Source organism: Nipponia nippon, unplaced genomic scaffold, assembly GCF_047370975.1.
Source record: "Nipponia nippon isolate SJK-2023a ecotype South Korea unplaced genomic scaffold, ASM4737097v1 scaffold_5, whole genome shotgun sequence".
NCBI lineage: Eukaryota > Metazoa > Chordata > Aves > Pelecaniformes > Threskiornithidae > Nipponia > Nipponia nippon.
In genome coordinates, this window is record NW_028262369.1 from 14,395,904 (window position 1) to 14,515,940 (window position 120,037).

General features: G+C 49.0%; 4 protein-coding genes across 10 annotated transcripts; 2 read left to right on the plus strand and 2 right to left on the minus strand.

Annotated features, from left to right (window-relative positions):
- Positions 1-939: 939 nt before the first annotated feature.
- On the plus strand, positions 940-58,358 carry FOXK1 (forkhead box K1). Its single transcript, XM_087732858.1, has 9 exons — positions 940-1,357; positions 27,307-27,504; positions 37,966-38,122; positions 39,399-39,545; positions 41,321-41,514; positions 42,663-42,829; positions 43,530-43,811; positions 46,080-46,307; positions 48,601-58,358. Exons 1-9 carry the CDS (start codon positions 972-974, stop codon positions 48,819-48,821), a joined length of 1,980 nt encoding a protein of 659 aa, XP_087588984.1. The 5' UTR covers positions 940-971; the 3' UTR covers positions 48,822-58,358.
- Positions 58,359-59,076: 718 nt separating this feature from the next.
- On the plus strand, positions 59,077-70,897 carry AP5Z1 (adaptor related protein complex 5 subunit zeta 1). 2 transcript variants are annotated; one of them, XM_087731613.1, is made up of 18 exons: positions 59,077-59,432; positions 59,740-59,963; positions 60,247-60,384; positions 60,784-60,970; positions 63,152-63,296; positions 64,419-64,531; positions 65,013-65,181; positions 65,625-65,765; positions 66,144-66,181; positions 66,260-66,422; positions 66,692-66,870; positions 67,370-67,512; positions 68,355-68,504; positions 68,740-68,851; positions 69,258-69,355; positions 69,630-69,762; positions 69,936-70,150; positions 70,477-70,897. In XM_087731613.1, the coding sequence occupies exons 2-18, from the start codon at positions 59,923-59,925 to the stop codon at positions 70,745-70,747; spliced, it is 2,436 nt and encodes an 811-aa protein (XP_087587739.1). In that variant the 5' UTR covers positions 59,077-59,432; positions 59,740-59,922; the 3' UTR covers positions 70,748-70,897. The 2 variants fall into 2 exon arrangements, with proteins under 2 accessions (XP_087587739.1, XP_087587738.1); XM_087731612.1 differs by having other exon boundaries at positions 59,077-59,963.
- A 419-nt stretch (positions 70,898-71,316) lies between these two features.
- On the minus strand, positions 71,317-102,381 carry RADIL (Rap associating with DIL domain). 3 transcript variants are annotated; one of them, XM_087731610.1, is made up of 16 exons: positions 102,289-102,381; positions 93,478-93,583; positions 89,759-90,317; positions 84,045-84,352; positions 82,303-82,968; positions 82,093-82,130; positions 80,869-81,029; positions 80,010-80,122; positions 78,873-79,110; positions 78,122-78,294; positions 77,680-77,830; positions 77,129-77,319; positions 75,865-76,258; positions 75,425-75,564; positions 74,484-74,623; positions 71,317-73,810 (listed from the first exon to the last, which is right to left on the minus strand). In XM_087731610.1, the coding sequence occupies exons 2-16, from the start codon at positions 93,511-93,513 to the stop codon at positions 73,705-73,707; spliced, it is 3,414 nt and encodes a 1,137-aa protein (XP_087587736.1). In that variant the 5' UTR covers positions 93,514-93,583; positions 102,289-102,381; the 3' UTR covers positions 71,317-73,704. The 3 variants fall into 3 exon arrangements, with proteins under 3 accessions (XP_087587736.1, XP_087587735.1, XP_087587737.1); XM_087731609.1 differs by lacking the exon at positions 102,289-102,381 and adding an exon at positions 97,647-97,708; XM_087731611.1 differs by lacking the exons at positions 93,478-93,583; positions 102,289-102,381 and adding an exon at positions 97,647-97,725.
- MMD2 (monocyte to macrophage differentiation associated 2) lies at positions 93,496-117,964 on the minus strand. 4 transcript variants are annotated; one of them, XM_087731616.1, is made up of 8 exons: positions 117,615-117,963; positions 104,920-105,001; positions 104,077-104,237; positions 103,913-103,987; positions 103,506-103,607; positions 102,832-102,901; positions 102,289-102,446; positions 93,496-93,583 (listed from the first exon to the last, which is right to left on the minus strand). In XM_087731616.1, the coding sequence occupies exons 1-8, from the start codon at positions 117,659-117,661 to the stop codon at positions 93,526-93,528; spliced, it is 753 nt and encodes a 250-aa protein (XP_087587742.1). In that variant the 5' UTR covers positions 117,662-117,963; the 3' UTR covers positions 93,496-93,525. The 4 variants fall into 4 exon arrangements, with proteins under 4 accessions (XP_087587742.1, XP_087587740.1, XP_087587741.1 ...); XM_087731614.1 differs by lacking the exon at positions 93,496-93,583 and adding an exon at positions 101,281-102,034 and having other exon boundaries at positions 117,615-117,964; XM_009467796.2 differs by lacking the exon at positions 93,496-93,583 and having other exon boundaries at positions 102,097-102,446; positions 117,615-117,952.
- Between the last annotated feature and the right edge of the window lie 2,073 nt (positions 117,965-120,037).

The following is a 120,037-nucleotide window of genomic DNA, read 5'->3' on the forward strand; positions in this document are numbered from 1 at the left end:
CGTGACCTTTATCATCATTCATGTAAGTAACATATGATACAAATAACTCTTGTGAAAAAAATAAAGTAATTTGAAGTAAGAAATAATGTAATGCAAGCTAAACAACTTACACAAACTCCCTTATAATGAAGAACTATATGAGTATAAAACCACTTTATGAATATATACATATGTATATGACTACAGAGATATTAAAACTATACGAGTATAAATGTGTTAATACACTTGATTTTTTTTAAGTTTTAAACTCGCAGCTTTGAGTATCTGGGATGAATTCCCCCTGTCAGCAAGCCTTTGCAAGCAGTCCAGGGTTATCAAAATCGCGTTGCGATTAAACCCCCACCTAACACCGCAGTGGGGTTTTGGGGTAACGACACGAAGAGGCAACGACACGGCGCCTCACCCCGCATGATTCGGTTTGAAAACGCAGGAGCCCTGTACCAAAGCGCGGGCGATGCCCTGGGCCCCGGCTGTGGGGTGGACGTGCCCCTGCCCCACAGAAAGCCCCGAGCGGGGACGGTTTTGGGGCGGGGGCACCTCTCCAGCGTGGGGGGGGGGGGACGGGGGACGGACACACGACGACACACGACTTTCCGAGGCGATTCAACTCACGGACCCGGCAGAAAGCGACTTTTCTGCCAGGTGCCGGGGCGAGGCGGCCGGAGCCCCCTCGGAGGCGTCGCTCCCTCAGCACCTGCCCGAGGAACGGGGCCGGAGCCGGGGCCCAGCGCAGCCAGCCCGGCCCGCCCGGGCCTGCAGGCGGCGCCGCGCCCCCGCCGAGCCCGGCGCTGCCAGCCCCCGCCCCGCGCCATAAATCGCGGCGGGGCGGCCGGGCCCGGCGGTGCTGCCGGGGAGGCAGGGGAAGGCGGCGGGCTCGGCTCCCGCTCCGCCCCGCTTTCCCCCCCCCCAGCCCCCGCCCCGCCGGCTCCGCCCCGGAGGCCGGCACGCTGGCTCGCTCCCTGCCTGGGAACATGGCCGAAGTCGGGGAGGACAGCAGCGGGGCGCGGGCTCTGCTGGCGCTGCGCTCGGCGCCCTGCAGCCCCGCCGCGGCGCCCCCTCCCGGGCCGCCGCCCCCGGCCGCGCCGCCCGCCGCCGCCTCCGCCGGCCCGGTGCTGGCGCGGCTGCAGGGCCGCGAGTTCGAGTTCCTCATGCGGCAGCCGGCCGTCACCATAGGCCGCAACTCCTCGCAGGGCTCGGTGGACGTCAACATGGGGCACTCCAGCTTCATCTCCCGGCGGCACCTGCAGCTCAGCTTCCAGGAGCCGCACTTCTACCTGCGCTGCCTCGGCAAGAACGGCGTCTTCGTGGACGGCGCCTTCCAGCGCCGCGGCGGCCCGGCCCTACAGCTCCCGCCGCAGTGAGTGCCGCCAACGCGGGCCGGGCCGGGAGTGCGGGGGCGGTGGCACCGCAGGGAGGCGGCGGGGGCCCGCGGGGCTGGGCCCGCTCCGGAGGGAGAGCCCGCGGCCTGCGCGGAGGGACCCGGGGAAGGGCCTGAAGGGGCGGAGAGGGACCCCTCCGCCCGGGGCGGGAACGCGGGTTTGGGTGGAGAGGGGCTGAGGAGGCGGAGAGGGACCTCCTCGGAGGAAGGAGACGGTGAGGGGTCCCTCGGCCCCAACGAGGAGACAGTGGGGTGCCTCTGCTCCACGGGGGGAACATGGGTCTGCCAGGAGAAGGGCCTGAGGGGACAGTGAGGGGCCCCTCACTTGAAGTTGGTCACGGTGGGTGAGGGACCCTCTGCGTGACGACAGAGTGACCCTCACCTGATGGAGGGCCTGAGGTGGCGGTGAGGGATGTCTGCCTGGTGACCAGCCAGTGGATCCACCTCAGCATCAACAAGGGATGTCCTCACCTTCCTGGCCTTGCTGCCGTCCGTGACTGAGATAGGCGATTGATGTCCGTCAGGGCTGGAGCTGCTCCCCCTGAGGGACCTGAATCTGGGGGAAAAAATGTGAGCCCCTCGCCTCTGGGTGCTCTTCCAGCAGGCTGTCCCCCATGGTCATCGTCCTCCATGCCTGCCTGCCAACAGGCTCATGTTCAACTGGTGGCCCTTCAGGGGTTTCCGAAAGATAAATGAGAGAAGAGAATGACTCTTGTCAGTGGTCTAAAACTTGCTACACCCAGGGCTTGTCTTCTGTGGAAAAAGTTGGAAAACCACTTTGCCAGAGTGCTTATTTTAGGGTTGGCAAGTTGGGTGGTGTTCGTGGTGTGTCTGGGGCGACAGAAAAAAAGAGGGAGTCGGGCCAGGCCAGGGGTGATGATGCTCACCAGGACCCCCAGAGAGCAGGCACCCAAGGTGTCTTTGCTTCGTTGAGGAAGGGGAGAGGGCTGCAGGAGGGTTTTCTGTGCTAGCAGGGAGGTGGTTGTCTCTGCCGTGTTTTAGATAAACTGTCTTGCAGAAAGAAGAATGAGGTTGACATTAATCTATTTCTTGCTCTGAAAACATTGTTTATGGTTGCTGAGCACTGTCCAACGACTGCAGTGCTTCACCCCAGGGGCAGCAGCGTGGTAGCGGTGGGTGATGTAATTCCTGCATGCATCTCTTCAGGTCGTACCAGACAGACTGTGTCTAATGGCATCTCTGAGTGAAAACACGCTGTAAAGGCAGCAGACTGAGTTTTTATGGTGTTCCACTAGGCTTTTTGGTTTTTTTTATAAAACATCTGTTTTCATCTGGCAGTTTTTGGCTTTGGTACTGTTTACCTCCAGCACAAGGGTCCTGGAGTTATCCCTCTCTCGCCAGCCTGTTGCTCAGGGGAGGGTTTTTTAATTACTCATTTCCTCTGCAGGCTGCTTCATTTTGTACTTAGTAATTTAGTTATAACTCCCTAGCTGCTTGCTCTCTGAGGCATTTTGGTTTGTAACGTGTTTCATTTTCTAAGAGAGATGTCCTTTAGTGTCTGTTTAATTAATCTTGCTTTGTAAAACAAGACCACCCAAAGCCCAGGGCATTTCTGTTGTCACTCCCTCTGGCTCTGAGTTTATCTGTGTGAGCTCCCTCCTCCCTGTCATTCTGTTTCTTCAGTTGGTTAATCATAAGCATTGTGCTCAAACTCAAACAACAACTCGGTTGCTTATTTCTCTCCCCTTCCATTTGCTGGTGACTGCTGGAGTGGGAATGACAGTTTTCCTTCTTCATTGCTTGAAAGGGAGGAGTTTAATGTACAGTTATGAACTCTGCACAATAAGGCATCCTCTTTGCTCGGCTACTGTTTGAGGTACATGAATAAACTTGATGTTCCTCCCCTTCTGACTTCCAGAGTAGGAAAATGTTTTGCATCAGTCTATAGGAATTTGCCCCCTTGCTTCTAACAGGTAAACAACTCCTTGCCTTCTACTGGCTGGTCAAGAGTTTGTAACCCAGATCAGAGAGGAAAAAAAAAAATCCTGTTGAAGCTTGGTATACACAGTCTTGATTGAGGCTTTAAACTGTTCTTCTGTCCACTGTTACTCCACTCTTGAAAAAGCAGGCAGTTCCCTCCCAGTCACCCCCTCACATGCACACACATACATACACAAATCCCGCCCCCCTCCCAGTAAACAAAACAAAGCGCTGGCTGGTGCCATTTCTTTTCTGTAGAGAAGCCTGTGTGCATACTGCTAGCCAACTAATATTGTCAAAAGTAGGACAAGGTTGTAGTACACAGGCTTTGCAGTACAAACAACAATTTTTTCTGAATGTTATTTTATGGTAACGTTGCTGCCCTGTTTGATACAGCCATACCTTCTCCATGTACCAGCAGAATGTACAGTTTATGTTAAATTTCAGGAATTAATGGCCATTCTGTTCAATGATTTAAATGGGAGGTCCTTGTGATATGGGGAGCTCTTGCTGGTAATCTTCTAAGAACCAGTTGTTTGAATAGTTGTCCTCTCCCCCCCACCCATGTAAAGGATAGCAGAAATATGCAAAGTCCCATTTCTTTTGGACCAATGCAGTCACTGCTGCTGTTATATTATAAGCAAAGGAGATGCTTGTGCATCATTAGATCATGCATGGAAGCAGAGGGTTCCAGGAAAAAAAGTGTCTTTCAGATGTAATTCATACTATTTGTTAAAAAAATAGATCCTGGACTCATAGATTCTATTTCTGAGGTTTCTTCTCACTTCAGTCTTTCTGTATAAAACTTCTCTGTTTATAAGCCCTCTTCTGAGTTTAGAAGTAGTTATTCCTAAAATTTACGGAAGATTTTTGTCAGGAGGGGTGGGGAAGGGAGGAAAGAGGAAGAATTTCTGAGACCTTTCTTGAAGACTGTCTGTAACCCCTAACGTAACAGACCTGTTCAAAATCAAGGCCTTTGAAAAGTTTTGTATGACTTCCTTCATCGATGTCGTGTATGTATAATCTGCTGTAACCAGAATTTCACTGCTGGGCGGGAGTATCCCATTTCACAGCTGTGTTATGGAAGATTATACTTCACAGATGTGATGGCATAACTATGAAGTATAATTAAACAATAATGACCAACAAGAAGGGCATTTCCTAGAGGTTAATGACAGTTAGAAACAAAGTGGGTAGAAGAGTGGAGGGCCCGCAGTACAGCTGGAGACCCCTTAATCTATTTAATTAACATGAGTGCCACACTAGAGCAGGTGTTACAAATATAAATCAAGACAAAATTATGGAAGTACTTACATCAAAAATAAGTGTTTTAAATCCAATTAAGGATTGCTAGAAACTTTTTTAGCTGTGGAAGCTGGAAATCTGTGGATAAATATCTGGGTATTTTTCTATAAAAAAGGAGAGAAACTCAAGACTGTCAGTAGGATATGCACTAGATCTTTAAAACTACTGATACAAGCAAAAAATGTAAGATACAGCAGGAACCATTAGCTGGAGTACTTTTTCCTGCTGAAGACTGTAATTTTTTCAAATTTACAGTGTAATCAAGTGTTTACAGGATCAGGTTGATGCTGAATTAGTAACTTTTTGTTATCTTCAAAATTGACTCAATTTTTAAAAGAAGTGACAATAAAAAAGTTAGAGACTTCCAGTAACTAAAATAAGCATTCCCCCCCCCCCCCCCCCAAAGGAACTGAAACAGTTGAAAGTTAAACTTGCTAACCTGAATTTTAAGCAGCTGTTGGTCAGGCTTTCAAATGCTCCTAAGTACAAAAGTTCTATTGACTAAAAACTGCAAATTTTGATTGAGCGTAGCCTGATAATAGCACTTGAGCTTTGTGAACTGGGAGCTCAATAGATTGGAAAATGGTGCTTGTCAGTGAATATTTCATGGGATATTTGCTTATTGCTTCTGTGACCGTTTTGCATTTTTGCAATAGTGCTATTAATGGAGCCTGAAGTTTGTGTTTTTCAGTGGAAATGCATACTTTCAGTATGAGATTTCTAAGTGGAAAAATAGGTTTTTAAACCTGTAGTTCTCCTAGCATTTAGGAAATGGAAGAAATAAACAGAGGAGTTTTTTTAGTTTGAGTGTAAAATACAAGGGAAGGAAATATATGGATGTATGAAATTAAAACATGGAGCTAAAATTAAAAAAAAATATTATGTATATAAGCCCCATTATAAATTGAAAACTTACTGTGCATGTGAAGTTTTATTAAGAGCATGCTGCTTTATTTATAATGGGATTTTTCCTAGGTACTTAATAAACTTGACAAAAATAAATAGTCCAATACTCTGAGCACATATCAAGGTGCTGATCCCACAAAATTTTATACGTGCATTAATCTTTCCGTATTGTGCGTACACAAGTTCACTTCAGCATTTGGTAGTGGGGGGGTGTCTCCGCAATTGGGGTTTAGTAACCAAGCAGAAAATTGAGAGCTAGATCCAACAGTCTTTTCATTTCCTTTTCTAAGGGAAATTGTACAGTCTGTTAGCCAGTAACTCGAGGCACTAATTAAAGTAAAAAAAAAAAAATTGACATAATGTAGAAAAACAGAGATATACACAACATATCGCAGTGTTTTGATGACCTCACTAACCACTCGGCCTCCATTCTTGTGGTTAGAATGATGCCATCATGGTGTGTATGAGTGCGGGTATCCTTACATCTCGGAGGGAACTGCAAGCTGTACATACACATACTAAGGAAATGCTTTGACCACATAACCACGACTACAGAGCTATTTGTTTCTGAAATGCTGCATATGTATGTTGACCCTGATAACTCCTCATGTAGTTTTACTTCTTAGATATTGCATAATCTGCACTTGCAACCATTTTTTAGTTCTTTGTTTGAAATGCATCGTTTGCTTTGCTACAACTTGTGGATGGCGGTTTCACTCTTGCTAGAAACTCTTTAAAGATTTGCTTTCTTAGTGCTTCGTCTTATGTTTTTCATGCTCTTATTTGATTTCAAAGACTGTCTTTGAGAACAGGTTTTTCTGTTGCACAGCGAGATGTGATAAAGGATTACTTGATTTTAATTATGGAATTTATGTCAAGTAATAATTTTTGGCTAAGCAGCTCAATTTGTCATGGGTTATATTAGATGTTTAAGGAAAGTTTGTCTCATTATGTGAAACTACTCAATTTGTTGATTCAAAAATAGCTGTGCTGTAAGTCAGGTTGTGAATATAAACTAACACTATGCAAAACTCAGTGTATGTTCTCTTATGTATTCTTTTAAACCAAGCTTGGTTCAGTTTAGCTGATGTGTTGATTATGAAAAGATTAGTTTAACCAGAACATGCCACACTTGTCTTGTACATTCTTGTGCAGAGTCTTAGCTATAAGGCTTAAATGTAGATTCGAGTTGTGCTGGTGTAACTTCTTTGTGTTAGCAAACTCTCAATCATGACATGTATGCTTAGCTGACTGTGGGATTCTTCCAGTTGGTACAGTTGTGTTTTTGTATAAATCTAGGGGATGAATGAGTGTGAGAGTTTTTGCTTTTATGAAAACAGGAATAAAAATGATGAAATCTGTAGTAGTTCATATCTTAGTTTTGGTGCCAGCTGTGTGAGCATCCTCACTGCAGAGTGTCTGTTGTGACTTCTGGTAACAAATCAAAACAATGCGTTCTTGCCTTTTTTTTTTCCCCCTCCAGAAAATAGGACACACACTTGCACCGAATAACTGAAAGCATGAATGACAACCAGATTAATGTCATTGTTTTCTTTGTAAGCAAGCTCTTAGTAACTGTGCTCCGATAGCCATTTGGCGTCAGAGCTGTTCTGTGGGATGCCAAATTCTCTTGCTCAGTATTGCAGTTTCCTGGAGGAGTATATGTGGCAACAGGATGTTGGTAAAGAACAGGAAACTACTTGAATTTGCTACTTATGCCATGCAAATAAAGTCTTATTACTGGCCCATGTGTAGTAATTAGTGTCTGCTATTGACAGAAGTTTTTGCAGCAATTGCAGTGTGGAGCTTGGCAAGTGTGCCCAACTGTGTACTTTGGGGGGGTTGCACTCAATACTGTGGGGTAACAAAAAGCATATAGGTGCTTGTTAAACCACTGTTAGAGATTTGACAGTTACCTCCAGCTGGCTTGCTTATTTGGGGTGGATCTCTGCTAGTGCTCAGCTCCATATCAGTTCTTCTGACATGTGCTAATTTACTTTGAGCTCCTTCTAGCTCTAATAAGTGTCTGAGGAGGCAGCATTTGGGTGTTCTGCAGTCAGAGCCAAGGGGCACCGTAACCAGAAATTCTTAACAGACCAAGCTTCACCTTACTGCGGGTTAGATGTGGATGAGCCAGCTATCCCTTCCCAACCCAAATGGAAATGTGGTTTAAAAAAGGAAAATCATGTGCTTTCGAGCTGGTGATGTTAATGAAAAGGGAGAGGAATTATCTCATTTGCTTTTAGTACAGATTCTTTCCTCTCCTTTTTCTTAATAGCAGTCCAGGGCACAGAAGCCTCTTTCACACACAGCCATACCTAACACTGGCTTCGTTTTAGTTTCTTTGGTTTGGTCCCCATGCATCTAGCAGTTTTCTGAGGGTTTCCTAAGGTTGCAGATGCGTGGCTAGGATATCCACTTCAGGTTTACTACTTGAAAACAACAAAAAAAAGTGTGAAAGCTAAATACGCAGTAGAGCTTAGGCCACAGTGTATTGGGTGGTTAAGGTCTTTGTTGTCTTACAGTTGCATAGGTCTAGGACTGGCAGTGAATGCTATAAGACCCCTGCTGAGCTGGTGTGGTGCTTTCTGGCTGGTAAATTTAGGTAGCTTTTAAACGTTGGTTTATGTAGCTGAAGTGGCTGATGGGCCCTGATGTACCAGCCTGGAAGATCAACACCAAGAACACGGGGAGCCAGAGGTTTTGCAGTGATGTTTTGAACAGATCTGTAAGATGAAAAAGTTGAAGCAGTTTTTGTCTCCTGAATGTGGGCTATGAAAAGAAATCTTAATGTACTGCTAGACTTGGTTAATCGACTAATTGTGGGTACAAATTATTGTGTGGTCTTAATGCATTCACTTCAGTCAATAATTCAATATTAATCACTGAATAGTTTTTTCAAGTATTTATAAGTCTCCCTATTCCAGTTGACTGCAGACACCTTATAAAAGCAGATTGATGAGATGCTTATAGAGCAGATGAATCTCTCACTTAGGTAAATGTGAGTGAAAATTTCTGTCCAATAGTATATTCTTTGTTTTCATAGTACAGATACAATTTTACTAATGTATATTCACTCTTGTCCACAAATGTTTTTTGCTGGTAATTCACATCCTCAGTTTCTTCAGAACAGCTCAATAAAATGCATGTGTGCATTCCTTTTGCATGGCACTTAATTTTTATGAAATATATTTATTTTATTGGACAGTAAAACATTTAAGGATCTTAATGGCCTAATTAATACTCTGTATCCACTTCTGTCTTGTGTATTTTGCTCTTCGTTATCCTACTGCTCCTTTTTTCATGTCCTCGTGCATTTTTTATCATAAAAATTTCAAGCAGTCTTGAGAGAGCACTCTATTAGAAGCCTGTTCTTTGAATATTTAGCAACTCTAAGATTTGATTGATAGTCCCTTCCCTCCCTACCCAGTCTATTTTTAGTAATTTAAAAGCGAGTTTAATTTCTTGGGTTGTCATTTGTTGTGTGTGCACGATTTACTTCGGTGGTTTTCCTCCCTCCTTTAAATGGTACCTGATATGTAATTTTCATGTTGTTTGAGGACATCTTGACAGTTTGGGAGAAATAATGTTGAAATTAATTGGGAGCTCTGCCTTAGCTGAGGGAGCAAAGATGGGCAGTCTTTGTCTGGTTCTGTTAATATATACTATGTGATTAGGATAGGAGGATAAGTGGAAGAAAACCTTAAGCACATTGTTAGCACTTTTTATCCTGTTTCAAGAATCTTCTAGCATAAGAGACTATTTTCATGTGCAAATACAATCCACTCCATCTTTTAGAAGAGAATGAGGAGACAAAAAAACCTTGCAGAGGTGGTCTAAGCACTGTGTAAAAGGACATCCCTCCCCTTCTCTCTGAAATATAACATTATAGCTGTACCCCTCTTTTCTGCTTCATGCCACTTTAAAGAAAGGCTTGGGAAGTCTTCCCACACAAACTGTTTTAATCTTCTATTTCCCTTAAGGCCACATACAGAAGCCACCAACATTTTGACTAAGCAGGACTGGACTCCCTGCAGAGCCAGTTTGTGCACTTGCTAAAGGAATTGTTCTTGAGCAACTTAAGGCCTTTCCTCTCTCGAGGGCATAAGAACTATGGACTCAAAATCCTGATTGTGTGGGAGGAGAAAAGGACTAGACACAGAAAGCAAATTTTGGTTCTACCTGATGGGTAGACCAAAAATGTTTTTGCTTTTCATATTCAGTTTGAGGTATAGCCCAAACTAGTAAGGGTAGACTCTTGGTGTGGGAGATGTGCCAACTGCTATTTATTTATTTATTGATCTCTTTCTTTTTTTAATTGTTTCATGGCTTGTGTAACATAGTGTACCTTGGATTGGCTGCCTGCCCACCATGCGTAAAGGGGTGTTGACTGTCAACAAGCCTGGCAATTGGGTGGCTTCACCTCCTTCTGTCATGTCCATTCAGCTGTATAATTACTCTCTCTCTTCTACCATGTCTCCGTCAGACACTGTCTAATGAGACAAGCCATAACGAAACTGTTTTAGCACTGTGAAGGCCTGCAAAGGAAGTCAACGGCTGGCACATGCTTTGCTGCTAATGTCTGTCTTTATGGAATATTAAGGCAAGCGCTGAAGTTTTCTTCAGGCATAGGAATTCTTAGGAGAAAATTCCTAATCTGTAGTGGTTTAATAAAAGTGTTGCTAGCATTTTTTTTGTATTTTGTGTAAACAAGGCATATGCAAACTGGCTGTTAGAAATAGGCGCAATCAAGTAGTTTAGACTTGCATGTGATCTCTTTACAACTGAGTGTCCCAGATCACTGCTTCACTGCAAACAGAGCCATAGAATGAACTTGGGAAACAAGTTGTTTTGATGGACAGTGATTCTGAATCTGAGGTCTCTTGGTGACAAGTGGGTGCATCCTCTTCTCCAAGTGGTTCACAGTTTTCCTCTCAATTTAATCCTGCTTTGTGCTCCACCAGATACTATTCCAAGTATGAGAATTCTTATTAAAAAAACTTGTGGCAGAGAAGGGCTAGAATCCTGTTCTCCAAAAAGTTGATATTTCAAATGATGAAGTTTGTATGAAGCTTCCAGGTAAGATACATCTGTTAAAAGTAAAATGTTTCCCTAATTCTATGTACTATACTGAAGCAAGGGAAGGGGAGCATTAGAATATACCAGTAATATGACAAGTTAACTCTCTAAAATTTCCTGATTTAAAAATAATGAAACCAGTGTGGCAGCAACTTACATATGTGCTGTTGTTTTGTCACTTTAGTTGGTTAAACCCCTTTCAAGGAAGAAACCCCTCAGCACAGTCATACATGCTGGCAGGATTTAAAATACCTTAATAATCTTGGGATTGTTTTACATTGTTTGCAATCTTAGCCATGTCCTGCTAGGTTGTCTTTCACAAGCCAGTCCAGTACATCTTCTCTTTCTCCTGAATCACAGTAAAATTATTTTCTTTTCCTCTTCTTTAGTAGGAAGGAAGGTTGTGGCTGGGATTCTCTTCTAATCTTTATTTTCAGCGTCAGTAGTTTGGAGGCTGCAGGTGGATGTCAGTTTGTAGACATTTGTGTGAGAGATGCTCTGTGTTGCCCCAAATGTTTATTTGGCTGTGAGTCCAGAAGATATCAGCTTTTAAAACATTTAAACTGCCCTCAGAGCTGCTTTTAAAACAGTAATCCTGGCTTCCTCTACTGGGTATTGAATGGATTGTGAAATGTCTTCAGAGGGAGTGGAACGGACGTGAGTGAACATTTTGCAGAGTCTGATTCCATATGGATCGTTTTTATAATGTACATAAATAGTACATTAGCTCTTTCAAATCACTTTCTAAATGAACTGAACCAGCCTCAAAGGAAAACGCATCATGGTCATGCTCTGTGTTAGAGCCTACTCTTAAAGAGTCTGACTGAATTCAAAGGTTAGTAACGTCCCACACACAAGCTTTTTCTGGCATATATATGTGGGAATTAGGATATCTTTCTGAGCTTTACAGAGGTTATTTTGTTTTGCACAGCCTTTGCTAATGTGTTTATAGGTAGTTGCTTAGATTTGGAAGGGAAAGACTTCGAGATGGCTTGTGAGATCTTTCAAAGAGATGGGCTGGCTCCTTGAAAGCAAACCCTACAATGATGAATGGCCCATTAGAAGGAATTTGATGGCATTGCAAATGAGGTTTACATGAGAATTAAACTGCTCTAGTGTATCCAACAAAGATGCTGAAACAAGTGCCTCTCTCTGATAGTTATTAGGAGATTTTATGAACTGGTCTTTTCAAACGGTTAGTTTCTCCTCCTTCTCTAGGGTATAAAAATTTCCCGAGGATCCAGATACTTGTAGTAATAAAGGAAGAGTCTTTCCAAGAAGATGGGAGGTAGGATGAAAATAGGGGTAGAATCAAAGTTGCATGTTGCCTGTGGCAGCCGTGGCCAGATTTCTGTGGTGAAAGGGGCAGGATCTGCGGCAAGCTGGAAATTCCCCGGCAGTTGAGCAAAGTTTTAAAATGCTTGCTGTTGAGTTAGGTATGGAAATGAATAACCAGTGCTACTTGCAGAGGCCAACTATGGCACTGCAGTTAGTTCCATGCTGTCACTACATATTTAATTCTTGGTGTACTGCTTAATTTCTTATTGAAAACAGAACTCTCTGTAGAAGCTGTTACAGGGAAGTTCCCTAGAGTGTGGGTGCAGGTGGGGCTTTTTTTGGCACTGAGGTAGGTGTTAATTGTGGTTTGTGATTGAGGGAGAAACATACTTAGTTGAGTGTTTCTGCCAAGATGAGCAAAGAAGGAAAATAGTTAATATTGACCTTTTTCGTTTTAACCAAGATCAGCATGAGCAGCAGAGGCTTGGAAGGCCTCTCAAAAGGGCTCTCGAATTTCGCAGAAGCAGGGAAGGAGTGAGAAGTGCTGGTGGTGGCCGTGCTCTGCTGAGTCACTTCTTGTGGTCTCTGCTGTGGTAGAATGGAAGCCAGACTTAGGCTCTTATCTTAAGGTTTTTCTTGGAGGGGGGGAAAAACTCAGCACGTCATGAATGGGGGCTAGGCAGCCTTTTCTGGCACAGAAACACTGTGGGCAAATGTGTGTGTTAGAGAGCTAGTATTCACCGTTTCTGTGACATCTCTGGGAAACAAACTGTATGTCAGACTGACTACTCATTGCCTGGTCCTGCCAGAATAGCCATGATCCAGGGGTCCTGAAGCAGCCGGGGGCTGTGTGTTGTCATTGGGGCTGAGAGCTGTGGTTTGGCAGTACTCCCCTAGGACTGGGCAAAGTGGGATGCGAGAAATCCTCCAGGAACGTGAGATGCATCGTACCTCTGAGCCCTTGGCAAGGGCTGAGCAAAACTTACTCCTAATCCAAGACTGTATGCAGTGTCTGTCATTTCAGTCTTACAGTGGAGAGTTTGCCACCGCCTCGTGAAGGATAGGTGTAGGACAAGGGTGTTGACAGCAGAATATAGAAATAGGCATCATCCTACTTTGTTTCATGCAAGTTGCCTTTCATTGTGCGCTTGAATTAACTTAGTGGGACAGCAAGTTAGCATGGGGGTGGATGGAATAACCTTGTTTGCCGCTGTGGTGTGTATTGTATTTTTTTAATAGCATAAAACCTTGGCTGCTGTCAGGCACATACTTGAAGAATATTTATCTCCACAGAGCGCTTTTTTCTTTTAAGCTTCTGTTCCATTCCATAGTTGTGCCCACTTGATCTGTATTTCAGCTTTGTTTAATGGGTAATATCTGGTAGGGTTGGAATTTTGTTTTGATTTGGCTTTTTTCTTTTAAAACATCACATTGGGATCTAAAATGGAACTGCTTTAAAACTGAACGCTATGATACAGTATTTTTTTGCCAATGTTGTCAGAGTGGCAACCATATAAAATGAATTTCGGTGTCCTCCTAATATGCCCCAAACTTCACTAAGTGCCATGCTAATGAAGAGTCCCCCAGGGCTTTGTGGAAATGCTGGCTTAAGACACATCTTCGCTCTCTGTCCGAGCAGAAGTGACAAGTATGATGATGATTCTTCTAAGATGGAGACTGGCTTAACAGGACTGAAAGCCCCGCTTTCATGCAGCCCATTTTACAGAGGTCCATAGAGACCAATAATGACTAGAAGGTGTTCAGAAGTATTTGAACTAGGTTTGTAAGAGGTACTTATTCTGTCGCCCAGTCTAAACAGCTATCTAGCCCTATGATGAATGTGATTAAAATCCCATGAGAGGTCCTGTAGGTCCTAAATATACATTTGCTACATAAGCAAGGTGGGCTGCACTTGTGGGGAGAGACAATTGATCCTGCCCCTGTGTTGATTTTCGTGGCACTAGCATGTGCAGTACGCAGGAGGAGAGGAGTTAATTTTAGCTTGATTAGCAACACAGAAGGGAATCAAGATGACTGCATTGTAAATGGCAGTGGGATGAGATCAATGAGGGTAGTTTATTTCCATGCATCTAAGTGGGTGTTCTAAGCAATTTAATTTTTCTTTTTTTGTTCGTTTTTAAGAAAACCAAGAATGTTAATGCATTTAGTCCTTGCAGTTCTGGATACTTCAATGTTGTTGCATGGTGGTTGTTTTAAATTAACACCAAGTGCTTGTATTCTGTTCCTTAGCAGTTCCTTGTTTCTCTGCTCTCTGTTACCTGGTTCAGGAGCAAGTGGTGAGTGATTCTTGGTACTGGACTCTCAGTTTCTCCTACTCACCTTTGTTTATATTCTGGAGCATATTCAAAACTGTTTATGATTAAACATTGCTCAAACAGCCGGGTTAAGATTTATTGACATAAAGGAGGCTGGGAGGAGGGAGTGGCTGGCTGGTCATCTGTGTCTACTTCCAGCTGGTAGTGATGTTATTGAAGTTGTACACGTGTCTGTGCAAGGGCTGTGGTGTGACAGGCTGCTGTTCAAAAGCACGGTGGCAAGGGACTGATACCTGTCAGCACAGTCTTTTGTTTCCTTTGTACAGTACAGTAAAAGCTCAAGCAAGGGAGTGTGTGTAGGCGACGCGCTCCTTCCTCTTGAGCTTGGGGTTCTGAAAACATCCCATGGCTCTCAAGCAGGCGACCACTATTTTTCTCTCGGTGGGAGAGGCTTGCACACCTCTGAGGAGAGAGATCAGGCTTTGAAACATGCTATGACCTACAGAAGTTTTAAGCAGGGATCCTTTTTAAAAAAAGACATGTACCCCTTAAAAGAAAATGGTGTTATATGGAAGGCACGGAGGTTCAAAAAGGAAGATTGGAAGGTGAGCACTATTTAGGAAAATAAATTCAAATGAAAATACAAAATATCAGAGTTAGAAAGAGGGTCAGTTCATTAAAAAAAACCCACCATCTTTTCTGAAGCTAAAACAATTTTTTTCCGGCCCCTCTTAACTGCATGCAAACCAGTGGTGTTAAATAGCTGTTTAGCTTTTGAAGGAGTCTGTGTGTAGCACGTTGGGTTTTGGTTTATTTTAAAATCAGATATTAATTTTTTTCTAAAGCCTGAAAATTATCAAATGCAATGCTGACAATATACTAAAAAAATTAACAGATTGATCAGCCTGACATAACTGCAAAAATCCCTTTCCATAAGACTTGATGATAAAAGTGAGATACACACAAATGTTGCAGATAATTTACATTTTCTCTGAAGATCAAATATTTATTGGCTGGTGAAGAGATGGTTAAGATAGGGTCTAGACCTCTACAGGCTAGAATACCTGATCAGAGCAGCAGTGGTACACAGGCTGTTGTGTGTTATATAGAGTCTCTTAACTATCATTATTTTTATGTATACAACCACACACACAACAAAATAACATAATAGGCTTGCTGTGTGTTACAGATGATATCAGGCATCTGCAGTGCTGATAGTGAAACTTTCTGGTGCTGGCAGCCAACCTCATTTAAATAAAAGCATCGTCTGCTCTTTGTGCCAGCCCACTTCTTCAGTGGCAAACTTTCATATCAAGTTTTTGATGTCAGGCCACTCGTTCTGACACTTAAAACACCTCCCTATTCCCAAGCTTCAAAATAAACAGCAGCTTTATGGTTAATTTTAGACTTTAAGGACAGCTTACTAAATGTTCTCAGCAGGTAGCTAGCTGCTGACAACCCTGGGAATGCAACTGCAAAGTTTTTCTCCATTGTCGTTTTACTGAGAGGCATGATAAATAAGATAGACTTTAATTGACTGGCAGAGTTGTATTAGGTTAAGATGTGGCTTACCATATGACACACACAAAAAAGTTCACTGTATCTTAACAGTTTGCTCAGAGACATGAAGTTGTTTATAGTAGGGACTACACAGGGGAACAGAGTAGCTTCTGTAATGGTGTGGTAGAAGTGGGGCCAGAATTCACCCTCGGGAGACTTTAATTAAAAAAAAAAACTCAGACAAAGAAAAACCCCAACCAATACTGATTAAAAGATAGATGCCTCTGATGCTGCAGATGAATTTATATTGATGTAAGGTCTCATCCGATTTTTGTGGGTGTAGGTAAGACCTTCTCGGCTCAGAGGTTCAGCACGTTGGAAAACTTGAGTTAGATCTTGCGATGCTTCAGACTGGCTGTACTCCATGTAATCTACCCTACGTGCTTCTGAACTGTAGCTTGCTTGTTTTAAAGGAATAGGAGTGCTCAGGAGGGAAAGAGGAATTTGTCTTCTGATAGTGAGCCCTGTGCCCGGCACTGCTGGTTTGGAATGAATGGCATATTTTGAAGCTGACTCCAATGTTTTGAAATGTGAAACTAAGTGAGGTACAATTACAGCACCACCTCTTTGTTTCTCTGTGCCTGGTGGATGGGCACCAAGTAACTACATGTTGCCTTAGCATACGTATTTAACAAGGTGGTCTTTGTGGTGGGCTTTAACATAGTCCCTGACCCAAGTACCAAAAGTCTGCCTTAATGGTATTTGTTATAAAAGCCAGTTAATGATATTCTTTTGATTATACCAAGGCTTGGTTTCTGAGATCATCTTACATATTTGTAATCCATCTGGAAATAGTTGTTAGGATTTTTCTGGATTAATTTTAACATAAGTGTTCATAGTTGGGGTTTTCTGTGTTTTAAATAGGTAAGTGAATTCATCCCTAGTCAGGTGTGGATTGACTGGTGTTCCACTGAGTTTGTAAATAAGTAATGATAATGATGGTATTTCAAGAATATCCTTCAGCTTTTTTTGCAGGCATTAAAGTGAATGAAGAGACACTACTAGCTGGCTTACAGTGGTTTCTGCTGGAAAAGTTTCAGAAAGGTTGTGTTTGAAGCTGCACATTCCTGGCTTTTTGCACTCTGATGGCTTTCTGTAGGAGACTGGAGCAGCTTCTGGTAGGTTTTTTGGCATTGGACTGAGCAGCATTGCTGTAAGACCCATCCTGCCAAGCTGGGGATAGTAGAATCTGGAAAAGATCCATCTGTAATGTGAACTTCCTAGGCAGGGTGGTGACTCCAGAGGAAACCTCCTACCATTCCTGCTGGCTCTCCATTAGCTGATTGAAACACCCTTCTCGGCAGTTTCAGTGATATTCTTTCCTGCTCTTCTATGAGATGCTATTTTGATACTCCATGAATTTATTCCCTGACCTTGTTGTGGTATTTCATTACTGAAAAAATGATGACAATATCTTGTGTTGGTTTTTCCATTCCTGCGCTGTGCATTATTCCTCAAAAGGGAGAATCTGGAAGTGAAGCTGTGCTTGGTGTCTCAAATAACTTTTGAAGAGTAAAATCAGAACATTATTAAAGATATGTAAGGGATGTAAAAATAAAAATACAGCTCTTGATTCTTCACTACTAATTCTCCAGTGTGAAACAGCCTCAAATGTTCTCACTTGAATGAAAAATTAACTGCCATTGTTTGTGTCGGCGGTGTTGCTCTATTTATCAGTTTGCTCTGTGACAGCAATTAAAAGGCTTGCTAGATAAGAAATTGTAGGGAAGATGTGTAGAATAAAATGATTGTTGAAGTTTTACAGTATGGTATCATCGTGCAAACTCTCCTGAAGGTTTTGCTTTCAACATATAGTTGTTGTAGCCTCAAAAAAAAAAAAATGCTTGTGTTCTCCTGTGCACTTTTAAAGAAGGTATATATGAACTAAACCAGCATTTTGATCTTCTTTGGGTTGGGCTTCTGGTATCTCTCTTCCTTTTCAGCCTTCCTGATCAGCCTAGGGGTGTTTACACTCTTCCAGCTCTGCCACCTGCTTGGCTCAGTTTCACTGGCTGCCTTTTCTTGGGATGGGCAGTGGCTGAGACCTTGCTGTTCACGAGCATGGCGAGGTGGGATGTCTGCGGAAACTGGAGGGACTGAAGAAACAAAAATAACTCTTGTGTATGTCTGTGCGCGCGTGGTGCTGGCAGGGAGAGGAATCCCAGAGTTTGCCCAAACTTTCCTGTGAACATTGCTGTCTTCAAAGGAGTTTGCCAAAATACCTATTTGAAAATGTGCCTCTGTGTGGAAGTGTTTCTCAGTGTGTGTGAACCTTGATGAAATGGCATAAAGGGAAGCCCTGTGCAACTGAGCTCAATAGAAACATTCATTACAGCTAATTTACTTGGTGCTTTTAAGAGACATAGCTATTCATAAGTTGTGGTTTTACCTGATGCTGCTGGCAGTGTTTGTTTTAAATAGATACACTTGCCTGCACACGCTCTTTGCCCATCTGAAATCTTGTCTGGCTGTGTTGGAAACCTTGTTTTAAACATGGTAATGTGCAGTGTTAGGCAAATCCCAGTGTAACCTGTGGTGCCTTCTCATTAAGCAAAAAAATCCTTTACTGTGTGTACAGTTCCAGCTAAACAGTAACAAGGAGCATAAGGAAAAGGTCTTGTCTGTGACAAAGAGAAATGGCAATTTTAATTTTTTTCTGAAGCATTGTCCTTGTTCAGTCATCTTACTGTGCTTGCTTTTCTCAAGGACAATTAGTGAATAAACTCTGGAAACACAAAGGTACTAAAAAGCACTTATTTTGCAGCATGCAGAGCCTGTGTTATCCCATCTGAGAGGACCACAAACCCACTCCTGCTCCTGCAGATGTGACCTGCCGGTTGCTATGGGAGAATTGCCATGGGTACCGGGCCGCAGGAAGCACTTGTTGGAATGCAGAAAACATTTTCTGTCTTTGTTTGGCCCTCTTGCATACAGCTGAGTGACTTTGGGTTTGAAATAATTAAGCTGAATCAAAAAAAATCGTGACTGTTCCGTTTCAGGAACTTTTGAAAATTTCCAGCCTTAGAGCATCAGCATGGTGGCTGATGTGATTTACCTGATAAAGACCAGAGCTTTTCTCAAAATGAATGAATTGCATTTCATTTTCTGAAAGGAAAAGGCAGTGTTTGGATCATGTGATACTTAAATCTGAGTCTGTGGTTACATGCTCTGTTTTTCTTATAATCTGTCATATATCTGTAACATTTCTGCTGCTATCTCTTCCTTTCCTTCCTCCCCTTGATACTTGTCCCCTCCACCTCCTCTGTGTTGGTGCTTGTGTTGCCATGGAAGGCAAGATCGGGGAACTGATCTGCCTGGCAACTTATTCCAACAAAAAAAAAAAATTATTATTTCAGCTACCTGGTTTGACCTGCTGTGCAGTTGTTTGGTTGGTACTATTGGCACGAGGATGACATTGAGAGGAAATGGCTGAGGGGAAGGAATGGTGGTGAGGGTAAAGGAAATGCCTCTTACAGCAGAGAAACAGATTTAGATTGTGTTAAAATAAATCTGCATGAGATTGAGTGCCATAATTGATATCTCTTTGGGGAGAAGATTATTTAAGGCAGAAGAAACCAGTGGGCCATCCACGTGAGCTGTAGAACTTTACCCGGTTGTCCAGTTACTCGCCCCAGCAAATCCAGGGTGACCATGGAAAGAGGAGGATTTCCAGTTAACTCGGGTGCATTTCAGGGGAAGGACAGAAAATCCTTTGAGTAATCTGGAATTATAGGCTAGCTGATGCTAATTCCACTGGATCAGATATGAAGAATTCCAGTGTGAGTGTGCCTTTACTAAAACCACGTTTACATTAGCTCTATTACAGGACCAATACCTAAGAAGCCATTAATGCCAGGGACCCCAGTACACTGAACTTGAGGTACTTGTGCATCTGCTGTAACAGGGCAGTGGAAATAGTTGCTGGTACTTTTTCTGGAAAAAGTTCCCAACAGAAGAAAACTAAAATTCATGAAGTAGGAGTAAGACCACTCTCTCTTGAATTCAACTAATTCTTTCAAACCTGTGCCCGCTCACATATGCACGCAGGCAATTTTAGTTCAGCCACGGCTGATGTATGTACTTCTTTGTATATCTGTAATGTTAAGTATGACAGTGTATATTAAATTGTGTTACAAAGCATGCAAGGCAAGTGATTTGTGAGCTCAGGGTAACTGTGAGGTTAAAAACCAGTTCTCCTGATCTAAACTCATGTTGTGACTTACAGATTAATTATGACCAAACATTTCAATGGGTTGCTCTGTCTTTTCAGCAGTGATGGAGATCACTATACTCCTTTATTTGCAGATAATCTCAGTAATTTCTAAATCTAGTTTTCCTTCAGTTATGTTAAAAATACTAATGGTGACTTTTATAGCTTTTCCTCTAATTAAACAATAGTGGATAATACCAGAGGTGTTTTTGCAGGGAGCACTGGCAGTTTGTTTCCTTGTCCTGCTGCCGTCTGGGATGTGCTTGTCTTGCTTGTCTTCAGATGGAGTTGATTCATTCCAGGAAGAACAAATGTGGATTCTGGGCTTCACCATTTACTTGCAGACCCTTTGCTTATCTCTTCTTGAATGCAACAAATGATTTTACCAACCATCACATTACAGATATTTCTCTGATGTGTGTTTGATAATGGACTTTATGGGTAGGCCTTCAGTAGGATTTCTGTGTTAAATCTGGTCTGATCAGTAGAGCAATTGAAAGGGAAGTAGCAAATGCTGAAAACTCATTACTTTAAGGCTGTGGTAACCTCCAAAATAAACCAAGCACTCTTAAAAACATGGCAGTTATGCTGCCTGTGTCCCCTAGCCTAAAGAGATGTGTAAAGAAAAGAATTATAATGACTCTTAAATTGCCATGGTGATAGGTACATGCTTGTTCTGTAATGTGTATTTAGACTTAAGAGAATAAAATGTATTTGTCTTCGTTCCTCCAGAACTCTTTTCTGTAGTCTCAGTGCAATTAACTTTTTCATTTGGAATGCAGATAGCACTAGCCAAGTGGATGATATAACTGGTTTCTTATTGGTATTGCTTACAAAGTGTTATTTAGGGAAAAAAAATTCTAGGGTAGGGAATGGAACAGGAAATGTTGGATGATTTTATTATTATTATTGTTTTATTATAAAGGAGGGGTGAATAGTACCTAATCTCCTGTGACAGCTCAGACAGCTTTCAGAGCTTGTTGTACGGTTTTGTGACATTCATTCAAACTAATATTCATTTTAATTCACTTGTGATTGAAAGGTGGTTTTGTTACTCATGTTTTTGCCCACCTTGCTGCTTCAGACAGCTGTAGTTCCAGCAAAGTAATCATTTTGAGCAAATACTTCTGATGATTACTCCCATCGGGGAGTAAGGGTCTAGTTTATTTTTGTGAAGATGGAGAAAATTGATTTGGTTGTTTTAGTTACTGAAATGGGGGAAAACCCTTCTAAATGTTTTGCAGTTTTGTTTTCTACTGGGTAATGCAGTGAGGCTTGCTGTAGAAAAGCTGAAGTTTCGAAGAGTGTTGCTTGCCCTGGGCAGAGTGCAGCATCACAAAGCAACAAATCTCGGTCAACAAATGTTCCCAGCTCAGCTGTTTTGCAGTGGTCACAGCAATTATCAGAGCCTTGTTTTTGAAGAAATGTGAATCTGAGGTGGCAGTTCTTGTCTCAGTTTGCTTATCTCCCCATGGGCAGACCTTCAGGGCTTAGATATATGTTAAGTGAAGCAAACTCTTATCTTTTTCTAACCAAATTTAATTTGATATTGGGTGCACTGGTGCCTAAACTTTCCCAGTGAGTCTTTTATGTTGTCCGAGGCACCTCCTTTCGGACTGCTTCAAAGTATTATGGGAACAGGGAGTGGATTTATGACTTAATGGGAACTTGATTTTCATAGATGCAGGCATGTGATTCTTCCCTTAGCTGATTACAGAAGATGAAGAAAAGTAGTTACAGGAGGTAATTGGGACACTTCTCTGTAGTGGCTGCTACGTACAGTACCTGCACATTGATCATGGCCTGAAATTTTGGTATATACCCTACACATTGACTGAAAGGGTGAGAAGTATCTGCCTTGCCCTCTGGTAAAATTATGTCAAGTACCTTGAAATAACTGATAATGGTAGTAGCTTGACAAAGATGACTGATGGCAAATTCTCACTTGAGCTGAGAAAACCAACAAGTTTTTGGAACTTTGTGCGTAGGAATAATACCATATCCTTCTGGGTGAATTATATGTAATTGACACAAAAAAGAAAATTGTTTCAGAGAAGTTACAGGGGACAGAGTAACAGCTGTTGTGTGGGGCTTGTCTGGGATTTTTCTTTTCTCTTTTACAAGGGTTTTTGTGGGCATCCTTGGTCAAACTTTAGCTAGTAATGACATAGTTCTGTTTTATCACAACATGTGCTGCTGTAATTAGAGCTCTGGCTGTCCAAGTTTGCTGAATCCAAGGAATTTACTGATGGTAGAGATAACGGCCTCATTCTTAAGAGTTGGGCTACTGTCCCCTCGCCTCATGTGGCAGAGGGAAGGAGTTAGGTACTGAGAGTCAGTGGTGTGGTAACAGTATCTGCAAGTTTAAAAAAAAAAAGTGGCAGTTGCAGCACATGGAGACAGTCATGCTTAACTAAGTTTTCTGAATGAAACCCCAGGACTGTGTTACTGTTCTGATTCAAATTGTGAAAAGTGTTATTGTTAATGAAGCATTTCATAAAATGCTCCTCGCTCAACCTACATCTCGGCACTGCTTGTAAAACAGATGCTACTGGTGCATTATACCTGCAACATTCAGGATTTCATACATTACGGCAAGATAAAGTAGACAAAGATGGTACCAACTTGTTGATGACAACTCATGTGTAACAGTCTTCCAGCTTACTTTTCTGGTTATTCCTTTTGCATAATAAACTGGAATGATGTTTGTGTGTGTGTATATATATGATACTATATGTTATGTTTATATTACATAATATATAAAAATGTCATTCCAGGTTTTATATATACATTTTTGTATATATATTTTATATATATGTTTCACCTTGGCTTTTTCATGATTTGTCTTCTCCATTTTGTCACTGTGCTTTTCCACGGTGTAAATGTAAAAACATAAATCCAGCATGATTACCTGTCTCTTTTAAAATCTCTTTAAATAGCCTTTTCTTGCTTTTATGCAGCAGATCTTAGCAGAAGTCATGTGATGTTGAATAGCACTCGGGGTGCTCTAACAAAGAAATCGGTGACTGTAATAGCTTCTGTTGACCCTGCTGCTATGTTTTGGCAAATGCATCTCTGTTGCCTTTGCATCTGTGAGTAAAAGGTGCTTTGAGGAGGGGGTGAATGTCTGCTTTTTATAAGGTGATGCAGGGTATGGAGTCATTTTGTTGGGTTTCTTACCTAACCTTTTTTCCTGAAGTCTGCTTTGGGCGTGACTGTTTAAAGTCTAGTGTTCCCTAGCACTTTATTTTCAGACCTTGCCTTGTGTAGGTGAAATGCTTGTGGTCACTGTCACTGTTTCACCACGTGGAGGATGCCTAATATGGTGGGGGCTGTGTTGTCAGTGTGAGGAGCTTGTCTGGGAAACTTGGAAAATCTGTCTTATATAAAACAAACAAAAAAAATTCTAGCAACATCTTTTGTATCACTGTAACAATGTGTGGCATGTGCACTCCTTCTCCTCCCCTTGGTCTCCAATGTATATATAGCATGCATTCAGCGAGTGCTGTGGAGTCTGTGAACTCAAGCATGCAGCAGGGAGCCAGCAATCCATTTTCTTTTACTTTCTCCTGCCTGTAATCTCACAAGGCAAGAATTGTTTCTACACAGTTTATGGACGTTGGGGTGTGTGTGTTTGTGTGTTTTCAGTTTCAACACAAACTAAAAAGAAGCTTTCTATTCCTGCTGCCTTGCAAGGCATCCTAGAGAAACAGGAATCCTTTCCCACAAGGAACTGAGATGTATGCAACATACTAGAACTGTGTATGAGTACAATATATATGGTTTATATGACCAGGGATCGGAGGATGTACCTGTATGTAGCCGTTTTGGAATTGAAGCAGGTTGCTTCCTGCCTGTACCAAGACACTTTGCAGACCATTAATGTACTGATCCGTAATCAGCTGGAAATTTCAGTGGTGCTTAAGAGTTGCCTCTTGGGCACCCTTGGAAATACTAGTTAACTTCATTATGCTTTTATGTTGAGTCTAATCTGTGCTTTCAGATTGACCTTTTTCTCATGATGGAAATGTTAAGCAGTAGTGGTAATTGCTATGCATCTTTGGTAGAAATCATGCAATATGGATCAAATAGTGTAACTCAGTTTAAGTAACTTGAAATGTATACAGTAATCTTAAGGAATGCATGCTTAGTTCAGCTTGGGCTGTCTGTCTTGTCCTGCTTATCTTCTGTAGAAGTATAATTCTCATAGGCTTAAATCCTGCACTAATGTGCTTCACTCCTAAATAGGACTACCTGATATAACTTGAGTTTATCTTCAAGGATAACAAGGGTACAATCAGAAAAAATTAAAACTGCTCATTAAAACTGCATTCAGGTTCAGTGTAATGAAAAGTGAGTTTCCTGTGACAAGATGATTCAGAAATCATGCTTTTCTGATTTCTCATTGACACAGTTCCCCGGTATTAGTGTGTGTATGCTGATTTGAAGCAGTGTCTTGGGCCCTGCTGTTGTTGCTGTTTGCATTACTGTGGTGGTTGTGATAGAGACTGGAACAATAACGTTAATCCCAAGCACCTTCTTACCCCTGGGGGAGGGGAGGAGTTCTTCAGGAATTTACACCATATTTTGAATTGCGTTTCCATTTCTTGGGTCCCAGGTTTTTACAGCAGTTAAAAGCCCTCTTCAGATAAATTACCCCCACCTTGGCATGGCAGTGTCAATATGGGAAGCCAGCACAGACAAGGCTGCAGAAGCCTTCTAAAGCTGTGAGCACCCTTGCATGTATCTGCTCTCTGACTTTTCTGGGACTGGTTCCTTATAAAATGGCCATGTACGTGCTAGCTAGCATAATGTGTGAAAGCTAGTTCTATGTCCTGGGTGCTGCTTCAGTGGATTGGGAAGCCTGTCTTTCTAAAAATGAAATCACAGCAGCCAACAAATTGTTCACTTGTGTAGTCAGCCCAGCCCAGCCTCTCAGATTCTTGTTCCAGTCTGAGATTGCGGGTAAGTCATGTGGCTGGATCGGATGGCTTTGGGGAAGCTCTCAAAGAAAAGCAATGTTAGACAGGCCTTTTCAGCACACATTTACTGGGTTAGTTTAGAGTTCATATTTCAGTTTGACTCATGATTTTGGAAAAGTAACAGTGAGCTTTTGTTAAGATTGCCCATGCTTGCAGACTGATGGGACTGCCTCACAGTGTTTTGGGTGCAGGTATCAACTTCTTATCTAACATTGTTACAGCATCAGTAAGTTGAGGAGATAGTTGCACCATCACCTGGAAGCAGTAACGTGTAGGAGATGTGGATCTTGCATTACTGGGTCCTTCTGAAAAGGAGGACTTAAGTGGCAGTGGAATAGAGCTCCTTACTGCTGTGAAGCTGCACTGGGGATCTTCTGGCCTCAACAGTGCTGCAAAACTGCCTTAGGGCTCTGTGCAGTCAGACCTGTTGTGATCAGCAGCAGGTTGGGATTGCAGTGAACACTGTTAAACAAGGACTGATTTGTCCTTGACTCAGATGTTGAAAAATGCTGAGCACCTGGCGTTACAGCAGAGAATTCCATCACTGTGAAAGGAAGCTCAGCTTTTCCCTGGTAAGGGCTTGAGAAATGGTGAAGCTTTGCTTGTACTGGTATTGAGCCTTAGTCCATGTGATGCTCGTTGCAAATTCATGTATTCTCTGCTTTTTTTTCTATAAGCAAATCCATGTAGCAGTATGAAAGCTTAAAATCCAGAGTGGTGGTTCAACAGTCGTGTTTCAGGTTCTTCTCACTAAGCTGTGTGCCTGCTGCTGGCAGACATTGCAAGGCATGGACACTCTGCTGTTTTGAATTGTGTGTTTGTATTGAGTCTGCAGGGAACCACGTTTAGAAGGGTTAGATAAACACAATTAGGCTGCATTGCCAGCAATGATGGTCTTATTTAATGCATTAATGAGTGCAGGTGGCAGGACCTCTGAAGTGAATTAAATGCAATGCAGACTCCTGCTGTATGTAGCAGAGCCATTGTGAATCCAAGCTGCTGAATGCTGAGCCAGCTCATTTGAGAGATGAGGTGGGAGATGGGAATGAGCTTCCTATGCCTGAATGGTAATTTTGCATTCTTCACGGCAGGTTTCTGAACATTACCTTATAGCAGAACTAGCTTGTGTGGAGGAACCAAGAGCAAAAGAGTATGTTTTTAGAGCTGTGATAGGGTGTTGCTCTGCATTTCTATCAATAGCATCATTAAGATAAAGTGGTCACAAACATGGATTTACTTGCCTGCCACCTTGTTCTGTTACCTGGTAGGATTCAATAATGCACTGCTTAAAAGAACTAGGTACAGAATACACTGGCACTTATGGTGCTGGAGCAACACTGCTGGAGTCCCTTCATTTCCTTCTATAGGCAAGATGCTGGAAGCCAGCACAATTACTGTGCTCTGCTGGCCTTTCCCATGGTGAAACCTGGTTTTTATTTCCTGCCACTTTAACCTTACTATCAGTGAAATGATCCCTGGAAAGCTTGTATTGATTGCACATTATTGTCTAATTAAAGTGCAATAAGAAGAATTGCAGAACACTCACTCTTACAGCCCTGTGCCTGTTGTAGGCACTATAAATTAGAAAGCTTTCTGTTCAAATATGGAAAATGTCAGTGCTTATTTCCTCTTGAATTTCCCAGCATCTCCTGAAGGCTACACTTGTAGATGTGTGATTATTTTTTTCCCCTAAATAACAATTGGAAAGAAGTGTTATTTTAGAGAAATGAGGCCCTATAGGCTTGCAGGGGCCCTGTTCTGACTCTGTTAGCTGTAACCCATGCTGTCTAAAGGGAGGCACTTCTAAATGAATGTATTTTAATCTGAAACCTGCTAGATGATCCTTTAGCATGATGTGCAAAGATATAAATGGGTATTAGTTATACAATATGTAGAGGCCAGTCTTTAAATAGTGCTGACTGGTCTTACCTGGAGGCTGTTTGTTGCTGTCTGGACTTTATGGCTCTTTTGCTCCATGTTGCTTGTGGTTTGATACTTTCTAGAAACTTGTATCTTCCTGAGTTACATGCAAGGAGCTAAAAAAAGATAAATCCTAGTCCTTGATATAGTACAAACTCCAGAGTATGTCATTGTAGTTCTGCATCTTGCTTAGTCATTGACTGAATACAAGGCCTTAGGGAAATCACTTAGCTTACCCAAACCTTCAGCTTGCATCTAATCACTAGTTGATACATGATACACTATGATACATATACAGAGATTTGTGAATGATCAGTAATTCTGCCCAGGGCTCTGGGCGGAAAGATGCTATAGATAATGATGGACTTCTATACTATAAATGAATTAGTGATTCACCAGCTGCATACAAAAGCACTTAAATACGTTTAGTATCATGTGTGTAACTGACTTTTCCCTTTCTTTCCCTTATAGATGTACTTTCCGATTCCCTAGCACGGTTATAAAGATCCAGTTCACATCTTTGTATCATAAAGAGGAAGCAAAAGAGGAAGCCTCATCACCTCCCCTTCGGCCACTTTATCCTCAAATATCACCTCTGAAGATCCACATCCCGGAGCCGGATCTCCGGAGTGTGGTCAGTCCCCTCCCGTCCCCCACAGGCACTATCAGGTAAGATGTTACCTATCCAAAGTGTGCTCTCTGGAAAAGGTGTTCAACAACAGTCTGTCAGCCCTGTGTTGTTTGTCTGGTATACTTGGTGCATGAAATATCCCATTAAAAAAAAACAACCCTGTTAAATATCTGCTGTTCAAATTATGGAAGACTGTTAAAAACTGGTTATGGTGGTTAGAAGTAGGGCACAAGGGTTTTGTTTAAGAGCTGAAAGGGTTGGGGGGAAAAAACTTGAGTCTCAGTTTCACACTATAGAATTACTAGTCTATCTTTGGCAGTGGAATTAGAAATATCTGTCAAGAGCTACCTATATGCATGCAGAAGAGAAAGCAGGCAAGTATTTTCTATGTTAGGACTGCATGTTTTATTTTTATCTCAATAATATTCTGTTGTTGCTGGGTGGTGCCAGTGTTATCTGAAGTTAGGGACAAGGGTGGCCATTGGCATGTGTTTTCCTGGGAATAGAAGGAAATGGGGATAGGATGCTGACCGTGTACTGAGGGGCTATAGCAATCTGAATGTACATCTGTGCGAGTATCCTGTTTTGTAAATTATCAGATTCATGAATGTGCAGTAGAAAAAACCTGAACATCAAGTTACTGTCTGGAATATTTTCTTTCCTCTTTTCTCGGCAGAGTTGATGTTATGGAGTTGCAGTAATCTATCTTAACATTAAAGCTGTTACTTGAAGTATAATAAATTTTATAAAGTAAAGTAGCCTCATGGTATAGGATGATGTATTAGAGTTTTAAAAAGTGCAGGCCTCAGAATAGCAAGAGTGTACCAGGTAATAGTAATAGCCTTCAGTTTGTTTTCTTGTCCGTACATTTGTAAAAAGGTATGATACACAAACATCTTCTGACAGTTAGCACTAATTCAGTGAGTAGTATTCAAATTTACGTGGCTGAGAACGACTTCAATGTCACAATAAGCCAGTTTGGTTTTGCATAGATCTGGAGGTGCTTGCTTGTTTGGGTTTTTCCCCTAGTCTTGCAGAGCCGCACAGATGTGCAGTGCAGATATTCTAGAAAGAGGGGGCTGGAGGTAGCTGTGGTTTTAGTCCTCTGTTCAGGCACTGCTTTTAGTTTATATTTAACCTTCTCTTTTTAGATGAAGCTTGTTGCTGGGAGGGGAGGGGGATGGTTTCTTTGCCAACATATGGTAGTTAGTTTCCATTCAGTCATCTTGCGCAAAGCAGCACAGTGTGGTTTGTGTTACTAACAGAGGCTGTATCTTTTGACTCTGGCGTATGCCTGCAACTGATATTTGACTCTCTGAGAATGTTTCTTTTGCATAAGGAGAAAGTGGAAATAGTAGTGTTGAATTGTGCTCGGCCCCTAACGGAGTGTTTAATAAGGATGATTAATGATTGCATCCGTTTGTCTTGAGCAGAAACTAATCCAGCCAAGTCTTCAGAAAACCTCAAAAGACATCTGAGGTTTCACTTGCCAAACCCCTTTCGTTTCCGAGTTCCTCTTACAGAGGAGGGGCTGACACGTTTATAAACATCCCTGCTCAGCCCCTTCAACCTTCTCTCCCCTGGCAGGGTCTTGCAGCTCTCGTACCCTGTGGGCCAGGCTTTGGGAAGTGATTTGGGTGTTTCTGCCTGAGAAAGGGAATGCTCTTCAGGGAGCATGTAGCTATGCATTCTGGCCATCTGGCTTTCAGGGCAGCTCTCTGCTATCTTGGTGGCTTCACAGCAGTGGATGAGGCTGGCACAGTGTCCTCTCCCCCTTCCCAAGGGCAGGTCTGGGAGGGCTGGTGGGAGCTCAGTGTGGGACCCACACCCTCTCCCATCTCTGGCTCCTGGAGGTGGTTGCATGAGCTGGCCTCTCCTCCTCCTCCTCCCTCTCCCCCTTCTAGTATTTACTTTCCTAATTTGGTGCGTTTGCCTCGCTCCTCCCTGATTGGCCCATGGAAAATTATTGCAGTTTGGAAATCCTGGGCAGGGTGAAATTTCCTGTTTGGAAAGTGGCTCCTGGCCCCCTTTTCCTGCCTCCGCCCCGGTGCGAGGCAGGGTCTGTACCTGCGCTCCCACCACCGGATCCAGCCCTGCCCTCCTGACCCTCGGCCCTGCTTTGCCTCCCTGTTTACCTTGCAGCTTGCTTCCCTGCAGGTTCCCCCCCTGCAAGCTTTTGGGTTTTTTCCAGCCTATTTATTTTTCCTCTGCAAAGTGCAACCGCCTAGAGAGGGAATGAGCTTTAGTTAAACAAAACCAAACCTGCCACCCTCAGCAGCTTTGCAAAGCAAGATTCCTGCTTACTCCTAGGGAGAAATGTGTCCACTGTTTTTCTAGCTAGGTGGTTTGTCTCCAGGAGGGGCCATTTGTAGAATTCTGTTGTACGGCTTTAAGGGAAAATGTTGGTTGGCGGCATGCTGTGAGGCTTACACACAGGCATGGCTTATTTCTTCCTGCTTTGAGTTCAAAATTCTTTTTCAAAAAAAGTCAGACTTGCATGTTCCAAAAAGGAAAAGGCCACTGTGGTTGTAAGAAATTGGTAGAAGCAGCCTTCCATTTTACACAACATAAGAAAGGGCACAGTAGCAGCAAATCTCTTCTCAATAGATTCAAGGCATTGAAAAGCTGTGTGAAAACCATGTGTAGTTTGGTTAAATTTGGCTCTGCCTGTTGGGAGATAAAACTGATTCACAGTTTCTAGAGTTAAGGGACGGTCTTTCAGTATGTGGCTTTAAGGTTCTGCAGCTTGCACTTGGAGGATCCTCTTTGGGTGACACTGGTGACATGAAGTTCCTCACCTGTGCTACAAACACTTAGCTTTGCCTGGTTTTGCTGTAAGTCCATGATATCTACATGAATGTTAGTCTGTATATGTGTTGCAATCTAGTCCCCAGAGTGGCTTGTGTTTGGATTACAAACAGATCCACAGAGACAAGGTGTGATGTAGGAGCCTATTCCTGGTCTCAAAGTCATGATGAGTTGGAGTTTAGATTTAGCGTTTAGTTTTCCTTTTATTATCTGCCAGTTGGTGTTAAAGACCCTGTAGTAGTAACTTAGCTCAGTTTTCCAAATAGCATCTCTCTCCAGCACTGCCCCTCAGGATTAGGTTTTTTAGTATTTGTGAAAATGAAATTTTCTCTGTTCGTGCTTCCCTATTATAAACAGCAATTATGTTCTCACTGAGATCTATCTATCTATCTATTTATATATATAAAAAGCTACAATAAAGAAATACTAAATGCTACACTATGGAGGTCAGTATTGTTATTCATATTTCACAGCTTCTACTTCTGGCTTATCTCTACACCAGAATGACTGTGGGCTTGAACACTGTCTTGTTTGTTTTGTTTTTTTCACTGAGAGGGCATGGATAGTCAGCTCACATACAGTCTTTATCAGTAAAAACAAAAAATCTTTGACATGTAGGAAGAAGAGCCCTTAGAATCCTGTGAGAACCACTGCTTGAAAAGTGTCTGGTGAGGTTCTCTGCTAATAGCTAAACTGGTACATGTTTGTGTGTGGACCCAAATTTGTGTTTTAATTGTTAGTACTTAATGTGCCTGCCCATGTTTGGCCATTGCTAGAAGGGTTGATATCTAGTTTACAATTAAATTAATGGTATTAATAATGAAAGATCAGCTGGTATCCTTCTGCATCTTTTGTTTTAGAAGCTTGATTAGTAAACCAGAAGATGTGAGCTGAATTGCCAGGGTTTCATAAGATATATTCTTTAAACCTCTTTTCCTTTTTTCCTTATTTTCACTAGTCAAAATTAGTTCAGTAACATGTTGTGTGCTCTGATAGTGGATTACTCAGGCCTGTACTCCAGAACTGCAGTTATCTTGGCTTAGCCACCAACTTGTTTTGTGGCCTTTAACACGTCATTTAAATTCATTGTCTAATTTTTATGCATGTATAGTGTAATTATTACTTTCCAAGAGTGTGTAGTAGATAAATTATGTATTGAGCTTTTATTCCATAAAGCATGACAGAAGAGTGCGGGGGGGGGGGGGGGTAGCCATGTTATAGTAGACGTGCAAATGCTGGCTATGCTTTGATTCAGACTTGGCTTGGAAAAAGGGAGAGCTTTTTAATAGACTGTAGGACAGCCGTACAACACTGTTTCAGAACACTTGGGATTTAGTCTGAACTTGCACATTTCCTCTAAAGGTATGTAGTGGGAAGCTGAATGAACCCTGACTTCAGTGGATGCATAAATATTGCCTGCTGAATTTCATTCAGACTTTCCTTCTTCCTATAGCTCTATTAGCTGTTTAACTGAAAAGCTGGTGAAGAGCTCCAAGGCAGGTTTTTTTGCAGGCTCTTTTGCATTCTCTGTTATCCATTACTTCCTGCATTTAGGCAGAATATACAGCTCAGGTAACTCCCACAATTGGACAGACCGGTGATTATTTTTAATCACCCTTGTCTCCAAACCCCAAGCCAACTAGTGTGATGCATATACATCATGTAAGAAAAGCAACAATCTATACTGGGCTTGGGAGTTCCTACGCCTGTTTATTTCAGATAATGGACCATGTGCTAGAGGAGATGTGCCAAGCCATGTGCTGGAGGAAAGGTTGCAAATGTCACCAGCTACACAAGCAGTTCCTCTTCCCCTGATCCGTATAAAATGTTCACTGAATCCATGGTCAGAGTGAGCTCACTTCCTTTTGAAGAGGGGAACCACTGGAGCACAGACAAGTAGTAAGAATTTCAACTTTTGTGGATAGCTAACTTTCTCTCACTGTGGCTTGTTCGACAGCTTTTTCTTCAGTGTTAGGCAAGCAGGGTAGCTCGCAGATTTTCTCCTTTCACATCAAAATCCAGCTTGGTTTGGCAGTCTCAATACTTGTGATTTTTTCTGAAACCTGTCTGAAACATGCAAGGACTTGCCTTTCTTTGAGTTACGATTTTGGGGCTAGGCCGGGGAAGGAGAGAGCAGCAGAGGATTCTCACCCATTGCTGCTGATTGGTGTATCGTGGAAATGCTCGTTTCGCAAGCCAAAGTGCTGTACTTTGAACTGATTCTTGCTTATTGCACATAAAAAGCGTCCCTGTATCTTTTGGTGCCCCTTTTTGCAGGCTCATGAAATGGAATATAGGGGTAGTCTGAGGTTTGTGGCATTTCTCTAACCATAGTCCTCGTGTGCAGGGCAACACACCTCCAATTTGCATTTGAGGAGGAGACTAGGGAAGATTTTAAGAAACCGGGATTCTCCCTTTGTACTCAATAGGGGCTTAAAAAAATTGCCTATTCAGACAGGAATCTGTATATTGGCAGTGTTGCCAAGGTTGTAACTCTTTTATCACTGCTATGTCTCTTGTACCTGCTTCACAAATGTGCACTTAGGTGTTTTTTAAAGGCACTGCCCATGTGCATATCCTAAACCACAAAGTTGAAGAGATGGGGTTTTTCCTCTTTAGCAATGCAGATTCTGAGTCAGGTGAACAATTTTATGTGGCATCCCAGGTAAATTTTTCCTCTATGTCATAGAGAGGATAGGTGCTTTATCCACATACCTGGCTTAAATTAAGCCTCTATAGCTTGATCCCTACAGATATCTTTCTCGCAGAGAAGAATGAAATTAAGTAATAGGGCAACTTTCCTGCGTTCGGGTACTGGCTCTCCTTCTGGGGAAACTGGCACTGGAGTTCAGGAGTGTTTCTGTTCTCAGCTTGTTCATAGACTTGTAATATGACCATAAATATATCATTTAACCACTTGTTGCTTCATTTCCCCTCCCCCCCCCCCCCCGTCTGTAGAATGTGGCTAGTATTGAGAGAACCTGGAGATTTTTTACGTAAGAATCTATATGTGGAATCTCTATATGTGCTCAGGCAACAGATCCCTAGAGGCTAGTATTCTGCCTCAGTCGGGTATCTTTGGGATAATATAAGAACACAAAAAATATACAGTAATGCTAACTTATGTGCAGTCCGCCTCCACCATTTTCTTGGAGCAGGGACTTCCGGACCATCTGTCTAATAAAGTCCCTGATGGATTCCCTGTCTTCCTCCTTTCCCCAAGAACTTGTATAATGGCCTTTTGCATTCACATAGACTTTTAGCATCAGTCATGTCATTCCACAGTGTAAGTACAAACATAGAAGCAGTTTCTGTTGTTTTGAACATGCTGCTTAGTTTCATTTTGTGTTCACCATCTCTTCTATTGGAAGAGGCCAGGAGCTGAACACCTCTTCTTGGCTTTGTTTTTATAGGCTCTGTCACCTTACATCTCCGCTTCTGTCTTAAACTACTTGTTTCCTGGATGGAATCTATTCTGTATCTCTGATCATCCTAGTTATCCCTGTCAGTACCTTCTCTGGATCTGCTGTATCCTTCTGGTTTTTGAAATCGGAAGAGACGAGCAACACGGTGTCCTGGGTGTGGACACACTATGCACACAGTGGTACATCCTATTTTTGCACTGTTAAAGCAAACTGATTTTGGACATTCCAGCAGAAATGCAGTAAGATGTACATATTCTTCAATATCTGGCATTTAAAGACTTAATAGTTGCTGGAAAGTGCTGTGAACTTAAGAGGCTAGATTCTTGTCGGCAGGAGTTGAAAGTGAATCGTGATGCTACAAAGACTTGTTATATTCTCAATAGCCAGAAGTTAAGGCCTGTGTCTAAAAGGCATTCTGCCCCTTACATGGGTGAATGTCTTGCAGACGCTGCATTCAGCCCTCCTCTTTCTGTCCTTCCAGCTGAAGAAGGGTTAAGCATTAAATGGAAAACAGGCTGCAAAGGACCAATGTGATTCAGCACGTGGTTGTAGTCTGATTCTAAAGCTGAGTCTCAGCATGGTATTTGGCTGCCACTGCGGCTCAGTGGCTGCCTGCAGTCAGTGTTTCATGTTGAGATGTTGAATCCTCAGTCAATATCAAAGATCTTTGGGGCTTGGGGTGTTAACCGTGGTGCCATGGGATTAAGAGTGTGGGTAACTGCAGCTGGTTTGCTTACATGCTGTGTGTGTCTTTCAATGGTATAAAACACTTGCTTCCTCTCCAAAATGCCCTCTTCTGTAATAGACAAGCTTAGCCCAAATTAGCTTGGGTTGCTGGTAAGCTAAGATTGCCTGCATGGACAGTAAGCATGGATCACAGCAGGAAGTTAGGATGTCTGAGAGCTGGGTGAAATTGCAAACCTAGCTGTAGCTTTTCACAGTAAAAGGTTATAGTATCAAAATGGATTAAGTTATCTCCAAGTATTGATGCAATATTAATATCCAACAAATCGTAATCACTGTCCCCACACTTGCTTTTTGTTTTATAGCACAAACAGGTGTTTGTAGGGAAAAGTCTTTGTTCTGTAATATTTTTAAAGGGGGTGTGAGTGCATCCAAGTGTCCCCGGCCAGCCCTGGCTCTGGGTGGCGAGGAGAATTCCAGGAACTCTAGGAAACTGATGTCACTGCATTGTGTTTGCTTGTTTTCTTTTGACTGCACTAATGTTTAATTTTAACTTAACCCTCAGAGGAGTATTTTTAGTAAAACTGTTTCTTCACTCCTTCTGTCCCATGTTGGGGGGGGGGGGGGGGAACAGATTGTGCCTCCTTGATTTTTCCAGTAGTCAGCTCTTTGTCCCTTCCTTCGGAAGAGCTCTCTGATGTTGACTGAGAGCTTGAACGCTTAGCAGCATGTGTTACCCTGTCTCTTTGCATGGACTGGCTAAAAGTTTGTATCTGTTCTGTACTCCTGTCTCTTGATTTGATCATTGATCCAGGCTGAAAGGAGGCAGGTCTACCTGGGCAGAAGTGCTTTGTTCTGGTAAAAGAATAATACCTCTTCCAAATCTTCGGCTACTGCTGTGGCTGTCCCATGGGACAGCTGCTTCTTTAGGGGACTATCGGGTTCTTCAGTGACTATCTACTGGGAGAGACTGGCTTTTCCAAAAGTCAACAACACTTTAGGTTGGAGAGGCTTTGTCAGCACTCAAGAGAATCACAGCCCTATACAGTAAGGGTTTCTCCCTTTGTTGTTGTTGTTTTTTTTTTTTAAATAGCAAGATATCATACTTAAAACTCACTATCAGTCTCAGAAGGTAAAATGTGAACAGCAAAATCTGGGCTACTTGGTCTGCTGATCTTGAATTGAATCATTTCTTGTCTGAACTGCATGGGACAATCTTCGAAGCCATACTAGTTTTATTTATTAAAAAAAAAAGCAAAGAAGTACAGCTTTGTGCAGAGCATGGATTTACTTGAACTTTTCTCTTTTTCCATATCCTTGACCTGAGTTTTGGCTGCTGTCTCTGTGATTTGCTGTTCATTTCTGCAGACAAAAAACAAAATCAGAAAACTGTTTCATCCTATTCCATTCCTAGTCCATGTGTTACAATAATTGCTTGGGTGCCAAACACATAAAGATTAAAAGAATTGCCATGGTTTTAGTTTGTCATTGTTTCATGTATGAAAATGACTTTCATTTGTAATTATCTACACATTATAAGAAGTGTGTATGTGGAGAAGCTATTGAAAAACTACAGCGAAATAATTAAATTCACACCAGCTCCCCATGTGAATACTAAGACATCAAGAGTGTCTTCTATGGTTTAGCATTATCCACTTCCATGTTTTGAGCCCATTGTGGAATAGAGAACTTCGATTCATTTTCCTGCACAGACAGGTCGTCTGCTTTTTGAAAGACTAGGTAAGAAATGCCTTTATCTCTGGCAAAGGGAGATTTATACATATGGGCTCATCAGCATTATATACCTTGCACCTCCTGAAAGCTTCACCTCGTTGCTGCACTTCTGAACAGCATCACCCATTAGTGCCAAGGACTATTGATGGGTGCTGAAAGGGTTACCGGGTGCTGTGCAACACTTCATATAGCTAGTATATGGGAGATGGGTGAGCTTGGGTTTCCTGTTGAAAGGGTTTGTTGTGGCTGAATATTTCTGTTGCCTTTTCCCTCTCCCCCGGGCCCCCCATCCTGTAATTCACTTTTCAAAGAAACCAGTCTCGGTTGTGCTGAGCTCAGCACTGCAGCCATTTGCAAAGACGCCACAAGGAGAAGCAGCGTGTCTCAGTTTACAGCCTGGACTGTGGTAGGAAACCATCATTCCTTACGCTTTCAGATTGCTTATGCACCGAAGGTATTGCCCATTGAGCAAACAAGGGTTGTCTCACTGTTTCCTCTCCATCCACATGTGGGGGGGGAAGCTATTTAGGCAGTCACCTTTTTGAGGAAGGGGCAGTGTTCTGTGGGTTTTTTTTGTGCAGCGTTTAGCACAGTGCTGCAATGAGTGCCAGTTACTACATTTGTGTCAGGGTTAGCCCTGCTGTGGGGCATTTGACTGGTAAGGGGATTGTTTATGCTAGTTTACTGAATTCTGGTTCCCAGCTGTGGGCTTCAATTTACATCTTTTCATACAATTTCAACTGCTTGTTTTGCTATGTAAATCTTCTGTGTATTGTTTTGCTTTCTTGTTTGCTGTTTCTCTGCTCTTACATAGAAGACGTGGGATCCTGGGATTTGGCTATGTGTTGTGCTGCTCTGGCTTTGCACCCCTGAATGCCAGACAGCACAGAACAGAGGAGAGACAGAAAAAGGGAACTTCAGATTCCCAGACTCATCCATCTCCTCCTGTCCTTCCAACCCTGCAAATCAAGGATGTGTGATCCCCAGACAAGCCTTTCTGATTAGTTCTCATCTTGTAGCACTCACTTCTGTGTGCCTGAGTGGTGCTACAAGTTACAGCGACCTTTTATTTGTTTGTAGCTTTTTATCAGCTTTAGCATGGCTTTCTTGCTCAGTAGTTGTTCCTGTAATGCCATCTTGTGGAGGCCCTGGGACTATAAATGTGTCTTTTCCCCATGCTAGCAAAGCTGATGAGTGAGCTACCTTCTGTGTTGCATACTAGTGATTGCAGCTCCGTTTTGTTACTGTGTTTGTGTGCTGGTGAACCAAGGAAATCCCTGTCTCTAGCTGGTGGCGCTGAGTAGGGTATGGTCTTCTGAAGCTCGTGTTGTGTTAGACAGGAACCTTCATGGCAGATGCCTACACTGGGTGCTTTAACTATTATACTGTAAAAGAACATTGCCCGTATCTGTTAGAAGGATTGATTAAATATTACCTGTGTTATAAGGACAGTGGTGTGTTGTTCATTCACAAGTTATAATAGCAAGCTATTTATTTATTTAAGTACTCATTCGTGATACACTGTATGTTGTTTTAAGTCCCACATTGTTTTAAGTGCTTCTCTAAACACAGAGGAGTTGTTTAATACTTTGAGAATCTGCTGTCTTGTGATTGCAGAAAGGTGTGGGGGGGGGGGGGTGTCAGGATTTTGTAGAAATTCCAGTTTTATCTGACTTCTTTTTTCTCAGTCTGTCTGGGCTTTGGATAAGCCACAGGAGCAAAAAATAAGTCCAGTGCATATCTGCTTTTCAGTGACCTAGGAGCTTTACTGTACCTTAGAGAGTTAAGAACTATGTCGTGTTAATAAATGAAATAATGAATAACTGTATTTCCTTTTTGCCTCTCCAGTGTTCCCAACTCTTGCCCGGCCAGTCCACGTGGTGCTGGATCCTCAGGATATCGTTTTGTTCACAACATTACCTCGGATCTGCAGCTGGCAGCAGAGTATGCCGCAAAAGCAGCATCAGAACAGCAGGCAGATGCATCTGGCGGGGACAGCCCAAAGGTTCAGAGAAACATTACTTACCCAGCAGTGCTCATTGGAAGGCTTATTAAGACATGGCAGTTTATTGCCAGTGCTGGATATAGTTAAAAAGGGTCTAATAATACCCTGGCCATGAGGGCACTATATACCGTATCCTCCAGGGTTTTGAGAGCATGCCTTCAAACTAGTGTCTTATTAGTGGTAGATGATGAATCTGCTTGCTTAGCTGCCCAAAGTGCATTCAAGTCATTCACTAAAATGGTTAAGCAAGAAGAACTTTTTTGCTTGTTTGATAAATCAAGAACCCATAAAGAAGAGGTGCATTAAAATTCAGAGTCTTGTTTACTCCTTTTAATTAATGGTATTTTGCAAAACATAGATGGAGAAAGGGAAAGGAGGGGAAGAAACCAGATCCTTGCCATGAGAAATCTGTAGTCTGACTTTAAAACAAACATGAAGGCCTGTCAAGCAAGCGTTAAATGAGTAGAGTAGCAAGTAAAATTTAGATTAAAAAATAACTTAGTTGTAATGATAAAAATTAATTTTGGTGAACTGATCTTCAGATCAAAGTTAAAGGTCTAGATCCAAAACCACCTGATTTGGGATTGGGTGGAGGAGCACAATACTAAATGGCTTTTTTGTACATTGAATTTTCCCTTGAGACAAGAAAGGCTGTTCTTGATGGAGTAATATGAAGAGCTGAGAATATGAGATCTGGCAAACAAATGAGAGTTCCTAGAATGAAAGAAATCCTACTGGAGAGGGGAAGGGACAGGATCAAGTTTCATATTGCTCTTGTTGCTGGGAGGAGAGCTGATAGCATACTTGCATGAAACCTTTCTAATAAAGTGTAGTTGTAGCTGGGCAGAATTGAAGGTTTTAGTTTCATGAACACTGAAAGCACTGATCATACCCTACACCCTCTAACTCTTTGCTTCCAATTGCTTATCCTGATCCTGTTCCTTGTGCTGGTGTAAGCATGTGTGGTAAATTCAGTGGGGAATGGAATCAGATTAAAGTTAGCTTTTTTTGTGTGTGTTTGTGGGGGGATGGAAGGAGATACTTTAATCTGGCTCAGTCCTATAGTCCTGTTGCACACAAATGCTTGTACTAAATTGGGAGGTGGTAGTATAAAAAAAGGAGTGAAAGGGAAGAGAGTGATGCTGTTATTAGTCGCCCCTGATGCTCTCTTAGCATCTGTGAAAATGTGCTTTTTTTAGTTTGGGTTGTTGGTACATTCTAGTGTAGGAATTCTTTGTTAGTGACTAAATTCTTGTTTGTTTGGTTTTTTTCTTAGGATGAGTCCAAGCCACCCTATTCTTATGCTCAGCTAATTGTGCAGGCTATATCTTCAGCACAGGACAGGCAATTAACACTAAGTGGGATCTATGCCCACATTACCAAGCATTATCCATATTACAGGACTGCTGACAAAGGCTGGCAGGTGAGTTCTTGACACTGACAAGCTTTTAAACTATTTTGACAGGGCTTATCTGCTTTGAAATGTATTTATTAAAGATTTGGGGCACTGGGAATAGAGCTGCTTTGACTATTCCCAGAGTGAATTTGTTTAACATAAGCTAACTGGTTTGTTTGTGGGTGATTAGTTTGTGGGTTTTTTTAAATACTTTCTAGGGCAATGTATTGTGTTACTATTGGGCTCTCTGGTTTCTGAAACCCTTTTAATGCTGTAGTCATGTGTCTTTCATTTTTGTTTGTTTTTTATTCTTCCATGTCCTTGCTATCAGTCATTCCTCTGCCCAGATACTTGCCTGAATATTGCTTAATCCTTGACTTTGTCTTTGTTTGGTATGATCTGTCTAAGCAAAAGATATCCAGCCTAAGACAGGTCTCAGTTTTTAATCATAATACCTTAAATCATCACAGATCTCTTATTTTCTCCATGTATCAACTGCATTGCCTAAATCACAGTTTGCAAGTTTTGAAGCTCAGAATGGGAACTTGGGGAACTTAAAGTCTGTGCCTTCCTTGTGGTATTAAAGGAAATCTGACCAGCCTTATAGGAGAGTTTGGATGTAGTTAACACATGCTAAATCAAGCTTAAATGTTTACTTGAGGGCTGCTTTCAAAGTTCCAGAAACCTCAGCTCCACCTTCTTTCAGACTTTTTCTTGGCATCGCACCTCTGAAATGGGTGTTGTCATTTGAATATAATACACTAATGCAGCTGGAAAGACTCTTGCAGCTGCTGATTTCATTGTGTTCAACTGGCAGGAGCAGTACTGCTTGGTGCACTTTGAGTACGGTTGGAATAAATACATTTCTGCCTCCGTGGCTTTTCCCTGCAGTTCTAATTAATTATGGAATTCACTTCCTGCCTTAACCTGCTCGGCAGAGTTGTGCTTTGCAAGCCAGTTGCTGCATCCTGCTTCAAAGAGAGCTGCATTTCAGTGGAGGGTGAAATTGCCTTTTCCCCTCCCTTACCAGTGGCATTGTAAGGCTTCACTTGTGAAGAGCTCATCTAAAACTGCTACAAAAGCTTGTTTTGTTTTGAAAGTGGAAGAGAAATGAGCTTGTGCACATCTGGGCTTACTGAGCCTTTTCCCTAGCCCAAAAGACAATGCTAAACCCAGTAAGAGGTGGGCTTTTGCAATGAAAAGGATAAATAGTGTTGTCAACATCTGGAGAGCTGTAAAGTGCTAGACTAGTGCCATATAGATAATGGATTCTCAGAGACAACAGTCTGAGGGCATGTTGGCTGGCTTGCATTATGATTACCATGAGACGCAGTGTCCTTTAGGGCATGCTGGGGCACCCCGGTGATCGTTTGGCAGGTAAAGCAGTTAGCACAGGCTCAGGCAATTTTTTCCGCTTGCCTAGAATAAAGCCTGTCTTTTGAGAGAGTTCTGATGTGGTTTACAGTGATTTCCCCCTGCCTCAGCAAAAGTTCTGCTTTCATTGCTTTCCACAGAAAAGTCACTGCGCTGCCTGGCTCCAGATACATTTAAGTGATGGTGTAGTACCAAGCAAACCCATTTTTCAGCATGGTTAGTAGAAACTCTGACACATTTCCCCAGGTTTTCTCTTGTAGTTCTCCTGTGACTTTGGAGCTGTGTGAGTTGAGTGACTTGTTTCTGTCCTCAACACTGATTCTGGCGGTGTGGATTTTATTTTTCCAAGCTGTACAGCGAAACCCATTAGTCTTTGTTATATGCTTCCTCATGGCAAAATAATCATCTCATTCTTCTACTTCCTGCAGAATTCCATTCGGCACAACCTCTCCTTGAACCGTTACTTTATTAAAGTCCCACGCTCCCAGGAGGAACCTGGAAAGGGCTCCTTTTGGCGAATTGACCCTGCCTCTGAAGCCAAACTAGTAGAGCAAGCATTTAGAAAACGAAGGCAAAGAGGAGTGTCCTGCTTCCGAACACCTTTTGGGCCGCTCTCCTCCAGGTAACTTCAACTTCCTCTAATCCCTGTGCCAAACTCATTACAAAGAAAATAAACAAAGACTTCTCCTGAAGTACAGTGAGCGAACTTTATTACCTATATTACTATAAACAGCAGTATAGTTAAATAGTCCTGAGGCATAATCTGAAAATTATTCTGATTTCTTAAGTGTTTACCAAAAAAAAAAATCCAGAACCAAACTACAAAAATGCATCAAATAACATATCTGTTTTCGCATCCTTTCAAAGACATTCAAAGCAGTTATCACTGGAGTAAGTGTTTTCAGATGCCAGTCTCTCATTTCAGGAAAGCTGTGTTTAGATGTGGATTAGATCATAGTGGGAATAGCTTTTGTGGTATTTAAAACTCTGCTATAGGGAAGATCGGGTTGATTACAGTCATCAGCAGTGAAGCAATGGGGGGTGTTCTGTGCAGCCGCTCCAGTCAGCGGTGTAACTGCAAAAGAGGAGCTGTGTGCAGTGACAGCTCTGCGCCCTGTAGCTGTGAGCTGTGACTTGCAATTCAACACTAGCTGGAGCAGTTTCATGTAACATTCCTCCCACACCTCGTTTCTTTTCTGTCTGTTAAAATGGGGGGAAACAGGAGGAGAGGCTTTCAGCTGATCAGCTTCTCTATCATTTGTCATTAAAGAAATGTTTAATTCCTCATGTGTTTGGTGGCCGTGTGGGACCAGAGGTGGGAACCAAGTGGTTGGGGAGGGAGGCAACGGGGAAAAGAGGGAGCATATGTGGGGCCAGACACTTGCATCTACATTGCCTCTTTCTTCCTCTTCCTCTCCCCATCAGTCTCAAACACTGACAAAAATCCTTTGAGAATGGCCTGAAATTATAAAACTAATCTGAACATGAGGCACTTCCAGCTTCTCTGTTTGCAGTGGGTCTTAAAATGAAGTGTTAAGCATACTCTGGAGGGTCCAGTTTCCTTCAGCAAGGAATAATATGACAGTATTTGGTGCTAGAGCAGGTACTGTGTACATTTCAGCTCTTCCCAGCAAGACTATAGTGGGTAGTGTGGAAGAAAGGCTGTCCTTCTGCTAGAGAATCCTATACTGGAGACAACTCTTGGTCTCTGCTGCTGTCTTGTCGTCAAAATGCATCTACACTTGCCAACACTACGTTCTGGTGTTTCAGGAGTGCTCCTGCCTCCCCTACTCACCCTGGCCTGCTGTCCCCTCACTCTAGTGGCCTACAGACTCCAGAGTGCCTGTCACGGGAGGGCTCACCCATTCCACATGATCATGACTTTGGGTCAAAGTTAGCCTCAGTTCCAGAGTATCGGTATTCACAGAGTGCACCTGGTGAGTAGCTCTTGTTTCACAGAGGGTGACTGTTCAGTTGCATCAAGTGCCATGCTGAGGACACTGCAGGAATGCTTCTGCCAGTGTGTTACAGGAGGATCTAGGTCTCTCTTTCCACTTCATTGTTAGAGACTGATTATGTGCATGCGACTTCAGGCCATTTTTTCGTACTAGTCTTTGGATGAGTGGGCAGGAGATAAAGGGATGTGTAGAAACATGTGAGCTAACCTTGAACTAGGTGCCTTTAAAGAACTGCTAGCAGCGTAGCCATGGTAGTGTGTAGATCACTCACACTAATTCACCAGCCTTCTGGATAAGATCAGCTTGGTTACGCAGAGCTCTGGTGCTGTGGCCAGGGCCTTGGTAATTTGTTAAGCCCTGGTAAGTATCTGCTTGTCAGCTGTGCTGTAACTGGCCTGATGTATAGGGTGAAGTTGGGAGGCAAAGCTCATTAAGTAAGCTTCATTTTTTGTTCTTATTGTAGGTTTTGTTCAGAAGTGTGCTCAGGTGGCAAGTAAGGTTTTTGTAAGTTAGGAAAGAGAAGATTGAAGGTGGTATTTCTGAAGCCTTATTTTTTGTTCCTTACCCCCACTCCTGCCAATGCTGAGGGACTGAGTATTGCAGATTAGAAGCACATAGGTGAAATGAGCGGAGGCCTTTTTGCCTCTCCTATTAATGTACGCTTCTCTCTTCTGTTTAGGATCTCCAGTCAGTGCCCAGCCAGTGATTATGGCTGTTCCTCCCCGACCATCTACTCTGGTGGCAAAACCAGTCGCGTACATGCCAGCGTCAATAGTGACTTCTCAACAGCCTTCATGTCATGCAATTCACGTAGTTCAACAAGCTCCCACTGTTACAATGGTCCGAGTTGTGACCTCCTCTGCAAACTCTGCAAATGGATACATCCTCACAAATCAGGGCACAGCAGGAGGAGCTCATGAAGCTGCAGGAGCAGTGTTGGACTTAGCTGGTGACCACCGAGGTAGCTTTTCACCTCCCTTACTACTCTGCTAATAAGTCTTGAGCAGGCTTGGCGGGGTGGGTGGTCAGATGCTGTTTCTCTCACTGGGTGCTTAGCCCTTAATAGAAGATGTTTCTCCAGGTAAAACTTAAACCAAGTAAGAGCTCATCCATTTGGTGTCTCCACCAGTGAGCAGGACAGCTGTGCTCCCTTGTCTCCTGTGGGGAATAAATGTAACAGACTTTGGAGGCTGAAGAAATGTGCAGTGCTTTAAATATTTATATTATCCCCAATGTCAATATTATGCTTGTGTATTAGCTGGATGTTATATGGAAATGTATGCTTTTTCTAGCTAAAAGAGATGGCCTGGGAAAGGCTGAAACTCTCTGCTTCAGGATGGCCTTGTAAATAAATGATTGAGCCCTTCTCTTCTGCAGGCCTGGATTCCTAGAAGAAAGCATGCACTTCTAGAAGTGCAGGCAGTGCCCCATTAAAGCAATCTTCAAAAACCAGTTACAGCAAAGGCCTCTTTTTTTTCCTAAGCTGGAAATTCCAGCCTTGGGGGATTTAATGAGTTAAATGTTCTCTTGATGTGATCTAGACAACACCTTGTCTGCTCACCATTTCAGAAGGGCTTAGTGCCACAAGATAGATGTGTGTTGTACCAGCAGCAAAGCTAGTTACTTTGATTGCTTTTATGTGGGCAATGGTTCTTCTCTAAGGGAAGGAAAAAAAATGACAAAGACCTTCCCTTACAGCAATAGCAGGACCACTGGCATTTTCAGTTCAGTGCTAGTTATCCTGCTTGAGTTTCACTCACATTCTCTAGAAATTCCTGTCTGGATCCCATACGTGTTCTTGAAGTGCTAACAGTTGTGGCTGCCTATCTGTCACCTGCTCCCTTCTTTCATTCACTAGTTCTTGCTGTCACTCGTTCTTTCCCTACTTGTCCCTCTCTTATTCCTACTGATATCCTTTTCTAGTCTCTACCTTCCTTTTTTTCCTGGTTGTTCCATTTTCTTTCCGAATCTCCCAGCTTTCCTTGCCTTTTCTGTCCCCCCTTTCCATGACCCTGCCTGCAGGTCTCAGCTCAATGCTTATGTCACATCTAACTCCACTCTTGTTGTATTCTAATGTTAAAAGGGAGAAGTCATCTTTTCCTGCAGGACTAATGAGTTTGTGCTTCCTGCCTGTCTTCTCTGCTTTGAGACCCGCAGAGCCCCTGGAAGAGAAGAGTGGCTCTCTTCTCCTGCATGCCCAGCAGGAGGCTGTCCTGTGTCTATTACATACCCACTGAATTGACCCCTTACTTGTCCTGGGAAGTGAGATAAGTGGTGGAGTGCTCTCAAACAGTTATCTCTATCCAGGAACTCAGCCCTCCTTTCCTTCTTTTCTTAATTTTTTTTTCCTCCCTCCTGGTTTCTTCCCATACTTCCATAGCTGGCAAAAGCTTGCAACTGTGGGAAGACCTCCTTGTAAATCAACCTATGTGCAGGCCTGACAGCAAGCTGCTGCAGACTTTGGGCCCCAGGCATTGTTTAAGATCTTAATGCCTTCTCTGTGTGGTATTGAGTCAGGCCAATTTGCCTGTAATTGCAAAGTAAGCTATGAGATTTGCAGTGACTGCTGTCCATATCACAGCTATAATGTGCCAGTAAGGGAGGAGATGCCTTTTTAGGACAAAGGGTCAAGTTTATAATCTTGACTGGGGGGGTGGGGAAGGCTGGGGGGCTTATGCTGTAAGAAAAATATTCTTAATATTGATAGAGTATATGTGCAATAGAGAATATTTTATTGCTTTCAAATATTCATCCCTGACCTTCTGATGTACTTCAAAATAAGCATTTCAGAGGGACTAATCTTCCCTGTTCTTGTGTCCCTGATTCCAGTGTTCTGCTAATGAGCAGGGTGAGTGAACCATTACCTTCTCAGAGCTGACTACACTGTATGAATCAGCCTACAGAAAGTGTGTGGGTGTGTGTTGTAGAGCCTGATCCTGCTGAAAGAGTTGTGGGCACTTCTCACAGTATTAGGCCTCTAGGAATACTCTCAGCTCCTTGGAGCCCAAATATGTTACTTTTGTGACTAAGCTGCCCCAGCCTGAGAAGAAATGTTTCTGTATCCACTCTGTAAACCTTGTAGGACACATCAAAGGCAAGTGACTTTGTGTTGCTGAGGTATTTTCACATTTGTAAGCCTGGGGTATGTATCACTGCTAAAATGTTAATGAGAATAAAGAGTGCTCCTAAACCAGGGCAGTAAATGATTGTTGTCTGTTCTACTCTTAAGCCGGCATGGATGAAAAGCCAACGATCGCATTTGCCACGATACCTACAGCCAGCCGTGTTATTCAGACAGTCGCCAGTCAAATGGCACAGGGTGTTCCAGGACAGACAGTCACGATCCTTCAGCAGGCAGCTCCAGTGACCATTGGACAGCATCAGCTCCCTGTGCGGGCCGTCACTCAGAATGGGAAACATGCCGTCCCCACCAACAGCATCACCGGCAGTGCTTATGGTAGGCTCTGTTTCCATTGCTTTCTGGTTTTTGATTGCTCTCTGAGCTTAGCAGTTAAGTTGTAAAGCTGTAAGGGTTTTTTCTTAGCTATGCAAGTTATTCCATGTGTCCAGTTCCAAAGGTTATCAATTCTTTGACTTCTGTGGCTGTAAATGTCAGTGGTAGATATCCTTCCGTCCACCTCTGTTTGCTCCCTTTCCCTAGTGGAAAAGTTTTGCTGTCTGAGTTAAAAGTTATTGCTTCTGAAAAGTCAAGTGTCTTTCCTTTGTCCTTGGCTATGTGTTTGTTACTACTTATATTCTCTACCTTTTGAGGGTTACGTGTTGAAAGTGTTAGTGATTCTTGTGTAGAGCCCGTTATCATTTATTTTCCTCTGACAAACAGCCTTTGCTTTCAACATGCCAAATAATAAAATTTCCATGGTGCTCTTTAGATCTTGTGAAATATGACTCCGTAGAGTATTAAGAAAATAACATGCTTTCCCATCTGAAGGTCTTAGAGCCTGAGAGAAATAAGATCTATTTCATCAGGTTAATGAATGTAGAAGTTTTTTACATACATGATGTGTTCTAGTCATTTGTCAAGTCTGATTTTTAAAATCCCATACAAGCTGTGTCTTGGCAGCCTCCTCTTATTGATTACTCAGCACCTCACGTTTTGTCCAGTTAAGGATGATGACTGGGGATGGTCATATCCAGGTTTCACACTCTCCTTTTCAATGAGATGCTAAGCACTTCTGCTGTCCCAGGCTGGTGCTTACAGGGAGTTTGAAACTAAGGGCACTGGTGGGATTTTGATGGCTTTCATGAAGTGATGTAGGAATGTTTCTACAGAATTTTCTGCCATGTCCATTCGTAGTATCACCTGACTTGCACTTGAATTGCAAGAATCTTATTGGAGCAATGAAAAAAATGATAGCAATAAGGCTTTTATGCAACTAAGATATCAAATAGATCAGATAGGTGGAGTTGCTACTGCCCAGCAGTAGTGTTTGTCTAATGTAGTATCAGACAGTTTTTTTTTATTTCACGTTTTTATGTTAAGATATTCTAATTTCACTAAAAATTTTCCAGCGCTTTAATTGAATTGGAAAGTATTCCAGTTGCATCTGAGATTTTTTGTAAGCGATAGTGAATTTTCTGGTTGACAAAACGGAGCCTGAGTCTCTTTACTCTTGTCTGTACGAAGTTTACTTCTCTTCAACTGCATGGTTTAGGTTCTCTGAGTCACTGAACTGTAATTGGTGACTGCCCTCATCCTTGCCCTGTTTTTTTCCTTCATCCTCTTGATAGTCTACAGCCTCCTTCCCATGCTTTGGTAGAAGTCGCTGGCCTTTGAGGGCCTTTGTTCTGTTTGCTTTGTTTATTTATCCTAGGGCTCCTTTTTTGATGCGCTTAGCAGTGAACACACCACTAATGTTCTGTCATTCCATCCTGCAAGTCAGTCTGGAGGGCAGAGGATGTGCTGTCTCCTGAGTCCCCTTTGGCTGCCTCTCCGATTGATGCAGAGTCCAAAAACTGCATGTGTTTTGTTTTCTAAGCGGTGTTGTGTGCCAAAGCCAGTGTGTAAGCACATTCTCTGTCTGGAACTAGGAATTGTAGACATTTTTACGGAGGGTTGCTACTTAAATCATCTTTTGTTCTCACCACTTTTTTTAATGGGAGGGTGAGATCTTTGGTCAGTACTGGAATACAAGATTGGAAGCCAGAAATTCCTACGTTCTGATCCCAGTTCTGATGGGAACACATTTGGTTGTCTGGGGTAAGCTCTTTTCTGCCCCTTTTACAAGTGAGATATCAGTACACTCAATATTTGGATTCCGGTCTAGTTTCCCAACAGACTGGCTGTTCTCACTGTGCAAGCAGGGCTAAAGAGCCCTCTAAATTGAAGACACAGCACACAGATGTTGTAGCTTGCAAGAAGTTCTGATTGTAGGTGGCCAGAGAACTATCTCTCAAAGAGGAGGTGTGCTGTAATTTTAACAGGGGATTGATCCTCCCTTTCTGGAGATGAATGCTTAGCTGGCAATGCCTTGTTTGACAACAGACAGGAAGAAGTTCTCCTATGAAAGGGGTTATACCAGTTTTGTTAACTTGCACAAAGCTGAGATTGTGGAGGGAGAGGGAGAGACAAGGCTAACAAGCCTTTCAAAATGGACTTGAAAACAATGCTTGAATACATGCCAGCTGCTGCATTTGACTGTAGTGTTTTGGTTTTTTTGCTTTCTGGAATAGCAAACACTTGTGCTATTAATCACATTAATTATCTTCCTTTCTCTTGTCCTACTTCCCAGCTCTTACAAATCCATTGCAGCTTCTTGCAGCCCAGGCCAGCTCATCCACTCCTGTTGTAGTCAGCCGGGTATGTGAGACAGGGACCGAAGAGACAGCAGCAGCCTCTTCCAGTGAACCTGAAGTCAAAAGACCCCGGATAGAAGAGTCCAGTGGAGCAGTCCCAGCCCAAACTGGAGTCATCACATCTACAGTGCCACAAGGACAGGCAACCAGTGAATGAAGAACCGGTGGGAGGAGCTGGAGTGATGTGGGGTGGGCATGGGATGACAGCAGCCCCTAAAGCAGCTTTCAAAGAAAACAAACCACAACTGTAACAGCTCAAAACATAGTGGATAAAGAGCTCTTTTTAAAGTCATATTTTTAAATGGGAGGCCAACATCTGTTAGAATCACAAGGTGCCAAAAAGAATGGAAAACCCCTCCCAAGAACCCATACCTGGAACTCTGTTCTGTCTTTACCTATGGGATATTTTTTCCTTTTTTTAAAAAAAAAATGATTCAAAAAAATACAGACAACTGATTGTATGACTGCTGGGATATTTTTAACTGTCTCCTCCCCTTTTGGCTCCAAGGGGATGGGATTAACAGTGCAGCACCTAAAGGAATGTAACACAAATACAATCTGCTCCCTGGAAAGAAAACTCCTCATTTTCTATGCCTTAATACTGTGTTTCTCAGAGCTTTGAACCATAGGACCATTTTGAAAAGGCCACCTAAGGCAATCAGATGTTGAAAGATGGGTGCAGTATCTCACAACAGCAGCATTAAAGAAATGTGGTACCAAGCTTAAAGAAAAAGGCAAATGATTTTGGTTTTTTTAAACAGAAAAATCCTGAATATGAACAAATGTTATTTATGTGGGGATTCAGGAGGAGGAGTTACAGGGCTCAACCACCTGGATTTCCAGATGCAATTTCTCTCCATTCCCTCTGAGGGAGAATAAGATGACAGAGGAACTGTATTAATTTGGTTCCTGTAAAGATATTAAAAACAAAGGCTTTTGTACTTTCAATGATTTCTTACAATTATTCATCACTTGCTCTGGACAACAGCCAAAGGATCACATGGGGAAGGGTGTCTCCAAAAGGTTCTGTGTGCATTTGATTGATCACATCCTGTGCTGGAGCACTAGGTTTTGTTCAAAGTAGGACTGTAGGTGAAGACATTGCTGCTGTCTCTGTGAACTTGAGAAAATACTGGTTGGTCTTCTGCACTAAACCAGTCCACCTTCACCTCCTGTTGGTAGTATGGTTCCTCAACTAGATGGATGATGGTCAGGAGGCCAGGGCTGTGCAGGAGTCTGTCACTGACCCTCTGCCATGGCTAAAAGCAAAGCTCCTTTGTTATTCTGAGAGGGAAGTTGAGAGCTGGGGTGAGAGGCAGCAAAGTTTGTACAGTGTTTAATACAAATCCTGTAACTGTGTAGAGACCAAGGCAAAAGAGGCCTTTTATTTTCCATGTGGCAAAAGACACCGGAGGCCTTAAACAGGTTTTCCAAAAGGAATTTGGAGGTTTCCTTTCATTGCCTGCTCCCTCTCCCATCTCTCCTCCCTTAAGGACCATTTGAGCTGGCCAGTAGGAGGAGGCTTTTACTCAAACTATTCCAGACTCTTCATGTAGGACAAGCACGTCTTACGAGCGTAGCAGATTTGAGTCACTTCAGCCATGTGGAAGAGTGGGTGTGTGTGATGCTGTGTGACTGGCAAAGAAATCAACCTCTGCATGACCTCCAGCTAACCCCTTTGGTTTTACACCTGTTTGTGATCCCCTTGGCTAATGTGTCTTCTGGCAGCACAGCAGAGATCTTTTAATTTAGAAAATGTAATGGTAATGGCAAAAAAAAAATACTTTGCTAATGGCAAAAGCGACTTAAGAGGGATGGGATATGCCTTTGTTAGGTTATCCCCCTATCTGTACTGATTTATTGTCAGGTTGCTGTCTTGTACAGTCTGACAATGCTATTGCAGAGCCGAGAGGCAAGCCCACTGCATAAACGTGTTGCAAAAAGATTTCCTCAGTGTGCAGTAAATGATACTGTCAGTATGTCCGTGGGGCTTAGGGGGTAAGGCACAACCACTGAAAGTCTGCTGGAATTTGGGGAGGGGGAGGAAATCTGCAAGGTAACAGCTGGCATCACTTGTTCCCTTCTAGGTTTCCTTTCTCTTTGCCAAATCCTATTCAATAGCCAAGTCTCACTGCTTGAATAAAACCCAGTCGTGTTTTATTGTCAAGCCAATTGTTTTGTGAGAAATATTTCTGAAAGAATGAAAGAATTTCTTGGTCTCGTGATTTGCGGTTACTTTCTGCAGTTAGAGGCAAACAAAATATTCAGGACAGTTCATTTATCTACAGCTAGGCTTTCATAATTCAGGTGTGTGCCTTTAGTGCCAAGTTATTACATTGGATTTTAATACTTTTGAAAGGATTTTGTGAGGGAGGGTTGTTACAGACCACAAAGTAATTGAAGCAGGCCAGCCTCCAGGTGTCACTTTTCCTTTTAGGAAGGCTAGGCGTGGCATAGCAGAAAACACATGGATTAGCTCTGTCTTCTATAGCCTTTTCAAAGTCAGAATTCAATAAAACGGACTTCAAGGAAGAATGCACAAATGAGAGTGCAGTATAGTTTATCTGTGATTAATCATTATTGCTGGTGTATATACAGACATGCCTCTGAAACAGCCCTGAGGCCAGGGAGCTTTCCTGAAGCAGAGGAGTCTTTGGGTTTCCAGTACGTTGGGTGAGTCAGCGCAAGATGAGCAACTAACAGAATACTGTTCAGGATGTGAAGCTGCCAAAGGTTTTGTGGGTTTTTCTTTACTGCTGCTTTTCTCTTGGAAAGTCTAAATAATTAGGCCCTAAACTTCTGTAAACTAGTCCAGCACCATAGAAATGCATCGTCTGAATCACGGTGTTCTCATACACCAGCTGCTGCTTTATAGGTACCTCTTGAAAGTCTGTCCTCAGGTTGCATGTATAGATTTGCCTCCTCAGTATTTAGAACAGAATAACACTTTCTCACGCTTCCTTTTGTGGCTCATGATGCCTGCTGGTTAAAATGCGAGTTGAGGATAAGCAAATATCTTTGATCTGTTCGCCCATTCTGCTTGAGGTGTTTGGAACTTGTCAGTTCATCCTGTCAGGGGACTTCTGCTTTATCAGTCTGCTGCATACCCCTGCTACTGTGGGAAGCAGCCATGCCACTTGAAAATTCTTTTTTCCTGTAGGTTTGCCTGTACATTGCCTATATCATTGCCTGATTCTAGGTAAAATAGCAGTTCTTCCTAAATCCTGTTGAGAGCTGTGGAAAAATGTGGTCCTCATCTGGAACATGTGACATGTTTCAGGCTTCCAGAGTAACTCTTTCAACACACTGCTCAGTCTGGAAGACAGCACCACTCTTTTTACATATCAGTCCTGATTCCCCAGACTTTTTCAGCACTGCAGAGGAGTGAAAATTAATGTGATAGTAGAATTAAGTCTTCAACTAGAAAGAAAATACTACCTTAATGGTTATATGCAGTACTCAGATTATTTTTAAATTGATTGCCTATCTTGTTTTTATTGTCTAAAAAGTTGCATCTCATGTCCTCAATTATATTAACTGAAGGAGGTCTGAGGGGGAGAGGAGTAAGAGGCTTCACTGCATCTTCTGCTGTCTGTATAATGAAGGTCAAGGCATGTTGAATACTTAACCTGCTATAACTTAAACCTGGGAAAACTTTAAAACTGAGTTCTTAACGTGTGAATTCACTTTTCACCATTCCCTATTGATTTGTGGTTTTTTTTTTCATTTTAGGCAATGACGAAGACTAATTTTACTCTGATTGTGGTCAGTTTATAGCAACTTTTGTTGCCTCAGTTTGCAAAAGCTGAATGCAGTTGTTCTTGGTTTTATTCCACTGGAATTCCTTAGCTATTGTTTTGTCTTGACCTTGGCTCTTGTGATACAGGAAGCTTTTTACAGTGAGATCTATTTAATCTGATTTAGTGATAACACAACACAGTACTGAGCACAGAATTGAAGTTCATGATTAGCTCATATATTCTTTTCAACTCCTTTTTCTTCCCATATTCTTCCCTCCCCCATACCATTAACTCTGTCCCCTGTAGCATATCCTCTCATTTTTATCCACTGACAGGAGCAGCACCTTGCATTAAGCTCTTCCCAAGGACTCAAAGATGAAAATACCTGTGGGATGCATGGGGCTCCAGAGCGCAGGTTGAGAAAGGTCTATTTGGTCACCCTGTATTTAATTTTCATGCTGTGTTTTAGATGTGTTACTGTTGGGCACAGCTTGTTCAGGAGTGTGTTTTCAGAGCCATGTTAAAGCTTTGTAAGAGGAAAGAAACAGTTAAACAATAGCTGAAGCCTTTACAGTGCTTCTGCAATCAATGTCATGGTCTGGCTTCAGGTTTTGGGTGGAGCAAACTTGGTTTTGCACGTTTTAGACATCTGTCTTGTGTACTGACTTAGAACTGTCATTCACCATTAACTTCCACATATTTTCCCCCTTTTTCAGGGAAATGCGAGCAGTAAAATAAAACTTGAAGCACAGAAACCTAGGGACCTATATCTAGGCAAGTGAGAACATCTGCCCTGAGCCTTCATACAGTGTGGTGTTTTCGCTGACCGCTGGGGATGTTAAATTGATGTTAGAGCTTTTCATCTGTGTTAGCAAGGGAGCTTCCCAGTGAGATATTTGCTATCACTCTGTGTACTAGCATGTAAATGAATGTCAAAATGTAGGGTGAAAGGAGAAACACTTCCCTGCCATACCTAGGTTTGGGGATCTTGGGTGACAAGGATTTAATTTAGCAATAGTTCTGTACCTTTCCATAGAGGATCAAAAGCTATTTCTTCAAGGTTATTGCATCTAAGGATTAAATTTCAACTGGTTGGTTGATCCATCTTTGTTTCTGAGGTTTAAACTATGACTTAAAAATTACAGTTTAGCACTGTGATAAACAGATCACGTGAAACTGCAGTATTAAGGAAGATCAAATCTCTGTTTGTTGTCTCTGCCATTGGCCAGTTGTAGCTGTGTAGAAATATAGAATAACTTGGGTTGGAAGAAACCTTTGGAGGTCTCTGCTATAACCTCCTGCTGAGAGCAGGTGCAGCTAGATCATGCTGCTGTGGCCTTGTCCAGCTGAGGTTTGAATGTCTCTGGAGATAAGCGGTTCCCTGACTTTGGTTCCTGTTCCACTTTGACCACCCATGAGGTGAAAACTTTCTCGGCTATCTATGAAGAATTTCCCATGCAGCTGCATGTGCTTGTTGCCTCTTGTCCTATCGCATCTCACCTCCGAGAAGAGCCTAGCTCTGTCTTCTCTGCACCTTCCAAATAGGTGAAGACACCAGTAAGATTTTCCCCATTCGCTTCCTTTTTTTAAGGCTGAACCAAACTGGTTGTCTTAGTCTCTTGTGTGCATCACTGTGCTCAAGCCCCCAGGGCATCAGGTGAAATTGCTGCAGAAGGTCCCTGTCTGGCTTGTGCTGGGGAGCCCAAAATTGAACACAACGTACTCCAAGTACAGTCTGACAAGTGGTGGATGGAGTGGAAGAAAAATCACTTTCCTTGGCCTGCTAGCTACACTTTTGCAAGTACAGCCCATACCTGTTTGGTCTCTTGTTTCTTATGCTTACACTTGTCTTGCAGCAAGAGTCGCAAAGTGAACTGGAAATACTCTGGATTGCATTTGTACATACGCAACCATCTCGTCCCTCTCTTCCAAGGAAGAGTGCCAGCTTGGGTCTTGGAGCTTTTTGAACAAGAGGCAGTGCTGAAGGATCCTGATGACTTTTAAAAATACCTGTGCTTTACCTTATCAAATGATAGTTTCAATCCAATGTGGAACTTGCCTTGAGTTTCTACCCTGATGCAAAATCTTTCAGGTTTTTTAGTCCTGCTGCTAATAAGCTGGACTAGGGCATTAAGAGTGAACCCCTTCAGGAGCATGACTAGCTTCATAATTTTGCCCTTGCTGCTCACTGAGCTTTTGAGTTGGCAAATGCCATCCTGCAGCAAATGATCTGTCTTCCCTTGCCAGCTGGTCTCTCGGGCAGCTCCTGTTTCTGTTCCCCATCACAGTTTTTTCCCCCTCTATTTGTAGCTGTTTCTGTCAACTCCAGTCCTTTAATCCAACCCCTAATTTAATGCTGTTGCTTGAAGGTCTGCATCTGGTAAGAATCTGTGTGTTAGGTTGCAGTTATACAACAGATTGTTCAGTCATGTAACTTTTTGTTTCTTTCTGGGTGAAAAATTATGCAAAAGCTGCTACTACTATAGCATACACTACTGTTGTAAAGTGTAGCTTACGATGGAGCCAGCTGTGCTGCAGAAAACAGTTACACTACAAGGTCATCTGGATTGCTAGAACTGATAGGAGTGGGAAGTGCTGCCTTCTTGCATTTTAATCTGGACCTGATCAAAACGTAGCTGTGACTTTGTGCTGGAGCACCTCTTTCTCTGTGGCTGCCTAGTGGCTATTTGGCTATGACTAGTTAGGTCAGCATCTCCGTCTGCTAGGTGGGTTACTTGCAGGGTGGCACATGTGTCTGCACACGGCTGTGGATATATGCATATATAATAATCAGTGGAAAAATACCTAGCTGCGATGGTGGGCTTTCTCTGTTAGGTTGTCTTTCACAGGGTGGTAATACAGCAGTGAGCATTTTACTTTAGCCTGAGCAAGACATTTTGAGAAATACTTGCTTTTCTTGGAGCACTATATTTAAATTCCAAATTTTTAATCAACTTTTAACCTTTGTATTTATATGTTCAGAAAACTCTTTTGATACCTTTTCAATTTACCAACACTGAATTAAAACCCTTCAGAATGTATGGCTGGTCCTTTCCTTACATGTCACTTTAAGTTTCAGAGCCTGAGGGTAGTTGTGCCAAGTCTACCCCTTCGCTCTCAAGGTCAAAGAAACCATTGACAATTCATGGGTGGCAGCTAAGGAAGAAACCCTCTAAATATTTTTTTTTTCAGAGAATATTAAATTTGATCTGTGTAAACATAAAATTTATATTTATTAATGTGTGTGTGAGTGTGTATGTAAATATAGATATATAAATGGTCCATGACTATTTCTTTCTCTTAAATGGTACTTTACACAGGCTTTTATACAGTATGTTGGTAAATTCCCACACCAGGCACTGATTCTAAAAGAACGACATACCTATATTTGTAATGAATGTGGGCAGCCAGTAGAAGCAGCTTTACTTCAATGATTGCTTTCATTCCTCTTGCAGAGCAGAAGAGGCGACTTGGTACTTGCATCTTCCGTGTGTAGGAGCCCGGCTTCTGGCTTTGTCATGCTTTCAGCAACCCCAGTCTGTGCTGCTTTTCTGGCAAGAAAATCCCCCAAAATGGCACTAATGAAAGCTGGAATCCTTTCTCGCCTCAAATTACCTCTAGATATGATATCAGGGAGTTCTTTACAGATTCTGCTCTGTAAGTAATGGGATCTTATTTCTAACAGAGGAAATTATTGGAGGGTCCATGAGGATGCTGTAAGGTTGAGGAATTCCTGTCTGTCAGTCAGGTGGTGAAGCTAACACTGGGGCACTATGAAATAGTTTCTTTTCCTCTGTGGTGAGATTATTCTCCTTTTATGATGCTTCTGTCTCTTCATGGGGCATGAGGTGTGTATATCCCCTGAAAAACAAATGCCTAAGTGTTTTTCTAATCTTCCCGTTCACAGGGAGTAAATTTTACCTAACTGGCCAAATTTCAGTCGTAGTTCAACTCCACAAGGATCACTAAATTCACAGAACTATGTATTTTGACCCACTTGGGCCTTTTGAGAATTAATCTTAAAAGCAGGTGATACTTGGCTTCCTAATCATAATTGTTCTTCTAGAAGTAGGAATTGCTTTCTCTAAGGACCTGAGTGAATGCTTCACCGCGGTTCCTGCTTACTGTCAGGTGGTCGGGCTTTGATACTTAAGGGAGGACAGGATTGGTGGCAAGAAGAGTAACCAGAATAGGAACGGTGAAAGGAAACAGCTTTCCTCCTCGGCAGACAACAGCCCTTGTGAAAACCAGACTTCCCTTAGCATTTGGTTACTGCTGTGTGTCTGCCGCTGAGTTAAGCAACACACCCAGTATCCCAGACCCTGGCACCTTTGCCATGATCCAGACCTTTCGGTCCTGCTTCTGCCCCACCTCAGTTTCACTTAAAGCAGTCCAAAACAGAGCCTTTCTTAAAGCTAAGGGCAATGTTGAGGAGAAATGTCTGTTAGCTGAAGAAAAATGAGATTTAAATGGAGCAGAAAAAGTGAGGTTTCCTTCTGTTTCACTGCCTTGCTGCTAAAAGTCTGGTGCAGAGCATCTGAATGTTCTGCTGATTTATATGCCGCTCTTCGGAGGTGGACAGGCTGCTAAGTAGGCAAGTTGGCTCTCTAGCAAATTAATTACTGTAAACTTAAACTTGCTTTATCTCTCTTTTTTTCTCCCCCAAATGGGCTTGAAGTAGAGGGAACCAGAATATTGTTTGTATTGTTTAAGATCTTTTTTGCTTTAATGGAAAAGAAAACTGAGAATGTTTAAAAAAAAAACTTATTCAAATATACCGATATGGAAAATGGAATGGCTTTAAAATACAAAAATCTTACAAGACTGGATATTGTCTTGGGTTCTGGACGTGCTATTTGTACTGCAATGAGACTGGCCTTATCCAGCCTGCCAGCTAACCTCTGCGTAGCCAAAAAGAGCGTTTAAGAGTCTGTAGCTATCCAAAGGACTGTTATCCAAAGGACTGTTAAAAGCTATTTGGGGATAAAGCAAAAGATGTATGTGAGCAACGGATAGTAAAGCTGGAAAGTCAAATCCAACTCTGAATATTTGCTTTAAAAAAAAAAAAAAATCTGAATCTCCCCCTGTTCTGCAGATACTCATTCCCAGTGAGTCCTTAAGGGAAGGCTGCAGTGAGATGAGGACCTGAAATACCTCGATGGCTTGACCGAGGTGTTTTGCTACAGAGATCTGGGGGAGCCTTACCCCTTTCACCTAGATTTGGCACTTAATTTAAAGGTGGAGATGGATGGGGGAACTAAAGCCATGCTTGCATTTCAGTTCCTGGTGTTGCCTGTACAAGACACCTCCAGCCAGGTGTTTTGGTTTTTGTGGGGTTTTTTTACAGCTGATACCAGAAGTATTTTTTGTGACTTGTTTTTGTTATCAGTGCTTTTTAAAAAGCAGGTGTGTATCCCAAGGGGGAAAGCCCATCTGGGGCAATGGATGTGAAGTTCATCATCTTTATCTGGCCATGGTGCAGCACTGCTCCTGTGAGATGCTTAACTGCACAGGCAGACTGTGGCTCCCACGAGGGGTGGGAGAGTGTCCTGGTCGTGCTGAGGAGGCTGCTGCTCACCAGAGGAGATGGCAAATACGAGCATCCGAGGAGCAGGACCTGCTTTTCCACATCAAATGGGATACAGTGGTTTTGTTTTTTAATATGGAGCCATACTTTTTTTTAAGTAATTTGAGATCTGAATGTGATTTCTAATGTATCAAGAACGTTAATATTTTAAAGCTATAACAAAGTTTTAAATTTCTACTATTTTTTTCGTTTATTTTAACTGTTCTGTTCTGTTACCTTAATTTGATGTATGTGGTTGGGGAATGTTGCTTCTCCTCTTAGCATTTGTTTCTATAACCAGAAATAAAATTATATATGAAAGAGAAAATGCCCTGAAATTGCTTGCTGCTTTTGAGTGACAGACTTGCATCATTCCAGTGTAGTATTGCAGGGGGGTTAAGATTCCTGCAGCAGTTTGTGTTGTACAGTCTACCCCTTCGCACAATGTGAGGGGACAGAGTGTTTTAGTATTTTTTTCCCTTTTATTATTTTCATTAAATGCTGTAGGAGGGAAGTATATGTCTGGACACCTTGCACTGTTTGGGAGTTCAGATATCCTGCTTGTGATCCCCTGTCGGTTATTTGGGAAGCTGTTAACTCTCAGCGGAGTGAACATATGTACGTGTGTGTGTGTTTGAGATCCGTAATGCTTCCCCTGAGGATTATAAACTATTCCTCCAGCTCTAGCTTTCATTTTGTCATGAAGGGAAACATTGTTATAATTTCGGTGTATTTCCCTGTAATTTATAATAATGGTTTCATTTAAGTGGATGAGGTCAGAAAATAGTTCTTTATCCACCTACCTTATAGTTAGGTTTTTCTTCCCTTGTCCTCCTAACAGAGCTACAATTTAAGTTCAGGGTTTATTTTGATTGAACAAAGTCATTCTGAGCTCCAAAATTGAATAGAATATCTTTTCAAGACCCCAGTTGACGTAAAGTAGCTGTATTTGAGTACCTAATGTTAAAAAAAAAAAAAACCAAGTACACAGTGTAGCAAAGATATTCAGCCAGAGCCATTTTTGGGGGCCATCTTTTAAAATTGTTATATCTCTGTCATGTTTTCTGCTGCAGCCAGAGATGATGTGCGGGGAAAAATCTGAGTGCTCGTGCTTGTCCCCTCTGCACCCCAGCCTGCTGCCTGCCGCAGCTCTGACTGTTAATAGCTGCGATGATGGATGCTGCTGTGTCTTCGGAGGGCAAAAGGGAGCTGGTGCTCTGCTGGCTAATTGCCAAGGCACACTGTTAATGAACTTTAATGCCGGGGGGGTCATGGGGCAGAGAAGTACCAAAGGGCAAAGCGCCAAGATTCCTTCCAAGGCGTCCTCTCGTCCCTGCAGGGTGCATGGCATGGCGGTATGAACTTCAGGCTTATTAGCAGTCAGGAGGAGAGACATTTCTAATGGAGAAATGTTAATGCCTTTTTAACCTTTTGGAAGCTCTGAGGACCACCTGCTGAGCAGGTATTTCTAACACCTCTTGCCCTTCTTGGAACAGGTCCCAGGAAAGGCTAATGGCATCTTCTGCCATGATCCTCTTAAGCCAGGCTCTGCCCTGTCTGCCATGCAGTGATGGTTCCCGTAGGTTTGAGTCCCCAGGAGGGGCTCTCCCCTGTGCCCCGTGGGATGGCTTTGGAGCCAAGCTCCGCTTTGGACTCCTGAGCATGGTCCTGAGGTGGAGAATAATAGCAATATCCTCTCAAAATAATCAGTGAACAGTTAATAGAGAGGATTTTGCCATTATTCCTTCTTCCCTCCTCTCTGCGGGCAGGATCCAGCCCGGTTTCCCCGGGGCTAGGGCCAGCCATGCCTCAGCCCCACCGGAGCCTCCCCGGCAGCCGGAACCTTCGTGCAGGAGCAGCCGCGTGCCCCCGGAGCCGTCCCGGCCGGACCGCCCGCCTCTGGGGTCCGCTTTGGCCGCGCACCCAGGCGGGGGAGCGGCGGAGCATCCGGCATGTTTACGGCGGCGGCCGAGAGCTTCCTCAAGCAGGCGAGGTACCGGGAGGGCTGGGGCACCGGGAGGAGTGCTGACACCCCGGGGTGGGTGCTGAGGTACCGGGGGAGGGCGGCAGGGCTCCCTCGGGGCGGGCCGGGGTCCCGTCGGAGGTACCGGCCCTGGGGCGGGCTGAGGGGGGAGCCGGGCCCCGGCGCTGCCTCGGCGGGGCGGGGGTGGTAGTGGGTGCACCCCTCCAGCCCCGGGGCTTCCGAGGAGGGCCAGGACTTGGCCCCGAGCGGAGGGGCCGCGGCCGGGGTCCCGACGGCCGCTGCCCCTTGCCAGGGAGATCCAGGAGGAGGAGCTGCGCAGATTCGCCTCCCGCGTCGCCGCCCTGCTGCAGGGCGCGGAGCTGGGCCCCGAGGCCGCCGACTGCCTCCAGAGGCTGCACCTCGCCGTCGCCGCAACCAAGTACCCCCGCAAGTGAGTGGCCTTGTGTCTCTCTGATGGTCGTAAGAAGCAAAGCGTTACTTTCTTGCAAAAAAAAAAAAAAAAGGGGGGGGGGGAGGCGCTAGTGCTTTAAAAATTGCCCTGTTTTGAAAACACTGAGCTCGATATAAACGTAAAGCCCCTTTTTGCCTTCTTTTCCCCATTGCTAAGTAGAAGATGCCTACCTCCTTTTGCAGTGAGGGTAACAAGTATTTGTGCCACTGAGTGGTCTTTCAAGCTGTGCTAAGGAACAAAATTCAGAAGCGGAGAAGATAAGATGGTATTAGTTAGGATTACTGTCAAGGGAGATCGTTCCAAGACCAAGAATATGCAGGACATAAATCTCTGAATCTTTTCTTGCCTTGTAGTGATGCTTTACTGTGACTCTTGCAGGCTAGATGGCAAGTTTGTGGAACTGTTGCAGACAGTGCTGTGTTCGTCCAAGTGCCCTGAGCAGATTCAGGTGTTATGTGCTGCCATCCTGAGAGAGATGTCACCTTGCAATGATCTGAGCCTCTCCTGTGATGAGATTCAAGATACAAAGCTCTTGAGCCTGGTATCCTCCGTCCTTTTGGTGCAGGTAAATGACCTGTCAAGTCAGAAATCTTCCCTTGTCAATATGGATTTGCTTTCTGATTGTTCCCTGTTTGCTGAGCTCAAGGAGAGTGAAAATCAATTGAAAGTTTCTAGGAAAAAAACAGAAGCATTTCCATGTTCGTTTAAGGAACCTGATTATTCTACTTTGTGTAGGAAAAAATGGTAACTTTTTGTGTTTAGTATTTGATAAAAAAGACTGCTTAAAATTGTGCTGTGTACAGACTGAGGGCCTCAAGTAGGCTTGTAACTACCTGGGAGCAGAAATGAACATTTTAGTGCTAGCTGCTGTAATAGACTTCAAGTCAGGGCTCCTTGAACCTGTAGAGCAAAAGATTTGAGAGTGAATTTATTACGACTACTTTTTCTTTTTATGGTACTGGCTTTCATGTTCAAATGTAAAAAAATATACATAGAACCTATAAAACATGTAGGGCTATAAATGTGGATAGTGTTTCAAAAATTTAGATTCTTCATGGAGAAGAAAACATGAGGACCTTCCTGTTTTGAGTGTTGCCTGCATTGACTACCCTCTGGGGAATAAGCTGGAAACTTTTTTTTCTTTTCTTACCTTTTATTTTTTTACTATTATTGTGCCTATTAAAGATAAAATATTTTTCTGAAACTTCTGAGTTTCACTGTGTGCTTAGAAATGCCTCCTACATTTCTGATTACTGCTCTGAGTCTTGCTTAGCTAGAGGAAATGAAAACATAGAAACAGAAAACAGTGTCGTATTACTTACATGCTGCCTTACAAAGCACCTCCCTCTCATATCCAGCCTTGAGACTGTCTTGCAGTTCTACAATATAAAAACATACCCTGTGTGTTAATTTTTGTTAATTACAACTAAAACCATGAAGATATTTTCATCAATTTTTTATGTTACTAAAACTTACTATAATTTAGCCATTTCAGTATCACTTCTCTAACACGGCGTGCAATGAGCAGCAGCCTGACTCATGAAAGCAGCCACACTTCAGCAGAGCCTTTAAAAACATCTTCTGCCTATTTTCATTTGTCACTGCTTTGGGTGGAAATCATCCTCCTTCTCTTTGCCCCCCTGCCCCCCTTGGCTCTGCAAAGCTGATGTTCTTTTTGTAAAGCTTTTGGCTTTCCAGAAAACACAGCCTCTGGTGTTGCATTAGGAGCTGGAAACCTGCCATTCATTTGAGTTCAGTCAGGTTTTCCTCTGAGCAACAAGAGATGTGTCAGCAGCACACATAAGTAGCCCCATCATTTGCAGTGGGCTGCAGCAGTGTATCTGCGGCAGGATCAGGGTTGTCTCTTCTATTTTCCTTCACTGCATAGATCCCCATCCCCAAACCTTAAAACTTCTTTGTATGTAAACCTAAAACTTTTTTGTCTGTATGTTGCTTTGGTCAATTTATTCACGTCTATGCATGAGAGAAGCACTGAAATTAGCCCAGTCATGTGTGAGGTTCCCCCATGAAGTTCCTCATTGGAAGCTCGCCTGCGATTTCTGAATTCCTTATAGTGTTCTGATACAAATCTGACTATTAGATGGGGAGTGTCAGAGACTGGTGTTTGTTCACTGCCCTCAGCAGCCAGCTATCCAAGATCCTGAGCAGTAGAGAAGGTTTACTTTTTGTTGGCATGATGACATTAACGGAGAAAGAAAACCTGTCATCTTTAACAAAGTTTTCTTGGACAGAAGGGTTTGACAGCATCTCAGAGCCACAGCTATAACAGCCTCCAAAAGAGGAAGCTGCACTATTTTCCACATTGTGAGGATATGGACTAACCAGAGAGTCCTAGGACATGTTGCAACAGTCCATTTGCTGTTCATAAATTTCTAATTTAACAATTGAGCTAGCAAACTGACCACATGGGGAGTGGTTAGTGCTAGTACACTCTGCTCTAGAATTGATGGATAATAGTGTTTCATTTGAAGACATCCATTGAAGTTCTTAATTTCCACTTCAGGTGATGGTTGTCCACAAACCTATTGCTCCATCAAAGTACTCTCCCCTCCTGGGATCTGTGAATTCACATCACAGATGATCTCTGTAAAATGTGGTAAAATAGCCTGTGCTTAAGTTCTTTTTATGTTTGACATTGGTATTGATGCCTGGTGGAAGAGTTTGTATGGTATTGGTCTCTAGCACTAGCAGATCTGCCTAGCTTTACCTCTGCTTTATTTTTAAGGGAAATAAGAAGGCTGAAGTGTCCGCTGTGGGGCAGCGTATTGTAAAAGTCCTCGAAAGAAGACTGCCTGAGGGTCAGAGTGCTCAGTACCTTCTTCCTGTCCTGTCAAATGTCATCACTATTTCACCAGAATCTCTAAGTGAAGGTAAATATATAGGAAGGCCTGAGATTACCATCTGGCTGTGATGTGTATAGCGATCAGAAGACTCTCTGAAGGCTTTGGCTAGGAGTAGGACTTGGAAACTGCTGTTAAAAGTGATATCTGCCACAAGGAAAGTGAACTTATTGGGCGAGATATGTTCCACCACTCAAAAATGGGACTTGGCCTTCAGCTGCTTTGGCCCCTTCTGGGGGCCAGAGTCTCTGTTCTGTATGGATTTGTATCACAGTAACATGTACCCTAGCTAAGGTCTCCAGGTGCAGTAGGAGTGTGAAATTGCAGCTATCCGGAAGAGCATCAGGCAAAGTGAGAGACAGAAAGAGAGATGTGCCTGTGTATCTGTTCAAGAGAACAGCAAAAACACCTAGGGGTACTCTTCATAGGAGAGGTAGGACTGTATGGGTAGTGGTGAGCGATATGCCCTGGTGAGTAAACCATAGGAGGGCATTCCAGGCTTAAAATCATGAGGAGTTGTGTTGTGAGCAAGAGTCTGTTTCTGGGGGTTTCCTGTGAGGTTTGCCTATGTCATGCAGTATGCAGGAGAAGCTTTGGGGAGGACACTGGGCTGGCGTGTATGGGCTGGCTGAGCGGGCAGGATTACCTGCCTTAGCTTCTGCATGTTCTCTGTGAGGGATTTATGCCTTTGTCTGCAGAGCTGAAGCCAGCCAGTGCCTGAATAGATTTGACCGTATTTTTGCACCTTCCTCCTAATAGCAACTGTGGATGGAGGCAAAGCAACAAGTACCTCTTTACTGATCTGGTAGCCCAAGTCCTTGGTTCCAGCACTTACTCCCTGACTTTTTGTCTGAGGAAAGAGGCAAAATAATAATGAGACTGATCCAGTGGCTAGGAGTGAGAAAAGGACACAGAGCTCTGAAATGAGTGTGAGCAATCCTGGACTCTGAAGTAGTATGAGGAGGTGTATAGGGCATCCACCTTGGCGTACCAATCCATCTTGGGGTACCAATATCTTTACTGATGGCTGGGTCAGAGAGACAGTGATCTAGGCTGGAGGACAAGCACAGCAATTGAGGGGTAGCAGGGGTATGTTGTAGAGGCTGCTTCTCTGCCCGACCTAGCAATGACCCTGTGACTTTCCTTGTACAGAGCATACCAATGTAGTCAGTAAAAAGATGGCCGACTGGCTGAGGTATGCGAGTATTCAGCAAGGAGTCGCTCAGCCCTCTGGAGGCTTCTTCTCCAATCCCAGAACCAGACAGGTAAGTGCTGAGTTGCTGTGGTCATCTCACAGGGGCATTTGTTAGTCAGTTACCTGCTGTTTCAGGTTCCTAAAATCAGCTTCTTTTGGGAAATGGTAACCTAGAAGTGCTGCTGTTTGTCACTTTTTGTGGGGTAAATGGTCAAGACACATAGGAAAGCAAAGTAGGGTGATTTATAGCTCCAAGATTTAGGAGTTCTGCTGTACAGCCAGAGCTTTGATCCTTGAAGTAGTTTTGACGGGAGGGTCTTTTAGTGACCATGTACCTCAGAGTAAAAGCTGATTGCAAATGAGGCCTGTGTCAGAGAGAGGGGAAAGGATCCAACACAGTTGGCTTTTCTCTCTCTGAATAACTGCCCCCCTGCAGGCCCCATAGTACATATAAACGAGGGCTGCTTGTCTCCATGGGCTCAGTGGAGTTTTCCCTGCTTTCTCACTTAGCCTCTCCCTGGGGATCTGACCTGCTGCATCTTTTCTCATAGCCTGGTCCTGTCACAGAGGTGGATGGCGCCATTGCCACAGACTTCTTCACAGTGCTCTCAGTGGGTCAGTACTACACACAGGACCAGTGGCTCAACGTGCAAGCCTTCTCCATGCTGCGAAATTGGCTGCTGTGCTATGGGGGCAAGGGGTTGAAGACCCCTAATTCAGGTACGAACTGAAGGGCTGCAGGCCAGTGTGGGCTGCACCCCCAAGACGGGCGTGTGCTCTGAGATGATTAGGTGGCTGCATCAGCAACCCAGCAAGTGGCAGGAATATGGGCAAGAATTCAGAGCTCTTGAACTAGGATCAGAGAAACTTTGGGAAGGAATATCATAAAACTTCCTGGTTGATCCTTATTGACCCTTCCACAAGGAATTATTTGTTCAGTGAGTCCCCTGGTTTCAGGCAAAACCCCATGGGTCCCTGAGAAAAAAGGCCTGGCTGGTGGGAGACAGCATCTCCTTAGTGTTCTTATAATACTCCCTTCTTCCCCAGCCTCCTTTTTTTTGCAGTGCACCTGGGGATAGGCAGCTCCCTTGCTGTTGCTGGGCAGCTGTGTGGGTTACATTGCCCATGAAGTGAGCTGTTATGTGGTAACCTTTATTCTGTAGATGACAAATCAGGAATGGACAGATCTGTTATGTCCGTGGTCTCAACTACCTCCACATCTAGTCGCCTGCTTCCCCCAAAGGAGCGTCTGCGGGAGAAAGCCTTCGAGTACTGCCAGCGTCTTATTGAGCAGAGCAACCGGCGTGAGTCTTGCCATGAACCCTCCTTGGAGTTCTCTTGGTAGCGTTCTTGAAAACGTTTCTCATTCACTGCCTCTTTGGGCTGGGATCTCCCTCTCTAGAGTCCGCAGTCAGGCTCTAGGCATGGGACCTGTTGCAGCTTCTGGTGCAAGTCGTTGGCCAGCCCTGAGCTGGGGTGTTGGGAGGGATTTGGAGGCAATGGCCGTGTTCTGCCTCCTACCCTTGCTTTGCAGGGAGGGCTGTGGAACTTGGTTCTCATTACTCTGGAATTGGGATCAGTATGTGTTCCCACCTGTCCTGAAATCTGGGTTAGTGCTCAAAGTAACAGCCTGATATTCCTGTTTGGACTCAAAGTTTAACTTGGACTCCTTTCTCTGGCAGGACCCCTGAAGAAAGATGATGGAGACCTGCAGAAAGCTGTAAATACACAGAGGTAGGGCTGAAACTCTGGGAGTTGTGGCTTCCTCACTCTGATCTAACTCTCTGCTCTCCTGTAGTGTCTCATTGAGGCAGTGACAATCATGGACATCATCTGCAAACAGGACTCCTCCTACGTGTACCGCGCAGTCTCCTTCCTGAAAGTCCTGCATGGCAGAATCTGTGCAGATGCCACTTATGCCAGGGCACTACTGCCCATTGCCCAGTTCTTCCTGAACCACAGTAAGTCATCAGCTCTCACCCCCTCCTCCATGATCTAGTCTTGCATACTCTTAGCACAGCCTTTTGTCCTGGCAGTTTGCTGGCTGCCAGAGCTGCTAATTCAGCTTTGGCTGTACTCTGGGATGGATGATCCCACTCCAGGAGACCCAGCAGCTGGGGTGTCCTGTACTCTTTAGAAAAACATAACCCAGATTTAGCTTAGCCCCCGGAGCCCCTGTGGGCAGGGCTGCTGGGTGGGCTGTGCTCAGCAACATGCTGTGTCCTCCCAGGCAAAATGTCAGCTGTGGACTCCAATGCAATCTACAAGCACTTATTCACTGATATCCCGGCTCAGCTCTTCCACAACCCATCACTGGCCTTCGAATTTGTCCAGTTCTGCAAAGACAACAGCCAGCTCTTCACTGAGACCTCCAGCATATTCAGGCAGAGCTTCCCAAATCTCTTCAAGGTACAACTTGCTGGAGCAGCACAGGAGCCTGCTGCACGTTCCTTTCTGTGCCCCAGAACTTTCTGTTTGCACCCCAGAGCCCTCCGTGTGCCTCCATGGCAGTGCTAGGGAGAGCACAGGCAAGAGGGACTGTTATAAAAGCAAGTGCGAGTTTGAAGAGAGAAGAGGGTTCTGGGTGTGATTAGCACTGCCAGTAGAGGAGAGTCTGCGTTAGTATTACTGCCAGTGGGTTGGGAAATGCATTAAACACAGGACACAGTGCTTTGTTTCTGGAAAACTTTAATAAGTTGCAGCTTGCCAGCCACTGAACCAGCTGCCAGAGGCCTGTGTTGAGCTTCCAGCAGCCTCCCAGGTTTTGACCAAACCCTCAGACTTCTCTAGTTTTGCTTTTCAGAAGTGACTTTCCCTTCCCTATCCCTTTTGGTCACAGTGTGAGAATCGTCTGGGTGTGTGGTGGAGTAGCAGGGATAGTGCAGCAGTTTGTGCTTGTTCCTTGCAGTTTCTGGCATGGAACAGCCCACCCCTTATCTCTGAGTTTGTGGACCTTCTCCCATTTCTGCTGGATGCAGGCACAGCTGTTGAGATCTTCCATTTGCTGCTTGACCTGCCCTGTTTGACAGCAGCTCTGGACATCCAGCTGAGGTAATGCTACCTTCCCTTCCTCTCGCTTGCTAATCAGGGTCTTGACATTGACCATAGCCTAGTACATGCTTTTCTGAGCCTCAGCAGCCCTCTGGCTGCTGCTGTCACAGAATGAGAGGCATCTGCTACAGTCAGGTTAACACAAAGCTGCACAGATGTCAGCCCGGTTTTCCTAGTAATGTGCTGTGCATGGGAAGAGAAGGTGACCAGCTCTTACACTTGGGTACTGGACTGTCTTTGGGGCTCAGGGAGCTGTTGTTATTCCCCTCTCCATATCCAGCTCCAAACAGTTGCCACATGCTGGAGTGTCTGCTGTGAGCCACCACCTCAACACGGAGATGTGGGCTACCTGGCCTTCCCTCTCTGCTCTTACCCATCTTTTCTGGCTTTGTTCTCCTAGAGGCATACAGAGGTTTCTTCCTGAGGTCATTAGGAACTGTGAGTCTCCAGGAAGATGGGGTAGGACTGGGACTGGCTTTCACTGCTATACCTCTGCTCTTCCTTGTCTTCCCTGACATTAGCATCTCTTTCTGGAGTGCTCAGAAAACGGAGTCATCCTAGAGGCAAGATGTTGGTGGGCTTTGATGACTGAGGGATACAGAGTGCCATTTTCCCCTTTCCCAGGAGTGATACAGAAGCAATTCTGGAACTATTGCCCGAGCCCAGCGGGTCTGAGCTCATAATTTTCTGTCATCCTGGTTCTGTGGCTTCCAGAGGGCCTGGATTAGACCAACTTGCTGTCCCTGTTTCAGTGGAAAGGGAGTTACTCCATCGTTCAGGATCCCAGCTATGCCCTGGCCCATTCTCATAATGCAGCACGTTTTGTGTGTGCCTCCTGCTAGGTCAGCTGCTCTTCCCACCTCCGAGAGGGCTGCCAGCGACCCAGGTGTGCAGCCGGCCACCTGTCTGGAAGCCTTTCGCCATCCCCTCTACAAGAGCGTGTTCCAGTATCTTCTCCGCACCAAGTCTGCTCCCGAGGACGCCCCAGAGAGGTAGGAGGCTGCTGTAGGAGGCTGCCACAAGGGTTTGGTTCAGCCATCCAGCTCTGGGAGGCAGCGCTGGGATTGCTGGGAAAGGCATAGCTGCTCTCAGCTGGGGTGAGGTGGATTTGATCTTCCCTGTGTTAGCTTTGCCAAGCGTTCAAAGGCCTTGTGGGGGGATAGGGAAGGGCAGCCAGGAGAGTAGCTGGGAACAAGCCTTCAACAGTAACTCTTCCATTGCCCGCAGGCTGATTCCACTTCGGCAGCTGCTGGGATCCCTTGCCAGCAGCCCAAGGGTCATGCAATGTGCGGAGACTGTCCCTGTCTTACTGGAGCTCTTTTTCAGGGTGGTGGCAGAGGTAGGCCCTTTTGGGGGAGTTTGGCTCCCAGTCGTGCCACGGGGATCTCTTGTTATGTGAAGAGCAGCTGTAGAAGCAAAATTGTTAGGACACTGCAGCTTCAACAGAGGGGTGCATGAAGGGAGGATGGGATGGTCTAATACTGGCATGAACCAGCACTGAGCTGGCTGCTTCATCTGGAGAAGCAGAAAAGCTCCATGGTGCAGTGTCAGGCTTCACGCTGTTCTCTCAGCCAGCTGTAAAGGAGGTGGGTGAGAGCAGAATGAGTGCCTGATACCTGCTTTGTGCACTGCTCCCCTCCTGCTAGACCAGGCTGGTTCTGTGCCAGCCGTCTTATCTGGCTGGTTAGTTTGATTTTTGGCTGTTGGAAGTCACTGGTATTGCTGAAACAAGGGCTGTTTTTCAGTTTGCAGATGGGCAGCTGATAAACCACCTGGTGGTGCTGCTGCTACAGAGGAGTGACCAGCTCTATGAGATCCCAGCATTTAAAGATGACGTGTACAGGTGAGATGGGACAGGAGGCTCAGCCCAGCTCCCAGCTCTTCCACTGGCTGCAGCCTGGCAGCCCAGGGCAGCCCAGGAGCCTTTTCAGTTGTGGCCCAGTCCCTGCTGCAGCACATCTTTGGAGGATGCAAAATGGGAACTGCACCTTCAGCCCTGCTGGAAGCATCCTGAGTGTACAGCCACTGTGCCAGTGGCTGGGTGCTGCCAGCACCTTCTCGGTTTGGTGATGACCGCCTTGCCTGAGGTCTGAGCTCTGCCCGTCTCTCTCCTCCAGGGTGCTGAGCTCTCAGCTGGTGATGCTCTGCAAGCTGCACCCTGCGCTCATCGTGGAACTGTCCAAGGAGATTCTGGAGTTCTCAGGAACAGTCAGCAACATCCAGAACAAGGAGGCCATCTTCACCCACGTGGTAAGCAGGGCCTGCTTGCTTCTGGTTGCTCCAACTGCAGTATGATCTGTTGGTCACCTTCCCTTTCCTCCTCTCCTCTGTCCTAGCATTAGCTAATCTGATTTGCCATTCCCTAAAAATTATTCGATCCCCTTTCCTTCTGCTTACCCTGAGCACATCTGCCTTCGCTTCAGGTCTGGGCTATTGGAGAGTACATGTCTGTGTCCTATGACAAGCGCTGCACTGTGGAGCAGATCAACCGATTCTTTGAGACTCTAGAGGCCATGCTATTCGAAATCACCCAGCTCCGACCACTGGCTAGCACCCCCAGCTACGCACCCCGTGCCATCAGTGTCCTTATGGCCACCTTGACCAAGCTGGCAGCTCGCAGCCAGGACTTGATCCCCAGGTGAGGAGGGATGGCAGGGAAGGGCAAAAGGCTGAAACATGCAGATCTGGTGGGTCCAAACAGATGTTAGCTAGTGTTAAATAATCAAGCTTGGTAACTGATGGAACCTGAAACTGAAACAGGACAGAGGAAGCACGCTGTGGAGGAGCACAGTTTGGGGAAGTGGGATTCATCTGCTGACGAGCACTCTGTGCATCAGGAGGAGGGGGTGGGTAGCATCTGGTGTTCAGCTACAACAGAGCCTTTTGGAGTACACAGGCTTAAATAGTGACCTTGGTAGATGCAGAGGTCCTGCCAGCTGATAGCCATGTCCTTCTCTCTTGCAGGGTGTCCATGTTCCTGTCCAAGATGAGGACATTTGTGCAGAGCCCTGCTGTCACCTCTGTTTACTGCGAGGAGGACCTTGAGGAGATCCTTATCCGGGCAACTGAGCTCATGAACCTACTGAAAATGCCAAGCGTGGCTCAGTTTGTGTTCACACCACCTGTAGACGTGGCCAGTACACGGTTTCAGAGAGAGGTGAATGACTCCCTCCCTTTTGCCCTGAGGATAGTCACCCGTCTCCTAGAGCCGGCTCCTGGCTTCATGCCAGCATGAGGACATGAGGTTTCTGAGAGGCTCCAGCCTTTTTTGCAATTCATTGGACTCTGCTGATGCCCTGCTCTGAACTGGAGATGAGGAACAAATGATGGTGAATGAAACAGAAAACGGGAATAAGTAGAGCTGAGGCAGCTCTTCTGGTCTGAGGCTGTTTGTGTTTGTGTCTCCTAGCGCCTGTTGCTTTTCTATCTCCTAAGCTTGTCTTATCTGTCCCTGGCCAGTATGGATTGAAAATCCCAGTGGATTTCTGCACATGTGGCCTGAGGGTGAGTGCATGCATTAATATGCTGCCAGCACATGATGCCCCTTTGGAGACGCACCTCTTCTTCCCTCCCCTCCTCTGACTTGTTTATCCCTCCCCTTCGCCCTCGCTCTGCCCTGGCTATGCATGTTCTTCTTTCATTGCCTCTCTGCTTGCAGCAGATCAGCCAAGCAAAGGCCTGCACGAGGTGGAGAAAGCAGAAGTGACTCCATTAAGTCTGCTGCGAGCCCTCACTGCTCTTCTGTCTTACTATCAGAGTGAACATGTTGAGATCCACGAGACAGCTACCAGACAGGAGCTTAGAGAGATTTATTGATCCAGTTTATTGTTGACACCAAGAGGATTTCTTAACATACATCAGCCCCCTGTCAAACAGGCGCCATGCTGTGTTCTGTATCTGCATGAGAAGTTTATACACATTCAAGCTGTACAATATTAACAAATGGGGGAAGTAAATACATCCCACTGCTCCTCCCAGGAGAAGCAAGCCCTCATGCACACTAGTAAATAGCCGGATTTATTTACAGTCTATTTCAATATGTGACTGCACTGTGAGCAACATACAACTCTGGGGCTGTTTCCCGCCTCCAGGGGTGCCTGGAGAGTCAGGCTCAGTGGGGAGCAGAGGGTTGTGTTGGTACCGCTGGAGCTTGCCAGGGTGCAGCCCCAGTACTGTCTAGTGCAAACCAAGGCTTCCCTGAGCCTTGGCTCCCAGGCAGAGCGGAGTAAGGAGTGCATGCAGTTTGCCCAGGGGCTCTAGGCAGCCCATTTCCTGCCCTACAAACCTGCTGAGCTCCGGGGAGGATGACAGGCCAAGGTACCTACTTGATTCAAAGTCTAATGAATCACCAGGAGCCCTGTGGGGCCCTGAGCCTTTGCTCGCCTGCCCGGTACAGCTGAGTCAGTGGCAGGAGGGATGCATTGCTCCCAGTCCCTGCTGGGGCAGCACCCCAGGCCAGTTGGCGTGAGCATGGTCTAGCAGAGAAGCAAGGCACTAGTGTCTCAGTGAAGGTCTGTCTTGCCCTAGAAAAGGCAGGCCAGGCTGCATTGAAATCCAGTAGTGGAGTGTTTCCCCTGTGCAGATTGTTCTGACATCTCTCTCCTTCTGCAAAGCGCAAGATGAAGCACAGAAACCAAAACTACAGCAGTGAAGTATCTGAGGTTTAATTAAGGCCAACCCTGTTAAGCATCCCTTTTTTAGCATCACAGTTCTTGGAGAACTCTTGTTGTGAGATGCCATGTGAATCTGATTTGCTGCCAGAGCCTAGACCATGGTGGTTTAAGTGCAGGGTGTGATGTAGGGCTTTGCGGCAGGCTGTTTTAATAGGGTTTGGCTAAACTAGGTCTCGGTATCTGTCTACATGTGGAAATCGGGTTGCATTTATCCCGTTAATGTTGCTAAAGCAGAGAGAGGACTTGGCAGGCAGGAGGCCGGGTGTGCCGGGGACCAGCCAGCCACACGGTGGAGCTGCCACCTCAGCTCTGCTGACACCGTTCTGGTTGGCAGCAAATAGCAGAGCTGTTTCTGGGTCATTCAAGACTGACCTTCCAAAGCGAGCCTTTGCTGCCCGTCATCACCCGCCGGCATGTCAGCAGCGTGCGCTTCTGAGATGCTCTGAGCTGGGCAGGAAATAGGGTGGCATTATAATGGCCTGGCAAGGCTGGAGGGAGAGGACTAGGACATGGTGCCACAATGTTGTTTGTCTGCCTGGGCTAGTGTCAGCCACACCTGGGGTCTGGCACCTCACGCTGCCGGGCTCGCTCAGGTTCCTGGTGGCACAAACCCACCGTTCCCAGCTCACAGGCACAGAAGCACTAAGCTGGCTGTAGCCCCTTGGAGAAGACAACAACTCCTGCGTGGGGGAATTCTCTGCTGTGAATGCCCTGTGCTGCTGGGTCAGTCCTGGGGGCCTTCTGCCAGGATCACGGTGCCAGAGCCGGGCAATAAATCTGCATGAGCAAGGGCGAGAGAGTCCTTTTCTTCAGGGGGCTCCCCCCAGGACTCACAGGGAACTGCTGGTGCTGTCAGCCCTTTGCTGTAGCTGCTTCCCATCCCAAAGCAGGGGCGGGGGTGACGTGATTATAGCCCAGCAGCAGAAAGACACCTGACTTAGGGTATGGCACCGGGCAACTTAACTCCTAGCAATGCATCCTGCTTGGAATCCCGCTCCTGGGTGCTTGCGCTGCCTTTACCACCCCTTTTCCAGCCTGATGTGCCAGCACCTCAGGTGGCCACTGCTATAGCGACGCCCAGGCCTGCCCTACATACTAACCTTTAAATCCCAAAGGTGTTTCAAGCCTTCTGCCTGCCAGCGTGAGAGATCACGCAGAGCTGCCAGCCTAGAGGAACGGAGAAGCCTGCCTACGGCCCCCATGGGGGGAGCATCCCCTTCCTGTCCCCTGCCAGAGGGGATCAAGGAACAGGAAAGCTCCTGAGAAGGATGACACAGGGTATAAGGTGAGGCCAGGCAACTGATCAGGAATGATGCTCCCAGCCTGTGCAGCGGGAGAAGCATGCACCACCCTTGCATGTCCTTTCATCTGCTGCAGCACAGGGGCAAGGTGTTGAAAAGTAAATCAAGGGCAGCTGTGGAGTCCTGGTCCTCCCTCTTGCACTCCAGGCTCCCTGAGGGCAGCCTTAACCAGAGCTGCACTTGCAGGCTGCTGCAGAAGGACCCTTGTACCACAAGAACTAGGAGGAAGAGGAGCTGGAACTGATTTTTTTGGCTATTTCCATGTCCGACTTGGCAACCAGAAACCGCAGCTTCTTCCCTCCGGAGCGGATGAGGTCCACCGCACTGCAGAGAGTGGCAACAGGGAGAGAGGTGAATTCTGGCTCCCCACAGGCTGGCAGCCTCCCCAGGAGCCTGCCAGGTCATGGACATTTGCAAAACACCCCCCCCCCCCCCATTTGCAGAACACCCCCCACACTCTGTTTTGTTCCTGCTCGATGTTACAAGCAGGATCTCTTTCTCTTCTGCCTGTAGCTTTAGGGGGAGCCTGGCCTCCGTGCAAGTGCTGCCAGGACAAAGGCAAATGAGCCCTGAGCTGCTCTGCCCCGTGGGCACCGGGGCTCTGCCTCGGACAGCCAGGCAGGGTGCGAGCTGCTCCATCCCACTTTGAGAGGAAGCCTGGGGTGGGATGGGCTGGAGCAGCTCTGCATTGCTGAGACTCACCTCTGGGGCTCTCATTTATTTCCCAAATGTGCTCTCCAGCTTTTGCTCCCCAATCTCTCTTCCAAACCTCCAACCCAGCTGCCTTCCCCCCTTTCCAGTGTCCTGCACAAGTCGCTCCTCTCTCTGTGGCTTGCCCGTACCACAGCATCCTCTGTGTTGTTGGCTGGGACCGTTGCACCAGGCAGTCGGAGATCCTGTGCAGCTCTTTGCTGCAAACCAGCTGAAAACCTGGACTTGAGCGTTAACTCCCATGGTGCCAATACCAGACCGGGCCCTCCGGCGAGGTGCGACTCACCTTTGGTAGTCTGCCCCGATGAGACTGGTGCCATTGACAGCCAGGATGCGGTCCCCGATGGAGAGCCTGCCGTCGGCGGCTGCGGGGCTGTCCTCGATCAGGGTGCGGATGTAGATCCCCGGGGAGCAGAGAGGAGTGTGCTGTTGGCAGGGAAAGGTGGTGAGTGACCAGCCAGGGCAGAGGGGACACAAAAGGCTTGTGGTCCCAAAGGGCTGAGCTCCCCAGGCAGGGTGACAGCTCACAGCCAAGTGAGTGCCTGGTGCCAGGCAGGACCCTGGAGGTGCTGGGGAACATGATGGACGGATGCCAGAGACGGTGTCGTTAGCCGTAACAGGAAGGAAACATGAGCCTTCAGTTTTATATCAATTTATACAGAGAAAGGAGAGGTGGGGGCAATCTTCTTGTTCAGTTTAATTAAGAGTAAAGCATTGTTAACCTGCAGCCATCTTGGGATGGGAGCTCTTTGCTCACGGCTGTCCCAGGGGCTTGGTGATGCCCTGTTTCCTACTGACTAATGCACGGCCCTGAAAGGCCACTTAGTAAGATGATCCACTGCACTACGCCAGATTGCAATGCTGCCTTATGCAACGAGTGCCATGCTCTGACACCCCATGAGCCTCCCTGCTCCCCCTCCACTTCCCTTGCCATCCGCTGAAGGGTGGAGGAAAGACCTCAGCTGAGTCATTTTCCTTCCACAAGAGTGCTGAGCCTTTTGGTCTCTCCAGCTGCAGGCCAGTTGTGATGGACTTTGTACGCATGGCACAGAGACCTCCCGAGAGATCACTCTCTGCCTCATTTTCCCCAGGAGAAGCAGCCTAGCTCCCATGCGAAGCCATTAGCATCTTTGCTGGCTTTTCCTGGGGTATAAAACATGTCTCACATGTCCCACTCCAGCTATTTGGAGGGGCATCAGCCCTGTCCCGCGATCAGTGAGAACTTACCAAGCCATCAATCAGCCCCATCCCCAGCCCGATGGGTCCTCTCTCCAGCTCCACCACAAAGACATAGCAGAAGTCATCGGTGGCAGAACTGCAGCTGGAAGACTCTGGCGTGGGGTAGTCATAGGGGGTTGGCGAGCATCCTGGCAGCGGAAAGACCGACTTACCGCTCTGGCATTGCCCAAACCCAACCTCACAACCTCCCACAGAAAGCTGCCCCCCAAAACCCCATCAAAGCCAACCTCGGGTAGCCCCAGGGCTGGTTTTCTGCTAGGGCAGGAGCTGGATGAGATGCTTCATTTGCTCTCACCTGCCTTGTCCAAGCACTGACAAGTCCACACAGGAACCATGTGTACGGGGAGGGCTGTGGGGGAGAACGGCAGCAAACACCCTCGTGCCCCAATCCTCCACCCCCAAAGCAGGGCAGCGCCAACTTTCGGTACCTTCAGGGGTGCTGCCTTTGGTGCCATTCATCCCGTTCCTCCGGGGGTCCTGCAGCCCCTTGCCAGTGCTCTGCGGGGACTCTGGGCTCCCGGAGTCGAAGTTCAGAGGGGTGGTGGGTGGTGTCAGCAGGCAGGAGGGGTCTGTGGGTGCCATGCCAGCTTTGGGGGCCGGACCCCTGCCCAGCTGCAGCTGCTTGAGCTTCTCCTGGAGCTGCGGCTCGCCGGCAGGGTGCTCGCAGGGGCAGCCGTTGGTGGCCAGGCAGAGCGGGGGGCTCCCCTCCGGCTCGGCGCAGCCCCCCAGGGAGCAGTAGTCCTCCTGGGTGATGGTGCTTCCCGGCGCAGCAGCTGGGCTCTCACTCACCTCCAGGACATCTGGCTTTGTGCATGCCTCTTTCTTAAGAACAAGAAAAATGCTTTGTGGGATCCCCTGCATGTGCTTTTCACACCCTACCTGCACCCCACCACCCTGCCTGCTTTGCAGGCAGGACAGCTGCTGACTCCAGCCAAAGCCTTGGCAATTTGAACACCACCAGGGCTTGTCCTGGCTTCCCAGCACAGGTCCCACACCCCAGTTTTGTGACCAGGGCCATGCTGGGGATGCTCACAGCCAGCCAGGAGGGAACTCCTGGTTATGTCCCTGCTGGGGGATCTCATTGGAGGGGGACACAGGGGGAGCACGGCCCCTCCTGTGGCCCCAGAGCTGGGTGATGTGGCCCCAGGGTGATGGGAAGAGGTGGCGGTGCCTGCGGGTGCTGCAGTCAAGGGGCCCAGGGAGGGAGAGGAGGAGAAGGGGACCTGCTGGAGGGACATCCTCCCCAGGGAGCTGGAGACAAATGGCAGTTTAGCTTAGCACCCGTAGCACGTCTCGCCCTCCCTGTGCTTTATAGGCATTAGCTAATTAGTGCTTCTGTGCAAGCCTGCCTGGCTATGTGGGGACAGGCAGGGTGCAGGGCAGGGAGGACGGAGGAACACTGCAGGGAGAAGGGGAGCGCTGCCTACAGACATCCCCCCTTCCTCCCTCCTCCCCACTAACGAGATTGCTGGGACGAGCCTGTCCTTCCAGCTCACCTTCCCGCACCCCCCAGGCTGGGGGATTAGCAGCACTAATCCTTCCAGCAACTCTATATGAGGGCATTGCCACAGCTCCAGGCTGCAGGTGAGGGCAGCAAGCCCTTGGCACTGGGCTCGGCAGGGTCTCCAGAGGGACCCAAGATCCTCCTGCCCACCCAGGAGAGGAACAGCCCCTCCGTGGGGTACAGGCTACCTTTGGGAGTGCTGAGCCTGGCCCCTCGCTGGTGTGGGGGCTCTTGCTCTGCAGGCTCCAGAGGAAGTGGCGGATGTAAAGGAGGTGCCGGTAGATGTTGTCGTCCAACGTCTCCACTTCCAGGTCCACTTTGAAGCCCCCGCTGGGCAGGATGATGGGTGGGTGGTTGTCAAAGGACTCTAGCACCTCATCTGAAAGGTGGAGGGAGGAAGGCTAGCACTGGCCTGGGCTGCACCCCGCTCCGGCCTCCCGGCTCTCGTCCACATGCGGTCTCCCAGCTGGGACTGGGGACACGGTGAGCTGCGAGGCAGCAGCATCGCTCACTTCAGAATGCAGAAAGAGCCCCAAGTCCTTCTGTGTGCGCTTTGCATCCTTTGCAATGTCTGAACTGCAGGGCTGTGGTTATTCCTGATCACTGCAGTTACTACAGGACCCCCAGCGAGGGGAAGGGAACCGCCTGTTTGGTTTGTACATAAAAATCTTGGAGGGAGCCTGCGGGTGACCGGAGCACAGTGACCGGAGCAGCACTGAGCGCAAAGCCAGGGGCTCACCAGGCTGGAAGGTGGCTGGGCTCTCCTCCTCGCCGGGCTGCCACGCTGCGATGCAGCCCACATCCATCACCGCCTGGCACTGGCTCAGCACCCGGTAGAGCTGCGCGGGGCTCAGCGCCGGGAACTCAGTTCGCAGGGATGGCCAGGTCATCTGAGCAAGGAGACAGAGCGTGGGGCAAACAGTAGAGGTGAGGAGCTGCTTTCTCTGAGGAGCAGGGGCTCACAAGGGGGGATGGGAGGGAGAGGCTGGGCAAGATGGAGTGAGCCTGAGCATCCCCTCCTCGGTACTGCCCACCCACAGACCCACCACCCCGGGAAGGGGCAGCTGGTGACAGGTTGCAGAAGAAGGGACATATCACGCAGGGACCCCCAGACGCCGAGCAGGGTCTCTCCTGCCCCTGCCCATCCCAACGCCGCAAACCCCCAACCGGGCACCCCTCACCTGGACCAGCTGGGAGCCAGGCATGGCTAGCAGGTTGGCCACACTGGCAAGTTTGGCAAAGAACTGCTGGGCGAGCTGCTCGAAGCCAGCGCCGCGCAGCCACTCCAGGAGCAGCCGCACACTGGCCCGCAGCTTCACCCCCTGCGACCAGTGGAAGCAGCCAAGAGAGGAGCCTGCGGAGGCAGAGCATCCATCAGCACGTGTCGGGGAACAGCCCCCCATCCTTCATCCAGAGCCGAGCCCAGCCCCTGCCCCAGGAGTAGAGCTGCCCCAGGGCAGCAAAATAAATCCAGGTTAACATCCCCAGCATCCTGTAGCTGTAACTCCTGGTGGTGGCTGAACCTCGCCTGGCACTAACAGCAGGCAATGGGGCTGCTGTGTCAATGAGGGCTAACGAGCACCTCAGTTACAAAGCAGGCTGCAGTAGTTTATTAATGAGCTGCCCCTCCAAACTGCTCTCAGCCTCCTCTGCTAAGGCTCAAAAGGGCAGTGCTCTCGCAGGGGGTGAGGATGGGGCATACATGGGGTTAAAACCCTCCTGGGAATGGGGACTCTGGAAACAGCAGCTGGGTCTGTGCTTGGCCTCCCCATACCAGTGCTGAGCCCTGCCCATCTCCAGCCCCCTCAAGCTGCCTGAAGCCCCCTCCCTTCTGTACCCCCGAGGTGGCACTGGGAAGGACTGGAGGGTCTCCCAATGGGCTGGTTCCCTACAGGTTACCCAGTCCAGGCTGGGTGTTCAAGGAGGACTGACCCTTATCCAGGAGCTGGTTGAAGAGCAGCGTGTTGGAGAAGAAGAAGAGGTAGGCGAACATCTGGGAGGTGATCTCCGGGTGCACTTCATACTGGCGGAGCAGGTCTAGCACCGCCTGGTAGATGAGCACGACCTTGTGGAGCTCCTTGGGCAGCGGCAGGGATGCCTGCCAGCTCTCCCGGCACTCGTTTTGGAAGGGGTTGCACTCTAGCAGGGCAGGGAGCGACACGTACAGACACTGCAGGGAGAGCAGCAAGTTCACAGCAGGACTGATTTGGTTTCTTTTTTTTTTTTTTTGCATGAGCCAAACCCTTCTGACCCCCTCACCTCCACAAGCTGAGCAAACCCCACTGGCATTGCTCTGGCAAGGGGCTGATCTCGCTTACCCCCCCTGCCTCGATGCGCTCTGGTGTTGCACAAGTGTTTAAAAAAAAGTAAAAATTGAATGTGTCTCATGCGGAGGTGACAACATGGGGCAACTCAGTTAAAGGGATCTGAAAACTGATCTGAACCAGGGCCACGGCCAATCAGCTGGACATGAGGGTGAAAGAAAAACCAGGACCGATGGGGATGACCTTTCCCTGTTGCTTAAATGGGAGAGCAGCACCTAGCACCCACCTCTGCCGAGGCTAAGGGGGAGGCGAGGGTGCTGGGGAGGAGGGTACTGCTCTGGCAGAGCGGTGCAGGAGCAACCCCTGCGTCCCCGCGTGCCGATGCCAGCGGACAGGCAGGGCTGTCCCGCACACAGCAGCCTTTCTCCTGCCTCACACTGCCCGCTCTGTTCCCCGCTCCCGATGCCGCCCAGCTCTCGCGGTCCAACGGCGACAGTCCAGAGGCCCCTTTCCATCACACCCTGAATCACACCATTATGTTGCACTGGCCGGAGCCAAGCAGCTCTCCCCAAACACCTCCCCCAAGCCGCTGCACTGCAGGCAGGGAAACACGCTACAGTAATTCAATACTTTTCCTGGGCTGCAACCAAAAATCGGGACACTTCAGCCCACAGGAAAACACCTCAGCATGATGCAACTGCCAAAGAGTAAAAGCTTAAAAAAACCTCCTGCACAGCCCGAGAGCTGCTGGGGATGCTTGTCCTGGCCCTGTGGGACACTGCTGCCCTCCCCACGGAGGACGTACCTTGGAGATGTAGTAGACGCACTGCTGGAAGGTGTACATGATCACCTCCTCCAGCACTGTCATCGCCTCCTCGCTGGCTGTGATGGTCGAGGAGAACAGAGACTCCTTGGAGCCTAGAAGGTGGAGAGGAGGGGGAGCAAACCTGCAGCAGCAAGGCAGGCCGAATTCACCGCTCCCCAGATTCCTGGGGTGGGGTTATTAGTGCTCCTGGGCTGCTATCACCACCATGGCATCCCTCAACGGGGGCAAAGAGGCTCCTCTTGCCCCAGAGAGCGCCCCCCTGCCATCTCCCACGGCTCACACCACCGCTGGCAGCACAGCCCGGCGCTGCAGCACGGCGGCCTCTGCCCCACAGGCAGCCCAGGGCTGCACCCCCTTTCCAACAGCCTGTCTGGCCTATGAGTGTTTTAACTTGCTGCACAGACCAGAAGGTTTCTGAGGCTGATTTAATCCCTTTTACCTTTTTTTTCCTCTCTTTTTTTTGCTGGCATTAACACAGGCTCACCAGTGAGCAATTCTGCAGGGCTGCCTGCAAATCCAGGTACCCTTGCAGCAGCTGGGGGGCAGAAAGCCACCCCCAAAGCATTAACCACATGCTGCTGTGGTGGAAAGGGGAGGCTCAGCTGCAAACGCAACACAACACAACCTGGCCCCGAAGCCGAGCAGCACCACAGCACAACACGAGGCTGCTCCTCCCGCGCAGATTACCCCAGCCTGCACTGCGGAGACATCCCTGCTGATAAGGATTATGGGGGGTTAAAGGAGCATCTCAGGGGCACTGACCACCGCTTGCGACTGGGGATTAGCAGAGCAGTCACTGCAGCCAGAGAAGCAAGCAGGGCACTGCATCCAGCCCTACCTCTGACGTCCAGCTCCTCCTCCATGCTCTGGATGTAGGTGGGTGATTTCTGCTGGATGAAGTAGAGGACTTCGATGGCGTTGGCCATCCAGAAGAGGATGTGCTGCAGATCTGGAAGAAGGTCCGTGATGGTGAAGCGGGACAGGGTGGCAGGGTCCTGGCTGGGGAGACACAGCAGGTGTTACAGCTCCTGCTCCTCAGCATCCCCACTCAAGCTTTTGGGGAGAAAACAGCCAGCCTGGGGCAATGCCAGGAGAGCATTTGCACACACCCCCCACCTCCCAAGCCCAGCACCCCCTTAAGAAGACCCTTTGCAAGCAAAAATCTGGTGGTTCTTGCTCTGCAGGACAGCGAAGGGGACCCTGCAGGGATAAGGCTGGCCAAAGGCCACCTGGCCTTTGTGGGGTGCCACTTTTGCAGGGGGGACTCCCCCTAGTACAGCTGAGCTGCAGTACATACTTGTGGCTGAACAGCAGCTCTCCCCAAGAAGTATGTGCTGTTCCTGCCAGCTCTGGATGGTTAAACCCAGCCTGCCTGCACTGGGCTGTTCAAAAATAAAACAAAATAAATAAAAAGCATCTGGGAAGTTTCTCAACTGCTGAACCACTTTTTCCTGCTATAGGAAAAGCCTGGGAAGCATCCTCAGAGCTTGTCCTAAAGGGGAGCTCACAGCAAGCATCAAGTTTCTCCAGATGCTGCTTTGGAGCCTGGATTTTGGAAATGGCTGGGAAGCTGGCCTCACACCCCACCAGAAGCCAACCCCCCCACACCACTGTGGTGGTGCTCTCCACCCCGGGACACCATGTCGCACCATCCCTGGATGCACACATGCAATGCCAGCCCCGTCCTTGCTCCACAGGGGGTTCTTCAGCATGAACACTGTGAGACCCCATGCCGGGGCCATCAGGGATGCTGAAGCCACATGTGCAAAGCCTTGGCCTGGTCTTGGATTGCAGAAGACCCCAGAGCTGCTGCAGGTCCTATTCCCCCATGAGCTCGCCTGCTTTTCCAGCCCCACACGTTCCCAAGCAGGGTCCTTGCAGGCACCGTGGTGAAAGGACCAGAGAGGCGAATGCGTGGGATGGAGCAGGAAAACGCAGCATGCATCGGCGCTGTGAGACTGGTTATAACCAGCCATGGGCTCCCTTTGCTTGTGGAAGAAGAACTGGTTTGAATTCTCCCCGTTTGAGGGCAAAATGAGGAGGGGTGGTGGGTTGCACTTACTGCTGGGACTGCTTCTCAGCCAGCTCCCGTGTCCGCTCCTGGGCAGGGAGAGAAGGGGAAAGCAAAATGAAAAACAGCAGGACAGGGTGACACGAGCATCACCCCAAACCAGCACTCGCTGCTGCCAGGCAACAGGCTGGGGGAAGCCCCCAGCAGGGGGTCCAGCAACACCCCCACCCCAGCAACACCCCCGTCCCACCACCAACTGACCCACACCGTCCTCTGGATCATTTTGGCCACTTTGAGCAGCAGCTGCCCGAAGTCACCCGGCTCGAAACTGGTGGCCGAGTGCTGGATGCAGAGACAGAGCAGGAAGGCAGGTGTCAGCTTGTAGTCGTCCCCTCCTGGTTCGATCAGGGTCATGATGCGCCGCAGGAGCACGTCCTCAGCTGCTGGTTCGAACTCCAGCAGCAGCTTTCTGCGGGGCACCCTGGGGCCGCTGACGGGCAATGGGCCCCGCTTTTTGCTGGCAGGGTCCCTCTCCTTCAGCAGGCTGCCGCACGCCCCGCAGACGGAGGGACCCTCAGGGACAGCGGGGTGCAGGGCTCGCAGCCTCAGCAGGGTCTGTGCCGGCAGTGGCTGCGCCTTCATGGGGTCCTTGTAGAGGAGCAGGTAGTAAAGACCGAGGGAGAGGAGGTCCCCGTGCCGCAGCACGACCGTCCTGGCCACCTCAGCGAAGTTGACGGAGATGCCGGCACCAGCAATGGGCTCCAGCACCAGCTTCTCCTCCCAGTGATGCCGGGAAGGTCGGAGCTTCCTGATGGTGCAGTGCAGGGGTAAGATGTCGGGGGCTGACAGGCTGATGCTGGGCTTGCTCGCCTGCGTCCTCTGGCCTACTGTGTGCTGTTCACGGTTCAGCAGGTAAACCAAGCTGTCCTGCCAAGCGGGGAGATGTGGCATGAACTGGGGAGGAGGGGGAGAAGGGACCCTCCTCCCTGCAGTGCAGTGGGTGCTGCAGCCTCCCGCCGTCCCCTGGCCGCCCACCTGCCTGCTGCACCTTTGCACGGCAGAGCCACATTTCTCTCTATATTTTCCTCGCTGTCGAGCAGGACAGCAGTGATGCCTGCTTTGGGCACTATAATAAATGGGCACAATAACTTTGGGTATGCAGTTTGAGCATGCAAATGGGGCTGCTTTGGGCAGAAGGAGCCCTCCCTCCACCTCTCACTTCCCCCCTACCACAGCTGCTTTTCCTTCCCACCTTCTCCCCCCAGACTGCAGTGATGCCTCCATCCCCCTACCCGGGGGAGGATGGTGGGACCCGGGTCAGAGCAGCCGCTCCCTGCCCTGCCTTCTCCTCCAGCCTGCCCGCATGCCCTGAAGCGGCTCAGGTAGCCACCCCGTGCCTCAGCTTCCCCAGCTGTACTAACGGGATGGCTGCAGTGAGGGCTGCTGTGCCAGTGTCACCCTGCCGGAACGCTTGGAACAGCCAGATCCTCAACGGGGACAAAGTAGCCATTAACTACAAGAGCCGTCCCAGTCCTTTCCAGTTCTCCAAGTGCCTCCAGCACTGGGGAGCAGGGGCTCCCAGACGCGCTGTCTCCTTGCTGCCTCTCATTACGTTTGCCACTAATGAAGCAGCCAGACAGGGGACGGGGCAGCTCAGCCATCACCCGCAAAACCAGGCCTCCCTTGGGCCAGGGCAGGGATGCTGCTCCGGGGGCTTTCCCCGTGCCCCTCTGGGGTTTTAAGTGGGGGTCGCGGGTCCCAGCTCCGCACCCCCCCGTGCTTGGGGACAGGCTTGGGGACAAGACTTGGGGACAAGGCTGCAAAGTCCCAAGCTGGCACCGCTCGTATTCTAAAGGATGCTCTTCTGCGCCACCACCACCCCCCACCCCAGCAGCTCCGGCCATGCAAGCAGCCCCCCCTTCCCCGGGGCTGGGGGGTAGGAGGAAAGCGGGGGGGTGCCGGGGGGTGCAGGGGGGTGTGCGGGAAGGCGGCGCAGTGCTTACATGCTGCTGGCTGTAGCCCTGCAGGAGCAGGAGGTGCGGGGACTGGTAGAGGGAGTACCGCATGCTGCCGCCGCTCCGCGCCGCCGCCGGGCTCCCGGGCAAGGTGGAGCAGTGCCGCTGGAGCCGCTCCCCGGCCCCGTTCCCGTTCCCGTTCCCGGCCCCGGCCCGCCGAGCCGGGTTGCCCAGGCTGGTCTCGCTGAGGCTGCGCCGCAGGGCCGGGGGGGGGCCGCGCCGCTCAGCCCCCGCCGGCGGCCGCCGGGCCCCCCGCGCCCGGTGCCGCTGCAGCTTCCGCGCTTGGGCGTTGATGCCTGCGGGGACGGGGAGGGGGGAGAGCAGCGTTCAGCCCCCCCGCCGCCTCCCCGGGACCCCCGCAGCCGCAGCAGCCCCGGTCTGGAGGGACGCTGCAACGCGGGAGCGGGGATTGAGCAGCTGAAAGCCCCCACCCCACCCAGGACCACGCACCCTCCCCGGCCTGATGTCTCCTGGTCCCCTGCCCTCCCCGAAGGGTGACGCCAGGACACCAACGCGGGGAGTTTTGTGCCCCAATGCCAGCGCCGAAAAGAGGGTGCCCCAGTCCTCCCCAGCCCCCAAACCCCACTGACCGGGGGGCAGCCGGGCCGGGCTCAGTGTCCGCAGCATCTCCCACGCACCCCGGCCACGCTGCCAGGGCGGGGGGGGGGGGGGGTGGGGGTGGGAGAGGAAATCTGTGCTAAAAAGAAATCTAGCTCAATCTTTGCAAAAAAAAAACCCTGGATGCTGCTTTCGGGCCTTCAGCACTCAGTGGCCAGCAGCAAGCAGGAGCTGCGGGGAGCCCCCCCGGTCTCCCCCTGGCATCAGCCAGGCATGGGAGCTGCGAGCTGCAGTGGAGCCTGCCAGCCCACCTGCCTGCAGCAGGAGCAAGCTGTAATTAACTTCTCCCAAGCATCAATTTGGGCAGAGGTGTCCGCAAGACAAATGGGAGCTGGAGCAAATGAATAGGCCTGGCCCAGCTGCAAAAGCAGCCCCTCGGTGGCATTCCCAGCCTCTGAGGGGTCCCTGCAGGTCCCTCTGCTGCAAGCGTGGCTCAAGCTCTGCAGGAGAAATAAGAAGTTGTGGGTCTGATGGGCGATGCTCATACCTCGGGTGGGCAGCCTCCTGGGAGCAGGTCGCTGGCACTCGGGGAGGACGAAGAGAGGGGAAAAAAAACCTCAAGGATTTGCTTGCGGGAGTAGCACTGCAGCGGCGTCAGTGCAGGACGGAGCCAGAGCCCCGCTCACGGCTCGGGCGACCAGTGAGCAGGCTTCGGCCGGCGGGATTTGGGGACAGCCAGCGGGATTTGGGGACAGCGGAGTGGAGAGCCTGGCGCCAAGGGCTGCTTAAAGGGACATTCACAAGCTTAGACCCAAAAAAAAAAAAAAGACATCTGCCTTATTTGGTGAGGAATGTTTGTTTGTTTTAAATGGAGTGCTCTTTTGCTGGGAAAAAGAAAGAGATGGGGATGGGGAGGGGGGTGGGAGAGGGAGAAAATAGCCCCTGCTGTTTACATGCCTTGGGATCAGCGCAAGGCATGGCCAAGCCACCCTGAGCGGTCCAGCGCCCCACGTCCTTCTTAAAAAGGCAATCGGCCCTGCTCATGTTCTCATCACGGCCAGCGGCACAGCACAGTATGCCTGTGCCCCGCAGATGTGAAATCCAGGGCGTGCAACAAGCCTGCCCGGGCGGGAGCACAGCCCAAGCCATGCCACTGGGGATGCCAAAGACCACCCCAAATGTGGGGGTGCAGGAGGCCTTGGCTCCCCCCAGGACCCCCGTCCCCAACCCACAGCATGGAAATGGGCCAAGGGGATGAAGGATGGCTGGGGTGATGCAGTCCCAGCCTGGCACGTGGGGGCAGAGGAGGCGAGGGGCCGGATCCTGGGAAGCAGCTACTGCTGCAGCTCATTGCACTGGGAGGCAACGGGGGCTGCCGGGACTGGGGTCCCACCGCCCAGAGAGACACGCCATCACCAGTCCCTTATCTAGGGGAAAGGAAGCTTCTGTATTTATTTTGTGTAGGAAAAAGCTGCTTTTTTCTGCTGATAGAGCCCCCGTCACAAGCTCCCTGCTAACCCTGGAGCTGTGCTGGAAAGATAAACACAGCTCTTTTCCTGAGCATAACAAAGTCCCTCCATAAAGCGGGGTGGGTTTATTTCAATTCTCTGGTACTGTTTTCTCCTCCTGAGCGTGTGCAGGTTATCCCACCCAAAACGCTGCATGAGCATCCCCAACACAGTGCGGCCAAGGCAGTGCTGGCAGCTGCCAAAGCCACACGGCGATGTGGATGGGAACAGGGCAGGATCTCACCCCACCCCTTAGGGAGAGCTGGGCACCCTGGGCAGGGGCACTGTGCACCCCTGGCCAGCGCCCGCCGAGCTGCTGCCTCTAAACCCATTCTGCCTCCCAGGTGTACACCTGCCCGTTGTAGTGCCTGGGATCTTGGCTGGGATCTGCCTCTTTTTCAGCCTAGGAAAGAAGTTCCCTTTTCCTGGCTGAGAAATAAATCAAGCAATAAATAACTCCAGAGGCCCCAGGAAAGAAGAAACACTTTGAATTTACCCAGGAGGAGCTAACACCGGGCTAGTCTTTCCTAATGTAATTGCTACACAGACCCTGCAGGGAGTCCTCCCTCGATGCAGTCGTGCTAAGGTATACCAAAGCCAGATCCTCAGAGGCACCTGGCAGAGCATCCTTTAATATAACAGCCTTAACTCCCAAGTTTCTCGAGGTGTGCATGCGATTCAGCCTCTAGCCTCCCGGGAAAGCCCCGGCAAACTTTGGACACAGTGCAAAATGGGGCTGGTTTGGAAGATGAATGCCATAAAGATAGTACGTGCTGTGTCTCCCTCCCAGCACCCTCTAGTTTGTGGGTGTTTTCCCCGGATGCTCCCTAACCGCTGCCTCATCGCTCCCCAGAAGGAGCAGGGCTGGGAGTAGCAGTGAGAGAAGGCATCAGCCTCATTTACTGCAGGGATGCTCTACCTCTGCTGCTAATTAGTGGCATGAGGTGTGAGCGCCTTCCTCTCCAGTGGGAAACAGCTAATAAACTAATTAGGATAATGGGTAACTGAGAAGATAAAACTCTTTAGCTATTTGCTAACAGGTCATGGATGGGTGTGGAGCCTTTCCCTCAGCTACCAGCTCAGCAGCAGCGTGGGCAGCAATGGAGTGGCTTGTGTGATACCAGTGGTCCCAGCCCTGCAGCTCCAGCGATGCCCTGTGTGGGGAAGGGCCCTGCAGGTATTTCCCTGGGGATCCTGCTTTGCAGTATCCCTGTGCTTCTCCCCCCCACCCCCCCCACCCCGTGAGCCACAAGCCCAAAGTCCCTTTATTTTTGCACAGATGCTGCATTTTCCACACCAGTGCCCCACCACCCTGGGCAGGCAGTTGATGCTTGGCAAGGGGACCTCTGCCAGCTTGAGGCTGGTGACAAGGGTGACCCCAGAGGAGGGCACTCACAGTCAGTGCCCATCACACCACGAGTTTCGTGTCTTTTTGGGGTGCTGGATGAGGGGGAAGCAGATGCCTCCCCCAGACATGCTGCATCACTCCCATCCATCCCTGGCAGCTTGCGGATGGGGTAGGAAAGTGTGGTCCCAGCCCCGCAGCATCCTTTTGGGCAGTGCCACCAGCACAGGGTCAGACTGGCGACAGAGCCCCTGGAGCCACCAAAAGAAAGGGCTGCAGGTGTGAGATTTTAATGGGTAAGACAAATAAGGGCTCTGTAGTCTGCAGAGCAGACAGCCTAAACAAATGTGGATGTAGGTTTTCTGTCTCGGAAGAGCTTGGTCAGCTATGGAAAATGCCCAAAGGTTAAAAAACGGAGAATTTCCACCACCCCACCCAGGAGTGCTGAAACAAATGAAGTGATATCTACATTGAAAGCACAGCGGGCTTATTTCCAGATCCAGGGCATGCAATCCGGTCAGGAACTGCTCCTCCATTGGAAATCACCAAAGGGTGCTGAGCCCAGGCCAGGCTGGAGCCCGCCTCTGCCCTGGCCTGCGTGGGAGTCTTACCCTCCCCACGGCTGCCAGCCCACCCAGGATCCAGGTCACGGGTGGGAATGCTGCTTCCTGCATCTGAGGGGGAGAATTTGAGGCCGAAAGTGGATGTGACCTTGGGCTCAGGCAGGGAGCTGCCACGTGGCCCTCCCTGCCGTGTGCTGTAACCGTTGCACTTGGCTCTTGCCCTTTCCTCTGTTCAAAAGAAGCTGTTTTTAGTCACCGCTCTCCCAAAGTGCTTAACGGCTCTCTGATCCCAGCTGGAGAAAGAGACGAAGAGAAGAGCAGATCATCCACCTTTGCAAATCCCTCCCTGGCACGAGCCCCTTTCTCTCCATTTGCATCACACGTGCAGTGAGCTGGGACCGATCCTGTAGCGTCCCCTCCCTGAGCAGACACAAGGACTGGACATAGCAAGGGATGGAGGGAGCCCTGTCACACCATCGGGTGCCAATGGACCACCCTGCACAGCGTTAATACGAGGGCTGCAGGCTGTTTTCCACTGCTCCTCCATCCTTCCCATTTTGAGGCAGGATGTGAGCCCATCCTCAGCTCCCTGCGCTGATGGGGACCTGCCCACAACATGAACAACCCCCAAAGCTGCAAACTCCATGCTTCAGATTTTGGGGTACCCGGGCAAAATTGCAATTGCAAATTGCAGCTGGTGGGACCCCAGCAGCATCTGCTCTCCCCTGAAATGCCCACGGCTGGTTTCCTTCGTGCTGTGTGCCTGGGCTCCTTCCAGCCCTCATTAAAGCAGATGGGAAAGGAGCTCTGTCCCCACTGGTGTGGGACAGGTCGGGCCATTTGTTCCACTGCTGGTGGTGGAACCTTGGCTCTTGTTTGCCAAGCGCCTGGGGTAATCCTGCACCATCGTTAGGTTATTTTTGGCAATCACAACTCTTTCCTACAGGCGTGAAGAACCACTCAGTGCCCATCCCACCAAAATCCCCTGGCTGACAGCTCCTGAGCCTGATCCAGACCTCTCCATCAGCAGGTCAGACCCATCAAGGGCATCATGCAATTAAAAACCTGATTCTAAACTTTTCCGCCCTCATCCTCGCAGGGCTTTTAGCTGAGGGCATGGAAGGAGGGAAACTTCATTACTCTGCACTGGTGTCACTTATTAACCTGCCAGTTCCTAATGATGCACTTATCTCCTCCTGCCATCCCCAGACTCGATCAGGCACCTCCAGCGGGGCTCTCCTGCCCTACATTGCTCTCTCTTCATTAGCTTTTCAGTTTGCTTAATTGCTCCTGCAAATTTGCCCAGGGTGTCTGGCCTGGGGGATGCCCATGGGGAGATGGGACAGGGGGTGTGAGGGAGTGGGACAGCGCTCTGCCAGGCACAAAACTGCACTGAGGCGTGAGACACCATGATCCTGGTTCATGGGGATGGGAAGAGCAGGCAACACTGATGGTCTTGCCCGCTGCTGCCCAGCTGCACATGGGGCTTTGGTAGGGACCCCTAAACTGGCTGGGGTGAATATTTGAGGTTGCAGGAGAGTGCCAAGTACCAACTCTACCCAAGAGCTTTGCAGCTAAGACACAGCTCTCCTCCCAGCCAGCACTTGCACCAGCCCCGCATGCCCAAAACACGGGCAAAAGCTACTAGTGTGGGCTGCATCTCCTGCAGGCAGCTTGGGGGGGGTAGCAGCTCCCCGACCCTCTCCCAGCCCCGTGCCCCACTCTGACCTGCGGTGGTGGTGTCCACGTCCCTGGCCGCCAGCTCCTCCACCTCTGCCCTCTTGCGCAGCTCCAGCCGCCGCGAGAAGCCCTCCCTCGGCTTCCAGAGGTCTTGGATGAGCAGCGGCTTCTCGTGGTCACCCAGGACCCTCAGCCCCTCCGTCTGCCACTGTTTCTCAGGGCCCTCGAACCTCCCGATGACATCGCACAGGGCGTACTGCCCAGCGCTGAGCTGGCTCAGCCCGTAGCGCTCCAGGGCTTCCTTCACCAGCTCCCGTGCACCCGAGCTGCCCGTCGCCAGCACGCTCTTGTAGTTGGTGCCCGCACAGATGTTGCCCCCAAAGATCTTCAGGATGCCGGGCGCCGAGAGCTGGGTGGAGAGCTCGGCTGGGTCATCTTCATCGGCTGCCAGGGAAGCAGAGGCTGAGCTCCGGTCCTTGTAGCTCAGCGTCCGGTACAAGACTTGGGAGAAAATCCGGCTCTGGCGCTTCAGGCGGTTCTTGGATGGTGGAGCCATGGTGGAGGAGGATCCATAAAACATTGCGCGTGAGGTTTTCATGGGGCACAGCTGGGCAAATAAGAGGAAAAAGGGAAATATCAGCAGTTTGGAGGCCATATGTGCAGCAGGGAAGAGCAAGCAGGAACCAGCTGGTGGCCACTGTCACCTCCAAGGTGGAAAGGGACAGCAGCAAGGGAGGGCTATTTCCCTTGTGCAACCCAAAACACCAGTGGCCAAGCTCAGCCAGGCTCCATCCACAGTTACCCCAGGATGGATTTGTCCCTGAAAACATAGCCTGGAGTGATCCCAAATTTCTCCATTATGTGTATTAAGAGGTCCCTCTTGCCCAAGCAAAACGCAGCAAGAGGAGAGCAGAGCCCAGCAGGACTTGGCGGGGCCCATCCCGGTCAGGAGCCAAGGCATCAGGAGATACTTTCACTAATGAGTTTATGGAGCAATCCCATTTTTTTAGAGGTGAAACAGAAAGCTCAAGTGCAAATTCAATCACTCTGAGGTCACTGCTAAATGCTTTTGCTCACTGAGAGGCACAGGGTGAAAATGGGCTTTAATTAGCCTTTCTAAAAATGTCCTGACTCTGGCAAATCTCTTGGCTGTTGCTAGTTTGTGGAGGATGTTAAAGCACGTGGTGGCATCGCTGACAACACTGCCCTTGTCACGTTATCCAGGGCAGGGCTGCTCAGGGCAGCTGTGGACGGTCAGCGACCAGAGGAGAGGTGGCCACGGCCGTGCGACAGCTCCTGGTGCACCTTGGTCCCCAGGAACAGACTGGAAACCATGATGCACTTCTGGCTTTGGCAGACAGAGATCCTGCCCGATGTCACTGCCAACATCTGGACCGGCTTTCAAATCGCATACTGGATGCACAAACACCAGGCGCTCGCACGGCGCTGATAACGCTACCGGCTGCACCATGAACCACTGGCGGGGAAGGTCTGGAAAGAGAATTTGAGCGTTTCTGATTCAGACAGGACAGGGCTTTCCCTCACCTCCAGATTTATAATGTGCAGCCTGCGTGCAGGGAACAGGCATAGGCAGGGACTCGGTGCGTACACAGGGGACCCCCAAAATGTCCCATCCACAGCTATCGGAGCACTTCGATGCAGGGTGCCGGCAGCTTTCCACATCTGCAGCCCCGTCTTGCTCGGGCAGCATCTTGCCGCCAGAGCAAACCCAGCACTATCAGGCAGAATGATGTCGGCCCTGGAAAGCCTCCAAACCACCATCTAATTCAGGAAGAAAAAGCGTCCCTGCTGCTAATGGAAGAGGTCACCTTCTAACCCAGAAACAACTTCCCTGCTGTGCACAGAGGATTTCTGCAGGGTGTACATCTCCCCATCCCAGGACTAGAGGCCAACTGAATGCTGCAGATGGGAAAACTGAGGCACCAGCAAGAGCTAATGCTGCAGGATGTGTCCATGAGCTGTGCGATTCTGCTGCACCCCAAGTCACCCCTTTTCCCCCCAGTCCCACCAGGACTGTGAAAATGTTGGGGTTTGTCCTTCTTCCTAACCCACTGGCTCGGACAGCGAGTTCACAGCGGCCGTCTGGGTGCTGCGGGGCAGGGAGGGGAGCCGGCGGCCACCCGGGCCCTGGCACATTGCTGCTGCCTTGCTCACTGAAACTGGGCTTAGCAATCAGCCTGGAAAGCAGAGCTTAGCATCTTGTGTTTTGTACCTCGCCAGCCAAGCATTGGCCCCAACAGCTTCACCATAACTCGCAGAGTTTGGGGAAGGCTGTTTCTGCTCCCACCTTGCAACTGGGGAAACTGAGGCAGGGATGGGGTTAAAGCTACGGCTCCCCCCCGTGCCGCTGCTCCTCCTCAAACTGAGTCTGGACCTACTGCTCGGCTAGGGACATCCCTTCGTGTCTGCTGTGTGACATCTCCCAGGAGTGCTGGGGCGGACCCGACCTGGGGAGCGGGTCAGGGCACTGGCAGACAGTCAGGTTCAAGAACAGCTTCCCCAGGCTGTTAGCACGGCCCCGCCAGCCCTCATTAACATCGGGCAGAAGAAAAACTACCCCAGTGTCCCTATGAGACCTTGCCATCAGGAATGCATAAGACAAAACTTTGTCATCAAATCACTGTTTTCAGTTCACGGATTTAATTTCCTCCACCCTGAACTACCTCCAGCACAAAGGGAAACCTTTTAACATCTGCTGCTGGTAAAATCATTCCTCCAAGCCCACATCACAGACAGAGACACCATCCTTGCTTCTCGCAGGTCCCTGCCTGGTTTTGAATGTGTTATTTATAGATCAGCTATTTTCCTGCTCTTTCCATCAAATGCAACTTCTACAGAGTGCAGGGGCAAAGGCATTTCATGGGAAAAAAAATACAAAGCCTGGACTGAGAAAAGCTTCTAGCCTGGTCACCCTGTTATTCAACATCTGGAGCAACACTGGTGTGATTTCACCAGGCACCAACCCAGGCCACCTGAGAAACCGCAACCTTATCCCAAACACAGTGTAATGCACAGTCTTAATCCCCTCGAGGACTCGAATGGACACGATAAGATGATAACGAGATGGGCTCTTCCCACATCCGTATGCTCAGGCACACCAGTCACGGGCATCTCCAAGGACGCTAAAGAGAAAACCACAGTACATGCAATGCCATCGGGTCCTGCTGCGAGAGCGGGGATGCTCCAGCTGGACCCAGCTACCTGGGGACAAGCTGGCAAGGGAATTATCTGTTTGGGCGCATCTTCCTGCAGATGGGTAGGACACGTGCTCCTGGACCTCCCCAGCCCAGGTGAGCCCCCTCCTCACTGCAGGCAGCCCGGTTCCCCAAACTGTGCCACTGGAGGACACAGGCCTGCAGCTATGGAGGCATGACCCAGACTTTCCAAAGAGTCCCTTTTTTCAGCATTCAGTGACATCTCTGCTAACAACTATATAGGAATTAGCCAAAAGCCTGTGATTGCCTCCTGGCAGGATCTCTACCAGGTATCCTCCACCTCCTCGCATGCTGTGCCTGGCCACACCAAAACCTGCTATTTTTCCCAACCAGCACTGTCTGTATTTATTCTGCAGAGCTATGACAAATGCTTTTGGTATTCACATGGCCACCACATGTCCTTCCATCACCACAACCAACTCTGCAACTGCTGGGGACTTTCCTGTGGGCTCTGAGGTTCCTGCTCCCACCATGGGTGAGCGGCTCCTCCCCGCTGTCCCCACCCAGCACCCAGGCAAAGCCTTCCCTTACCTTGCCATCCTTCTCACGTGCCTTTTCTCCTTCCATTCATCCTCTTCCTCAAAACGTGCCTTCCCCCCTGTCACACATCATCCGCATGCAGGCGTCCGTCACGCCTCTGCAAGAGGAAGAGGAGGAGTGGTCCTGGGCTGCTCACAGACATCAGCTGCTCACAGTGAGGTGGCTTTGGAGGGTTCAGAGATGCTGCGACTCCACTGTCAACATGCATTGCATTTGCATGCAGACCACTGAGTTGCACTTAAGCCCTACAGCTCAGCATCTCACTATATTTCCCCCCTGCCACAAACCAAACAGCCCAATCGCTCACTGCTGAACCCTGGGGATCCACAGCGGATGTGTGGCCGGTGATGGGCATGTTTGTACATGTTCATCCAGCCACAGCCTGTAGACGGGGAAGACCAGACCAGCCCCAAGCTCAGGCTCCATTGCAGCAGGAACATGGCAGCCTTGGGGGGGAGACGGAGCAAACCCAGCCATGGTGATGCCCACCAACATCTACCCCATCACAAAGATACAGGGAGAGAACAGCTATAGGAAAAGAAACACTGTCAGAAAGGAAAAGCAAAGAGGAGGAGAAGGGACCAGCAACAACCTTGTGACCTTTATCTCCTTCTCCCAAGCACACATGTCCCTGGGGACACCAGGCTGGGGACCCTCTGACCCATGGGTGGATAATGAGTCCCGGACCAGCTCCTTCCCTCAGCAGCCACAGCACATTGGGATGCTCACTGAGATTTGTTTCTCCTGAATTTTAGTCTATTTTGCTGGACATCGAGGACAGCCACCAAGCACTGTCCTCGTGCCCACCTGGCACAGATCTGCAGGAACACGATCAGTGTTCAAAAAAGAAAGAATAAAGAAGCACCTGCAAAGTGCCTGCGGTGATTTCACTGAGGTTTCTCAGAAAGAGCCAGCACGGCACAAGAAATACTCTTTTCCGTGGCTCCGCCATGATTAAAGACAAAAGCACCATCTAATTAAATCACCTAATCAGGGCCTTGGTGCGGGTTCGATCCAGCCCCTCTTGCTCGTCCAGCTCTGGGGTGACAGGGGGAGGGCGATGGGAGAAACTTTCTGCATGATGCAAAAGGCAAAGAGATGCTGAACCCACCTCTGCTGCTCGCCATTTCTTCCGATGATTAATCGCTCCCACTGGTTAAATATTTATGCCTTATTTCCAGTGTGTCTGGCTTCAGCTGCCAGACATTGATTCTTGTCTTGCTTTTCTCTGCTCAATTAACGAGCTTTTGGCTACCATGTATTTTCTCCTCTGTGAGAGTATTTAGATGCTTTAATCAAGCATCCCCGCTATTCCCCCATTGATTTACGAGTAGACTAACCCGATGGTGGTCTCGCCTCTCGCTGTAAGGCATTTTCTGCAGCCCCTTGGTCCCTTCCCCTCGGTTCCCACATCTCCTCCACCGAGATGGAGAGACTGGGTTTGGCTGTCATAAGGCCAAATTTGTTTCTAATAGCACCCTGACCGAAAATGCAAATAACTGCTATTTTTTCCAGAGCAAAATTTCCCATTACCCTGAAAATTTTCAACTCTCCAGCACAGAAATCAGGACAGACACACAGCCACCCCCCAGGCAGCTCCCACTGGAAGAGAGAGCTGGTGAGCACTCACGCTGCCTCTCCTAGCATCTGCAAGCATCTCCTGCCGAAAGCGGTGCGTGGTCAATTTATCATCCAGATTAGGGACAGGAAAACACGTACAAATCCAGTTATTATTTTTGGGTGCAAGAAGATTTCCATTTTCCATTCTGCTTCAGCTAGGATGCCTTTCGCTTGCCCAGTTTACCGCCCGGATTTGTACAAACTATTAACACTATGCTGCTCTGGGTCAGCCCCAGGTTTTTCCAGAAATCATTTCTATCTCCTTCCAGATTAGTGATAAAAGCATTGGAACACAGAGGGCATGCTGCTGGCCAGCAGTGCCCAGCAGTGATAATCTCCTCTGAAAACTGCCTTTGAAATGGATCAGGTTTATTTAATACCGGCTTTCTTGACACTGTATAATGTCAGCTCTAAATACTGGACTGGACTCACTTTTTAATACTGGAGAGTGCAGATTTTTACAAGAATATCACCTCACATAACTCAAATGCTTCACGAAAGTGTATTACAGCCAGAGAGTCGCCCATCACATCAGAGACTGAAATGGTTTCTACTTGCCAGGAGTTATTTTCCATATAGCCATGTTGGATGGCAGGAATTTATTCCTGGTGCTGAAGTCTTTAATCAATTAAAGCCTGAGCCAGGTTTCTCCTTCTCCTCCCGAGGGGGATGCTATCAAGCCAATCAACCTGTAGCTACCAGGTCATCTTACTCCCTTTTGGGAAGAGCAGCAACACTATTAAAACACTTTTTAATCTTCTGGAATTTCCCTGGGGCTCGTCCCAGCGCAAATGCAGCTCTGTGCAGATGGGTGGTGAGATTTCAGCTATAACCATCCCAGAATGGCAACCAGAAAAGCTGTTTCCTCAGATCTGTATTTGAAAAATTTCCTTTTTTTTTCCTTTTTTTTTTTTTTGGATGGAAACCACTCGAGTTGCAGCCTCGGTCTAATGGCAACGACCGCAACCTGGATGCTGCGAGCGGAGGGAGAGGCCGCCCCGGCACTGCAATGTGGAACAAATTATAACTCGGAGAGCAAAGGAAATGAGAACACCCTGGACGCGGCGGCTTTGACGTGCGCTCCTCGGCTCCAAATCCTGCCCCTCTGCAGATCCCGTCCCTACAGCCGAGGCCGCCGGGTCCTGCCGGGGCAGAGCACAAACCCCTCCGTTCTGGCTCAGAGCCCCCGCTCCCCTCCATCCTGGATCAAGTCTCTGCTTCAGAGCCCGGCCCTTTCTTGTGGGAGTTTTATCCATCTAAACTAGGGACAGATCGGAGGCTGATAATGTCGATGCCAGCCTCGGTGCCGTCTTTAGCCGGATCAGAGTGGATAAACTCCTTACCGCATTATTATTAGCAGCAGGCATTCTGAGGTAGCGCCCCCGGCCCCACGGCCCAGGGACTGTTCAAAGGCAGTCCTGGTCCTGCAAAGATGCACTAACAGTTTGTCCTAAAGGCAACTATAGCTCCACAAACAGATTGTAATGATTTGGGACCCGATTCTGCAAGGACAACAGCAGTCCTTTTAGCAGGTTTTCTTTTCGTGCTTTTTTTTCCCCCCATTATTTTGCAGGATTTTTTGAGCCGCCAACGTGCATCAGCTCACCGGTAATGCGCAAGTACAAATGCCAGCCCTCTGCCCGGGCAGCTCTATTCATACACACACGCAAGAAACATTTCACAAAGAGCATTTGCTTTCTGTGCCTTCCAAGCAGCAGTCTCAGTAGGCTGCCTAATTATAAGATCTTAGCAATAATTTTTTTTCCAGCGATAATTAACTGATCCTGGAGAGTGCTGAAAATAAGCACTTCCCAAGCAAGTAGCAAACTCCCCTGAGTTTTCTCTGCTAAAGTTACAACTCAGCATGGAACCGCTCCAGCCTCACAGGGACACGGACCGTCCCAGCACCTCCCCACCAAGGCCTGGGACACCACGACAGTCACAAGCAGCTGAATTCAGGTGAAATAGCGTGTGTGGAATAGCAGTGGGATCCCAAGGAGTGTGCGATGGGATAAGGATCCCAAGGGGCGAGCAATGGGGAGAAGGATCCCAAAGGTTATGCAATCAGGAGAGGGATTCCAAGGGGCGTGCAATGGGCCAAGGACCCCAAGGGGCGTGCAAGGGGACGAGGATCCCCAGGTGTCTGGCAATGGGACACGGATCCCAAGGTGCCGCAACTCCCCAGCACAGCCCTCCCTGCCTGCCCGCTGCCCCTCGGCAGGCAGCAGGGCAGGTTGGGTCTCCAACGGCAACCGGACAATCCTCAACCCTCGCCGCAGCCTTCCTCCTGCCTCCACTTTCCAAGGGGACGAGAAACAAACGTCCCCGTCCGAGCAGACGGGGTGGGGGGGGACCTGCTGGCCCCACGCCGGGGCTCCCGGGTGCGGGGGGTCAGCGCGAAGGGGATGGCGGGGGTGTCCCGGGGATGCTACAGAGGGGATCTGCCCCCACCACCACCCCCCCCCAAAAAAGGGGGGTACCTCGGGTAGGGTCTGTCTTCGCCAACCCCCGCGGTGCGCGCCCCCGCGCCCCATACTCACCGTGCGGGGCTCGGCGGGGCAGCCTCGGCGCGGCCCCCGGCGGCTGCAGCGCCCGGAGCCGCCGGGGCCGCGCGGCGCGTCCCGCCGCCGGGGCGGAGCGCGGCGGAGCGGAGCGGCACTGCGGCGCCCCCCCGCGGCCGCCCGCCGCCACTGCCCGCCGCGCCGCGCAGCGCCGAGCACCCCGGGACGTGCCGCGGGTGGAGCGGGCGCGGGTGGAAGGGCGGCGCCTGGTCCGGCCGCGCGGTGTGAACGGCCACGCCGCGGCGTGGCGATGCCCGGCGCTCCCCGCCGGTGCCTGGGCACGGTGCCCGGTTAAAATGCCAGGGAGCGAGACAGGCAGGGCTGCGCGGGCCTTGCCTGCGCGGGCAGCTGCTGCCTTTGGCTAAACAGGTTTTATCAAACAAGCTTCAAAGTCGACCTGGAGACTGCTGTGGCTCCACACAGGCTGGTGGTTGAAATCGGGAAGGGATGGATCATGACTGCACCGGGTTGTTCGAGACGAGGTGGTCACTGATGCTCTGCCTCCCTCGGTTAAAAATTCTCCTTTTGGTTAAATGTGTGGTTTTCTGCCCAGTGGTGCAGGGGTTACACTTTGGGGGGGAGAGTGGGTCTGCCACCAGACGCCCTCTGGGAATGACAGCATAAAAGCAAAGCGAGGCCAGGAGGCCTCCCAGTCCAGCCCGATCACCAGCAGCAAAGAAATTATGGGTGAGGTAGAAGTTGTGGGTCAGGTTTCAGGGTGAGTTCAGCTGCCCCTGGAAGCAGGGAACCCTCCCTGGCTCTCCGGGAAAGCTGCCGAGTGTCGCAGCCTGTGGGGGATCCAGCCTGGCATAATTACGATGGAGAGGTGCGAGCGGGAGGGCAGCCAGTGGCTGTGCAGAGCCTGGGGCAGGCAGCACCAGCCAGCAGGCTCCCTGGATGGGGGCAAACTCTTCCTCTCCAAGAGGAGGCAGTGGCCATGGGAGAGGCTGGTGGGAGCTGGTGGGTGATGGTGGTGGGGTTTCCCCCCTGGGGTGCACAGCAAGCAGTGCTTACCCTCTGCCCGGTCTGCCACAGACTTTCCTCCTCCCCAGATCTGGCATCCTTCCTCCCCTGTGGTGGCAGCCCGGGGCACAGCACGTATCAACCACAGACTCGGCCACCACAGGAGGGGAAATGACAGGGCCAGAGCGGGCGTGCAGAGTGGTTACGCTGAAACCACCTTGGTGAGATGCTGGCAAGCCCTTCAGCCGGCGCTGCGGAGCGCAGGGCCACCATCAGCAAACCCACCAACTTTTCTTTTTTTTTTAAGGAAATTCTGCGACTTGGAGCTCAACTCATCCCCAGCCTCCTGAATTTCTCCATGCAGCTGGTGCAAAGGGCGAAGTGCCGCTGGCCCCTGGCCCAGCAAGCTGAGCCAGCAGATGGCAATGCCATCCATGCACTGAGGTGAGTTGGTGCTCAGCACTCCATCGCCATGAGCGGGGCCTTGCTGCAGCTGGTTGAGTGGCTCCTCTCCTCAGCAGAGAGCGATGCCACGTGGGGCAAGTCAGATAGAAAATGGGTTTATTTCCAGATACTGCAGGGAAACTCATTTTGATTTACTAAGCAGGCATTAGTGAGGTATCTTGAGTTTTTATTTCGATCCTACTCCACAGGAAACAATATTCACTAGCGTTATCTTCCTTACATTTGTTTTTAATTTGACCCAATACTGTGTTAAATATAAAATACTGATTGAACAAGAACAGACAGTGAAAAACATGAGATGCTAAAAAGATCCTTTGAACCCTCCTCCACAGACATCCTGAATGTTACGAGTTGTATAAAATAGGAGGACAATTGGATAACCTGCTCTGTGCCTCCCACCCTGCTTTGCAAGGGAAGGACTTAGGAAGCAAGAGAAGAGGGGGGACTTCTTAATTATGGAGAAGCCCACTCAGCAAGTCTGGGCTCGAGGCAGGGTGGCATGTCCCCGACAGAGCCCGGCCACCCATTCCCGCTTGGGTGTCTGCCCTGCCCTGGGTTTTCTGCAGGAGGCTGATGAAGTGGCCTCGGAAAGGTCCTCCTGGCACCTCCCTGTGCCTTGGGAGCCCCGGGGATGGATTTAGGGCCAAAAGACCCCAGTGGTGAAATGGCTTCCAAGATAAATCCCTTGGGATGAAGCCTACGGACAAAACGCAATGGTGGTCCCTGGGCATCCTCAGCCCCTGCCACGGGACGTCTGCCTGGGAGCAGGGACCACTATGTGCATGGTCTGTCCCCAGGGTGGTTCCCCCGTGGATTTAGTGACGGAGGGGGAGGAGATCTGGGCACGCCGAGCCGCAGTTGTCACCATGCCCTGCGGTGGCTCTGCGAATCTGGTCCCCCAGACTCAATGAAAACTGAAGCGTGTGTTTGTAAAGCACTGGTCATCCTCCAAGTGCTTCATGGGTCCTCACATGAGCCCTGTGAGGTAGGTTGGTGTCTTCACCCCCATTTTACAGATGGGGAAACTGAGGCACGGAGAAGGGTAATGACTTGCCAGACAGAAAAAATGGCAGCTCCCACTCTGGGTCCCCATATCCCGCTATTCCAACCCCAGACATGCTCCGCCAACTGCTGGTTTCTCACAGCTCGTCCTTCTCCACCCCTCCATCTGCGGTAGGTCATGGAGCAAGGGCTGTGTCCTGGGGGCCTGGGACAGGCAGCAGCAGAGACTGGGCTCACACCAGGTCATTCACCTCCTGTCCCTAAGACCACTTGTCACCCCAAGAGGCGTCCCAGACCAAAGGCTGCTTTGGGGTGCCCCGGACAGAGACCCTCCCCCAGCAGCCCCATGCCAGGCTGGGGTGCCGGGCACAGCACCCGGGGCTCCTTATAGGAACCTTCTGCCTATGGAAGTGAAAACCTACTGGCTTTTTTTTCTGACCTGGTGACCACAGCCACCATGTCAGGAGGGGAAGAGTATCTGGACCCTTTCTCTTTGGTAATTTGCTGCAAAATGGCACAGCCCTGGAGAGCCAGTCCCAGGGCACCACAGGCTGGGGGGACCCTAAGCTCTGTGAGAGGTGGGACAGACCCAGGAGCTTGGCTCCTCCGCATACTGCCAGAGAAACAGGAGATGTGGGATGGTGGCCATAAATCTCCTTTGCTTGCCACGTCGCGCTGAGACTGCTGCAGTTGCAATTAATCAAGAGGCCAAAGAGAGATGATGGGAAATCGATGCCTTCAGGGGCTCCCAGGGAAGGTGCAGGCAGTGATGCTCTGCCGGCTGGCTCCTGGCACAAAGCCCGGCACACACCAGAGCCCACATGCACCAGATCCCAGCACACCAGATCCCAGCACGCACCAGACCCTCCCGGCTCCAGCAGCTCTGCCGGCATGTTTGGGAAGCAGGATCAGGTGTGGTTTTCTTATTCCATCAGCATCGGGGCTGCTCCTGACAGCTGGACGGGTCCTCTGTGTCCTGTTATCCTATCCTTGCCACTGTGTACCATGGTTAGGAGTTTAAAAACTGAGCATCACTAGGACCTCCCCATCACAGCTCACCTCCAAGCATCATGCAGATGCATCCCTTCCCTGTGGCATTCCCAGGAATGCTGGAATTCCTCCTGAAAGTTGGTTTAAATCTGTTACTGAGCAAGAAGGTCATCATAAAAATGGGAGCAGAGAAGGCAGGCAGGCAGCCCCGTGATCGCAATTCAAGGTTTGCTTCCCTCCCTCAAGGAGGAAGCAAATTCCCTGATGCGGATGGGCTGACCCCAACCAGGTAGATGCAGGGAGCTGGATCCCCCTTCTGCTCCCCGCTGAAGGCAAGCACACGGCAGAGCCTGGGAGCCGGGCCACACTTCGCAGCTGCCGCTGGCACCAGGGCAGGAGAGGAAAACAAAGCACCCCAGGGAGAAAATGTCTGGGGGGCTCTGAGAGCCCGTCTAGCGGGGGTGACTTGTGCACTTAATACTGGCTTAGAGAAAGGTTTTTCCGGACTCCAGGGATCCCTGGAAGAGATTCAAGTTTCAATCCCATGTAAGGCTTTGTTGACTTTGTTGACCTTCCGATCAAGAAGTTGGGAGGGGGCAGTTAATGCTGACATGACTTAGGACCATTTAGGAGCTGAGCCCAGGTGGTGCAAGGGTGCCGACATGCCCCCCTCCCGGGCTGGGGCAGCCACACACCCAGGTGTCCCTGGGGAAAGGGGCGTATCTCCCCCATCCTGACTCCTGCAGTCCTCTGGGTGGCCCACACTAAGGGCTCCAGTAGCCAAATCCAGGGTGTCAGTAGCCAGGAGCGTGCAGGGCCAAGGTTCCCGCTCCTGTGGGATGCTCAGGGCCAGGCAGGTGAGCAAGGCCCCCCTGAGCCCTCGGCGAGCGGTCACTCCCCTATCTCCCACAGCCTGTCGGTCGGTCACTGTGTTACAAAACCTTTGCCTAAAAAAACAAACAGTTCCCAACATTAAAAATGAAAAATCTGTTTAAAATCAACCTCCAGGCTCTCCTGTCCCTGCAGAAAGGGCACCGGCAGCTGCTGCGCGCGGGGCAAGCAGGTGGTTCGGGGCGAGCCCATGGCACAGGCTGCCTCCCTGCTCCCCTCCATGCCCCCACGTGCCAGTTGGTGCAAATGATGTCTTTAAGGCGTCTACCGGGATGTTTTAGCCTCCAGCGTGCCAGGCCGGTAGAGATACCTCCAAATGGCGTAGTAGTGGATGCCAGCTCCAATGGCCACAAAGAGGTGCCAGATGGCATGGGCGAAGGGGATGCGGCCATCGCTTTTGAAGAAGACCATGCCCAGGCAGTAGGAGAGTCCACCAGCCACCAGCTCCAGGAGGCCGTCCCTGTTGGGCTGGGAGCAAGCAGGGAGGCAGGGCTCAGTGGCAGCCGTGGCACACCTGCCCTTTCCCCACCGCTCCATCAAGACCAGAAGTGTGGCCCCAGCTGTAGGGTGCAGGCAGGACCCTCGCTCTGCCTTCTGCTACACCCTCCCCTCCAGCAAGGCAGCGGGGACCCAGCAGCCCAGCTTTGCTGGGAGGATTTCAACACAACAGAGCTTGGGCAGGAGGTCTGCTGGAGATGTATGTGGTATCTGCTGGGCACCCGAATCATTTGCAAAATCGAGCTGGGCCACATCATATTTGGGGAAGACTTTATCCATCACACAGCCTAGACCTCACCAACCCACTGGACTTGTCCCTCGCGCTGAGCCCGCGTGCTTCCCGGTGGTGGCTTACCATGGAGAGAATGACCAAGGCGGGGAAGAAGCCCATGATGATGTAGCACACCAGCTCCACCAGCTTGTACCTGCGACCGACAGAGAAGCTGCTTGGAGGCAGGTGTGGTGGAAGCATCAAGTTTTACACTTGCAATGTCCGCTGCTGTGCTATAGGAAAAGGGGTGGTGGTGCCACCACAGCAGGTCCAACATCCTCATGCATGAGCCACACCACCACGGCAGGGCTGGCATCCTGCACCAGGAGTGATGGACCCCCACCTTGGCTTGGGAGCCACCAGCTCAGGTCCAGGCACCTCGGGCTTCGGGGAGACATCTGGGGCCTTTTGCTTTCTATTTGGTGCCACCACGTGGAAGAAGCAACTCACAGCAGCACATCCCTGCTCCTATGTCCCTGCTCCCATGTCCCTGCTCCCATGTCCCTGCTCCCACATCCCTGCCACCAAAGCTCCTAAAAACAAGGTGAAGATGGGGAAGGACATGGTCCAGGAAGCCCTCAACTGCCACTTGGCCAGGTGACTGCCCAGGGACCCTGTACTTATCTGTCTGTCTCTCTATCTCCATCCTTCTTCCTCTCCCCTGCAGCTCAGCTACCATTGGGACATTAAGAAGGGCTGGAAGAGCTGAGCTGGGCTCTGTGCTACCCACCAATGCAGGACCAGGTAAAGGGACTCACCGCTCATGGAAGAAGAAAACGTAGACGGTCCCAATAGACGCCATGATCCAGATGATCCACCGCATGTGGGAGGCCCAGGGACCCAGCTCCCGCAAGTTCAGCCTGCAAGAGCCAGGTCTGTGGTGAGGGGGGTCCAGGGCAGCATCCCAGTCTGGGCTGCAGGCAGTGAGGTACCAGGGGAAATGCTGCTTTCACCCCCATGGCTATCCCACCAAAGGGTCCTCCCAACCTGTAACTTCAACTTAAAGGGGTTGAAATCTATAGAATAGGAAAGTTTTGTGAAAAGGGGTAGGGTACAGCTTCAAGCAGAGCCAAAGCCAGAGAGGGAAACCCTGTTTGTTGGAGTTGGGCTGATTTTCTCCCCTTCAGTGGGGCCAAGAGATGGCCCCCATGCACCGGCAACTCACCAGGGAGCGTACGATGCTGCAATGAAGAAGTAGATCACCATCCTGTCAAACATATGCAAGCAGTGCTCCACGGTCCTGCAGGACAGACAGACAGACAGGTCAGAGCCTGCAGCACCAGGGGCCTCCGGACCCTCTCCTATTTCCCAAGCCTCAAGCAATCAGACCTGAGATGCCTCTTCTTCCAGGAGATGGTGTGGAAGACGGTGGAAACAATGAAGAGGCTGGACAAGCCAAAGCCATAGATCCAGGCTGAGATGGTTTCCCACTGGTCATCAGAGAGGATGTACAGGATGGAGCTGCCGAGGATGCTGGGCAGGATCCAGAACTGGAAGGAAGAAGCAAACCTGTTGTTGACTCTGCATTTCCGTTGAGCAGCTACAATACAGTCTCTGCTTTTCTTTTTAGATATTTCTTTCGCTTCTGGTCAAAGCTACCACCCATAAGGGGCAGGCTGGCCACCTGCACCAGCCAGGCAGCGTGTCTCCCTGCGTGGTGCAGCTCCAAAATAGCTTCTCCAGGTGGGGGTAGAGAGGAGGAGGAAGGCACAAGGAAGATGACTACCTCTGAGTCATCTCCCAGGGCTCGGAGTGGGAGATGCCAGCTCCCAAGGGAAATACTGATGTGGGGAGCACTCGCTCCCACTGCCACGTAGGCAGCCCCATGGGGTGCCTGTCACCATTCCTGCTGTGAAAAACACCCCATTTTCAGGGAGCTTTGCAAAATACTCCTGCTCCACTAAGCCCACGGCCGGCTTCCCCAGGGACATGAGGTCATGGTGGGTGAAGGCGAGGGAGATGCACACCAGCTTCCCAGGGCAGAAGGAGGGAGAGCATCCCCACTTCCCGGGAGCACCTGGGAGACATCTGCCTCACCACAGCCCTGAGACCCTCAGGAGCTGCTCCAGGGCTGAACACAGATATGTTTAGGTGTTCCTTGAGGTTCCTCAGGGGATCCCGGGAGAGCTGAGCACCATTTTCCCTCGCTCTGGGATGGGGGCAAGGACTTACTGCGTGAGTGGCACAGTTTGCTGCATGCTCATACTCGGTCGGCTGGTACCTGCAGTTGGACGGGACACGATGATTCATGAACCTGCAGCAAGAAGGAGGGAGAGAAACATGATCAGGGGACGGGGTTTGGGGAAAAGCCTTTTCGGAGGGGTGGGCACAAGGACACCCACCAGCCCCCTAGCCTGGAGCCCCACCTCGGCTCGGCTTTGCTCCAGCTGCCCTGCAGAAGTGACCCCAGCACTGGGCACAGTTTGTCCATCTGGCTGGCCCCAAATGCCAGGACCCCAGGTCTTGGTCAGCCATGGCTCAGGCTGAAGCATTTCCCAGTAGCTGCCGTCACTTGGAGAGCAGAGGGCAGGAGCCAGCTCTGCCTGCTGCTGCGGGCAGGAGAGGGCAGACAGGGCAGCAGTGGGAAGGATGTAGGGGAAGCTGCTGCAAGGATGGGTCAATAAGTTCTAGAGCAACTCCAGACCTGTCCCGAGATGGGGCACAGGTGACCATCAGTGGTGTGTCCAGCTGCCAGCTCCTGTGACGCTGGCACCTTTCACCATCTTCATTTCACAGGCGGAAAAACTGAGACACCATGTAACGACACGATCTGGTTACAGCCCATCTGCCCCAGAGAAAATGGACCAGCACAGCCCTGGCAGCAAAGAAGAGGGCCCGTGGCTGCGGGTCCATGACCCTTCTGGCAGTGACACCCTCATGTCACAGCAGCGTGCCGGACTCCAATGAGGGTATACCCATGATGACTTCGGTTTCTGGGTACCACCTGCATCTACCCATGGGGGCCGCATGTCCCAGCACAGATTGCTGGAGGGGGAAGCCCTCCATGCTCCCTTGGAAAGCTGTATCTTTATTTCTGTTTCTTTTAGTCTGAGGTATCAGCTTGCTCTTGGCATTTGGAGGAACATATCGATTTCTCCTGTTGGATCAACAGACAGAGAGAAAAAATAGTGTTGGGCTTGGCTAGTCCATTGCTAGGTACATAATGCTGTATTAAGAGGCAAATTAAATGTGCATCCATGATAACAGGTCAGAGCAAAGCGCTGCCTTGCTCAGCATCCTCTTCTGGCAGGGGCCAGCAGTGGAGGCTTAGAGAAAGGGAATAAGAAACGGGCAAACAGAGAGTGATCCTTCCCTGGCTGCTCCTGGTAATCAGGGGTTTAAAGACCTTTTCTTCTGTGGCTCAGGTCAGGATGGCTGAGCTGAGCAGGCGCCGGAGGGGCTGCCCTGCAGGACCTGGGCTAATTGTTTTCTGACCCCGTTTGCTCTCAGCTCTGGCACCATCTGTGGTGCATTTCACAGCTGAGCTGCGCCCAGTGAGGGGGCTCAGGGGCTGGCAGGACCTTGCCGCTGGGCACAGGGTGACCCCTTGGTCTGGGGCACTGGGAAAGGCAGTAAAAGTCCCCTCTCCCCGTCCCCGAGCCACCCATGCTCATGTGGACTCCTCTGCCACCTCCTGCCTGCTCAGACCCACCACCTGAGTCACTCACTGCTGTCTATTAAAAGTGAGCCAGGATGGATTAAATAGCTCCAATAACAAGGGCTTGAGTGTGGGGGGAGTGTGGCCACAGCAGGCTGGGGCGTGCGAGGCACTCCCCGGCAGGTGGCAGTGACAGCCTGCGCAGGGACCCTGTCCCCAGCCCCTGCCCTGCCTGCAGCCAGACCCCGGCGGTGCAGAAAGAAACGTGGTCATCGTCACCAAAAAGGGTCTTGAATTAAGAGGGGGAAACAGAGGGGATTAAGCTCCCACCGCTCTGCAAATCGAGGACTGTGCTCGGTAAATCGGGGCTTAGCAAGGCTGCCATGGCCGGGAAGCAGGCAGGCATCCCTAGGGACGTGGCCATGCCAGGTGTGCAGTCGTCTCCATCCCAGGGGACACCAGGGATGCCCTCTCCGTCCCGCCACTCGGGCCACGGGGGCTGGCTGGGCTCTCTGCGCTGGAGCCATGTCCCCCTGGCAGGAGGACATTACTGTCCCCAGCGTTGCCAGGAGACTGTCCTCAGCTCCCCTTCGCTTTTTGCTTCCCTTTCTTTTCCCTTTAAATAATAAGAAGAGGAGGGGGAAGCCCAAACATACCGCGTGACGTCGCAGTTGCTGAGGAAACGTACAAGGCCTTTTCCTTGAATTTATTTGTTTTAACAAAGCCCTGTGCCGTCTCCCCTCTGTTCTGGCGGTTGCTGTTCAGAGCAGTAACGGGGAGCAGCAGTGGGGCTGGTTTCCACAGCCCCCACCCGGGGCTGAGGGGCACCCGGACTGTTTGGGAAGGGATCCCTGGGGTGCAAATATCCTCCCTAGCTCTGGTGCAGGGATGGAGAGGCCAGGAAGGGCCACCCCTGCCATCCCCATGGGATGAGGCCAAACAGTCTGTGCATCCCTGAAGCCCAAAGCTGTGCTGGTGCAGCACACTGCAAACGCCTGCTTTTCCCAGAGGGAGAAATAGCCTTGAGGATGATCTTTTTTTTGACCTGGGAAGAGAACATTCTTGTTTTCCTGTCCCACTTTGTAATAAGCATTATCCTGTGAAGGATGGGAAACAGAGCGTTGCACATGTGGGACCTGGCTGCAAAGTGCTGGGCCAGCCTGGGTACAGCCGGGCCCTCCTGGAGCAGCCAGCGTTGCATTTGGGGGCTAGTTGGGCACATCTTTATTGCCCTCTGTGCTCAGGAGCAGAGCTGTGCAAACAAGCACGGGGGCAGCTGATGTTTGCACATCTCCTGGCAGGGCAGGATGAGTCCCTGGCTGCCCTTCAGCACCTTGCTCCCCAGGGGTGTGGAGGCCATTTCCTTGCCTTCTCTTCTCTCCTGGGACTTTATCTACCTCCCAGACTATCCCGGGATGCCAAGAGTCCATCCAGCTCATGTCATCCCTGTGCATGCTGCCATGGGTGCGGGGCAGGGCACAGGGAGCCCTGCATCACTCCCAGCCTGCAAAAAGTTGCTGTACTGGTGTGCAAAACCAGCCTCAAAGCTGAGCTCCAGCCTGGACAGACAGACAGACACAGTCAGGGAGGGCACCTGCGACTCTCATTAGAGCTGATGAAAGCCAAGCCCCAGCTCTGTGTGACTGAGGTCAGGAGAAGGGGAATTGCTGGCAGCTAGGCAGAGCTCCGGGGTTTTTCAGTGCAAGAAAATAAGTAGAAGGGGAATACCGCCCCAAACTTAGATCTGGTCCTTGCAGCAAGTCTCCTGCCCAGCTGGCTGAATCCACGATCATCACCAGCTCTGTGTCATTGCACCCGTACACTTGGGGACACACGCTGGCAGTGTCCCTGGGGTGGGAGGACACAACAGCGGCTTGTCCCCAACAGCCTCAAGCCTACACTGCCACCCGCCCGGGGACCCAGCAAAGCCACAGTGATGTGGCTTGCTCAGCACAGCCAGCCCGGGAAGCCACGGGCAGGTGCTTACACACCAGCTGGGTGCTTCAATGCATTTTAGCAGGTGCTTTAGGACTGCAAAGTCCAAGAGACACAGAAAAGTTTAAAACCTCCTGCATGGCAGGAACACAGGCATGTTCATTTTCAGGGATGGTGCATGGGAAGCAGAGACCCAAGGGGCTCCCGAGCACCTTTTTCTCCTGGTACCATTTCTGGCAGACGCTATACAGACCGGCTATATGAAGATGGGGGGCCTGGTGAGGGCCCGAGCAGGGGTTATTCACTGCAGCCCCAGGGTTTTTGCCTGTCCTGCTTGTGCCTGCTTCCCCCTGGCCCCTTTCCCAGGGAGGGAGACTGAAAAGGGCCAGTGCAGCAGGCTCCGGCCGGGGAAACAAAGGGGCCCTTGTCCCAGGCAGCTGGGGCAAAGTGCAGAGCCGGCTTCCCAGGCTTGTTCCTTTCTCCTTCTCTTTCTCCCACTCTGTTTTTTTGTGGCTTTGGATTGGGTTTTTTTTGAGTTTTTTAAAGACTTTTATCCAGGAACAAAGTTCTGACCTCAAAAATCAGGCAGATCTGCCTGGCTCTTGCTTCACCAGGGTAGGGGAGAAGAAGGTAAAAAGGGGATTAAATTAATTTATTCCTCGGGATGGCTCATGTGTAAGTGAGCATCTGAGCTCTTCTGGGAGCACCAAGACAACCTGCATCAGGCAATCCATGGGCACCACACACTCACACGGGCAGAGCCATGGGACACTTTGCAGGAAAGCTGTCCCCTACGCACACAGTGGGGAACAGCCCTAAGGGATACCCAGGCAGGCTGCGATTTGGGAGAGATGGTGTTTAGCCCTGTCTTTAACACTGACTCTCTGGCCAGCCTCTGCCCCATCACTTCATCTCCCTCTCACCACCCTTTCCCCCCTCTCCATGTGAGGATAATAATTTTGACATCCTTTAGGTGAGCTCGTGGAAGGATAATGTGAGGAGGATGTAAAATCACCACTAAGATATGGATGGGGAGGTGTGAGATCCCATTGAGCAGCTCATCCCTGCTCTTGCAAGAAGCCACTCCAAGACCTGACACCCCCAACCCTGCTATAAATCAGGCTATATACATGACACATGGCTGGGTATCTATGCATTGAGGAGCTGGGCTCCCCCCAGCACATTGCTGAGGCCATGGCCATGGCGCTTGAAGAGCCACCACATCCCCTTCACAACCCGTGAAGCACTAAATGCCGGAGCCATGTGTTGTGCTGTGGGCTGGGGGGACAAAGGAGCAGCTGGCATGTCCAAGGTTGCTCCCAGGTGATGTGAATCTCCCCAGACCAGCTAATCTCTACAGGTTTCACCTGAGAATGGCTTATAAAGGGGCTGGGCTTGCGCAGGCTTGCTCTGGCCTGATGTCTTTGGAGGTGGGATGCTGGTTTGCTCTATGTTCACTCTCTGCCCAGGGAGCTGGGGTGTTTCCAGGCTGTGTTCCCTGCTGAGCAGCTCCTGGAGATTTGACTGCAAATTGAGGGGATTTCTCCTTCTCCTTGTGACTGGGTGTCACAACTGGTTTTTAAGTAACAGAGGAGTTGTTGAGGGATTGTATCCTGATGGTGGCATCTTGTCAGAGAGGAAGGATGGAGAAAGCCTTTGCTGGGTGCTGACCAGCAGTGGTGGTAAGTCCTGCTGGGGCCCTTTGGGTTGTCCCTTGGTAGAGTGAGTGTTGTGATGCCTGAAGTGACAGTGATGGAGCAGATGTGTGCCTGCAGGGCAAACTGGCCCTAGACCCCTCTTCAGTGCATGGTCTGGATTTGCCCTAATGAGCCCAGAGGCTGCACACCCAGTGCAGATGCCAGGGCTTGGCTCTCAGGCTTGCGCTTACATGTGAGCTGCTGCAGTGGCATCCCTGTAAGCTGGGGTTTGGTGTGTGCTCTGCTTCTGATCTGTAATCTGGTAATGCTCCAGCTGCAGTCCCTGCTAAGAGGCTTCATCCCCTTGAGCTCCTCTGTGGTTCATAATTAGCTCAGTTCTGGGGAGCTGTGATACAGGGCCCCGAGTGCTGCTCGCTTATGGGGCATGATCCCAGGATGCAGGAGATGGAGCAGGACCACAGGGATGTGCTCGGGGCCCCCTTTCAAGTCCAGGACATCAATTCTGCAACTTGGTGACATGGGAAAGGCTCAGCATCCCTCTTCTCTTTCCCCATGGTTGCAGCTCCTGGTGCAGAGCCCCCAGACTCTGCAGTACTACAAAGCTGCTTTATCCAGCCCAGGAGCGCTCAAGAAATCCTGCTTTTCCTTCCTACCCATTGACACAGCAGTGTTTGCCACTGGGAAGCAGAAATGCAAAGGCTCAGGCTGATGCTGCCCAGTATTGCCATCTGCAGAGCCACCCACACAGGCATGTGCACTGCTGCATGGCACCCCGTTAAGAGCTGAAACTTCTATTTCCATGCCCGCTCCTCAGTGCTTGCATGCTCCTACACAAACATATGGCACTCATGGTTTGGAAGGCTGAGCTGGGCATGCTGTAAGCTTGCAGGTCAGCTCCCTGGGCTAGGGGAGAGGGGGCAGCCAGGACAAGCCAGCTCTGTGGGCTGCTCCTTTGACTCCAGCCTATCCCATGTGAGAAGGGGCAGGAGGGCTGATGGAGCAAGACAGTGCAGCATTTTCTTTTGTACTGCTTCCTGGCATCGGGCAAAGAGCTGGCAGCTGGGGCAGGGAGCAGAAAATGAAAGGCTTTTCATCTAAACCAGCATTTTGCAACCTTTCTTTTGGGTAAATTAGCAGATCACCAGATTTCTGGAGTAACCTGCCCAGATGCCCCTGGTGCAAGCCTTGCTTCCACAAAGCAAGTCAAAACGGGCTGCAAACTGAACGGTCATTCATCATCTCCGATTACCCTCATCCCAATTTTGCTCATTCCCAGCACCCTGACATGTGGTAACACTCTGGGCTGGCCGTAGACCATCCCCTGGCACTATATAGCCTGTATGCTGTGAGAAATGCTGAACAAGTCTGCTTGCCGACTCATAGATGCTCCCAGACAGGGACTATGTGCTCAGCTATGTCCATGCTGTACCTGGCTCTGAACCACAGGCACATATGTCCCCCATGAAGGGACAGGGAAGACACACAGCCTCAGCACATCCTGCTGCCGCAGCAGTGAGTACACGAGGGGCTGAGGCTGGCAGGAGGGAATATGCTATTTCCCTGAACGTACCAGGGACTGCACCAAGGGTATACCCAATTCCTGTTCCTTGCTCCTCACCCTAGCAGAGACAAGCACAGGAGGCTCCAAGCTAGGCTGGATGCAGGCATAGACCATTTCTGCACCCATGAGAGCCCATATGTATCTAGCAGGGCTTGGTTGGTGGGTGGAAACCCAGCAGGTAATTTCCAGCAGGGCCATAACTCTCCATATTCCCATGCTCTGTGCAGGGGTATTTATTTTTCTCTCCGGCAGGCTTTCTGCTCTTTATGTAGATGGTATCTCTAACTCTTCCAAGGCGATTCATGACCCTGCAACTACAGCAGAGCTGTTTGTTTATTCACAACAGATGGGATTGGTGAGTGTTTCCCAAATTACTTTCTGAGCTGGGACTTCTTGTTTCATTTGGTGCTCGTGAGACCTCCGACAGCAGCTGACTAGTCACAAAATGACTCTGATGTCCCAGGTGTTTTGTGAATGTTAGGAGGACTGTTTCCAGAACTGAAAATTCTCTATTATTCACTATTTGGTTGTTTGGAAAGTCATTGTGCATGTTTCCTGCTGCCTTGCCTGCATTGCCCTGAGCACAGAAGTTAGTGGGACAAATCCTGAGCTGGCTTTGCCTGCTTAAACTCTGCAAGAGCCCAAGGTGGGCAGCAATGAGTGTGACCACCAACCCCTCTGCCCACTGGGAGAGGATTTGGATGTTTTGGGGGCTGGAGCCTTCCCAGCCTCTAACCCTGGCTGCCACTGTGACTGTGAAATTACATGGGCAGGTCATGGTTTCTCAGGTCCATGAGGTCTTCCCATAGCATCCCTCAAGAAACAGGGCCAGGCTCTCATTTGAGATTCCTGGATGCTACTCAAGTACAAATGATATCTGTAAATTATTCAGCAAATGCCTCTGGACAACAAAGGCACAGAAGGAAAATCATGCATTTCACCAGCCAGGCAAGCAGATACTAAGATTTCCATTAGTATCATTTGCAACAGACAGCAGGGCTGTGTCTAATGCTATGGTACCAGCCAGTGCTGCTGAGCACAGCAGAGGAGGTAACTCCTTGCCCCTGAACTGCTGATCTCTCACTGCATAAAATCCTTTCCTCAGCAGCAGCAAGTCTGGACTATAAACTTGAACAGGAGCACAGACTTGGATCCAAACTGTCTTGAAGGTCAGCACTGCTCAGCTCAACTAATTGGCATCTGAAGCAAACATCAGGAATATGATGCTTGTGGTATCATGTTGTCATGAGAAGTTGCAGGGTATCACATTGAGCCCATCGGACTCTGGATTTTCACTGCATGAAAATGCTGAGGTTCAATTACACCTGGAGAACCCCAAAGGGAGACCTGAGCGCTGTGTGTTTGGTTGTCTCCTCTGCCTTGCTCAGCCCCTGCTCTGAGCATCCATCTGCTTGTAGTATCTCTCTGGGTACTCAAAGAATCTCCTTTTGCGGATGCAGCCAAGCACCCCCCAAAGCGCAATGAACTGAACTAACAGTTGTGCTCTTTTCCCTTCCTTTCTGTAGGAGTTGTAGTTGGTTTGCATTGCTTTGTCTTGCTGTGGAGCTGGGGGTGTGGGAAGGGAGGAGGAGGGGAAGGCGAGCCTGGGAGCAGCCCTGGCAGAGCCCCATTTCTCACATTGACTGACCCGCTATGCTGGGCAGTGGCTTGAATTTCCCATGCATTGCGTTGGCCGCTACCTCGTGAAGCTGGCCATAGTGAGCTGTGCCAAAGAATCACATCAGGCTGATATCCAACACCGGCTGAAGGAAGGAAAAGACCATTGTGCATTCATTTCCCTGGCAGCCAAGAGACCGTCCTTTCCCCAAAAGCACAAGGCACAGGGCTTGACTTGCCCACTGCTGCACATCTCCAATGCGGTGATCCCCACCTGAGCCCATCCTGTTGGGTCCCCTGCCCCTCCCAAAGGAGGGAAAGTGGCAGTTTGAGGGAATATCCCATTGCAAATGATGCTCTGAGTACTTGTTGCCTTCCAAATACCTGATTCCAATGATAACTGCACCTTGGGCACCTAAACCTACATGAGATGAATCCTACCAGTGTTATCTTAAGAGGGTATCTGAGTCAACCAGGCCCCACAGAGCAACCAATATGGAATTGGTCAGTGACATCAGGTGATCCTGGGCTTCCCTAGGTATTTTGGGGGCCTCCCCATCTCTTGGAGCAGTGCCTTTTGCAGCAAGGGGATCTGCTCAGCTCAGGGCAGTCTGGTAGGTCTTGCTGGGGATGGTGGGATGGGGCTGGTGCTTCCATGGTGAGGAGCCCCTGCCTCTCAAGCATCTCTGAGCTGTGATATCAATGCTGAAAGCATTTCCCTTCTCACTGCTTCATCCCACATGGGCTGTGGGGGAAGCAGAGCTCTTGGAAAGCATCTTGGCATGTGTGGGAGCAGGCGAGGGCTGCTCGTGCTTTCATCGCAAAGCAAACAGGGATCAGATCTTCCCAATGCAGTAGCTCTGCTCAGGCTGTCAGCCTGGCATTGCTTTTCTTGTGTTTGGGGTCTGAGCACCCCAATGTTTTCTCTCACTTCTATTCCTGCTGGCTCTCCTCTCCCTCTCTTGCCTGGAGATGCTGGAGGAGGGGTTGGTGAATGTCTCCTTGCTCAGTAATTACAGGTGCAGGGAGCAACAAGGAAAGTCTTCCCAGCTGCCTTTCCCCAAACTTGGAGGATTTGCTTCTGAGCAAGTGTAGAGTTCAGATCTCCATCCCCTCATGCCGGTGAGGAGGTGGCAGTGTCTACATTGCAGACACCAGGCAGGTGAGGACAAGCCTGCACCATAAACCTACAGAGGCCCCTGCTCTCCCTAATATCCTGCTTCTTCTGGGCTAAGAAATTATTGTGGATTTTCCTGGCTGCTCCTCTCTGTTACTCTGCACAGGACAAGACAAGCAAATGCAATAAGATTTAGAGCTTTTTACATGAACAAATCAAATTGTGAGCTGCTATCAGTTAATTAGGATGATTCAGTGCCCTGTGCAGCCTGCAGCTCCCAGCAAACCCCTCTCCACCGGCTGTTCTGGAGCTGCTGAAGCCACCCAGATACAGCAGCTCCCTGCTTAATCATGTTTCCTTTCAATTATGGCTCCGGATGGCCAAAGTCCGGGAAACATTTTGTGTCCCTGCAGGGAGATTGGGGCTGAGCCGCAGCCCCATGGTAGTTACGTGGGCAGGAGGCACCAGACCACGTCTGAATAAAAAGTGGGCCAAAGCTGGATCAAAGCTGGTGGTGAGGTGGAAGGGAGGGATTGGTTACTGTCTCGGTGTAACCTGGCTGATGAGACTCTGAAGATGCAACTTGCAGTGATCTGTTGCTCTGGTGGGAAACCAACACTGCTTTGGTGAGCTGGGAGGAAGGGAGGAGGAGACAAAAGGTTGGAGGGAGAACGGGGGATTAACTGTGTGGTGGTTGGATAAAACAGGAGGAATCACATCTGCTTGCACCCCGTAACTGCATGCTGCTGCCAGCATCGTGGCTGAATTTGGCCTGTCAGGCAGGAGGTGGCTACCACTTGCCCCGGTGCAGGCTGTGACCGACTGGGAAAGCCCTGCAGCAATGGCATGCTTTAACTCCCTTTCCCCATGGTGGCAGACGATGGAATAGCCTCCTGGACCCTGCAGCAGAGCAGAAACCACCAACAGCTTCCTTTATAACCACAACCTGCTCAAACAGCATTGCCATGCATCCCTATTCCCACGACGGCGACAAACCCCTCCGTTTACTTTCTTCCCCTCCACCCCAGCTGCAATGCTCCGGCTCCAAAGCCCAGCCAGGAGGGATTCAGGGACACCCCAGTGCCCCTCCAGCCCCAAGTTTTCTCCTGGCAGTTCGTGAAATGCGTCCGCATTGATTGCTGCCTTTCATCTCTTTGTTCAAAGCCCGGTGCCTTTGCTGTGGCTTTCACACAACAGGTCTTTCATCACCATGTTCTTTTTTTATTTATTCCTTTTGGCGGGTGTATTGATGGCCAAGTTTCTCCTTTCTTGGTCCTCACTCAAAATTAGATAAAACAACATTTAAAATGAAGCTGTTCCATGCTTTTCCACCACAAGGAAAACTTTCTGATTTTTTTTTTCCCCCCGAGGAAGGCCACAAACAAGAGTTCCTTATCCTCTGAAAAGATGTCGCAAAATGCTTCTGATGCCTTGGAGGGCCTGTGCCACTGTGAGCCCCGTGGCTCCTGCTCACACTAGTTGCCATTGCAGAGGCCAGTCCCTGTTACTTACAGCTCAAGGAGGCCGACAGAGCATCCCTGACACAAAAGAAGGAGCAGCTTTTAGGATCTGCCATGGCATAGCATTTCTGCGGAGAGGAGAGCTAGTGTGTGTGGAGCGGGGGGGGGGGGACGGGGATCAGCCAACTGTTATTTTTAAGCACTAGGTTAAGAGGATCTCTGCGGTGATGTAGGAAGCTCTGGGTTAGCATCTTGTGCTGGCGATTGCCTTGGTGTGTCTTGTGGTGAAAGCCAAGGGAGCACCCATCTCCTGCTCCCCATCCAGCCCTGGGACCCAGCAAGAGGTGGAGGATGCCCTGTGGAGCCGACCCTTGCCAGCCCCTGCCCGCACGTGGGCTCTATCCCTGCAAGGCACTCTGTAGCACATCCACATTTAACAAGTTGTCTCCAGAAAGGACCATGAAAAATTTTGAGCATGCTAATTTTGGATAAATCAAGCAACGGGCTGGGGGACTGAGGTGGGGCCACCTCCTGCTCTGCTGCCCAGCTCCCGAAGAGCCTCTGCACCACCACTGTGGGGCAAAGGTACAGTTTTCCTCCTCCTCTGGGGTGACAGAGCTTTGCTTGGCTCCATCTCCCCCTGGCCCTGTCCTCGTATGCCAGCTGGGAAAAACAGTTCTGAATTCTCTGTTTTCGCAAAGAGTTTTGGACTAGATGCATTGTGTAGACCTGCTGGGTACCTCCTGCATCTCCCCCAGGTAAAGGTTATCAGGAGGCAGCTACAGCATCAAAATAGTCTTTGAGCAGGTGCCCACGTTTCGGGCAGCTTTTGGAGATGCAAGAATGGATTTTCCCCATGGGACACCTGGAAGGAGAGGAGCTGGTGTCTTGGGGTGGCAGGAGGGAGGTCTCCTGCCTTCACCCAGCCCAGGCAAACTTCCCTCAGGGATGCTTCTGCCTGGAGCAGGCAAGAAACACAATCATTACTCCTTTCCAGACAAGTTTTTCTCTGGTATCTGACTCTAACAAGACCACTGGGAGTCCGACAGTGGAAGCAGCAGTGCTGAATACCCCCAGGAACCGCGCCAGCCTGTGGGACCCTCCACGGCCATTAAAACATCCCCACCACAGTCAGAGCGAGCTGGGGACAAAGCCTGTCCTCGGTGCAAAACTGAGCACCCCCAGCACCCCCCTGAGCCCCATCTGGCCATGCATCACCCAGCGCTGTGCGATCTGACTCATCCTTGGCCACCCAGCCTGCCAGAGGGCTGCAGGTGGCCTCTGTCCCTGTGTCAGCCACCAGCTCCCTGCTAAAGACCACATCTGATCCCACAGCAGCATGCGTGGCCAAGTGCCCTCTGACCTGTGTCCAGCAGTCCTCAGGTTTCCCTCTATGCAGGTAATGCCGTGAGGTTTCCTAACACACCTGAGCTGCTAAAACAAGTCCCTGCTGCTGCTGGAAAACCTCCCGGGGTATTTCACAGAGTGGGGGAAAGGATCCACCGCCATTGCATCCCCTGTGAGCCCTGCAGAGCCCCCAGGTCCAGGCTGGGGGAGCCACCCTGATGGGGCTTCACCTGGGCGCAGCGGGACCCTGGACAACATTGGTCCCTCCACAGAGGGTTTGCAGCCAGCGGTGGGTTTGGTCCCCTGGCAGCGGGAGGACAACGGCGAAGTTAGACCCAGCGAAAGGCAGCGAGGGCTCCCAAGGATGCTCAGAATCCCTTAGGGATGCAGAAAAGCGGGCAGCCTTCTCCCGAAAGACCAGCCCGCACCTGCCCTGGGCTTTGGGGCACTCAGCAGCTTTTGAAGGTTCCTTCGGGCTCCATCCCCGCCGGAGCCAAGCCCGGGCAGGGGCTGGGGCTGTCCTGGGGCTCCGCAAGCACGCGGGGGTCGGGGACCGCCGCGCCGATGGCTTTACCTGGCGTAGCGCGTCTTCTGGAAGTCCAGGACCCGGGACACAAACATCGCGGCGGTGCCATGGGGGTCCCGGGGGGCGGTGGCGGCTCAGCCCCGGGGCCGGAGAGAAAGTGCCGCCGGGGGAACCGCACCAACTCCGCGGGCTCCGGCGGGGCGAGGCGGAGAAGGGGCGGCCGGTCCGGTCCGGCCCAGCCCAGCCCGGTCCAGCCCGGCCCCGGCCCCCCTCCCGCCCCTCCGGGCTGCTCGGGAGAGCGACACGGGGAAAACAAAGGCGACCTCCGGGAGGGGGGAGCCAGCCCCGCTGCCGCCCTCAGATGTGCAAAGAGGAGGAGGAAGAAAAAAAGGGAGGGGAGGGGGGATCCCGTCCAACTCCGCCCGGCCACAGCAACCTGCACGATCTCCCTTAGCCGCCCCGGCAGCTTTAAGCACAGCTAAAAATACTCCCCCCCCGCCGCCACCCCCGGAGGATCAAATAGCAGCAGATTTGAATTGAAAATGTGATTAAAGCATCGCGGGGCGGGGGGGGGGGAGCGGCGAGTACAGGCAGCCTGCCCGCTCCCCCAGCCACGCTGCCCACGGCCGGGTCCTCCAGGAGGGGCACCGGGACGTCCCTGCCTGCACGCTGCCTGCCCCAGGGCAGGGCCAGCCCGCCCCAGCCTCCCCAGGGAGTTGCTTTGTTTGGCTTTGCTTTTAATTATTTGATTTTAATGATTTTTCCATTATTTTTCAGGGGCCCTGGCAGGGGTGGGCAGCTCTGCCCCAGCCCCATCGCTGCGGGGTGCCCGTGGGTGGGGACAGGACTCCACTCCCACCAGCATCCCACCATCCCTCCCTGCTCAGGAGAAGGGGAAGGAAGCAACACGACAGCAAGGCAAGGACTGGAGACCCCAGGATCCTCACGCCACCTCCATCCTAAGCCTTCACCCCTCCATCCTCTACATCACCCGGGGAGGCTCTCGCAGGAGGTGAGATCCCAACGTACATCTGAGGTTGGGCAGCTCAGAAAGGGGCTGTAAAGGGCGATGGGGGCTTGTCTGCAGGCAGATGGCCATCATGCCTGCCCACCCTGTGCCAGACTGCAGGCATCTTCAGGCCAGCAGCTAAGGGACAAGAAAGGTGATGCAAGGCCAGCAGCAACTGGAGGAGGAGAGCCCTGGTCTCCCCAGTGCAACCTCTCCTTGCTGATGCTGTAATAATGTTGATGGGAGGAAGGCAGAACAGCCGAGGACATCTCGACACGAAGGGTTGTGCTCATATGGCTGTTTCCATGGGAAATCACACACACACATATCTTCCAAAAGCCGAAATGGACAAAAATTACGGGGCCCCTTAATTCAAGGCATGAATTAATCCTGGCACCCTCTGCAATCCCTTCCAAAAGCAGTTCATCGCCCCAGGGGATGCAAAAGGGGTGATGGTCCAGGTGCGTGCTGCATTGCGGGGTGTCCTCAATACACACAAGAAGCAACCCGGTTCCCTGATGCCAGGCACTGGCAGCAGGGTCAGCCTCCCATCACGTTTCCCATCATGGATGGAAGATGCTGTCAGGGACCAGGCTGGTGACAGTGGGATCCAGGAGGTGCAGAGGGACCAAAATAAGCCCCATCTTTGGTAGGACCTTCCCAACATATCTGGGACAGCCAAGCCCTGGCAGAGAGAGTGGCAGGTCCAAGCTGAGATGCAGAGTGAGATCATCTCCGAAAACCTCTCCCACGCTCTGCCACTTAGCCGGGAAGATTTTTTTCAAGTTCCTTCCCCAGCCTTCTAGATGCCGAGGCTTTGGCAAAGGCTATTTCATGGTGCCTGAGCCCTGCTTTACCTTTCTCTAGGCCTGAATAGGGGAGGGAGAGAAAACGGCAATAAAACACGTCTAACAAAATAACCCCCATCCCCGAAGCCCCCAGCTGCAGCTGGGGGTGCTGGCAAGGGACACCTGAAGTGAACCATCAGTCCCGAAATAGATCTGTCTCAGAGGGCAAAAGGCAAATTGAATGAAAAATAAGTTACTATTTTTGAAGCCTGAATCCAGTTGTTATGGCAACCAAAGCCTCGCACATCATGCTGGGGAATGGCTCCAGCCCCAGCGCTGCCTCCAAACCCCGCGGCTGGAGAATCACAGGCAGCCACAAGCTGCTCAATGGTGGGATGCAGAGATGTCCATGCTCACACCACGCGTACCCTGCCAGGACGCGTCCCCTCCCCATGTGGCAGCTCCCCTCGCGTCCTTGCTTTTCTTTTCTCCTCCATTCCTGGTGCTCTACCCACCTTCTTGCAAAGATCTGAGTAATTGTAATGATGTTAAGGAGAGTTTCCAAGATTCAGGGGTACCCTGAATGCAGTGACTTTTTTGTAACGTCACCAAAACAGGGGGGTCTTGCAGAGATTCCCTTTAGAGGAGGAATGGGTCACGAAGGCTGCTTCCTC

Bases quoted from the DNA above. Each gene is read 5' to 3' on its own strand.
- FOXK1 (XM_087732858.1), top strand. From the start codon at position 972: ATGGCCGAAGTCGGGGAGGACAGCAGCGGGGCGCGGGCTCTGCTGGCG. The intron at 41,515-42,662 runs GTAACTTCAACT...CTGGTGTTTCAG, and splicing joins TTTGGGCCGCTCTCCTCCAG to GAGTGCTCCTGCCTCCCCTA. The intron at 43,812-46,079 runs GTAGCTTTTCAC...TCTACTCTTAAG, and splicing joins CTTAGCTGGTGACCACCGAG to CCGGCATGGATGAAAAGCCA.
- AP5Z1 (XM_087731612.1), top strand. From the start codon at position 59,923: ATGTTTACGGCGGCGGCCGAGAGCTTCCTCAAGCAGGCGAG. The intron at 66,423-66,691 runs GTAAGTCATCAG...GTGTCCTCCCAG, and splicing joins CCAGTTCTTCCTGAACCACA to GCAAAATGTCAGCTGTGGAC. The intron at 68,852-69,257 runs GTAGGCCCTTTT...GCTGTTTTTCAG, and splicing joins TTTTCAGGGTGGTGGCAGAG to TTTGCAGATGGGCAGCTGAT.
- RADIL (XM_087731610.1), bottom strand. From the start codon at position 93,513: ATGGAAGGAGAAAAGGCACGTGAGAAGGATGGCAAG. The intron at 82,131-82,302 runs GTCAGTTGGTGG...CTCCCTGCCCAG, and splicing joins TGATCCAGAGGACGGTGTGG to GAGCGGACACGGGAGCTGGC. The intron at 74,624-75,424 runs GTAAGTTCTCAC...CCCTGCCAACAG, and splicing joins TGGGGCTGATTGATGGCTTG to CACACTCCTCTCTGCTCCCC.
- MMD2 (XM_087731614.1), bottom strand. From the start codon at position 117,661: ATGTTTGTGTCCCGGGTCCTGGACTTCCAGAAGACGCGCTACGCCAG. The intron at 102,902-103,505 runs GTGAGTCCCTTT...TGTCGGTCGCAG, and splicing joins GTTTTCTTCTTCCATGAGCG to GTACAAGCTGGTGGAGCTGG. The intron at 102,035-102,288 runs GTATCTCTACCG...TTGTTTTTTTAG, and splicing joins CACTACTACGCCATTTGGAG to GCAAAGGTTTTGTAACACAG.